Below are 142839 nucleotides of genomic sequence, written 5' to 3' on the forward strand. Positions count from 1 at the left end.
AAAGACAGATAACAGCAAGTGTTGGTGAGGATGTGGAGAAATTGGAACCCGTCTGCTCTGCTCCTCGGAATGTAATGGGAGCGGTGGTGTGGCCACTGGGGAGACAGGCTGGCAGTTCCTCAAAAAACGTCAACGTCGAGTTACCCTACTGCCAGTTATTCCACTCCTAGGGATACGCTCAAGGGAAACGAAAGCGCACGTCCACCAAAAAAATTGTTCACAAATGTTCATAACAGCATTATTCATAGTAGACAAGGTGGCAACAATGGAAGTGTCCATCCATTGATGAACGGACAACACAAATGTGGTCTCTCCATACAAGAAAATATGGTGGCACTGAACCATGAGAAGGAATGAAGTTCTGACACATGCTACAGACCAGGAACCTTGGAAATATGGTGCTAAGTGAAAGATGCCAGACACAGAAGAATACATATCGTAGGATTCCATTGGTATGAAATGTCCAGAACCGGCAAATCCGTAAAAGCAGAAAGTAGATTTGTGGCTACCAGGGGCTGGAGATGGAAGACTGGGAAGTGACTGTTAATGGCTGCAGAGCTTTTTGGGGGGTGATGATGAAAATGTTTTGGAATTAGATAGCACTGATGGTTGAACAACTCCATGAATATACTAAAAGCTACTGAACGTATCCTCTAAAAGTCTGAGCAGTCTTTATGGCATGTGAATTATATCTCAATAAAGTTGGAAGCTCAGTGATTGTGGAGGCCACTGTTTTGCTGACAGAGCACCCTTTTCTCTGACATCTGGAGGTAGGATTCACTTTTCCTGGTGGAATTTCACTTACTCTGTAGACCCAAGCCCAGGCTCTCAAAGGAGTACATCGTCCTAGCAGGGCACACGGTCCGGACGTGGACATAACCCAGCTCAGTCCAAGTGAGCCTTTGCTTTCGGTCATCTGTTCGTTTATTTGGTGAAAGAAATGCTGTTTCCACTGGGGATGCCAAGAAAAGGATGCGGTCAGACTGCTTCTAGCACCATCTTATCACCATGGAGAAGAGCTGGCCTAAGAATGGAGCCAACCCAAAAGAAGCAAGGGTGTGGCCGGGTGCAGTGGTTCAAGCCTGTAATCCCAGCACTTTGGGAGGCCGAGGCGGGTGGATCACTAGGTCAAGAGATCGAGACCATCCTGGTCAACATGGTGAAACCCCGTCTCTACTAAAAATACAAAAATTAGCTGGGCATGGTGGTGCATGCCTGTAATCCCAGCTACTTGGGAGGCTGAGGCAGGAGAATTGCCTGAACCCAGGAGGCAGAGGTTGCAGTGAGCCGAGATCGCGCCATTGCACTCCAGCCCTGGGTAAACCAGAGTGAAACTCCGTCTCAAAAAAGAAAAAGAAAGCAAGGATGTGAGGAGAAAGTAGCGTGCAGTCCCAGTGACATCATTTGAACCCTGGATCCAGCCATGCCTGAAGCCCTAGACTTTTAGGTCCAACAGACAATAACATTTCTTTTTCCTTACACTAGAGATGTGCTTCCGTCATTTGCAATCAAACAGTCCAGTCTAGACCATTTCATTTAAATATTTTTGAAGCATATTGTCAGACTCCCAGGAGAAGAATTAAACCGCTCATACCTCCACCAGAGCATGCGAGTCCCCACAGTTGGAGCAGACCTTGAGTCCTGTAGCTCTGCTGTAGGTTCCAACCAGACTTCCACCAAGGGCCTCGATCTCAGAATCCTTAATTTGTTTTGTTTGTTTTGTTTTGAGACAGGGTCACATCTCTCATCCAGGCTCTCATGACTCGCTACAGCCTCAAGCTCTTAGGCTCAAGTGATCCTTCCACCTCAGTCTCCTGAGTAGCCAAAACCACAGGCACGAACTGCCACACCGGCTATTTTGATATTTTTTGTAAAGATGGAGTCTCACCATGTTGCCCACGGTGGTCTCAATCCTCAATTTTGGAACTGGACAAGAGTGCAACGAATCATGCGTACGATGGTTAATTTCACCTGTCAAGGCCAGGTGCGGTGGCTCACGCCTGTAATCCCAGCACTTTGGGAGGCTGAGGCAGGTGGATCACCTGAGGTCAGGAATTCGAGACCAGTCTGGCCAACATGGTGAAACCCCATCTCAAAAAATAAAAATAAAAATAAAAAAATTCACCTGTCAACTTGATCGAATCAAGGTGCTGAGATGTCTGGACACAGCTTACCCTGGGTGTGTCTGCAGGGGCATTTCTCTACAAGAGGAACACTTGAGCTGGTGGACTTTGGAAAGCAGACTGTCCTCCTAATGTGGATGCGCCTCATCCAATTAGTGGGAGGCCTGAATAGAACAAAAGGGAGAACTCTCTGTCCCCACCTGTCTTTGAGGCAGGACATTGGTCTTTCTTGCACTTGGACTGTCACTTACATCCTATCGAGCCTTTAGACTGAAACAGGAATGACACCACCCGCTTTCCTGGCTATGCAGCTTGCAGAGGGCAGATGCCGGAACTCCTCAGCCTCTGTAATCATGTGAGCCAATTTCTTACCGTCAGTCTCTCTCTCTCTCTCTCTCTCTCTCTCTCTCTCTCTCTCTCTCTCTCTCTCCTCTCTATCTCTCTTTAAAAAAACAAAACAGTGTCTCGTTCTGTCACCCAGGCTGGAGTGCAGTGGCGCAATCTCGGTTCACTGCAACCTCCACTTCCTGGGTTCAAACAAGTCTCCTGTCTCAGCCTCCCAAGTAGCTGGAACTACAGATGTGTGCCATCAAGCCTGGCTAATTTTTAGTATTTTTAGTAGAGATAGGTTTTCACCATGTTGGCCAGGATGGTCTCGAACTCCTGATCTCAGGTGATCCACCGACCTCGGTCTCCCAGAGTGCTGCGATTACAGGTGTGAGCCACTGAGCTTGGCCGCCTGGCTAATTTTTAAACATTTTTTTTTTTTTTAAAGAAGGGGTCTCACTATGTTCCAGGCTGGTTTCAAACTCCTGGTTTCAAACAATCCTCCTCCTTGGTATCCCAGTGTGCTGAGATTACAGGCATGAGCCCCTGCCTTTATACACATATATCTCCCAATGGTTCTGTTTCTCTAGAGAACCCTGACTGACAGTGATAACTTGAAACATCTAGAAGACCTTGTGCATAAAGATGTTCATTAATATTCATGAGTAAACAATTTGAAATAATTGATATGCATGAAACTTGCACAGAACAGAATAAATCGCTTAAAGTAATGTTTGTGAGGACTTTTTCGTTTTAGTTAAATGGAAAAATTATTTCACTTGTGCTATGGAAAGGCCAGAACACAAAAATCAGATAGCCCATAATAATAATAATAAGCTTTTGGCCGGGCAGGGTGGCTCACGCCTGTAATCCCAGCACTTTGGGAGGCCACGGCAGTTGGATCACCTGAGGTCAGGAATTCGAGACCAGCCTGCTCAACCCAACATGGTGAAACCCCGTCTCTACTAAAAGTACAAAAAACTAGCCAGGCGTGGTGGTGGGCAACTGTAATCCCAACTACTCGGGAGGCCGGGGCAGGAGAATTGCTTGAATCCTGGAGGTGGAAGTTGCAGTGAGCTAAAATCATGCCGCTGCACCCCAGCCTGGGTGACAAGAGCAAAACTCCATCTCAAATAATAATAAAAATAACACTCTCATTTCCTGAGCAGGAGCTACGTGCTGACACCGCCTTGGCTGACATGGGCATCTCTGAACTGAATGGCATTATCACCATTGCGTTCAAAATGTCAAGAGAAAAGATGCGGAGCTTATTATGTTAGAGCAAAACGCCAACAGTGTTTGTCTGAAAAGAAATCTTTTTTTTCCTTCTTTCCACCTTGTTTTACCCTCTTGACCACAAATTGCTTCTACATTTGGACAGAATTAAAACAAACTGGATTTTAAAAGTAATATGGCGCCTCAGTCTTCTGCCTCAGCCCTTCCTCCACGTTGTGTAAGATCACGGTACTCAGGCCGGGTGCGGTGGCTCATGCCTGTAATCCCAGCACTTTGGGAGGCCGAGGCGGGTGGATCACTAGGTCAAGAGATCGAGACCATCCTGGTCAACATGGTGAAACCCCGTCTCTACTAAAAATACAAAAATTAGCTGGGCGTGGTGGCGTGTGCCTGTAATCCCAGCTACTCAGGAGGCTGAGGCAGGAGAATTGCTTGAACCCAGGAGGCAGAGGTGGTGAGCCAAGATCCTGCCATTGCACTCCAGCCTGGGTAACAAGAGCGAAACTCCGCCTCAAAAAAAAAAAAAAAAGATCATGGTACTCATGGTGGTAGCCGATGACAGGTGGTAGGATGACCCTCGCCCCTCCCCGGAGGTTGTCAACCACGGAATCTTCCCATGAAGTTAAATTGGAAATTAGTGTGTAACTAATGTATCAGTAGTGCTGCCAGCAGCAACATTATCTCATATGCAAATCAGTTTTATTTCATCATAGTGCAAGCCCAGCATAGTAATTACCTATCAAGTGGTAATTATGCTTTTATTATTTCTTTAAACTTTCATTAAAAGAAAGCATCTTAAATTGGAAAGAAACAATCCATGTCACAAGCCAGTTAGTCAAAAAATGTGTGTCTGTTTGGAGGTCCCAGGATGATCATCCTAACACCCTGCCTGGTTAAACACTTACCATGCAGCGGGCATCTGGAAAAGCACTTTGCATCGGATACCTCAGTATGTATTTCTCACCGCCATGCCAGGAGGTGCATCCCGTTATCACAAAATTACAGAGAAAGAAACACAGACTCAGAGAAATTCAATAGCTTCTCAAGGGGGCAAAGCTAGAATTTAAGGCTAGGGGCACTTAACACAGAAGCCAGGGGAGGCAGGAAGCGGTGGCTCATGCCTGTAATCACAGCGCCTTAGGAGACTGAGGTGGAAAGATCCCTTGAGCCCAGGAGTTCAAGACAAGCCTAGGCAACATAATGAGACCTAATCTCCACTAAAAAAAAAAAAAAAAAAAATTAGCTGGGTGTGGTGGCATATACCTGTAGTCTCAGCTATGGGGAGGAGGCTGAGGTGGGAGGATTGCTTGAGCCCCGGAGGGTAAGGTTGCGGTGAGGTGTGATCACACCACTGCACTCCAGCTGGGGTGACAGAACAGGACCCTGTCTCAAAGTGACAGATAGATAGATAGATAGATAGATAGATAGATAGATAGATGACATAAATAGATGCTAGATAGATAGATACGGATATAGATAGATATAAATAGATAGAGCATCAATCTGACTCTGTGATCAAATGATGCAAGGTAGGAGGTGTAAAGGGAAGAACTGTCTGATAGTCGTCTGTGGGTACCTCCAAGGGTCTTTGACTTGCATATTTAAAGTTCCTAAAGGAAGTCCGGGGATTTTACCCACTGTGCTGCATGGCCAGGAGGGATGTGGGCTTCACCTCCCTGCTATGCTTTCCACAAAAGCATGCAGATAGAAATGAAGGAGAAGGACCAGGGCACGCCAGCCTGGGTGACAGAGCGTGACTCCGTCTCAAAAAAAATACATATACCAAACTTGGGATATTGAATGCCCTTTGGATGTCATACAAAATTACTGCATTGTCCCTGAGTCAGCCTAAAGGTCATCGGACTCAAAACGGCAGAACTTCTCAAACCTGAGTGCACCTCCGGACTCCTGGAGGATGTGCTAAACCCGGAGCGCTGGTCTGCTCCTGGTGTATCCAAGTCAGTGGGTCTGGGGTCATCCCAGGTATTTCCCTTCCTCGTAGCTCTTGGTGGATAATGCTGCTGGTCCAGGGCCCACACTTGAAGATCCACAGCTCTGAGGTCTTCCGGAGCAAGGATCAGAAAACTTCCTGAAAAGGGAAGTGCTCAGGCACACCCATCTGTTTACATATTGTCCATATTAGCTTTGTAATAACAGGTAGAGGCCAGATTCGGCCCACGGGCCATGGTACTTCACTGTTCTAGAGAGATGCAATGTTTAAAACTTATTATATACTAGTAGGGCCTAGACTCTGCAAAGTTAGATGTTTACTCGTAGAATAGTTTTTGTTCGTTTTTGTTCCGTAGAGATGGAAACTGTTTCCATCTGGAAAAAAAACATAATTTCCAGTGTTGTCATTTTATTGCCTTGGAGGGCATTTACCTTCTTGTGTTATACTTCACAATTTTATTCCAGCAGTTTTTTTGTTTGTTTGCTTTTGAGACAGAGTCTGTCTCTATCGCCCAGGCTCGAGTGCAGTGGTGTGATCTTGGCTCACTGCAACCTCCACCTCCCGGGTTCAAGCGATTCTCTTGCCTCAGGCTCCCAGGTAGTTGGGATTACAGGAGCCCACCACCATACCCGGCTAATTTTTGTATTTTTAGTAGAGACAGGGTTTCACTGTGTAGGCCGGGCTGGTCTTGAACTCCTGAGCTCGTGATCCACCAGCCTCAGCCTCCCAAAGTGCTGGGATTACAAATGTGAGCCACCACGCCCAGCCTTTTTTGTTTTTAAAGACAGAGTTTTGCTCTGTCGCCCAGGCTGGAGTGCAGTAGCACGATCTCAGCTCACTGCAACCTCCACCTCCCTGGTTCAAACAATATCCCTGTGTCAGCCTCCCTAGTAGCTGAGATTACAGGCTCACACCACCACGCCCTGCTAATTTTATTTTTAGTAAAGGCGAGGTTTCACCATGTTGGCCAGACTGGTCTTGAACTCATGACCTCAGGCAATCAGCCCTCTTCGGCATTCTTTCATTAACTGTGCAGACGATCTCTGACTTATGACAGTTTGACTTAACAATTTTTTGACTTTACAACAGATTTATTGGGACATTAAATGCATTTTTGACTTAAGATATTTTCAACTCACCATTGGCTTATTGGGATATAACCCCACTGGAAGTTAAGGAGTGTCTGTTATACCTCAGTCTCTTGTATCTTCCTTTGGACCACTTGACTGCCCTGGTGGGTCTCGCATTAATGAGTTAAGTGAATTTCTGTCGTGTGTTCACTATATATTTGCATGAAGTGTTTGTTTTGTTTTGTTTTTTGAGTTGGAGTCTCACGCTGCTACCCAGGCTGGAGTGCAATGGTATGATCATGGGTCAGGCAGGAGGATCACCGGAGGTCAGGAGTTCAAGACCAGCCTGACCAATATGGTGAAACCCCATCTACTAAAAATACAAAAATTAGCCCAGCGTGGTGGCATGTACCTGTAGCCCCAGCTACTTGGGAGGCTGAGGCAGGAGAATCTCTTGAACCTGGGAGATGGAGGTTGCAGTGAGCTGAGGTTGTACCACGGCACTCCAGCCTCGGCAAAAGAGTGAGACTCCATCTCAAAATAAAATCAAATGATAAAAACTAAACGTCACTGAATATCTTTTATTTATTTATTTATTGAGACAGAGTTTCGCTCTTGCTACCCAGGCTGGAGTGCAACGGCGGGATTTCAGCTCACCGCAACCTCCACCTCCTGGGTTCAGGTAATTCTCCTGCGGAACTGGGATTACAGGCACGCGTCACCATGCCCAGCTAATTTTTTGTATTTTTTTTTTAGTAGAGATGGGGTTTCACCATGTTGACCAGGATGGTCTCGATCTCTTCACCTCGTGATCCACCCACCTTGACCTCCCAAAGTGCTGAGATTATAGGCGTGAGCTCATATTGGTGGCTCATGCCTGTAATTCCAGCACTTTGGGAAGCTGAGAAAGATGGATCACTTGAGATCAGGCATTTAAGACCAGCCTGACCAACATGGTGAAACCCAAACTCTACTAAAAATACAAAAAAATAGCCGGGCGTGGTGGTGGGCACCTGTAATCCCAGCTACTGGGGAGGCTGAGGTGGAAGAGTCCCTTGAACCTGGGAAGCAAAGGTTGCAGTGAGCTGAGATGGCACCACTGCACTCCAGCCTGGGCAACAGAGTGAGACTCTGTCTAAAAAAAAAAAACCAAAAAGCAAAAACCATTGCAGGATATCGCAGTAGGACGTTGCTGGAATCCGGGAAAGATTCAAGGTGTTTCTCACTAGCGGGATATCTCTCCAATCTGAAAAACCTAGTCTGTCCTGGCGGGGAAAGGGAGTCTCTACCCAGGAGAAAACATATAGATGGTTTTTGAGGGCATGAAGCTTGTTTGCCTCCCTGCTGGAGACTTTAGCTACCCTTCAAATGTTCTTTGGGGCCTCGGCTTATGACTAATTCATCCAATATTAGTTGAGCTGTCGTCACATGTCAGAGATCATGCCTTGCATTACGGCTACAATAGAAAGCAAGACCTACGTGATCCCCACTTCCCCAAGGTCATGATCGTTAGGGCAGACCCAGAAAACCATGTGGCTTTGACTCACCCGTGTATAATAGGACCAAACAAATAAACAGAAAAAACCATCTCCTGCTCAATTTCATTAGCATTAAGCGGCATCCTTTCTGAGCAGTGACAGCGGTTGGGAAACTTGTGCGGGTTGCCCCAGCTAAGATGTAAAAGACTCACCATCTGCCAAGTCATTGCTTAGTTATTCGCTTAATATAATAAAGTCAGGGAAAGGTCAGTTAAGAAATAAACACTTCACCAGGCGCGGTGGCTCACGCCTGTAATCCCAGCACTTTGGGAGGCTGAGGCATGTGGATCACGAGGTCAGGAGATCGAGACCATCCTGGTCAACATGGTGAAACCCCGTCTCTACTAAAAATACAAAAAATTAGCTGGGCATGGTGGCGTGTGCCTGTAATCCCAGCTACTCAGGAGGCTGAGGCAGGAGAATTGCCTGAACCCGGGAGGCGGAGGTTGCGGTGAGCCGAGATCGCGCCATTGCACTCCAGCCTGGGTAACAAGAGCGAAACTCCGTCTCAAAAAAAAAAAAAAAATAGAAAGAAGCACTTCACGGCAGTGCTCTCAATGATGGTGAGATGCTGGAAACGAACAAGCTACCCGTCTAACAGTATGTGCCGAGAGCAAGAATGTACATCTGTGCATTGATATGGTTTGTTTGTGTCCCCACCCAACTCTCATCTTGGATTATAGCTCGGGTAATTTCCACGTGTCCTGGGAGGGATGCAGTGGGAGGTAACTGAATCATGGGGTTGGGTTTTCCCTGTGCTGTTCTCATCACAGTGAATAAGTTTCATGAGATCTGATGGTTTTATAAAGGGCAGTTCCCTTGCACATGCTCTCTTGCCTGCCACCATGTAAGACGTGACTGCTTCTCCTTCACCTTCCACCATGATTGAGACCTTTCCAAACCTGCTTCTTTCTTCCCTTCCTTCCTTCTTTCCTTCCTTCTTTCCTTCCTTCCTCCCTCCCTTCTTCCCTCCCTCCCTCCCTCCCTCCCTCCCTCTCTCTCTCTCTCTCTCTCTCACTCTCTCTCTCTCTCTCTCTCTCTCTCTCGCTGTTGCTCTCTCTCTCTTTCTTTCTTCTTTATTTTTGAGATGGAGTTTCACTCTGTCACCCAGGCTAGAGAGCAGTGGTGTGATCTATTTCAGCTCACTGCAACCTCCGCTCTCTCAGTTCAAGCAATTCTCCTGCCTCAGCTTCCTGAGGAGCTGGAATTACAGGCATGCGTCACCATGTATGGCTAATTTTTGTATTTTTAGTAGAGATGGAGTTTTGCCATGTTGGCCAGGCTGGTCTCAAACTCCTGACCTCAGGTGATCTCCACCCACCTCAGCCTCCCAAAGTGTTGGTATTATAGGCGCGAGCAACCGCGCCCAGTCTAAACCTCTTTTTCTTTATAAATTACCCAGTCTCAGGTATTTCTTCATAGCAGTATGAAAACGGACTAAAACAGCCACATAGAATCTGTCTGTGTCCACATTTATCTACTACTATCTACATTCTCAATTTACCAGCAGAGATTCTCGTAACATCCTATTAAGTGCAATATCCTACTGTTTCACCCTTATTCCTCCCAGGCTACTCTGCATGCTGCAGCCAGAGGGATCCTGTTCAAACCTCTGTCTGCTCCTGTCCCTCCTGGTTCCTTAGTTTACAGGCAGCGATCTTTGTTCCCTCCGTGTGTCCTCCCTCCCTCCTAAGGCAGGTTGCTGAGCTGAGTTTGATGTTGCTGTTTAATGATAAACAGATTTCAGATAACACATCTGCACAGAGTGAGCTGTAATTCAGGGCTTAAATGGACCACCTGAAATCTGATTCAGCTCTGGAGGAAACATTGTCTGTGCTGGTTTCATTACATGATGTAGAGACAGAGCCAACAGGAAGCAGGCACGTGGCAATGGAGACAGATCGAAGCAGTTGGCGCAACAACGTATGCATTTTGTTCAACTTACCCCCATTTCTTTGGCATCTAATATTTCCACGTAGTAGGAGCTCAGCACACTTCTTTTTTTTTTTTTTCTGAGACGGAGTCTCATTGTGTCATCAGGCTGGAGTGCAGTGGAATGGTCTTCTTGTGCCCCAGCCTCTAGAGTAGCTGGGACTACAGGCACACACCACCACACCCAGCTAATTTATTATTTTTTTGAATTTTTAGTAGAGATGGGGTTTTTAGCCAGGATGGTCTCAATCTCCTGACTTCATTATCCGCCTGCCTCGGCCTCCCAAAGTGCTGGGATTACAGGCATAAGACACCACGCCTGGCTGCACACTTTTTGATTTTTATTTATTATATTTTTGAGACAGAGTCTTACTCTGTTGCCCAGGCTGGCGTGCAATGGCATGATCTTGGCTCACTGCAACCTCTGCCTCCTGGGTTCAAGTGATTTTCTTGCCTCAGCCTCTCGAGTAGCTGAGATTAAAAGCATACACCACCACGCCCAGCTAAATTTTTGTATTTTTAGTAGAGCTGGTGTTTCACCACCTTGGTCAGGCTGGTCTTGAGCTCCTGACCTTAAGTGATCCACCCACCTTGGCCTCCCAAAGTGCTGGGATTACAGGCACGAACCCCCATGCCTCACCTGCTCACCACGCTTTTGTCAAATGAATAAATACGAGTAAATAAATGAGAGATGCATATAAAGGGTTTAATCTGAGTGCTTGACAGACAGCACTCAGTAAACGGTTCACATTATTACAAGACCAGACCCCTGCCCAATTAGCCAGTGCCACCTCTGCCAAGACTCCTTGGCTCTCCCTGGAAACTCAGCTGCAACTCCACCCCTGCACCTCGGAGGTGCTGGGTGAACTTCCCTGGTTTTTCTGGATCACCCTTCTCTCCATTCCTTTATGCCACACCCTCGCCCTGAGGGTCCCTCAGTAGTGATCGGCTTCTTGGGGTAACTTTGCTGACGTTTCTCCACGTACCTCAGTTTACCCTACCATAGCTGACGTACACCATCTCACTTAATCCTGTTAGAAAGGCTTCAATACCTCCATGCCACAAACGAAGAAAAGGCTTCCAGGAGCAGCCTTGCCCACAGCTTACCTGCTGCTGAGTGGGAGAGCTGGGAACTGAGCTCAGACCCTGGGACTCCAGAGTCTACTTTGTAAATTCCCATCACATCCATGATAACAACAAGCTTTACAAAATCAAACAATCAGTGTTTGTGCTAGAATGCTGGGGTCAGAGTCATGGATTATTTTTTCTTCAAAATTGTATAATTCTGTTAAAATAATCAACTTGCCTTTAAAGTAGAAAAATATACTTTTTTTTTTGGTAGGCTGAGATTTAAAGAATGCTTTTTTTCCCTGGGTGGTCTGGCAAAGAAGGGAGAAACCTACATAACATGAAAATTGATGAAAAACAAGAAATTCTCGGCTAAGTGGGAAAAGGAAGGCTTTGTAAGGGCGACTGGATCAAGAACAACAAAGGGGCATTAAATAATCATGTCACCATTTCTCACTGATAATACGAACACACTGTGTGTCATTTCACGTGACCGAAGTCGCCGTCACCTTCACCGTCTCTGCTGATCTCAGTGTCTACTCAGGACTCAGCAGCAGGGCTTTCTTCCTTACGTAGGAACCAAGTTACAGAAAATTAGTGACTTCTCCAAGGTCTTAGAGTGACTTGGAGACTGAATTAAGAATGGAATCCAGGCAGGCACAGTGGCTCATGCCTGTAATCCCAGCACTTTGGAAGGCCTAGGTAGGTAGATCACTTGAGTCCAGGAGTTCAAGAACAGCCTGGGCAACATAGTGAGACCTTGTCTCCACAAAAAGTAAACAAAATTAGGTGGGTGTGGTGGCGTGTGTCTGTAGTCTCAGCTACTTTGGAGACTGAGGCACGAGAATCACTTGAGCCCAGGAGGTAGAGATTACAGTGAGCCAAGATGGCACCACTGCACTCCTGCTTGGGTGACAGAGTGAGACCCTGTTAAAAAAAAAAAAAGAAAGAAAGAATGGAATCTAGATCAATAATGTGTCTTTTATTTTCTTCTTACTCCCCCTCCTTTTTTTTTGAGACGGAGTTTCACTCTTGTTGCCCAGGCTAGAGGGCAGTGGTGCCATCGCAGCTCATTGCAACTTCTGCCTTCCAGTTTCAAGCAATTCTCCTGCCTCAGACTTCTGAGTAGTGGGGATTACAGGTGCCGACCACCATGCCTGGCTATTTTTGTATTTATAGTAAAGACAGAGTTTCACCATGTTGGCCAGGCTGGTCTCGAACTCCTGACCTTGTGATCTGTCCGCCTCAGCCTCCCCAAGTTCTGGGATTATAGGTGTGAGCCACTATGCATGGCCTTACTCCCTTTCTTAAGGAGTTTTTTCTCCTGGCCAGTCTTTGAAGATGGTGGTGCCTAAATTTGGTCCATTGGCTGGCAGGGGCAGAGACAAGGGAAATGAGTAAAATGCGTAAGTGAGGAACTGCATTATATAGATCGTTACTCAAGAAGAGATATTAGCTCTGTGAGTTCTGCCACCAAAACTAAAAGAGAGAGCAAAAGAATTAGGCCAGGCGCGGTGGCTCACACCTGTAATCCTAGCACTTTGGGAGGCCGAGGTGGGTGGATCACCTGAGGTCAGGAGTTCAAGACCAGCCTGGCCACCATGGTGAAACCCCATCTTTAAAAAAATAAATAAAAATAATTAGAAGAACAACAACAAAAAAGAGGGGGGTCTAGTCCATTCAACAGGTCTTCAACGAGCAAAGAGATCCAAGCGAGGCTCAGGTGAGAGGCAGGGCTGTGCGCTTCCTCCACAGGTCCCCCCTCCTTCCTAGGGCCGGTTGCTGAGCTGACTTTGATGCTGGTGTTTAACAATAAACAGATTTCAGATAACACATCCCTGCAGAGCAAGCTGTAATTCAGGGCTCCCATGGGCCACCTGAAATTTGATTCAGCTCTGGAGGAAAAATTGTCTGTGTTGGTTTTACTACATGACAGACAGAGCCAAACAGGAAAGCAGGCATGTGAAGACAGGAACAGAGACTGGAGCCATGATGCGACAAGCTGAGGATCGCCAAGGATGGCCGGCTGCACCAGAAGCCGGGAGATGGCCCGCAGCAGCGTCCTCCTTGGCGCCTCCAGAGGGAGCGGGTTCTGGACTCTGGCCTCCAGAGCTGTGAGAATACATTTGTGTTGCTTTAAACCTTCTAGTTTGTGGTTATGACAGCAGCCACAGGAAACAGCCACTAGGCTGGTTCTTTTCTGGGACATATGGGACTACTCTTACGTGCAGTTGTGTCCCAAGGACTCCTGATGGCCTTACTGAAACTTTTAGAAAACTGCTCTACAGTAAAAGCCTCTTTTCCCAGCCCTCTGCCTTCCCACTCTCCTCTGCAGGGGCCAGCCCCACAGCCTGCCGGACAATCTCCCGTCTCTGTCTATCCCTCCTCTTTCCCTCCTGGGCCTTTTTCTTCTTCCCTCTTGGTCCCTGCTTCTCAGAGGACTGCGACTAACAAAGGCACCCATAAATCAGATTCAATAGCTACCAAGATAGGCAATGTTCACTTTGTCAATTCCTCTTTTCTTCCTGTTACGTCCTCAGATATTTTAAAGCAAATCCCATACCTTATATCATTTCATTCTCTACATATTTCAGAGTACATCTCTTAAAACCAGGAGGATTTTCTTATATAAAAACCGTGATGTCGGCCAGGCGCGGTGGCTCTCACCTGTAATCTCAGCACTTTGGGAGGCCGAGGTGGGCGGCTCACAAGGTCGAGAGATCTAGACTATCCTGGCCAACATGGTGAAACCCCGATGCTACAAAAAATACAAAAATTAGCTGGGTTTGGTAGCGTTCCCGTAGCCCCAGCTACTCAGGAGGCTGGGGCAGGAGAATCGGGAGGTGGAGGCTGCAGTGAGCTGAGATGGCACCACTGCACTCCAGTCTGGTGATGGCGAGACTCGGTCTCAAAACAAACATATAAACAAAAAAACCCAAAAAACCCCACAATGTCATGATTATACCTAACACATGTATTGGTACTTCCTTGATATTTGTCAGGCCTCACCTACAGTCTCTAAATTGTCTCAAACATGTGTTTTCAGGCCGGGCGCAGTGGCTCACGCCTGTAATCTCAGCACTTTGGGAGGCCGTGGCAGGTGGATCGTGAGGCCAGGAGTTTGAGACCAGCCTGGACAACATAGTGAAATCTCGTCTCCACCAAAAAAAATACAAAAAATTAGCTGGGTGCAGTGGTGGGTGCCTGTAATCCCAGCTACTCGGGAGACTGAGACAGGAGAATCGCTTGAACCAGGAGTCGGAGGTTGCAGTGAGCCCAAATCGCTCCACTGTACTTCAGCCCAGGTGACAGTGTGAGACTCCATCTCAAAAAAAAAAAAAAAAAAATTGTTGGGATGACCTCCTGCTGGAAAGGATAAAGAATGAAATGAAAAACAGAAAAAAATTATTGCTGTTTTTGTGAGTTGTATCTGTTGTTGCTTACCATAGTAGAAATAAAAACTGAAACATTACAAAAGAATATCAATTTATTTTAAATATAATACACAAATAAAAATAAAAAACATAAACATAAATAACATCTTTTAAATGAAAAACAACTATACTCCAAAACAAAACATTTTGGTGAAAGGAGTGGCATTATTTTATATTTTTGCAAAGTTTTATAAGTCTGGGCCAGGAGGCGGCTCACACCTGTAATCCCAGCACGGTGGGAGATCAAGGAGGGAGGATTGCTTGAGCTCAGGAGTGAGACTGGCCTGGGATTACAGGCATGAGCCACTGCGCCTGGCCCCACTGGCTTATCTTATAGTTTGAATGGATCTTTTACTCATGCGTAATTTTATAACACCAGTCATTTGGAAAACATTGATTCACTGAGTTAGGCACAGCTTCAAAATGTTGAAGCATTCTCTCTCTGTTTATTTGTGGTTACAGACATAAAGATGGCAACAGTAGGCACTACGGACTACTCAAAGCGGGAGGGAGAGAGGCTGGCAAGTGCTGAAAAACTGACCGTTGGGTCCTATGCTTAGCGCCTCGGTGGCAAGATCATTCCTAGCCCAAACTCAGCATCATGCAGTAAACCCACGGCACAAACCTGCTCAGGTACCTCCTGAATCTGAAAGTTGAAAAAAAGTTTCATTTGTTACTATTACCGCCACTCTCATTAGAAAAGTCTCTAAGAAGTGGATCGCTGTCCAACTCCCAACGGTGGATACAAGTGTCCCCAAATTCTAATTTTTGTTTGAAAGAAAGCTTGAATTTTATCATTGGCAATAAATGCTGTCAAATGCACTAAGCCCTTCCTGTTCAAACCTCACCTTCCCTTCTAAGGACTCTGGGAATAATAACAACAATTTTCACCATTTATCAAGCTCTTGATGTATGCTGGACACCTTGTTAAGCAATTTGCATCTGTTACCTTAGCATGTTCCTTTTCACAGTATCTCTGGAGGTATTTTTTTTTGAGACGGAGTTTCGCTCTTGTTACCCAGGCTGGAGTGCAATGGCGCCATCTCGGCTCACCGCAACCTCCGCCTCCTGGGTTCAGGCAATTCTCCTGCCTCAGCCTCCTGAGTAGCTGGGATTACAGGCACTTGCTACTGTACCCAGCTAATTTTCTGTATTTTTAGTAGAGATGGGGTTTCACCATGTTGACCAGGATGGTCTCGATCTCTTGACCTCGTGATCCACCCACCTGGGCCTCCCAAAGTGCTGGGATTACAGGCGTATTATTTCTTCCATTTTGCAGATGAGGAAACTGAGGTCCTGAGATGTTAGGTACTTGCTTAAGGCTACACAATTACTGGCATTCCTTTATACTTTCAGAGTTTGAGAAAAGAACTCTTGGGAAATACCTAGCCATCAAGATCTATCTCAAATGTTACCTCCCTGGGAAGCCTTATTCCCAACCTGGACAATGAGAAAAACTCCCTTACCATTTGTTGAATGGTAGTGGAAAAACACCAGGCACCAGGCACCAGGCGAAGTAGCTCCCTCCTGTAATCCCAGCACCTTGGGAGGTTGAGGCAAGGGGATCACTTGAGGTTGGGAGTTCGAGACCAGCCTGGCCAACATGGTAAAACCCTGTTTTACCACTAAAAATACAAAGTTTAGCTGGCATAGTGGTGCATGCCTGTAATCCCAGCTACTTGGGTGGCTGAAGCAGGAGAATAGTTTGAACCCGGGAGGCAGAGGTTGCAGTGAGCCGAAATCACGGTGCTATACTTCAGCCTGGGCAACAGAGTGAAACTCCATCTCAAAATAAATAAATAAATAAATAATAAAAATTAAAAACGAACAAATAAAAGCACCAGGCAGCACACTCCACGTGCTAGCTCCATCACTTCATTTTCTCCTGGCAACAGGCTTCTGGAACAGGTGGTGTTACTTCCCTAGTCAGAGTTTCCTATTGTTGCTGGAACAAATCACAGAATTTACCGGCTTAAATCAACATAGTTTTTTGTTTTAAAGTTCTGTAGCTCAGAAGACTTATGGGCCTATATCAAGGTGTAAGGAAGGCAACGTTCCTTCTGGAAGCTCTAGGAGGAAATGCTTGTCCTTGTCTAGCTCCTGGAGGTCACCCCCATTCCTTGGCTGCTGGCACCTTCCTCTGTTTTCAAAACCAGTAGCGCAGCCTCTTCAAATCTCTCCCTCCCTCCTGCTCCTTCTCTTTTCACATCTCCTTGTGACCTGACTCTCTTGCCCCTCCTTCTTTCCCTCATAAGGACCCTTGTAATTACATGGGACCCACCAGTCATAATTAGATTATTTCCCAGGATAACCCATCTCAAGGCCCTTAACATTATCACGTCTGCAATGTTCCTTTTGCCATGTAAAGTAATAGATTCACAGGTTCTGGGGTTGGGGCATGAGCATCTTTGAGTGGGGGGCGTTTTTCTGCCCATCACACCACCTTCTACAGAAGATTAACAGACAACTTAGGCAACTTCCCCAGGTTCACACAGCCAGTGAGTGGGGGATTCCAGATTTGAACTTGAGCCTTTCGTGACTCCCAGACCTAGGCCATTATCCCTAGACTCGTGGGAGAAACCAGGTGTATTCGTTTATTGTCATGCTGCTAATAAAGACATACCCAAGGCTGGGTAATTTATAAAGGAAAGAGATTTAATGGACTCACAGTTGCACATGGCTGGGGAGGCCTCTCAATCATGGTGGAAGGTGAATGAGGAGCAAAGTCACGTCTAACATGGCAGCAGGCAAGAGAGCTTGTGCAGCAGCACTCCTGTTTATAAAACCGTTAAGAGGCTCAGTGGCTCATGCCTGTAATCCTAGCACTTTGGGAGGCCGAGGCAGGAGGATTGCTTGAGGTCAGGAGTTCAAGATCAGCCTGACCAACATGGTGAAGCCCCATTTTTACTAAAAATACAAAAAATTAGCCTGGAGTGGTGTCACATGCCTGTAGTCCCAGCTACTCTGAAGGCTGAGACAGGAGAATCACTTGAATCCAGGAGGTAGAGGTTGTGGTGAGCTGAGATGGTGCCACTGCACTCCAGCCTGGGTGACAGAGCAAGACTGTCTCAAAAACAAAAACAAACAAACACAAAAAACACCAACTAAACACACAGACACACAACACACACACACACACACACACACACACACACCCCATTAGATCTCATGAGACTCATTCACTACCACCAGAACAATATGGGGGAAAACCACAACGATTTCATTATCTCCACCTGGCGCCACCGTCGGCGCATGGAGATCATTACAATTCAAGGTGGGACTGGGCTGGGAACACAGCTGCAGTGTATCACCAGGGTCTGCTAAGCACTGCAGGCCTGAGTGCTGCTCGTATTGTCCTTTTAACATCTATTTCTTTGTATTGAAGACATGTGTTATATCTATGTGAATTATTTGAAAATGAAGACTGGGATCTTTTGTTTATTATCACATTTATTTGTTGTTCAAGTAACTATGATAAAAATCAGACAGACGACTCTAAACCACCAGTGAGTTTCATGTCCCCCCGTTTCTATCCATGTGCAGACATCACTTCTCCATGGTTACAGTCATAGTATAGACACTATATTGTACTGTTTTCCCCAATTTTTTGTTATGAAACTTTTCAAACATAGAGAAAAGCTGAAATATATAGCACCAGTTAGAGCCAACAACTGTAAATGTTTTGCCATCTCGCTTACCCTCCCTGAATGTTTATGTGTGTGTATGATTTTATCTTTTGTTGAACCATTAAACAACAGTTTGCAGGCATTACGGTCTTCACTCCTAAATTCTTCAGAATGCATCTCCTCACAATAAGAACATCCTCTCAATGAGTACAGTATCATTATTACACTATAAAATCATCAATAATTCAGGCCAAGGGCCAGACATGGTGGCTCATGCCTGTAATCCCAGCAGTTTGGGAGGCCGAGGCAGGCAGATTACAAGGTAAAGAGTTCAAGACGGGCCTGGCCAACACAGTGAAACCCTATCTTTAGTAAAAATACAAAAATTAGGCAGGCATAGTGGCGTGTGCCTATAGTCCCAGCTACTTGGGAGGCTGAGGCAGGAGAATCGCTTGAAAGGAGGTAGAAATTGTGGTGAGGTGAGACCTCACCAGTACATCCCAGCCTGGGCAACAGAGCGAGACTCCATTTCAAAAAACTGTAATGATAATTCAGGCTGGGCACAGTGGCTCATGCCTGTAATCCCAGCACTTTGGGAGGCCAAGGTGGTAGATCATGAGGTCAGGAGGTCAGGACCAGCCTGACCAATGTGGTGAAACCCCATCTATGCTAAAAATACAAAAATTAGTCGGGTGTGGTGGCAGGTACCTGTAGTCCCAGCTACTCAGGAGGTTGAAGAGGCATGGGAATTGCTTGAACCCGAAAAGTGGAGGCTGCAGTGAGCCAAGATCATGCCACTGCACTCCAGTCTAGGGGACAGAGTAAAACCCGGTCAAAAATAAAAAAAACTCCATTTCAAAAAAAAAAAAAAAGAAAAAAAAATACCAATAATTCACTAAGATCACTTATATTCAACCCATATTTAAACATCTCTGATTGTCAACAAATAAACAATAAAACCAGTTTAAACGACATATCAGGATCCAAGCAAGATTGACACATTGTATCAGGTTATGTGTTTCTAGCTCTTCTATTTTGGAACGACCCCTCCCTGCAACTTATATTTTTCTTTTTCTTTTTTTTTTTTTTGTGAGACAGAGACTTGCTCTGTTGCCCAGGCTGGAGTGCAGTGGCACAATCTCAGCTCACTGCAACCTCCACCTCCCTGGTTCAAGCGATCCTCCCACCTCAGCCTCCCAAGTAGCTGGGACTATACATGGGTGCGCCACTACAACCCACTAATTTTTGTATTTTTAGTAGAGATGGGGTTTCACCATATTGGCCAGGCCTGGCTGGTTTCTAACTCCTGACCTCAAGTGATCTGCCCGCCTCGGCCTTCCAAAGTGCTGGGATTAAAGATGGGAGCCACTGTGCCCGGCCCACTTACATTTTTCATGGCATCGCATTTATGAAGAGACCAGGCCCCTATTTCATGCAAGGTGGGAATGGATCTTCCTGTTAATCCCCTCAGCTTAGGGTTGGGTCTAGCAAGAGTAGACTCTCTGTAGGTGTTTGTTGAACAAATGAAACCAGTGATAATGGTTATTAACGACAATCACGGTAGCCAATTTTTATTGACTGTTCTCTTGGCCAGTCTGCTCACATTAATCTTGTTTGAACCTCGCAGAAATCTTACTCGTGACAGATTTGTCTTATTCACAGGTGAGGAGACCAAGGCTTAGGAAAGGGAAGATGCCTGTCTGAATCACAGCTCGAAAAGGGGCCAGAACCCAAGGGTGGACCCACCGGCTGGAAAACGCTGCAGTCAGGCAGGGGCCCTTTTTTCTTGAAGAATGAATGAATCAACAAACCCAAGGCTAGTTTGCCTGTGCACACGCACGGACGTGTGCAATACGTAGCACTTGGCAGGCCTCGCGTCAAGCACTTTACCCGTGCTTTTACTCCCTACGTTTTGTTTTCCTGTTTTGCTTTTCTCCCTTAATGCCTAGCAAAAGGCGTGGCCCAGACGCCCGGGTAGGACTTAGGGTGTAAATGAAGAGGGAACAAATGAATGAATGGGCGGCAAAGGGATCTTCATAAACCAGACCCTCCTCCGGGATCTTCTGCGAACACTCCCGAGGCCCCGGCCCAGGGACGCCAAGGGTGACTCGTGGGCCCCGTGCCGACCTCAGGAGGCAGCTCCCGGGCTCCGGGCGCCCAGGTAACCCCCAGCAGGTGTGGGAGCCGGGGCCTGCCAGCGCCTCGGCGTTGCCACCTCCACGTGCCTGCCCTCTCTCCTTCCGGCTCCGCAGCCAGGCCCTGGCGGGCTCCTAGTGTGCAGCTGCGCGGCCGCTTCCGCCCGATGGGCTCGGTGCTCAGAGACCCAGCAGGTCCAAACGCGGCGGGGAAGGTCCGCGGCCCAGCCGGCGCACGCCCACCTGTCGCCCGCGCAGGCGCAGCACCGCGCCGGCCTCCCCGCGCCCCGCGGCGGGCGGCCAGTGCGCAGGCGCGGCGGCCGATGTGAGTGTGTATGTGCGGGCGAGAAGATGGCGGCGGCGGGGGAAGCAGCGTGAGCAGCCGGAGGAGCGCCGAGTCCCATTGAAACGGGCCGCCATGGCCCTCCACAGTCCGCAGGTAGCCGCCGGCCCGCGCCTTCGGCCGGAAGGGGACCCGAGCCCAGGGCGAGCCGACGCCGCGGCGGGCGGGCGGGCTCCCGCACTCTGCCCGGAGCGAGCGTGTGGGAGTGGGGGAGGGCGCCGGGACACGCTGCCCGGGCCTAGGCCGGAGCCACCCGCCGCTTCTGCGCACGCCGCGCCTTCGTCCTCCAGAGTTGCCTGGGCCCCCTAGTCCCGGGGAGGCAGAAGGGCGGGGGCTCCGGGCCCCGCCTGGGGAGGGCGTGGGGGGTGCCGAAGGGGTTAATCTCCCCGGGGCTGGACCGCGGGGCGAGCCCGGGGTGTGGAGTGGGGCCCTCCCCGCCGCGCCGGCCCGGGGAGGCGGCTCGGGGGCTCCGGGAGTCTCCTGGAGCGGCAAGAGCCCCAGGGCAGCTCAGGTTGCTGCCTCTGCCCGGAGCGAGCCTTAAAGATTTCAGGGTGCCCTGTTGCCCCCTTGCTCCAAAAGCCTTCCTTGTGAGCTCGATTGTTGACGCGGGGGTTGCTGATTTTCTGGTTTTTAGATAGAAGTCGCTGAGTGCGGCCTTAGGCTACTGGTGAAAACAAAACTCGAAATAAGTCGCAAGGACTGTACTTGTACTTGCATTTGAGTGACATCCCTTGCACGAATCCATCCCAGCCAGGCTGACACTAACGCACCCTGCCTGAACGGTATCTAAAGCTTAGGGGCCTTTTACAATAATCCTGTAGTGGAAAGAAAGAGCTCTTTTTGGGAGATGTGCGTGGAGAGTTAAGCTCCTCTCCTCTCCCACCCTTTCTCCCCCCTCCGCCATTATAATTATTCTGAGCGAAAATCGGCATGATACAATTTGTCAAGCTTGCTTTAGACTGCCAATTTGTTGACCTCTAGTCCCTATAAATTGTTGCATACTCTCAAACCATCTCAATGTGCATTTATATTAAATATGGGGAAATGAAACAAAGTAGCCACTGGGAAACCTGGTGGCAAGTAAAATTGTAACCCTACATAAGCACCTGGGTCTTGTTGCTCTTTTGCAGATAAAGTCAACCTGACTAGACGTCATTTGAAAAACGATTTTCGTAACTGTTGAAATGAATCCGTGTTGTGGAATCTACAACGCGAAAACTTTTAAAAATTAGGTCTTAATGAGAAGCTTCAATTTTGTTCAATTTGCCCTAGTTCAATTGGCATCGGAGCATCGTCCCGTTAATGCTTTGCTCCCTTGTACATTTACTTTTGTAAGTAGTATGGTTCTTTGCACCAAAAAAGGGATTCGCAGTTGAATAATTTTTACAAATGTATAACTCCAGAGATTTTCTTAAGAGATTTGGTGTATTTAGCTTTGTTTAGATTTATTTAAGAAAAGATCTGACGTTTGATTTTTTTCTCAACTTAAATACTAATTCGCCTACTGTTAAAATTGGTATGAATAAGTATAAAGGTCATTATGAATTAATGTGTAATATTCATTGTGATTTTTGACAAGAAGAAAGCGTCTTTAGGCATAACTCTATTTAATAAGCATCAGTCACAGTTGAAGGCTGATTGAAATGTTAGTGGAGATGGATAATATGTAAATTGTAATTTCGTTGCTTTAATTGTCCCAGTGTTTACGTGTTTTTTTTTTTTTTTTTTAATTATTATTATTATTTGAGATGGAGTCTCCCTCCTTGGCCAGGCCGAAGTGCAGTGGCACAATCTCGGCTCAATGCAGTCTTCATCTCCTGGGCTCAAGCCTTTCATCCTGCCTCAGCCTCCCGAGTCGCTGGGGTTACAGGTGTGCATCACCACAGCCAGCTAATTTTTTAGTAGAGGCGGGGATTCACGGTGTTGGCCAGGATGGTCTGATTTCCTGACCTCGTGAGACACCTCGCCCGCCCTGTATTTATGTTTCATGCGGCAGCATTAGCTATATGCATCTTCAGAGAATTGGAGTAGCAAAAGTTGGCTCAACATAAATGTTAGCAACACTTTGGGTTTATTCTTTTAAAGTGTGATTTAAATGCTTTTAAGTTCTAGCGTGAAGAAAGTAGCAAAGGAGATAGTTTAATTTCTCAAAATTTTCTTTTTCTTTTTTTTGAGATGGAGTTTCGCTCTTGTTGCTCAGGCTGCAGTGCGATGGCGCCATCTCTGCTCACTGCAACCTCCACCTCCCGGGTTCAAATGATTCTCCTGCCTCAGCCTCTCCGGGTACAGGCGCCAGCCACCATGCCCAGCTAATTTTTTTGTATTTTTATTATACTCGGGGTTTCACCATGTTGGCCAGGCTGGTCTGGAACTCTTGGCCTCAGGTGATCCACCACTTCAGCCTCGCAAAGTGCTGGGATTACAGGTGTGAGCCACCGCCAGGTCGATTTCTCATAATTTTCATTTTCAAAGAATAGTAATGGAAACAAATAATGGAATTATGTATGACAGGATTTAGTTACTGGTTCCTGCCTGAATCATTCTGAGCGTTTTCAAAAATTTGTTTTATTTGGTTGCCAACTACCCGAAAAGTCTTGCAGCCTTAATGGCCATTCATGCATTCAGCAAATACTGATTGTTCTCATGTGCTAAGTGCCATGATATGCATATTACACTTGTTTTTGTTGGGAATAACAGCTACAAATTCGAGGTCTTATTTTAAAATTGGTTCGTTAAAGTTAAATTTGTCAGTAAGAATAATGGGACCTGGAAAAAGTTAAAAATGTTTATAGGCCGGCACAGTGGCTCACGCCTGTAATCCCAGCACTTTGGGAGGTGGAGATGCTTGGATTACTTGAGGAGGTCAGGAGTTCAAGACCAGCGTGGCCAACATGGTGAAACCCCGATCTCTACTAAAAATACAAGAATTAGCCAGGCGTGGTGGCACACCTGTAATACCAGCTATTCGGGAAACCGAGTTAGGAGAATCACTTGAACCTGGGAGGTGGGGGTTGCAGTGAGCCGAGATCACACCACTGCACTCCAGCCTGGGTTACAAGAGGGAAACGCCATCTCAAATAAATAAAAATAAGTAAATAAAACAAAAATGTTTCTAGGTTAGTAACCCTATTTCCAGTTATTAGGAAGTGTTGATTGATCCCTTTTGCCTGTATTGAAGTGTAATAGTGAAACATTTGGAAACATTTTGAGGACAATAGCTTTCAACATTTTAGCAAAAACAAGAGAACTTAACAGTTGAAGTGTTAAGTCCAAGTGAATTTCTCTGTCACTGACGGGCCGATGCCGATGAAATGATTTGGGGTAATTTGAAGCTACCACTTTTGCCTTACACCTGAAAAAATGTTTGTGATTATTGATGTCATTTTATAGTGAAATCTCCAGAATAATGCTTCCTACACCCAAGTTGAATATCATGCAGTTGGCTCCTGTCCTTGTCTCTGCATAGACTCAACCCAGTCTTTTTTTTAACCTTGTGATAGCAGGGCCCCCACATTTTACATGATGGAATGCCTTGGATTCCACTTCCGGCACACAGCAGAATGTTGCTGTATTGCTGAATAACTGTTTATAGCTGACAGGTGGATTAGTGTTAATTCTTGAAAGAGATACATTTTTATTAGAGTCCCACATAATGAGCAGCTGAAGTAAATTATTTGAAATTTTGACAGGGTGTTTGGAAATAAGTTTTCCTTTGCACAGTGGCAGCAAGATATTTAAACATGTCCTAAGACTAGATATTCTGGCCAGACGAGGTGGCTCATGCCTGTAATCCCAGCACTTTGGGAGGCCAAGGCAGGTGGATCATGAGGTCAGGAGTTCAAGACCAGCCTCACCAACATGATGAAATTCTGTCTCTACTAAAAATACAAAAATTAGCTGGCATGGTGGTGTGCACCTGTAACACCTGTAGTGTGCTATTTGGGAGACTGAGGCAGGAGAATTGCTTGAACCTGGTAGGCGGAGGTTGTAGTGAGCAAAGATTGCACCACTGCACTCCAACCTGGGCGACAGAGCAAGACTCCGTCTCAAAAAAAAAAAAAAAAAAAAAGACTAAATATTTTAAGTTTGTGAGCCAGTGGTCACCTGAGTGGTTCCTGCAGATGGCCTGTGCAGCCACACTGTAGCAGGGCCTCACCTTCATGCTCCTGAGCCCATCTTGTTGAGACCACAGTGCTCTGAAATTTCGGTGAATAGTAAGTGGGCCTTTCACATTCTAAATTGCTCACTAAAGCAGAAGTCAGGACATCCATTCCAGCGTTCTGTTCCTTAGAAGTGATGGGATCTAAGTGGTGATTCACGTGGGAAGCTTGAAGGAGAAAGGATTACAGAGCTTAATGATCGCTGTTTATGCCAAGTCTTGGATTGTGCTGTGCTTAGAATGTAACATTCTTTTTTATTTTATTTTATTACTATTTTTTAAGACGGGGTTTCACCACGTTGGTCTTGAACTCCCGGCCTCAGGTGATCCGCCCACCTTGGCCTCCAAAGTGCTTGGATTACAGGCGTGAGCCACGGCATCCAGCTCAGAATGTAGCATTCAAGTAATTGAAAAAGGCGGTATCATCTCCAGTTGAAGTGGTTACATCAAGGTTTTTGCTTCTGTTTCTGTTTTTTTTTTTTTAATATAATTTCAGACGTGTAAGTTAATGGTTCCCAGTTTTCAAGTGGCACATTAAACGTGGTTGCTGAGGGCACATCTTACTGATAATCTACCAAAGTATGGAATATAGTGAAGAGCTTGCTTTTGAATTTGTAATTAGGCTGTTACTTTTCTATTTACTGCCACACATGCAAGAATCACTGTCACAGAAAAGATATAAATCTGTTTGCAATGGAATTTGCTGGCCTTGGGCCATTGGATTACTGTCATTTGTCACTTTAGTGCCACTTCAGCAGTGTAGATGTTCATTTCCAAAGGCTGACATGTGCTTGGACTGCAGGTTTCCTGTTTATCGAAGTGTTCTCCCAAAAGGTCTTTTTGTGACCATTTCTGTCAGTACAGGCTGGATGAAGAATTCGAGGAGGAAAACTGTGGGGTATTTGAAGGATCAGAAAATGTAGATTTATCATAAGGTTCGATATAGAATCGTCAGATCATAGACTTTTTCAGAGCTGGATATTTTCTGTCTTGAAACACATGCCCTGGTTGCCCTCTCCTGGAATAGGGCGGGTAAGGTATTGGTGGTGGAAGTGTGGTTTGGGGCTGGGAGAGGAAGGTAACATCAGAGAGGATTAAAGCCTGTCTTCCTCGACTTTCCCTTTTTGGCTCACGTGAGAATTGTTAGAAGAGAGTGTGCATGTGCAGTGCAGGCCCAACACCTGCCACCTTCTGCGCTCTAATGGTGACTGCTCTTTTTGTTTTTTGAGATGGGAGTCTGGCTCTGTCGCCCCAGGCTGGAGTGCAGTAGCATGTGATCTTGGCTCACCACGACCTCTCCCTCCCAGGTTCAAGTGATTCTTCTGCCTCAGCCTCCTGAGTAGCTGGGACTACAGGCACCTGCCACCATGCCTGGCTAATTTTTTTGGTATTTTTAGTAGAGATGGAGTTTTACTGTGTTAGCCAGGGTGGTCTCGATCCACCCGCCTCTGCCTCCCAAAGTGCTGGGATTACAGGCATGAGCCACCATTCCTGGCCAGGTGGCTGCTCTTAAGGGTCCTCAGTCTCCTCCCAGTTGGCCTTGTGTCTACAGCTTTATTGGATGGCATTTTTCAGATCAACTCTCAGTTTACTTTTCTGGTATCAGCTGGAGGGCCATCTCCTAAGCCTGTACTCTATGGCTCAGGCATCTCAAAACCAGTGCATTTTGAAGTGAGAGGACCCCTGATAAAAAGGCAACAAGTGTCTCCACTCCTGTGCCTTTTGTACCTGAGTTTTATATCTAGCCAACTCCTCCCCTGCTTTCTCCCGCCATTTGTCTCTTTCTTCCTGATCTTATGGTGCTGGATGTTTGTTTTCCCATTTGTCTTGGTTTTATGAACATGTGCTCCTTTTCATTCGCATATATTGAGTGCAGACATATGCCCGTGCTTTTTTCTTGCTCCTTTTTGTTTGTTTTGTTTTGTTTTTGAGACAGAGTCTTGCTCTGCTGCCCAGGCTGGAGTGCAATAGTGTGATCTCAGCTCACTGCAGCCTCCACCTCCTGGGTTCAAGCAGTTCTCCTGCCTCAGCCTCCAGAGTAGCTGGGATTACAGGCACGCGCCGCTAAGCCCTACGGATTTTTTATTTTAAATGGAGTTTCACCCTTGTTGCTTAGTCTGGAGTGCAATGGCGCAATCTCTCGGCTCATTGCAACCTCTGCCTCCTGGGTTCAAGCGATTCTCCTGCCTCAGCCTCCTGAGTGGCTGGGATTATGGGCGCCTGCCACTATGCCTGGTTAATTTTTTTGTGTTTTTAGTAGAGACTGAGTTTCACCATATTGGCCAGGCTGGTCTCGAACTCCTGACCTCAGGTGATCCACCTGCCTGCCCTTCCCAGAGTGCTGGGATTACAGGGGTGAGCTACTGTGCCTGGCCTAATTTTTGTATTTTCAGTAGACACGGGGTTTCACCTTGTTGGCCAGGCTGGTGTTGAACTCCTGACCTCAGGTGAGCCATCCGCCTTGGCCTCCCAAAGTGCTGGGATTACAGGCGTGCGCCACCGTGCCTGGCATGTAGTCTTAAAAATATCAAAACATTCACCATGACGGCTCCAAACTTAGATTCTCACTGGAGCTACTGTGAAAACTTGTATATGTATGTGTAAGTGTTAGTTGAATAATATTAGACGCGTCAGGTATGCCCTGCTGTAAGAAACTGAAGGCAGAGAAAAGCATTCAGACTGCACCAGATAGAGGGGTTTGCATTATAGACCTGTTATGTGGATGTATCACCTGGAGTGGAAAAGGAGTGGTCCCCATGAATACGGTACCCCTGGAGTCCTCAGATGAGATCCAGTGAGCAGGCTGGATGTGGTGGGACAGCTTTTTGTCCACAAAAATAGTTATTATTACTGTGAGTACATGTGAAAAGTACTTGTTTTAAAATTCATGGAATAAAGTAAAATATACTCCCTGTTATTTATTTATTTATTTATTTTGAGACATTCTCTCGCTCTGTTACCTAGGCCTGGAGTAGAGTATTGTGCTCTCTGTTCACTGCAACCTCCAGCTCCTGGGCTCAACTGATTCTCCTGCCTCTGCCTCCCTGTTTGCTGGGATTACAGGGACCTGCCACCACACCCGACTAATTTTTGTATTTTTAGTAGAGACGGGGATTTCACCATGTTGGTCAGGCTGTTCTCAAACTTATGACCACAGGTGATCCACCCACCTTGGCCTCCGGAAGTGCTGGGTTTGTAGTCTTGAGCCACTGCACCCAGCCTCCCTACTCATTCTTTCAAAAAAAAAAAAAAAATTGTTGTTTTGTAGAGACAGGGATTTGCTGTGTTTCCCAGGCTGGTCGCAAACTCCTGGCCTCAAGGGACCCTCCTGCCTCAGCCTCTTGAAGTACTGGGATTTACATGAGCCACCACACCCACCCTCCCTATTCATTTTGAAAGTATCAGCCTTTTTCCTTTTAATAGGACATGTTGACATTTTGGGTAAAATAGAAGAGAATCTGAAAATGAAGTTTCATTCTAGAGGTTTTAGAGATTCCTGGCCAGTGTAGAAAAACTTCTGATACCTTAAAAATGTTTTTCTAATACTTAATTTTTAAGAGCAGTTCTAGGGTCACAACAAATTGAGTGAAAAGTACAGACAGTTCCCATATACCCCTTCTCTTGATATTTTAAGAAATAATTTTCCTCAAATGGCTACTAATATATAATATACATATACATTTATTATATATATCTCTCTAAAATACATATATATCTAAAATACATATATATCTAAAAAATATATATATCTAAAATACATATATATATCTAAAATACATATATATCTAAAATACATATATATCTAAAATACGTATGTTTTTAAGAGCTGAAGTAGGCCCTCTGGGTAGATCTGACCATTGGGCAGGAAGGAGCATGTTTATTGTGAAATGCTAAGCATTGCAGTCATCAGCATTTGAAGCCTGTGAACTGTATTAACTGCATAGTTTGGAGTAAAGTGCTTTAGCTTGTTTGTGCCTTTACAACAACTGTGTCCTATATTATTATAACCATTTTACAGATGAATAAGATAAGACCTAGAGACGTTGTGACTTGAAGTCATATGGCTGCTGGCAGTCAGGACCTTTTAAAAGCAGGTGTTTTGACTTCTAAATTCTTTGCTTTTTCTACTTTGCCAAACTGGTTTTCTGAAGAGACTGATGAAGGCATAATATTTCACATGTGACTTCCCCTTCGTAGTAGAAATTTATAGAATGAATGAAATGTGCATTTAAAAGTTTTAATGTTACCAATTTCAAACTCTGTTGCTATAATGTTACTAATCACTAAATTTTGTGTGGGGTACATTTTGATAAAATCCTTTATTGATTTTCAGTTATAAAGACATGCTGTTTTTAAGATAATGAGAACAGCACAGAAGGGTTAAAGTAAAAAGTGTAAGTCATTCCCTTCCTGTCTGATCCTTAACCCTCCGTTGATGTATCCTCTGTGCTTGTTTCCATTAGGGTTTGTTGTTGTTCTGTTGTTTGTAATGTGGCCTCTTCTCTCCAGTCACCGAACTGAACTTTATTGAGCAGATCTTGTTTCAAAATTATTGAAAACATCTAAATTCAGTTTTCTTATTTTTAGCTAATTTTGCCAGGGAATGAAGCGTATGTTTGGGAGATGAAAGTGGCTTATCAGAGTCCAGGATACAGGAGACTGTGGAAAGTTCTGAATAACAGCATGTTATCCGAACAGTTTTTTCTTAAGAAATATTTTGGACCAGGTGCAGTGACTCACTCCTGTAATCCCACCACTTTGGGAGGCTGAGGCAGGTGAATCACTCCAGCTCAGGAGTTTGGGACCAGCCTGGGCAACATACCAAAACTCTCTCTACAAAAAATACAAAAATTAGCTGTGCATGGTGGTGCTCTGTTGTAATCCCAGCTACTTGGGAGGTTGAGGTGGGAGCATTGCTTGAGCATGGGAGGTGGAGATTGTAGTGAGTCGAGATTGTGCCGCTGCACGTTAGCCTGGGTGACAGAGTGAGACTTTTGTCAAACAAGAAAGGAAAAGAAACGCTTTGAAGACTTTCTCCCCCTTGATGGTCATGCTCTCCGGTGATCACATCGTAGAAAGAGGTATTGACCAGCACAGTGGCTCATGCCTATAATCCCAGCACTTTGCGAGGCTGAGTTGGGTGGATCCCCTCATGTCAGGACTTCGAGAGCAGCCTGGCCAATGTGGTGAAACCCTGTCTCTACTAAAAATACAAAAATTAGCTGGATGTGGTGGTGGGTGTCTATAATCCCAGCTACTTGGGAGGCTGAGGCAGGAGAATAGCTTGAACCCGGTGGGGGTGGAGGTTGCCATGAGCCCAGATCATGCCACTTCACTCCAGCATAGGCGAAAGAGCAAAACTCTTAAACACACACACACACACAAGCACACACACCACAAAAGGAGGTCTGATTCACATTCAAATTCTTGTCCATTCATTGCCTGTGCACTAGATTTACAAGAGGACAGACTTTTCATTAGTTGGAGATTGATAAGTCACCTGCCCTAGGGAATAATGAGGAATTGGGTAATTAACCTGAATTTTTCTCCATCTTCTTCAAAATCATGTTTTTTTGTCTTTATCAAAGTTTCATCACTTTGTTTCATCAGAGTACTGCAGTGGCAAAAGTAAAACACTTCCAACTCAGGTCCCCCTCCTGAGAATTACCCGGATTTAACTACTTCTGACTTGTAATAAAATGCAAAATCAGGGCTTCCAAGTGTGATTTACTGTTTTGTTTGGAATTAATTTGCAGAATATTAGACAGTTTTTTTTCAGAATCACATATGAAGAACTTTGTATCTTTTGAGAATGTTCAGAGATTTTTGGTGGCCAGACATTAGGAGTGTAGAGCTGAGAAGAGTATTCCTGTGTTTTGGAAGTCCACAGGGTAGCCAGGGAGAGAAGCAGGCTCCCTGCTGGGTGCATCGAGTTTTAGGGTGGTAATTTCTGTAACGGAAGTGTGAACAGCATAGTCAAGAACATTCGTTCGTTCAGCAGATAGTTACTGAGTGGCTGCTGTGTACCAGGCACTGCGGATGGAGTGATGAGCAAAAACAGGCATTGTTTCTCTCGAGGAGTTCATGGGTCTAGCAGCTAATCACAGCTAGGTACCTGCCATCGCAAACTGAGAGATGTTTTCCAAAGGAAGGGAACACAACCTGAAGCCGAAGAACGGTTCCTGTGGGAGTGACGAGCTTGTAGCATGAGACAGTGGGAACAGCATGTGCGGTGGGCCTTTGGCTGGAGGGAATTTGGAGCATTTCGGGGAACCCAGCAAGGACCTGTGTGTCTTGGCACAGAGCTGGAGGGGAGGGATAGACACTCCATCCAGCCTTGCAGCCTTGGTTAGATGTACTGTCTTTATGCTGAGAACAGTGTGGAAGAAGGTTTCACCATAATCAGATTGCCGTTTGAGATCATACTCTGCCCCATGAAGAATAGCCTAACGGGTCACAGTGACAGTAAGGAGATTATTTCGGGGAGGGTCCTTGGACTTTTGACTCAGAGGGTACAGTGGAGGTGGAGTTGCATGTCCAAGGAGTTGGTTAGGTATAAGGTGTTTCGAAAAAGGAGGCTAGTGGAACTGAATGTTAGGCCAAGCTGGGAAGACATCTCTTCTAGAACGGTGACATTTGAGCTGGAGTTTTCCAGGCAGAGAAGCACAAGGACAAGGGTGTATGGAGGAGAATGTTCAGAGGAACAGTCTCAAAGCCTGCAGCCTGTTTGGGAAACAGATACCTTTGTAGCTAAAATGGTCTGTAGGGTGAAGTGTTAGCCGGGAGTCTGGAGAGGAGAGGCAAAGAACTTGATAGTCCAGGCTCAAGATTGAGTTAAGTTGGTAGCAGCACTCTGGGTTAAGATTGCTGTTTGAGGCCAGGCACGTGGCTCAGACCTGTAATCCCAACACTTGGGAGAACGAGGTGGGTGGATCACTTGAGGCAAGGATTTTGAGACTAGCCTGGCCAACGCGGTGAAACCCTATCTCTGCTAAAAATGCAGAAATTAGCCAGGCATGGTGGTGCATGTCTGTAATCCCAGCTCCTTGAGAGTCTGAGGAAGGAGAGTCACTTGAAGCTGGCAGGCAGAGGCTGCAGTGAGCCGAGATTGTGCCGCTGCACTCCAGCCTGGGCAACAGTGAAACTCTGTCTCAAAAAGATTGCTGGGTTGAGATGATTGCGCAGGGGTCTTATTGAGATCCTTGGCAGTTGTCAGGGGTTTGATTCTCTGGGTTCTCCTCCATAGCTGGGAATCTACTCTCTGCTCACCTTGGTATCTTAAGCCTCACAACTTCGGTGGGGGTGGAAAGTAGGGCATTTCTTTTGGGGACTTCTGAGACAGATTAATGTGAGGCAAGTAGCCCTTCAGTGTCCTCAGTGATAATTGGATAGAGTAGTTAGAGAAGGTCATTTAGGGACGTTATTCCTTTTGAGTGGGAGGCACGTTTAAAAACAAGCGTTTGTCCCCGGTGATATTCCTAGAAAATAGAGAAAACGTTAAGAAAAACTGGTTTATATCCCATGACTTTGAAGTGGCTGCTGTTAATATTTTAAATGTTTCCTTTAGCACTTTTGATAGTAAACTTTAGAAATTTGGAATCATTGAAATTAATGGTGTTTTAGGTTTGTGATCCTTGAGTGCCCTCTTCTAACACCAAAATCACCAGGCACCCTGGGTGCCACCCAGAGACCCTGAGTAAGGATCCCTGTGAGCAGGTCCCCAGGTCGTTTCAGCCAGGCTCAGGTTTCAGATCCTCTGTGCTTTGTGTGCAGCTTTTTTCCCCTTTTAACTTGTCGAGCACTTCCCCATGAGTACGGTAACCAAATCATATTTTGGACAAAGTGTTTTAACCTCTCCAGTCTGGGTTAGCTGTGAACAACAAAAATACAGATTGTGCCCCTCACTGAGTGTGATAGTCATTCATTTTAGCGGTGAGTGGAGTTGGGGAACAGTTCTGAGCAGATGAGAAACCCTGACATTTTGCTGCTTTGAAGATCTGTCGTCTTGTGTCTTCGGAATGAGATTTCTGTTTGCTTTGGCATTCATTAACTAAATGGTTAATGCCTTTCAAACAAGTGTTTACGCAGCACTTGCTCTGTGCCAGGGCCTGTGTTGGGATTTATAAGTTGCAAAAAACATATATATAATTTAAAATATAAGTACAGATGTGTTCCCCAAAGCCTTAAGAGCTGCTCTGGCTGGTGCTGTGCATCCCACATCTTGAAATGGGGCACCTGTGGACAGCATGGGATCAGCACACTCCACCACAGCTTGGTGTCGCTGTGAGCATCTGGTGTCCCAGAGAACGGGAACTTTCTAATTCACCCTGAAGCCTGGCGTCAGCACCTCTGAGGACGTGTGCACAGCATCAAGCCAATTTGCCACCAGGGATTCTGCTCCTTTTTGCTGTTGTTGGTCATGGATTCGTCAGGTGAGGAAATTCTAATCACAGTCTGGTGCTGAAATAATTATACTTGATTCTCTCTTGCCTCTTACCTCTTTGCACTTCTGTGCCACAAAAGTGTGCACAAACTTTTCTTCCCCTTGTTTAGGTAGTGGGAAAGGGCTAGTTTTGTTTGTTTGCTTGAGATGGAGTCTTGTTCTGTAGCCCAGGCTGGAGTGCAGCGCAAGGTCTCAGCTGGCTGTAACCTTCGCCTCCTGGGTTCAAGCCATTCTCTGGCCTCAGCCTCTCGAGTAGCTGGGATTACAGGTACGTGCCACCATTCCTGGCTAATTTTTGTATTTTTAGTAGAGATGGGGTTTCACCATGTTGGCCAGGCTGACCTTGAACTCCTGACCTCAAGTGATCTGCCTGCCTCAGCTTCCCAAAGTGTTGGGATTACAGGTGTGAGCCACTGAGCTGGCTTTTTTTTTTTTTTTTTCCCAATCTTAGGAAAGCATTTTCTTCAGTTTTGGCTGGAAACTTAGTTGACTGTGACTTGAACTTCACACACTATGATATGTAGCAACATCCTAGCAATGAACTGGCCTTGGACACAGTTACCAGAGCTGTGTTTGGAGTTTGCCTCTCACCTCTTAGCACATGGTAAACAAGCCTGGTTTTTGGTGTTTTTGTTTTGAGACAAAGTTTTATTCTGGTTGCCCAGGCTAGAGTGCAATGGCTTGATCTTGGCTCACTGCAACCTCCGCCTCCGGGGTTCAAGCGATTCTCCTGCCTCAGCTTCCCAAGTAGCTGGGACTATAGGCATCCCCCACCATGCCCAGTTAATTATATATTTTTAGCAGAGACTAAAAATTTCTCCATGTTGGTCAGGCCAGTCTCCAACACCCGACCTCAGGTGATCCGCCCTCCTCTGCCTTCTAAAGTGCTGGGATTATAGGCGTGAGCCACCGCGCTGGCTGGTTTTTGCTTTTTAAGGTGGACAGAAGCCCCTTGCGGTTGTGCTTTTTTGCCCTTGCATCTTTTGGATGGAAACATTGATGTAAGTTAGCATAGTAAGCAGCAGAGGTATTTCCTATGAGAAGGGAAATAAATACATCACAGTATTGTGTGTGCGCCGTGAGCTTTGAGGGCCCTGTGGACTTGGGTTTCCTAGATGCCTTGTCCTTCTTGGGGAGGCAGTCAGCGGTGTTCAGGGCCTTTGTGGGCCCTGTCCTGAGAGTCACGGAAGGAAGACATGGGGAGATAGTGCCCTCTGCAGAGGTGAGCACTGCACGGATGAACCGGCGCAGCCGCCGTCCTGACTGATCTGTCAGGTCCAGAATGCTTTCTTGACTAGGGTGTGGTCTGGCTCCGGCCTCCCAACTGCCAAGCTTACCAGGCACTCAGGTGTTTGTCCTTTGGATAGGTTAATTGACAGGGACCAGCTGGTTGTCATTCGCTGTTTTGAGGACTGCTTACAGTGTTTTTGGCGTGTCTGACAATTGTAGATATGAAGTTCAGGAACACAGCGTGCCGGACTGCGAGGGGCAGATCTGCCTTCTATAGAAATAGTAATGAGAGCTGATTGAGAAGAGGTGGCTGCTTCCCATCATGTTCAGATTGATGGTCATTTCCGAATTTAGAATGCTTCTCTTCAGGCTCTTCAGCGCTCTCTGTCTCTGTTGTGTAGTTTCTGGAATCCAGGTGACTGACTCACACGTCTCATGTCAGTTATTTTGCTTTATTTCTTGGGCGCTTTCTCTCTCTATTTTTTTTTCCTGACCACTTCATCACGTTCTCGGAGTATCTTGGGCTCTTTCTCGACAAGTATAGTCTGGAGATCATAGGACAGTTACCAATGCAGATAAAATGCCTTCACCAGAGTTACCAGCAAGTGCTTGGCTGTGGGGGCTCCCCGTACTAACGCTCTTCCAGGCCTAGTTAGTGGGCATGCCAGTGGTCTTCGCAGGCCTGCTTAGAGCCATTGCAGCTGCCCCCAAATCCAAGAACTGGAGCAGCCCACCTTTCCAGTGGAGGGCCGGACTGTGTGTCACTGGTGACCTGGAAAGAACCTTTCAGTTGGGTGCAGCACTTAGTTTGCATTTTCCCCACCTTTGTGATCTTCGGTGTCTGAGCCAAGGTCATCATTCACCCACTAGTTGGTTATTGAGCTCTGTTATGTGCCACATATTGTGGGTACAGAAATGAAGGGGAACACCTCATCTCCCCAGACCCTCTGCTTGTAGACACACTCGCCCCCTCTGTCCCTGTGGCTTGCTCCCCCACTTTCAGCGAGTGCCTGTTCCATCTTCTCAGACAGGCACACTTTACCCACCTGTAAAATCATGCCCTCCTTCACACTTGTCACCCTAGACTTACCACCTGATCCCTTATGTATCCGGTGTCCTGACGTGCTTGTCTTCTTCACTTTCTGTCTCCCCCAGTTAAGCTTGGTGGGCAGGGATTTTTGTTTGTTTGCTTTGTTCATTGCTAGGCCCCTGGTCCTAGAATGTGGTAAGTGCTCAGTAAATATTTATCGACACACACATTCGTGAAAGACATACCACATTGGACAGATTCAGAAGCCCGCAGTCAAGTGTGGGAAAGAAGCTAGAGAGCCCGTGACAGGAGACTCCAGGGACACCTTGGCTCATGTTCGTGAGAAGAATAGTTCACAAAGATGCCTTTGGAACTGAGTTCTGTAAGGGCAGAGTCACCCAGGCCAGCAGGGGCCCAAGATAAGGTCACCCAAAGCAGGAACACCTGGCGTGTGCGGTGTTGCGTAAGTGCCTTTGCGGGATGGAGAGTTTGTAGGGGCTGTGGTCCTGGGAAGGTGGGTGGGATGGGTGCCTCTTGTAGGCTCTGCTAGAGCCTTTAAGCCTTAAAAGTTCTGGGAGACTTCAGAGGCTTCTCCTGGGTACCAGAATAGTAAGATTCAGTTCAGAGACAGGTCTGTGGTGGCCACAAGCAGTTTGGAGGGTGAGGGGTGAGGGGTGAGGGCAGAGGCTGATTGTTGCAGAGACTCAGTTGAGAGGTGTAGAGGGCCTCAACAGTGCCTAGAGGTGGGGCAGGCCTTAGGGTGGCGAATGGCTGGTGGAAGCGGGATGCGCAGGGAGAGGCGGCTCGTTATGGTGTGTTAGTGGTGGTATTTTCCTTCTTAAAACGTGGAATGATGCTTGTTCAGTAAAATGTTTTCTGCACTTATTCCTGTTTTTTAAGAAATGGGGTCTGGCTCTGTCATCCAGGCTGGAGTGAGGGGCACGATCATAGCTTGCTCACTGCAGCATCCAACTCCCAGGCTCAGGCCATCCTCCCTCCTTAGCCTCCCAAAATGCTGGGACGAAGGCCACCATGCATGGCTTTCCATTTCTTATGTTGTGAGGGTTTTTCCGTTAAAGATTTTCCTTTGCTCTTGTGTTTTTAGATCTCAAGAGCCTCAACTCAGTCTTCAGCATTGTTTGTTAAGGACTGCAGAGTATTCACAGGTTATAGTTTATGCGTGCCAACAGTGGTAATGTTTAGTAGTTTTTTGATCCAATTTTTAGTTGTAAGGTTTGAATTATCTTATTTCTTAGAGCAAATTAAGCACATTATTGTAAACTGCAAGATGAACGTCCTTAATTCATTGATTATTTTGGAATGAAGGGAGAGGTATATTTTGCTAAGGGATAGTAGGATAATTAGGGGATATTTAAAACATGAAGTTTTTAAAAAAATTTTTAAACTAATATCAAAAACAAGTTCTACATATGAAATCTTTGAAAAGTATTTTAAAAGATTTGTTAATTAATTTTTTTTTTTTTGAGACAGGCTTGCTCTGTCACCCAGGCTGGAGTGCAGTGGCGCAGTCGCCGCTCGCTCACTGCAACTGCTGCCTCCTGGACTAAAGCAGTTCTCCTGCCTCAGCCTCCCGAGTAGCTGGGGCCACAGGCGTGCACCACCACGTCCAGCTAATTTTTGTATTTTTTAGTAAAGACAAGGTTTTACCACTTTGGCCAGGCTGGTCTTGACCTCCTGACCCCAAGTGGTCTACCCACCTCAGCCTCCCAAAGTGCTGAGATTACAGGCGTGAGCCACCGCTCCTGGCCTGTTTATAAAATATTTATCAATAAGCTGGCTTATGTTTGGTGAAGCCAACTATTTCAGCTACTGCTGTAGATACCCAGGAAGATAACCGAAGCATCCTTACCCTTGTGTATAATAGGTAGCTAAGGCATAAGAAACAACTGGGCGTATTACAAGATGTGTAATTAAGGACTGAGTTACGTGGTGCATGTGGCAAGTTCTTTTGCTGTAATTCAGAGAATGAAGAAGGGTATTGAGCTAGTCTTGAGAAGGAATAGGGTCTCCACCTCCCAGAGTGCTGGGATTGATTATAGGTGTGAGCCACTGCATCCAGCTGGGTGATCTTACTACTTTATCTGAATTTTCTGGTCACTACTGCCCAACTATTTTTCTGCCTCCTTTTTTGCTCACACCATTCATGTGTTAGGGTGCCCTCCTTTAAAAACAAGTGGAGCTCAGCTTCCTAACTGGTTCACACTATAAACTAGAGATTTGGTGGCTCATGTCACTAGAAATTCCAGAGGTAGATCAGGCTTCAGAGTTGGTTTAATTCAGCCATTCAGTTATAGTTTTGAGGACCTGGTTTCTTTTCATTTTTCACTTCTCACATCTTCATCTTTTCATTCTGTGTGCATTACCCAAGGGCTAGTTTCCCCCAAGATGGCAAAATAGCCACAGCAGTTACAGGCTTCACATTTGGGCACAGCCTGTCGCACCAGCCTGACCGAGAGAGTAAGTGTGCATCCCAGAATTCTAGGCAGTGTCCTGAGCTCCATGCCCTTTGGGCCATCCCTGGACCAGAGCGCTGTTTCTAGAAGGGTGGTATGCCAGGTGGGGCTCCGCTGTGGCCTTGAGGTGGGTGTGTGTTGACCTCTGAACTGGGAGACCACTATCCCACAGGGTAGGAAGGGTAGCTGGCCAGTTCATTAACGTCACACGTGAGCGTAATGTCTCTCCCCTATGCCAGTTTCTCTAGACTCCTCATACTGGAAGATTGTCCTTTCTCTCTGGCAGATCTTCTGTAGTGTCTGATTGTATCTTACAGTCTTCTTATTAAATATTATTGTTGCTTAACTGCTTATGTGTCTGTGCCTTGAGGTCAGCCCCAGTTCCAATCCTGTTCCATTTTGTTTGTGGAAGCTCAGGCAAGGGATGAGGAGGTGGGGGTGAGGAAGAGAGAGGAGTCCAGGACGACTTCTGGATCTCTGGCTTGTGAAACTGGAAGGGTGGGGACATCAGTTACCAAGAGAGGAAGCACAGTGGTAGTTGGGAGGGAGAGCTGAGGACTGTGAGCCATTCTGTCGGCATTTGAGAGTCCCTTAGGTCCAAGCATTTTACTAGGGAGATAGGAGGAGGCCACCACCTACGTTTCTCTGAACTTTTCAAGTTTTTTCATCTTCATCATTCAGCATATCTTTAGTAGATTCTAAGTATTGTGTTTCAGTGGACGAAATCCAGAAGTGACATAAGGAGGCAACAGCTCATTCACAGACATACGTCAGTGAGACTTACTACGGAATGTGAACAGTGGTTTGGCAGAAATAGGGTTGGAACCACTCCCTGCAGCGGTGATGCCTGTGTTGAGGTTTGAAGGGCAAGTAGGTCTTCTTCAGAGCATGGTGGGAAGAGGGAGCTGCCTGCATGAAGGCTTATGGGCAGAATAATGAGTAAGTGCAGAGTAACTGGGATCTTAGGTGCACAGGGTTGGTAGGCAGAGATGCCCATTACAGCAAGCTGGAGAGTTAAGATTCTACCTTTATATACACCTTGTATTTAGAGGACTGACCACATGTCCTGGTCTAGACATATCATCCCAGCATCATTCATCATCGTGATCCTTTCACTGTGAAATGTGCCTCTAATTTGATGATAAATGGTTGCCCAAGTTAAAATAGAAGTCCAGACCTATAGGGACAGTCACTGTGATAGCAGTGTGCTTCCTTCACAGTAGGACCTTGGGATTACATGAGATGGAGCATAGCAGTGCTTCTGAAACTTCACAGTCCATTGAGAAACAGCTGTGGGTCTTGTGAATATGCACATTTGGATTCAGTACATCTGGGCTGGGCCTCGGGAGCTGTCTAAGCTCCTGGGTCATTCCTAGGCTGCTGACCTGGGACCTCACTTTGAGTAGTAGGTAGTATTGGGCTTCAGGAGCTCAGAGGGTCTGTGAAGTTCTGAAATCACATGCAGAAATGCCTGTACATACATTCTTTAGAGATGGGCCTAATACCCTTGCGTTAGTTTCTCAAGGAGGTCTGCTGCCATCCAAAAAAGATGAGGAATCACTGCCTTTTGGAAGTGACGTGCAGATTAAATGGAATCTGTTGATACAACGCCTTTAGCGTTGTGTGGAGCATAATGGACACACAGTCTGCACTAGCCGTATGTCCTCCTTCCCTTCCCTGACCCCAGCTCTTTGAAGGCAGGACGCATTGCTTCAACATTTTAAATGGCTTTTTAATGTCCTTTTTTTTTTATGCTGTTGGTGCTCAGTAAATGTTGATTTAGCTTGGTGACAAGCTGTTTGAGGACTGCGAGCCATTCTGTCAGCATCTGAGAGTCTCTTAGGTCCAAGCATGTTATTAGGTAGATAGGAGGAGGCCACCACCTAGGTTATTGCAGATGCCCAGGCAGGTGGAATCATCAGGGACTGTGCTGTTTAGTGACTGTTGAAGAGGGGACGAATCAATCTTCTTCCTGAGTTACAATGTGTGTTCAGAAAAGTGCTTCTACTGCCTTGGATTCAGCGAGGTCCTGTTCTCTGGTTCTCAGTTGTGTGTGTTTTCAGTATGGATTAATTACTTCTTGTAATGCCTAATTTAATTCATTCAGTTGTTATTCTTGCCAAGTGAAGTTTTTCTAAACGTTTTGATATGTTGTTGAGATGGTCCCAGAAATTTGGCATCTGTGATCACCTTAGGGTAGTTGTGATGGAAAGGGTATGTAATTTATGGTATTTTCAAAGTTTCTGAAGAGATGGAGAGAACAGCGATGAGAGAGACTTGAAGATCAGTGGTCCTACGGAGTCGTAGATGCTTCAGAGACTTGACTGTTGAGAAGGGAGAATCTTGGATTGGAAGGTTATTTTTGAGAAGGTGGCATGTTGGTAGTGAAAGTTGGATTCCAGTGAATTAAAAGAGCAAATGAGAGATGAGGTTAATTACAAAAGAAATTTGAGCAGGGTTGTGCTCTGTGACCCAAGATAGAGTACAGTGGTGTAATCATGGCTCACTGTAGCCTCGAAGTTATGGGCTCAAGGGATCTTCCCACCTCAGTTCCCTGAGGATCTGGGACTGCAGGTGCGGGCCACCGTGCTTGGCAGGAGTTTAATTTTTCTGGCATGTTTCTTGTAGTTGCATTAGAGTTTTTCTTCCGGCCAGTGCAGTGGCCCACACCTCTGATCCCAGCACTTTGAAAGGCCGAGACAGGTGGATCACCTGAGAGCAGGAGTTTGAGACTAGCCTGGCCAAAATGGTGAAACCCTGTCTCTACTAAAAAGACAGAAATTAGCTGGGCATGGTGGCACGCACCTGTAATACCAGCTACTCGGGAGGCTGAGGCAGGAGAATTGCTTGCACCTGGGAGGCAGAGGGTACAGTGAACTGAGGTTGCACCACTGTACTCCAGTCTGGGCAACAGAGTGAGACTCTGTCTCGCCGCCCCCCCCCCCCACTTTTTTCCTTCTGATTGACATTTAGGTGTTGCTGTTGTTGTTTTTGAGAGGGAGTCTTGCTCTCTTGCCCAGGCTGGAATACAGTCTTGTGATCTCTGTTCACTGCAACTTCTTCCTCCCAAGTTCAAGCTATTTTTCTGCCTCAACCTCCTGAATACCTGGGATTACAGATGCCCACCACCATGCCCAGCTAATTTTGTATTTTAGTAGAGATGGATTTTCACTGTGTATGTCAAGCTGGTCTGGACCTCCTGACCTCAAAAGATCCACCCACTTTGGCCTCCCAAAGTGCTGGGATTACAGGTGGGAGCCACCATGCCTGGCCAGGTTCGTTGTGTGTTTTTTTGGCTTTGTTAAGTTGTTAATAATTAGTAAGCCCTTAAAAGCACACAGAGTTCCCATTTTAAAGACATGCGTTCTGGATGTTGTTCATCAGCTTTATAAAGCGAATAATGATCTCAAATTATTTTATAATTTCTTTTCTAATTGGGGAGCATAAGTGAATCGAGACGTAGCTCTGCCCATCCTCCTGTTTTCTGCTTAGTTTCTCCCACCTTCTCAGTTGCCTGTAGTCATAGAGCTTTTTCTTGGATCACAGGAATTCTCCTACACAGTGATTCTAAACTCTGACTGTAAGTCAGAATCACACAGGAAGTGTTTGAAATGCTGCGTGAGGCCTGGACTGCCCCCTAGAGCACTGAAGTCAGAATTGCTGCAGCTGTGGCCTGAGTATGCTCTGATTCGGAGTGTGGCCAGGTTCGAGGACTGTTGTCTCAGGCGTTTGTCCAGCATGGATTAGCCTGCTCCTCTGCTAGCTGAGTACCGCAGGGGGTTGTTCATCTGCTTCTATGTGGAAAATAGAGCACAGGGAGCTGACGGGGCAAAAAAATCTCTTCCAGGATATGCAGGTCCCATAAAGGGGACTCTGAAGTCTGGAGTTAACAGTTTTTTAGTCAAAGATTTCAGACCGTATCCGTGAACCTAAATATATAATTAAAGAGTGGAGTGCACACTGTTGGGCTTTCTGCTGGTAAAGCGGGCTGTACTTGCATAACGTCTGTCTTGGGAGGACGTGCTTCAGCAGGTCACTAGGTGAAGGTTAAACCTACACATACCATCCTGCATAATTTAAATCATCTCTAGATTACTTATAATACCAAATACACTTTAAATGCTATGTCAGTATGCTATACCATATTGTTTAGAGAATAAGGGCAAAAAAAAAAAAAGGTCTGTGTGTGTTCAGTACAGATGCATTTTTTTTCCCAAATATTTTCTATCCAAGGCTGGTTGGATCCAAATGTGGAACCCACAGTTATAGAGCGCTGACTGTACTGGGGAAATCTTTAGGGTGGAAACATTTCTTAGAGATGGTTTCTATCACTAGAAGGGGAGCAGTGGACTACTCCTTAGCTGTCATACCTCTTTTTGCATTCTTTTGTTTTCAGCAAATAGTAACTTTGCAGCTTTTTACTTCTTCAGCCAAACCGTCTACGTAGCCTTGGTTTCCTTTCACAACAGAGGCAGCCATTAAGCGGGAAGTTCTGTGCTTCATCTTTTTTTTTTTTTTTTTTTACTTTTTAGAAAAACATTTATTGTGATCAGTCACACTCAGGTTGTAGTTCTGAAAGCAAAGTGAAAACATACAGTCCAGCTGTGCCTCAGTATCCATGGGGGATGGGTTCCAGGACGGCACCCCCACCCCTCAGACATCAAAATCTGAGGATGCTCAAGTCCCTGATAGGCAGGGGCAGAGTGTTTGTATTTAACCTACACATACCATCCTGCATAATTTAAATCATCTCTAGATTACTTATAATACCAAATACACTTTAAATGCTATGTCAGTATGCTATACCATATTGTTTAGAGAATAAGGGCAAAAAAAAAAAAAAGGTCTGTGTGTGTTCAGTACAGATGCATTTTTTTTCCCAAATATTTTCTATCCAAGGCTGGTTGGATCCAAATGTGGAACCCACAGTTATAGAGCGCTGACTGTACTGGGGAAATCTTTAGGGTGGAAACATTTCTTAGAGATGGTTTCTATCACACCCTTGAGCAAGAGCAACACTGGCATACCTCTCTCTATGCTTTGCAGAATCTGTATCTTTTCAGAAATGGAAGGTTTGTAGGAGCCCTGCATCAGGCAAGTCTATTGGCACCATTTTTCCAACAGCATGTGCTCCCTTTGTGTCTCTGTGTCAGCATTTTAAACAATACATATTTTAAAATTAAGGTTTGTACTTTTTTTTAGACATACTGCTGCTGCACCTTATCTCTGAGGTATGCCTGTACATTTTACTAAGAATATTTCATTTGAGAACTAAACCTCAAGAACTGCCATGACTTTTCAGATGGGAAGAGCGAGGCCCTGGGAGGGTGTGCAGCTAGTCAGGGCCAGGATCAAGTCCACTTGGTGCTTGAGGATTCACTCAGCAGGCCATCTGTCCCCTCCATGGGATGGTTTGGCGGTCCCTGGGTAGGGGAGGGCTGCATAGGAGGTTAAATGTGATTCCAGCATGGGCCGCTCCAAGGCTCTGAGACCCCAAGGCCCGCAGAGGGGTGGCCTCCAGTCCTGCAGCTGGTGTTTGGAAGAAGAGTCATCTCCTAAGATGAGAAGACCCCTGGGGGAGGCTGAGGCATGGTCAGACCATTGGCTGAGCATGATCATTTCTCCAGACCCGTGCGGGTGAGAGGATTCAGTAGATGCCACTGAAACCTGCGCCAGGCAGGCCTTTGCTCTTCACTGAGGGGCCAGTCAGAGGGCTGTGAAGGCACGTCAGTGCACATGCCGCTGGCACATGCTTCTTCGTAAGTAATATCTGGAACATGACACTGCACAGAGGTCGCCTCTCCAGCAGGACATTGCTAGTAGGACACTCATGATGTGGAGGTTCCTCAGGGGCATCCACTGGGCTTCTCCCGACTCCCAAGCCACCTATTCAGAGTCACAGAGTCATCTAAAGGAGTCTCCCACCTCCCCGGAGGTGTGGCCTACAGGTCATACTGGATCTCGGCCCGCAGCTCCTCAATGACTTAGTTCACCAGCGTGGCTGCAGGGCCTCGCTGCCCATGACCAGCATGGTCAGCTGCACGGCGTCTGTCCACTTCAGGTGCCTGATAATGGCTGTGGCTTCATTAAAGAGCCTCTGCTGCTCGGCAGGGGGCAGCTCCATTATGATCTGAGGAATTGGCTTAAACTGTCCACTTGTCACCCAGGCACCTAACAGCCCCCTGACAGCCTCCCCAATGGCAAGTCCCGGTGGACCACCCACCAAACCCCCGATGAAGGCCACGGCGCCTGTGACCAGGGCACCCTGCCCGGAGTGCTTGACCGCCACCTTCATCTTCCTCTCCCTGGAAAGGGAGGACAGCAGCTTCATGATGTCCTCCACCATGATGGTCATCGTTTCGGGCCTTTACCTGGGGGAGCGAAGGCCTGCTGCACAAGCTCAGCAGTCAGAGGCGGCTACAGCCCACACGGAGATGGAGACGCGCCCGCGACACGGGCCCTACTGTCTTGCCACTTCTTGCCTGGCTCCCTGGCCCTGATCCCAGCCCCGGTCCCAGCCCCAGCCCCGGCCCCAGCCCCAGCCCCGGCCCAGCGGAGGGTCGCGCAGGCCTCGGTGGCAGTCCCGGCGCTCTTACTTAATCTTAAAGCTGGAAGGAGAGGAGTATATTTACCAGCTAATCTAAGTACTTCTAGATTTTCTAGGAAATTTTAATGGACTGTTGACAGTTGCCAGCAAATCAGAGGAAAATCATTTCCGTAGTCAGGAGTCTGTTTTCATGGATGTCCTTTAACTTGAAGCTCTGCTGTAGCGATATGCTTTCCTTCCTGGCGGGTGGCCTTCAGTAGCTGGGCTTCTGTTGGTCTGGTTCCAGCATATGTTATTAAGTGAAAAATCCAGTGGAACAGATGGCACGTACACATTTCTGCCCATGTGGCACTCTGTTTAATGAAACACTCTAGTTTTGCTTCATTGTTTTTGGCAGCAATTGTTTTGTGCGGAGTTTGAATACGTGGTATGAGAAGCTCAGCAGTAATAAAGGTTGAGCCAGGCAAGAATAATCCGAAGTGATTGAGTGATGATGGGACAGAGGCTGAAAGAGTGGAGCACTGTTCCACTGAAAACAGATGCAGAAGAGAAAGACGATACAGGTTTTAAGGTGTGTGGAGCACCGGCAGGTCTTTGGACCAAGGAACATGAAACTCAAAATCCCAGCGTGTGGACGCTGACAGAGTGTGCTGAGGAGTTCTTCTTCCGTCAGTGAAAGGTGAAAACTGGCCCTTGGTCTTCAGGAACTCTGATGATGGTACAGCTTCAAATGCCTTACATAGATTGTGCATCACAATTTTTAAAAAGTCAGTCTTACTGAGGTAGAATTTAATACAGTAAATGTGCCCATTTGAAGTTTGCAGTTTGAGGTTTTTTGTTTTTGTTTTTGAGACAAGGTGTTGCTCTGTCTCCCAGGCAGTGGTGTGATCCCAGCTCACTGTAGTCTCGACCTCCCGAGCTCAAGCCATCATCCTGCCTCAGCCCTCCCAAGTAGCTGGGACTACAGGCATGTGCCACCAAGCCCAGCTATTTTTTTTTGTAAGAGACAGAGTCTTGCTCTGTCTCCGAGGCTGGAGTACAGTCATGGCTCAAGCAATTCTGCCTCAGCTCCTGAGTAGCTGGGACTAAAGGTACATGCTACCATGCCTGGCTAGTTTTTTGTGTTTTAGTAGAGATGGAGTTTCACTGTGTTGCCCAGGCTGGTCTTGAACTCCTGAGCTCAGGCAATCCACATGCCTTGACCTCCCAAAGTGCTAAAAGCTCAGCTATTTTTATAAAATTTTTGTAGAGATGAGGTTTTACTGTGTTGTTCAGGATGGTCTTGAACTTGTCTCAAGTGATCCTCTGACCTTGGCCTCCCAGAGTGGTGGAATTACAGGTGTGAGTCATCATGCCCATCTCAGTTTGAGTTTTGACAGATGTATACACCAAAGTAGTAACTACTACCACAGTCAAGATACAGAGCATTTCCATTGCCTGGAGAGTTTCCTCTGCCCTTTGCCATGAGTCCCCACCGTATCAGGCAGGCAGCGGTCTGCTTCTGTCACTATAGGCCAAGGAAGTTTGCCTTTTCTAGAATTACATTGATGCAGAATTATACAGACTGTACTCTTTTGTTTCGAAACAGAGTCTCACTCTGTCACCCAGGCTGGAGTGCAGTGGCACGATCTCAGCTCACTGCCACCTCTGCCTTCCAGGTTCAAGTGATTCTCCTGCCTCAGCCTCCTGAGTAGCTGGGACTATAGGTGTGCACCACCACGCCTGGCTAGTTTTTGTATTATTAGTAGAGATGGGGTTTCACCATGCTTGCCAGGCCGGTCTTGAACTCCTGACCTTGTGATCCACCTGCCTTGGCCTCCCAAAATGCTAGGCTTGCAGGCATGAGCCACTGTGCTTAGCTTTGTTTGGTTTCTTTCACACAGCCTAACTTTTTTGAGATTCAGCCGTGTTGAGTGTTGAGTTCCAGCCTTTTCAGTACTGGGTAGTATTCCTTTATGGATGTCCCACCATTTGCTTGTCTCCACGGTTATTGTAAATGAATCTGCTGTTCACAGTCACATACAAGTGTCTGTGTGGACATAGGTTTTCATTTCTTGTGGGTAAACTGTGGTAAGCCTGTATTCTATTTTATAAGAAACTGCAAGGCTTTTTCACAGCGGCCATGCCATTTTATATCTGCACCAGCAGTTGTAAGAATTCTGCTTCTCTGTCCTCACCAGCATTTGGTATTGTCAGTCTTCCTTTTTTGAGACAGAGTCTCACTCTGTGGCCCAGGCTGGAGCCGTGGTGTGATCTTGGCTCACTGCACCCTTCTCCTCCCAGGTTCAAGCAGCTCTCTTGCCTCTGCCTCTCAAGTAGCTGGGATTACAGGCAGACGTCACCATGCCTGGCTAATTCTTTATTTTTAGTAGAGATGGAGTTTCACCATGTTGGCCAGTCTCAAACTCTTGACCTCAAGTGATTTGTCTGCCACAGCCTCCCAAAGTGCCAGCGTTACAGGCCTGAGCCACCGTGCCCGGCCCAGTCTTTAATTTTATTGCATGTCAATTTAAAAGGAGATAATTTTTTGTCCCCAGGAACATGACTTCCTGCCACTCATAGCAAAGTGAAACTGAGTACAAGTGGGTGGTTCTTAGTAAAATCTGTCTAGAATCCAGAAAGACAGTTGGCAGAAAGGAGAGTCTAAGGAACGAGCCGACGAGAGCCCGCTTCGCACTAGACACGGGGCAAGGGTGGTGGGCGTGGGGATTAAAGTGGATTTCACGCCGGGCGCAGTGGCTCACACCTATAATCTCAGCACTTTGGGAGGTCGAGGCGGGTGGATCACGAGATCAAGAGATCGATACCATCCTGGTCAACATGGTGAAACACCGTCTCTACTAAAAATACAAAAATTAGCTGGGCATGGTGGCGCGTGCCTGTAGTCCCAGCTGCTCGGGAGGCTGAGGCAGGAGAATTGCCTGAACCCAGGAGGCGGAGGTTGCAGTGAGCCGAGATCGCGCCATTGCACTCCAGCCTGGGTAACAAGAGCGAAACTCCGTCTCAAAAAAAAAAAAGGATTTTAAAAGGAATGACCTGCCCCAATACCTTCTCATCATTTCCATGTTTTTTTTTTTTTTGGCTCCTTTTCTCCACTTATAAAGTTAAGATTTTGAAAAGTGGTTTCTCTTTAGCTTCGGAAATGGGATCACATGTAATTGTTAATGATTTTTCTCTAGGTCAAAATTAGATATTCCTTTAAAGTTTTCTGTAAAACTTAATTTAGTTATCATGGTTGCATTTAAGTGTTATATTTTTAAAATAAGTGTTATTTCTTGATTATATTTATTTAAAGGTTATATTTGAAAGTGAAAAATGTAGTCCTGGCCGGAACATCTCTGGTGGTGATAAAAACATGAGCATAAACATGATTCGGAGTGGTCAGGTTAAGACTTTGTCAGCCCACTGACGTCTGCGAAGTCGCAGTGATTGCTGTGGGATATGGAGAAGTTACTCTTTGTCCTTAGAACTTTTTATTTGTGTCAGTGTTTTCATTTTCCTCTTCCTGAATTCATTTGTTCAACAAAGGTATTTTGAGCACCTACTGTATGCCAAGTGTACCGCATTAACTCCTGGCGTTGCCAAGATGTATCTAGCTCGATTCTTGTACTGCAAAGACACAGCTTTACGGAGGTATAGTGCGTGTGCCCTGAATTTCACCCACGTAAAGTGCATGTGCCCATGAATTTGAACAGGTGTATGCATTTGTGTAGTCACCTCCGCAATCAAGGTACCAGTTCTGTCATTCCCCAGAGTTTTCTTTGCACCCCCTTGCGGCCTCTTCTCTTGTTCATCCTTGGCCCCAGCAAAGATGGAACTGCTTCTGTCACAGTTTCCTTTGCTTTTTTATTGGTTTCTTCTTCAGTTTCTTTCTTTCTTTTTTTTTTTTTTTTCTGAGACAGAGTTTCGCTCTTGTTGCCCAGACTGGAGTGCAATGGCACGATCACAGCTCACCACAACCTCTGCCCCCTGAGTTCAAGCCTCAGCCTCCTGAGTAGTTGGGATTACAGGCATGTGCCACCACGCCCGGCTCATTTTCTATTTTTAGTAGAGACGGGTTTCTCCATGTTGGTCGGGCTGGTCTCGAACCCCTGACTTCAGGTGATCCGCCTGCCTTGGCCTCCCAAAGTGCTGTGATTACAGGCATGAGCCACTGTGCCCAGCCCATTTCTTTTTTTCTTAAGGTCAGCACCAAGGTGATTGTAATGAATATGAAAGTAGGTGGCATCTTGAACTATGGCTGTCCCAGATGAAATTCATCCCAGATAAAGTTTACTGAATTTACTCCCTCATTTATCTGCTGTGTTTCATACAGTAACAATTTTAGATAGCAAGTCATTCAGTACTGAGGGCTGTCTATATTATCTTGCTATTTAGTACTAGTTAAGAGCAAAGCCAGTTAAAATTTGACGGGCATTTTGTAATATGGTTCTAATATAAACACGAGACTGGAAAGTTGGTAAAAGTGGGTTTCTGCAAAGTGAATCATGATTTCTAATTTGGAAATTCAATATATGGAAGGAAATTTCAGCTCAGAGTCTCCATGAAAGCACTTAATATACAAGCCAACCGTTGAAAACCATGCTTGGAAAGGTAACGTGATTCCTTTTTGATAGCACATTAGTCGTAGAAATAAAATGCACAGACAGGCAGGGAGGTCGACACTGAGCTGAAGTATTTGACATTTGAGTGTCAAGGAGAGATGCGGTGAGAGTGGCTTTGTGATCCAGCTCGTTTACTCTGTTCCCTTCCCAGGACCTCTCTGACCCAAGGAAGGAAAGCAGAATTTTGCTACAGCCCAGTTAGTGGGGAACGAAACTTCCTCTTCCTTTGTCTGCCGTTTGTGCACACGCAGTGCAGCTTGCACTGTAATAAAACTGTAAATGTCACCGTGCCCTGACCTGTGTGTGTGTGTTGTCTTCAAAGTTTTAATCTCATAGTCTTGCGTAGTTGAGTGTGGATAGTTGGTGCTCAGTGCGTATTGTTAGATCAGTGAAATTCCTGCTGTGCATTCACTGTTTGACGACAGTGTCATTTCCAGATGTCCTCAGAACCACCCACACCCCTCCTAAAGTTGGAGCACACAGTGACTTTTCAGTAGGTGTTGGCTGACACCCGTGGCTTACTGGGTTTTGATCCATAAAGTCTAGTAAAGAAATTAAACTTTTTCTTTTGATATAACTGCTGACCTTTTTTAAAAAAAAAAAACAACAAACTATTTTATTGAGATGTAATTCACATGTTGTGGAATTTGTGTATCTAAATAAATATGCATGTCATTGGTTTTTAGTATGTTCAGAGAGCTGTGCAACTAACACCATGGTCAGTTTTAGAACGTTTCATCCCCCAAAGAAAGCTCATGTTCCTTAGGAGACCCCTGCTCCCCCTGCCCCTGCTCCCCGATTCCCTGCTCCTCCTAGCCCTTGGCAACCATGATCCTTCTGTGTCTGGTGGTGATTTGCCTATTCTGGGCATTTCATGTGAATGGAATAAACAATTTTTGGCTTTATGACTGGCTTTAACTTTGTGGAATGTTTTCAAAGTCATCCTGTTGTAGCATGCATTCGTGTGATGACATTTTCTTTTTTCTTTTTCTTTTTCTTTTTTTTTTTTAAATGGAGTTTCACTCTTGGTGCCCAGGCTGGAGTGCAGTGACGCGATCTCTGCTCACTGCAACCTCCATTTCCTGGGTTCAAGCACTTCTGCCTCAGCCTCCTGAGTAGCTGGGATTACAGGTGCCTGCCACCATGCCCAGCGAATTTTTTTTTTTTTTTTTGTATTTTTAGTAGAGATGGGATTTCACCATTCTGTACTCTTAACTTCTGACTTCAGGTGATCCACCCACCTTGGCCTCCCAAAGTGCTGGATTACACGTGTGAGCTACCATGCCCGGCCTGTCTGATGACATTTTCAACCCATGTTTTAAAATTTTTTTTAGATCCAAGAGATCCTTTTGGAGATGGAAGAATTTTAGAGGTTGTCTGGTCCAGTATACCTTCATTTTATAGATGACATTAGGGCTTTAATAACTTGAAACAGTCTATTGCTCTTTTCACGTTTCCCCAAATTCAGCTTATTTGGATCAGGACTTTACCCTTCTCAGATTCTTGTGTATTTGGCTGTGACCTGGTTATTATGCCCTTTGCCCCTGTGAGGCTTGGTTGTACATCTTTGAATGGGAGATTGTTCTCAGAGCCTGGTGATGCCTCGGAAACTGCACAGTAGAAATGCAGCAGCAGCGTATTTACGTTTTTACCTCAGGGCTGATCTCCTATTTCCATCAGTCCTTTTGAAGGCAGAGAAAGTTAATTTGGGGCAACCTACATAGTTACTCAAGTTTGCATAAATGAAACTTTCAGAATGCTGTGCTGCAGCGCCCCCTAGTGCCATATGATTGTGATAGTCCCCAGTTTCCCCTGACGCTGAAAGTGGTGTTTCCTGCATTTCCGTAGTAGAGCTAAGTGAACCGTAAACATCTTTCCTTCTTCTCACCTTCCTTGGGCTGAGACGGAGGATTATATCTTTATTTCTGAGGGCAAGGTCTTTGTTTTTCCCCACTTCGCCCAACCTTTTGCCCAGAGTTTCCAAACTCAGACCCTTTGAGGGCCGTGGTGGCCTCCATGCCCCTCCAGAAGGTAAACTGAGCCAGCTACGACAACAGGCTGTGCTTCAGGAAGGACAGTGTCTTTTGTTAACATCCCTGCTTTTTCGTGGGCTTGTCCCCCTTTACTTGAAGTGTTTCTTGTATTTTTTTTTTCCACATCCCCTTGAGAAAGGATCAGAAAGTAAAGTTGTGAGCACTGAGAGTTTTGAAAGCCTGGGATGAGGACGGGGTCGGATATGAGGGGAAGTGGTGGAGGGGAAGAGCCGCTCTGGCTCACAGTCTGACTTCCCCTGAAAAGGGGGTATTACATGCCTAAAGCCCTTGTAGCCCGCTTCCCCCAATCCAGGCATTTCTGCACCATCCCTGCCCCCTGGCATTTCTTACGAGCCTCAGGACAAAGAAAAGGAGCAGTTGATCCTGCTTTCTGGTTCCTCCTTTTGATCCCAGTGTTCTGACTCTAGAGGAGGTTGCTCAAAACCTTAGGGGGCTTCCCAGTGTTTCCTTACGGTAGTTGGTGGAGCTTTGGGAAGGGCAGAGTCATCTGCAGCAGTGTCACAGTTTCTGTAGCATGCCATAGCCGATGGGACCTCCAGGTCCCTGCTTTTATTTCAGTTTAATGACAGCCACCAATATGTCCTCGGCTCTGCACTTCCTTTGACATTACAAAAGAGAATGAAGTTACCCTGCCTTTTCAGTCTCCCACGTGAACTTAATTGTCCTTTGTTTTATCTTGCTCTGTTACAGGCAAAACTAATTGATGCAGTCAGTGGACTTCCCTTTGCCACTAGATTGTAAGTCCTGTGAAGTCGGATGCAGAGTTACTTTCATCTCCTTTTACCCAAACACCTACAGTTGCCCCCTCACCATGTTACAGCCTTTGAAATAAGTTAATCTTCCAAAGAAGGGAAAATATTAAACACTCACATAAGGAGAGGGTAAGGGTTTTCCTCAGAACCTCTCAATTTTCAGTGTTGGCTTTTAAAAAAAAAAATCTCTTTATTTGGAAATAGCTTCAAACTTTAAAAGTTGTGGAAAGAACAGTTCAAAGAGCCCCCAGATACTCCTTTACTCAGATCGACCTGTTGTTAAGAATGAACCCATTTGCTTAATCATTTGTTTGTACTTGAGTTCTGTCTCCACACATACACACTCTTACTGAACACAAACTCACAGACACGCAGACGTGGGCTCACACGTGCAAATATACAGACATACAGTTTTTTCTGAACCCTTTGAGATTTGAGGGAAGATTACATACACCTTGGCCCCTCACTTCTCAAATTCTTGAATGCATATTTCCTGAGAATAGGCATATTCTCTTAAATAACCACGGTAAAACATCACTTTCATAAATTTACACAGCTGCAGTAGTTTTTTCTAACTGTCCGTATTGTTATTTTGGGAGTTGACCATGTAATGTCCTTTGTCGACTTTTCCCCTCCAGCACAGGATCCAGTCGAGGGTGAGGACATTGCATTCAGTTGTCAGGTCTCTAGCATTTTGTCGTCTGAATGTTTCCCACAGCCTTTCAGGATGTTGACCTCTTTGAAAAGCAGTTTCTCCTCCCCGATTTTGGTGACATTCCTCATTTTACCAAACACCTAAAATAACTTTTGATTGGAAATCAGGAAGGCTTTTGCTGAAGGACATGGTGAAACCAGAACATTTTAGTAGCAGTTGGCTGTCCTGAATTTCTGAACTTTTTGACGTCCCAAACATGCCTTCAAAATTTAGTCAGGTATCATTTTAGTTAAATAATTGTCACTCACTGCTGTTTGCTATTGAATAAATATTTGGTCTTTTTTCCTTTTGTAGTTTTATCAAAATTATAATTTATGCCTACCCACCCAAGTAGCTGGGATTACAGATACCTGTCACCATGCCTGGCTAATTTTTTTATTTTTAGTAGAGGGGAGATTTCATTTTGGTTAGGCTGGTCTCGAACTCCTGACGTCAAGTGATTGCTCACCTTGGCTTCCCGAAGTGCTGAGATTACAAGTGTGAGCCACTGTGCCTGGCCAAGCAGCCTTTTATCTTTTTGGAATAGTGTTGATAATAAATGGTTCTTCATTGTACTACTTTGAATGATGCATATGATATTGTTAAGTACAAAACTGATGTCTTAACGTTCATGTTTGTATGGATTATTATATCATTGAAAATTCATGTTTGAATGGTTTCCATGCCATCTTCCTTTGCCTAGAAATATTTATCATTTTTCAAAATGTGCATTGCAGTTCTAGGAGATTGCATTTTATTTTTAGAATTCCCCTAGCTTGTGATGTCAATGACTTGTCTTTCACTGACATTTGATAGTTAACTCCCCAAATAAAACTTTCTTTATATGTAGCTATTGGGTTATATCAGAATTCCTGTTTGAGTATAAGTGATACATGTGTTGACACATAGGATAAAGATGCTTGTAGTTTATCTGCCATGAGCATATGGGGAATACTCATTGTATAGAAGATGGGATTTCTAACCAAGGTGTCCTAGGAGGTGGAACGCCTTACAGAGATGCTGGTAAACCGTTGGCACTGACTTCTTAGCAGCTTCCTTTGTTATTTTAGTTACGGAATTCAAAGGATGGGTTTTAAAAATTGGTGAATTAAAAGCTCATGCATTTTAAGGATTGAACATAGATACGACTGTGGCAGGAGGATGTGATTCATGTCTATTTTGATGGGGTCATATACTGAGCTACGTGAGCCAGTGTTAAGGGAATTAAGTTGGAGTTCAAAACAGCTCTGGCCAACCATTTGTCAAGTGTGAAATGATACTTTACTGTTGTATAGTTGGTAAGTAGCAGTTACTTACAGTGTATTTTTTTGGTTACATGTTTTCATCAAGTCCTAACCTGTTGTCAGTGAGATCTTGAAACTGACATGCTTATGAAATTATGTCTGTGCCAAATGGTTATATTTGAAGAGTTGTAATATCTGTTGTTTGTGTTTACTTTTTATAGTTAATGTTTTGAATAAACTATATAGTTCACCGCCACAAAAAAAAAACTCCAAAAGACATGCTAAGAAATCCCCTCCACTCCTGTCTCCGTCCACTCAGCTTTCCCACTGCCCTCGAAGGTGAATGTGTTTCCAGTGTCTTTTTATGCAGACACAAATATATAGCCACACAAATAAATATTCTCTTTTCCTACGTTCTTTATTAAAAGAAGAGCGTTTTCTTCTTTTAATAGTATCTTGGGCTGGGCATGGTGGCTAGCGCCTGTAATCCCAGCACTTTGGGAGGCCGAGGCGGGTGGATCCACGAGGTCAAGAGATAAAGACCATCCTGGTCAACATGGTGAAACCCCGTCTCTACTAAAATACAAAAAATTAGCTGGGCACGGAGGCGCGTGCCTGTAATCCCAGCTACTCAGGAGGCTGAGGCAGGAGAATTGCCTGAACCCAGGAGGCGGAGGTTGCTGTGAGCCAAGATCGCGCCATTTGCACTCCAGCCTGGGTAACAAGAGCGAAACTCTGTCTCAAAAGAAAAATAGTATCTTGAAGATCTCTCCCTGTCTCTACCTAAAGATCTTCCTCATTTCCCCCAGTTAATTTTGTTACTAGAATGAAGATACATGTCTGTGGAGAAATTACTGACATGAAGTTATAATAAAAGCACACTTGGAATCTATAGCCAATTTTCTCAAAGACATTACAAATAAAGAATTAAGAAAAACTCATCAATTTGAAAATAAGAGAAACAAATTTCACTGAACCCTTGCTAAGCATTCCAGCTTATGACTTGAGGGTGTTTGCCGCTGACTCATGCTGAAGGACTTGGTCTCCGCATTTGAGACAGGAAGTGTGTGTTAGTGGCTTGGGATCCTGTTTTCTCCCCCCCTCCTCCTTTACTGCCGAGATTTTTATCAAATCATTTGGATTTTTAGTTTTCTTCCTGGACGGACCAGATCTAAAGACTTTAGGCTGTATATGAACTGAGATGAGAAAGTGTGCTTACAAGCATGATTTAAATAAACATGAAATGTTCATTTTCCTTTGTCTGGAAAGAAAACCTTCCTAAAGAAAATACCTCAAATCCTGCAGAACATTTTGATTGTTATCCTTACTGTCTCCCCCCCATTCTGAATTAAAAGGCCATTCTTAACAGTCGTAAGATAAATGAATAACTTTCAATACAGCTTTTCTAGTTTTGTTTGTTTAACTGCTCCTTGCAGAGCAGGGCTACCCCATAGGCAGTGTGTGCAGAGTAGCTGCATTTCTACTATCGATACCAAGCAAAATAGCATGATTCTAGTTTGTTTATTCTTAATATTTGCATTAAATTTCACAGCTGCCATATGTTTCTTGGATTTTACTTCTTTATCATTCTTATATCTCTCAAATTCATTTTCTGGAATTCTTTTTTTTTTTTTTTTTTCCTTTTAGTTGCATTTATTTTAAGGCTGAATTTACTCCCGTGCCATAAGTTTTTGCTTCTTCAGTTTCTTCTGGGATATCTTCTTCTTCTGGGCAACCTCCTCTTCTGGTTTAGGAACAATCTGTTCCTTTTCAGTAAGGATCATCTCAATGTGGCAGGGAGAACTCATGTATGGGTTAATTCGACCATGAGCTCTGTAGGTCCGGCGGTGCATCTTGGGTGCTTTGTTCGCTTGGATATGCTCAATGACCAGAGAATCTACATCTAAACCCTTAAGTTCAGCATTACTCTCTGCATTTTTAAGCATGTGCAGCAAAAATTCAGCACTCTTTTGTGTGTGGGGCTGGACACACCTGCCCCCCACTCCAGGTGTGGGGCTGGACACACCTGCCAACTCCACCATTGTAACGTCGGAATGGTACCCACTGTTTCTGTAAAGTGACATCTTTCAGATACTTCGTGGCTTTTCGTATATGCATACCCTTGATGGCCTGGGCAGTTTCACGTGTGTTCTTAAAGTGAACCCGAAGATTGGAACCTCTTGATTCGCATGACTTTGTGGGGTTCTCCGGATCAAGTGAATAGCCAACCATTTTCACAGATTACCTCAGGCCGCTTGGGGAAAGAAGAGCCATTTTCTGGAATTCTTAAGCAGTTTCCTTTCCCTTCTCCCCAAGAAAAAGGTGTATGAGTGACAGAAAATGCTATTTTTTATTGCACTTAAAAAGTAATTTATAGAATTCTGTGAAAAAAAAAAAAAAAAAAACAACAACTCTGGAATTCTAGGAACAAAATCCTTTTTTCTCAGAACTTTCAAAATACTGCCCTGTTGCTTTACACAGCCTTGTTGATTTGGCTGCTAAGATGTTCTGTCCAGTTTTTTAATTTGGTGATTTAAAACTAGTAACCTAATTTCCGTGAACACTTTCTTGATCTCTGATAGCTCCTTTTTTGTGATAGTCTGTGCTGATTTTTTGCTGCTTCCTTTTAGCCTATAGAACTTTCCCTTCCATTGATCTGTGAGTGTCTTAGTGAAACTCGTGGTGTCTTTTCCCAGTGTTGCTGATGAGGAGGAGGTGTGAGCTTTCGGGGACAGTGTTTCATAAGGTCATTTCTGAACCATTTGAGGCTCCGTTTATCTTCACTATTACATCTATATAGAGTTTCCTTGTGGGCCTTTTCAAGTGTGTGTAAATGTTATATGGAAACTTGTTTTTCTTAAATGTGTATTTACAGTTTGGTAGATGTTTTCAAAGAGCCCTCCAGAAATGTTTTCCCTTGCATTTGTACCAGTAGTGGCCACTGATCCACAGTTACAGTAATAATGGGCATTATTCATTTATGTCATAGCTCGTGTCTGGTTATTTTTGAATCACTGGCTTGTAAGTTTCCCTGCAGGTTACTAGACTGTTAAGTTCCATTAGAACAGAGTAACCACACTCTGCTTACCATCTTTATACCCAGTACTGATCATCCATGGGCATTTAGTAGGCTCTAAATAAGTATTGATTAAACGAATGGATGAATGTTTCTCCACTGTGGAAATCTAGTCATGCTAATTCTTCTCAGTGACTTTTTTTTTTTTTTGAGATGGAGTCTGGTTCTGTCACCCAGGCTGGAGTACAGTAGCTTGATCTTGGCTTACTGTAACCCCCCGCCTCCTGGGTTCAAGCGATTCTCCTGTCTCAGACTCCCGAGCAGCTGAGGTCACAGGTGCATGCCACCATACCTGGCTAATTTTTGTATTTTTAGTAGAGATGGGGGTTTCACTGTGTTGGTCAGGCTGGTCTCAAACTCCTGACCTTAAGCGATCCCCCCACCTCGGCCTCCCAAAGTGCTAGGATGACAGGCTTGAGCCACCGTGCCAGGCCTCAGTGACTTGTTTCTTCAAGCTCCATGGGCGCTTGCTGGACTCACATCCATGCAGTTTAACCACTTTGTTTTCCAGAAAGTCACATTCTGAATCCCGCGACATCAAGGCTTTCAACAAGGGCTGTGTCTCTGATAATACGTATATCTGTGTGTCCTGTGGAAATGCATTTTTAAAATAAAAAGTTAATATTTTTAGAGATCATTAATCAGGATCATTAACTTTTTCCTTTTTTTTGGATTTCCTTGTCTTCCCATTTGAACCACGTTTTCTGCTTTTCTTTAGTATGTTTGGCAGAGAAAACGGAAATGGAGGTAGTGGCATGAGTCAGCAGAAAGGTAAATGGAACAACTGGCAGTGTTTGTGAACCAGAGCCGTCCTGCAAGCAGGACTCATAAGTTTGGCATACAGCATTGACTTGTATCAAAATAAGCTTTATCAGTTTCATAGTGTTCTTTGACAATTTGGAGGAAAGGTTCAGTAGTATTTTTTTTTGTTTTTTTTTTTTTTAATAAAGAACCTAGAATCCTGAGTTTGCAGATCCTCTGTTTAATTGAGAAAGGATCTCTTGGGGGTTATGACCCAAATACTGCATAGGATTGTTAAAATATGTAGCATTTTTTGAAATTATGTAATTTATATATTTTATCTGATCAATGACTCTCTTATTTTTTTTTCAGTATATTTTTGGAGATTTTAGCCCTGATGAATTCAATCAGTTCTTTGTGACTCCTCGATCTTCAGTTGAGGTAAGACAAAAGTATGTTTTAGTGAGTACGTGTGTAGATACAACTAATAGTTATGTTTCTATTTTAATGTTTTTCTAAATAAAGAATTCCAATTCTTTATTTAGAGAAAAGTACAGAGACTAATATGAGAAATGCCTCAACCCACCAGCTAGATTTGGCTTATGTTAACATTTTGCTGTGTTTACGTTATTAGACTTTGAAAAGCAGATAAACTGTGACACATGCAGTTGCTGCCTCTTTTGCACCTCTCTCCCATCTCTCCCCAGAAGTACCTACTCTGCTGAAATTGGGAAGTGCTGGTCCTGACTGGTTCTCACCTTTTATCACATACGTGTATATCACCATAGTCAACTATAGTGTTTTATGTGCTTTAAAATGTCACATCAGTGGTATACCATGTTCATTATTTTGTGGTTTATTCTAAGCTAACAGTATATTATTCGTGCTGATGGCTTTGTTCTTGTTTTTGATTTCCAGTGCTTAGCACCACTGATTGAACATACCGCAATTGACTTACGCGTTTTCCTGTCCAGGGCCTTGTAGGTCTTTAGGTCAGCCGTTAAAGATACTGCAGTCAACGTGTTTTATCCTGTCTCCTCCTGCTCCTCTGTGGGTGTCTCCGGGACATAGACCTGGGAATGGAATTGCTGGCTTCTGTGGACTAAGCTGCTTTAGTTTCGCTAGAGACTGCTGATTTCCTCTCCGGGATTTTTACAGTTTGCGTTCTCCTCAGCAGTACATTAGAGTTTTCTTGCTCGTATTAAAAAAATAAAAATTCTTTTTGTTGGCATATTTAAAATTTTTGTTTATCTGGTGTGTAGTAAATGGATTCTCATTGTTTTGATTTATATCTCCCAGCTTACAAATGGTTGGGCACTATTTCATTATCTCCACGTGTCTGCCGGCAGTGTGGATGTCCTCTTCTGTGAGTCACCGGATTTCTACCTTGTCCGTATTTTAAATCAAGCAGCTGTCTTTTTCTTACTTTTTTTTAAGACCGGCCTTTGGTTTTACAGGGTGTCTCTTCCTGGCATGAGGGCTTTTAAGCTTCACACGTTAGGAAGCCTTTTGAGGTTGGGTTTTTTATTTTTTATTTTTTGCTGGATAGGAGGAGTACATTTTTAACTTTAATGTCAAATGAATTGATTTTTTATTTTCCCTTATGGTTTGTGGATTTTTCGTTTTAAAAATATCTTTAGGAAATTCTTTCCATCCTTGAAATAATGAAGAAGTTTGTCTTGTTTTCTTCAAAAAGTTTTCAGATTTCGTTTTCACGCTTCAGGGTGTGATACAGATGAAATGGAGGCACTGAATTTTGTATATGTGTGAGGTGGCATTGAACTCCCTGCCCTGGTGCCCCTAGCAGTCATCTCTGCACCGTTCATTGGGAACTCAGCCCTTAGCCGTCCCATCAGCCTCATTGGGTAGCGCATCCTGGTTCTGGATGTACCTCTTGTTTATATAAACTCCACGTTTTATTTACTTTATTTTAACTTTATTTCTTCGTTTCCTTCCCCTTCCCCTTCCTTTTGTTTCTTATTTTTTTTTTTTTTGAGACAGGATTGAACTGCCTGGGCTGGAATGCAGAGTGCTGTGATAGGATCACAACTCACTGACCCCCCGCCCATCAGGTGATCCTCCTGGCTCAGCCCCTGGAGTAGTTGGGACTCCAGGTGTGTCACCAGGCCTGGGAAATTTTTTTTTTTTTCCCCCTGTAAGGGAGTTTCACACTTTTTCCTATATCACACCAATGTAACCATAGTTGATACTTCTCAAGTGTGTACACATGCGAATGGGTGTGTGCCTGTTTGCAAGTGAGTGGACAAATAAAAACTTGAGTTTCCATGTGATACGAAAGTCTGAGGTATGGGCTTGCTTCAGCTCTGCGGGCTTACACAGTCTTGGTGGGCTTGAGCACATTCTTTACTCTCTTTTGTTTTTTAAATTGAAAACAATGGAGCATGCGTATTTTCATCACAGAAATGTTGGAAGCTAATGTATGGTCCGGTAGCTAGAGAGTAACAGATGTTAGTGGAAATGGGTGAAAAGGGTGCAGATGGTGGGTTGTGCCAAACCTTTATTCACAGAAGGCATGACTGTGTCTCATGAAAATGAGTTTGAGCTTCGAACGCCTGGTGTGTCTGGGCTTATTTGAGCTTTTCTGTTTTTCCTATTTTTGAGCATACAGTGACGTTTGGAAGGATGTAAAATGAGTTTATCAAAATCACAGTAACCTGCGAAAAGGAAATGCAGGCTAATTAATTAACATAATTGGATGGAGTTGTTTTCCCCATCTCTTCAGGAGTCTGAATTACAATAGTTGATAATTACACAGGCTGTGGCTTTCACTGGGCAGCATGTGCTTGCACCTGTGGGTGTGTGATTGCTGATGGTGAATCACGTCTGCAGCACAGTTTGGCCTTTTATCTTGCAGGTAAAACAATTGCCACTCAAACGTGCAGTGTTACTCCCATGTGACCATGGCATCAGTCGCAGTCTAGCCAAATGTTCATATGCTTTTTCTCGGCTGTTAGGAGCTTGATAAAACATTGTTTTCTCTACTTGGGGCCATAAATTGAAAAACCACAATTAAGAAATGTGGGGCGTTAAGATGAAAGGGGACTCTGCCTTCCTGCAGAAGCGCCATTCCTGTCAGTGGAGGGCTGCTTTGTCTGCTAGTTTGCTTGGCAGCTTGCCACTGGCAAGATAAAGTGGCTAGTAATTGAGTGGAATCAGAAGAAACAAACTCAGGTGAAAGGTAGCTGGTATCTCTTCTAGAGTTGTACTCTAGTGATTTAAAAATCAATTTCTCCGGTGGAAAAACTACAGTCAACTTATTTAATAAGCATGTTTAAACCCCAGTCATAATGCTATTAATTATGTTAAATAAAGCGGGAGTGCTCATCATTCATTAAAGTTTCCAGAATCTCAGGTTTGGAAGTAGCACACACCCCAGCCATGACTGAGTAAATAAACCCCTGACAACAGAGTGCTGCAGGCTGTGGACAGTGTGTGTGCTGTGGGCATGTGGGCACTCAGGGACAGGAGAAACAGTTCTTAATTTGGTATCTAAATGGGATTTTAAAGGAGGGCTTCATGGTTCATGAGAGTCGTTGAGACGGAAAGCAGAGCACACAGGTGGCCCCAGAGGGAGACTTACATCACCTTCCTAGCCATGGGCCCAGGTCTTCTCTTCACGAGGCTGCCGCCCTGTTTAACATAACTATCACTAGATGACAGTTTTTTACGTTGCTCACTCTCTATTTGTGTAGGGAATTTTATGTCTGTGCTTTGATGTTTGAACTCTGTGTTCTTACAAATAGCTTTACAGTTAATGAGTGAACTTTGAACCATCCTTGAACTTTTATTCTGCTGAGTTTTTAGATATCCAGTTACCACAGACTAAGGGCATCTGATGTGTGAGGGAGGTTTGTTGAGTGGAAGGTGCTGTGTGCCGGGAGAGTAAAACGCACACATGACTCCAGTGCCACAACCCATCTGGCATTCCTGCAGGTGCGCCCTTTTATCAGCTTAGCAAATCCAAGTAAGCGTATCAGGCTCACAACATGGTCATCTCTTACCAGCTCCCTGCCCTGCCTCTTACTAGCAGTGTCTCCTGGCTTCCTCATCTGTCAGATGGCCACAATAACAGGACCACCTCCTCAGAGTTGTGGTGGAGGAACAGAATGTGTGTCCAGTGACACCAGGTGGCACTGACTGGGTGCATCCTCACTGACTGGGTGCCACCTGGTGTCACTGGTCCAGCCTCTCTGGCCTTTCCAACCTCGGTCAGCACCACCTGGCACCGCTGGTCCTGCCTCTCCACTTAGTGCTTCTCCTCAGCATCATCCGAGTGTCCTTCCTGATTGCTGGGGTTTTCTTCTTCGTGCTGTAGGAGTGGCTGGGAGTTGAGCCTGTGTTCACACTCCGTGGTTGAATGTTGAGGAGGGGGCGGCTGGAAGATGACAAACAGGGTTCTAACAGCTCTCTGCCTTGCACTGGGGTTTGAAGTGGACGGGTGAAGAGGTCCCTTCTCCAAATTGTGCATCTTCCCAGTCTGCTGCAGTCTCTTGGGTCTGGAGGTTTTCTTCAGCATTCTCTTCTCCTCGAGCAGAACAGAATACTGTTAAGTGTAGGGAGAATGTTGTTCTCATACGTGGGGTAATGAAATGGTTTAGACTCAGAAAAAGATGGTTTCTTGATGTTACAGTGATTTTGTGTGAAGATAGAATGATTCAAAACACTTTTTATGTTTTACAGAAAGTAATATAACTTTCTGTCACCAGGGGGCATCCTAGTGTTATTAACAGAAAAAGAGAGGGCATTCTGTGTATCAGTTGCTAAACTGTCATTCGTGACCACAGAGGGTTTTGAATGAGATTCGAGGCTTCCTGAGACACACATGGCCGCTGTGTCCGCTGCCCTTCTGGACCCACCTCTCTGCTCCAGGTGTCTGCCCTCATAAATGCTGGTGTGTGGAATGATCTTTGCATCGTGGGTGCCAGGGCTGGTGTAGCCCCTCCCAGCACAGAGAATTCTTTTTTTTTTTTTAATTGCATTTTGGGTTTTGGGGTACATGTGAAGAACATGCAAGATAGTTGCATAGGTACACAAGTGGCAGTGTGATTTGCTGCCTTCCTCCCCTTCACCTATATCTGGCATTTCTCCCCATGCTTTCTCCCCAACTCCCCACCCCCCGCTGTCCCTCCCCTATTCCCCCCAACAGACCCAGTGTGTACTGCTCCCCTCCCTGTGTCCATGTGTTCTCATTGTTCAACACCCGCCTATGAGTGAGAGCATGCGGTGTTTCATTTTCCGTTCTTGTGTCAGTTTGCTGAACATGATTCCCAGAAGAATTCTTTCTCCTCGGTGTCAGTGTGATGAGTCCTGGGTTGCCCTGGGTGACAGAGATAAGCGCAGCTCTCAAGTCCTGAAGGTGTTGGCTTCCTTTTGAATTGCCCGTGTTTTCCTATTTGTCATAATTCTCTGGGAATGGAACTTACTGGGTTGCTTGCAGAGAGAAGCTTTTACTGCTGTGATTATTGAATTGGTGTGCTGAGAGTTCATTGGAGAAATCAGCTGAGGAAGCTGCCCCAGCAGCAGTTCCCATCCAGTGTTGGGGGGCATGAGAATCAGCCACAGCCTCTGATCTTTGTGGGGCGGGGGGCATTCTAGCGCCGCCATTGTCCTGCAGTGAGCAGACTTTGGGAAGTGCTGAATGGCATTTTGTTTTTCTGTTCTGCCCTCAGGTAGCAATTGTCTGTCTGCTTACCTTATCCCTTTTCTTCCTAAACTTTTTTTTGACGGGGAGGAGAGGAAGACAGAGTTTTACTTGGTTACCCATGCTGGAGTGCAGTGGCATGATCTTGGCTCACTGCAACCTTCGCCTCCTGGGTTCAAGCGATTCTCCTACTTAGCCTTCTGAGTAGCTGGGATTACAGGTCTGTGCCACCCCACCTGGCTAATATTTTGTATTTTTAGTAGAGATGGGATTTTACTATGTTGGCCAGACTGGTCTCGATCTCCTGACCTCAGTCCACCTGCCTCACCCTCCCTAAGTGCTGGGATTACAGGCCATGTAAGACATGCCCAACCCTTCCTAAACTTTCCTATCCTCCGTGTGTCCATTGGAAGCATTTCCAACTCTTAAATCAATCCATTGGAAGCATTTCCAACTCTTAAATCAATCCATTGGATGCATTTCCAACTCTTAAATCAATGTTGTGGAATAGCTAGGAAGAAGAAAAATTTAAGTTGAGATATCTTTCAGCTTTTTACAAAGAGGCCAGATAATTCCCATTCTGCTTTCTGTCTTCAAAACAAGGAATGTTCTAGCTGTTAACCTAGTTAATTAAGGCACTGTGTTGAAAGGGAGCTGCGGTCACCCGGCTTTTGTTTCCAGTGGGCTTTCCTCTGCTCTCCGACCACGGACCCGGTCCCAGCCTCGCCGGCTGTGTTGCAGTGTCGTGATCCTGAACCAGAGGCGCGGCCAGGAAGCGTCATCTTCACCAGGGCACGAACAGAAGTGTCTGCTCTTTATGTTCAGTCACGAACGTCCTGTGAGAAGAAGGATGTCGCAAGCATTTCATTGTAGCTGATTGACATGTTCATTAGAGTTCGTTTTTACTCCTTTTGCCTTCATTTCCAGGTGTGTTCAACAGTGTAAATATCTGAAAGCGTTTCTATTGTGGCTTTTCCTTAAATGAAGATGCTTTAGATTGCACTGGCTCTTCACATGTGGTACTCTGCTAAAAGTGATGGCATGCGAAGTTGTGTGGATGAAGAGTTTTAGCGAAATGTTGCCTTAATGAAATGGTATGTGTTTGTTTTAACCTTTTGTTGACTTAACATTTGTTTTCTGATTCCTTGTGCAGCTTCCTCCGTACAGTGGAACAGCTCTGTGTGGCACACAGGCTGTGGATCAGCTCCCTGATGGTAAGCTACTAGTTCTCCCTGATGGTAAGCTACTAGTTCTCCCTGATGGTAAGCTGCTAGTTCTCCCTGATGGTAAGCTGCTAGTTCTCCCTGATGGTAAGCTGCTAGTTCTCCCTGATGGTAAGCTGCTAGTTCTCCCTGATGGTAAGCTGCTAGTTCTCCCTGATGGTAAGCTGCTAGTTCTCCCTGATGGTAAGCTGCTAGTTCTCCCTGATGGTAAGCTGCTAGTTCTCCCTGATGGTAAGCTGCTAGTTCTCCCTGATGGTAAGCTGCTAGTTCTCCCTGATGGTAAGCTGCTAGTTCTCCCTGATGGTAAGCTGCTAGTTCTCCCTGATGGTAAGCTGCTAGTTCTCCCTGACCTCCCCGAAGGGAACTCCGGCAGTACTTGCTGGGCGGGCAGCCTTCCTGTAAACGCTGTGTTCCCATTGGAACAAACGTTTCTTTGCAGCTTGAAGTTTTTGCTGTCAACTATAAGGTATTTAGTCACTGAGTCACTTTGAGTAGTGAGTTAATGTTGAAGCTTATCCTGTGCTTCAGAGGGCCGGCCATTTAAGATTTTCTTTAGGGAATGGTGTTGAGTTCTTTTTTCCCTGACAGTTCTCGGTGCAACAGGTGTGTTATTTTCCATCACCACATGCCAGAGTCGAAGCGAGCCTTCAGTCTTGTTGCTAAGCAGCCTGCTGGCTCCAGCGAGGGCCGGCTTCTGAGCATGTGATCTTTGGGACTGAAGTAGCAGCTGCATCTATTGTCCTGGCGGTTTACATTCCTGTCCTGGTTTGTCGCTGGCTCTTGGGAACTCAGGTCACCTCTTCACCTCCTGGTCTGTTGCTTTTTTTGGTGTCCGCCACAGACGCTGAGCTGATTACCAGAGGCAGAGCTTCCTGAGATGCAGCGATCTGGTATTGTTTAAGTGCCCGGTGTGGGAAACCAGCAGGCGGGTTACTTACTGCAGGCTGCCCTCGCACAGTTCAAACCTGTTTAGATCATTTTTCAGTCGGAATCCCTTTAAAGGCCCCTACTGGCCTCCAGGAAACGGATGCCACACTTTTTCTTTGAGAGTTGGGCTTTGGATTCACTGTTGAGTTAGCATGGTCAGACTTAGAAAAGGGGTTTTAATTATAATATAAACCTTGAAAAGACTAATAACCACATGTTTTATCTCCAGTAACATCAGGAGTGATTATTTCTGCAATTATTAGATTTATAAGAATTGTAGGAGACCATAAGGAAAAGAGCAGATCTAATAATAGCTTAGGACAACTAAGACAGTCATTGAAGCTCTGGGGACCCAAAAGCGGGGCTGCTCAGCCTCCTGAGCTGCCTTTTAATCGGCTGATGGCTTAGCCTCTCAGGCGTCTGAGTCAGTGGGACTTCCTCTGTGCCTTGTGCTGTGCACGTAGTGAGCACGCTGCACATGTTGATTCCGTGCTTACAAATGCGCCATGATTTTCCTGTGCACAGCTCTCTAAGTTAACCCTCCTCCCTGTGCGGCAGGTACCGCCGGCCCCCCCCCCCCCCCCCCCCCAGCCCCTGGAGTTCTGCTTTCCCACTCCCTCCTTCCAACCTGTCAGCCCTTTTCGCTTACTGCTTCTTGGCTTTTTTTTCCATTCTCTGCTCTCTTCCCTCTAAGTCCTGCTTTCGTTCTGCCAAAACGCAACTGGAATCTTGTTACCAGCTTGCACGGTCAGTGACAGGCACGGTTATCTCTGGAGCCTTTCTGGCTCTCTTGAGTTTCTGTGACTTTAGTTTCTCTTCCAGCGCCTGTCGGACTGTACAGATCCGGTGGGCGCTGACATGGACCTGCCTCTCGTTCTAGACTGCTCAGCTGAGGATGGCAGGGTCCATCGCTCTGTGTCTGTCACTGCACCTGTAGTGTCTGGAATGTTGTAAGTCCTGAGTACATTTGTGGGATGAATAGTTTGGGATGCTTTGTTATGCTCCCTCCCACTTCTGCCGGCTGCATCCAGCCCTTTGCGGAGGCACCTCATCGTGCCTTCCCTTTTATACCTCGGCCTTTTCTATTTTTTTAAAAAAATATTTTATATTCTAATTTTCATAGGTACATTGTAGGTGTGTATATGTATGGGGTACATGAGATATTTTCATACAGGCATACAAGTAATAATCTCATCAAGGTGAATGTGGTGTCCTTCACCTCCAGCACTGCCTGTTTTACATGTTCCTGAAGATTGAGATCCCGCTCCTTCGCCCTGCCCTTACCAATTCAGTGATCCCAAGTCCCACTGACCTCTCTGGTTTCTGGTGGAAGTTGAGCGCTGTGTCCCGCGTCCGGAAGCGTCCTTTTTCTAGAGCTGTTCGCAGCCTTCTCTCCCCTCCCTCCGTGTTTCGTTCCCAGTTGTTTGTGTTTGTCTTCCTGGTAAATGTGAATCTCTGAGCAGGGCCCTTGTGTCTCTCATCTCTATTTCCCTCACTCTGCCCTTGCCTTGTAGCCCAGGCCCCTGTACTGCACGTGCTGCAGTGAGCAAACTCTGAGAAACGCTGTGTTGGGGTTCATTGTTTTCTGACCCACGGCCTGCATTACCTGAGTGCTGAGTTTCCAGCTTCCTAATGTATGAAGTTGTTGAAGCCAGTTTGCAGACCTTCCTCATTTCTCCTGCCTGGCAGGTTGGGCTCTGAGCTCTCTGCCATGCAGTGCAAGGCATGTGCGTCCATTGTGAGTGTTCCTCAGGAAGAAGAGGAACTGTGCTGGCCAGGAATCTGCCTTTTAGTGAGACGACCAGACATGGTGTTGAGTAAATGCTTGATAATATCCGGAACATTGAAATGGTTCTGTTCGTGTTACACCACATTCTAGGACACGTTATGTTCAGAGGAGACTGAGTTGAGATGTGGAAAGCACCGTGTCTTAGAACGCATCAGCCTTGCAAGCTGAGTGACACAGCACGTGCTAGTCTCAAATGTGATTTCACAGTGTACACCACAGCCCCTTCAAAGGCTAGGCTCCACGTGGAGTGCTCTTGGCTTCTCCAGACACACACATTTCAATCCGGCCTCACAACATCAGGGAATAGGGGATGCCTGGAAGCAAAATGGACAGTCAGGCCCTTGGCATGATAATAAATTCATTTCCCTTTGATGATTCTTTTCAAAATAAGGAAAGAAAAAATAAATAGTAGGCGAAGGAATTCGATTGTCATGACTTTATATGTAAATGGCTTTTAGTTGTAATGGTCGTCAGTGTTCTTTTCCAGGAACTTTCTGTTGTTGGGGCAGGATTGTGCTGCCACCACCACCCAGCCCCCACAGTGGGGGCTGTGATTCCAAAGCCTGTGAAGATTCAGGAGGCTGTTTATCTCCAGCCGTCTCCTGCCCACCCACTTGTATGTAACTGGCCCCTCTCTGTGTCTGTATTTTTTCTTCTGCAAAAAGACTTGTAGCGGTCCTTCCAAGGTAAAATATATTCAGTCCTCTGCAGTAGAACACCATTCTTTGGGTATTAGTTTCTTTTCTTGTGAGATATATGCCTTGAAAAAAATATTGGCCCTTTAACGCTAGCCTGGAAGAAAGCTTTGTGCATTAAAGATGAAGTGTAGGGCGTGTGTCCTTTCCTTCACTTCCAAACCTGTAACTTTTTTGTCAGCTGTAAGGTGACACTGATGCTTGATGTCTGTGGAAAGACACCATTGATTCTAAAACTTAACCTAATTTCAGAGATGTGAGCTATAAAAAAAGAGTCTGTCTTCGCATGAATGAAATACGTAGATAGTGGTTAACTGGGAAGGGAGTATTGAAGGGTTCCAGAGAGATTTAAAAGTTCACAGTTCTCACGTTATCTTTCGGTGTTTTCGGAAGGCTTCAGCACCTATGGGGTTAATCAGGCGTGAATTTGTTTAGAGCACATTTTCACGTGTTCATGTTGGGCCCTTTCCAGGAGTCATGGAGGTTATCAGTGGAGGAGACCAGGAGCCAAGGAGTCCGAAGACAGCTTCGGCACTGGCACTCGCTGCTGCTGCTGCTGCTGCTGCATCTTTTTTGCTTTAAATGGGCACTTGCTCATTTCTCCTACCCAGTGTATCTAGGGTTCTTTGGGTAGTTTTTTGGAATTAAATCATGTTAATTACAGAAGCTGATTTAACAGTGTTTTAAGTCCCAAGTTCGTCGTTATGATCTTTTAAAAATTAAGATGTCCAAAATGCACATTCCTTTATCTCAGGCGTAAGGCAGCTATACAAAAGTCAGATTCCATTGAGGCATATTTTTAAACTGGCAGAATATTATTTGCTTTTTATTGCAAATTTATTTTAATTTTACTTTCTGAAAGTTTTCCCTCACCAGGAAGATAAGTACAGGCTTCTGCTTTTCATATCCCCAAATTAAATATAACTTTATAGGTGTTTCATTTTCAGCAAATTATCCCACTTAAGTAAAATATGTAATAGATTTGTTGATCAGGAAGAGAACTTCAGGTTTTCATTTTCAAAGAGAAAGTAGGTAATTGCTGTTACTTAGCGTTTGCAGAACTGTGTTCTTAACTAATAGTTTTCTTTCTAAACAGGACAAGAATATCAGAGAATTGAGTTTGGTGTCAATGAAGTCATTGAACCCAGTGACACTTTGCCGAGAACCCCCAGCTACAGTATTTCAAGCACATTGAACCCTCAGGCCCCTGAATTTATTCTCGGTTGTACAACTTCCAAAATGACCCCTGGTGGCGTCACTAAAGAAGCAAGCTACGGCTCCGCTGACTGCCAGTACCCGGGCTCTGCCCTTGCTTTGGATGGAGGCTCTAATGTGGAGGTAGAAGTTTTGGAAAATGACGGTGGCTCAGGTGGTCTTGGACAACGGGAGCGTAAAAAGAAGAAAAAGCGGCCACCTGGATACTACAGCTATTTGAAAGATGGTGGCGATGATGATATTTCCACAGAGGCCCTGGTCAATGGCCATGCCAGTTCAGCAGTCCCGAACAGTGTCAGCACGGAGGATGCAGAATTCATGGGGGACATGCCCCCATCAGTGACGCCCAGGACTTGTAACAGTCCCCAGAACTCCACAGACTCTGTCAGTGACACTGTGCTTGACAGTCCTTTCCCCGGAGCACTTGGCAGTGACACCAGGACTGCAGGGCAGCTGGAGGGGGGCCCTGGGGCTGATTTTGGTCAGTCCTGCTTCCCTGCAGAGGCTGGCAGAGACACCCTGTCAAGGACAGCTGGGGCTCAGCCCTGTGTTGGTACCGATACTACTGAAAACCTTGGAGTTGCTAATGGACAAATACTTGAATCTTCGGGTGAGGGCACAGCTGCCAACGGGGTGGAGCTACATACCACGGAAAGCGTAGACATGGACCCCATCAAACCTGAGAGTGCGTCGCCTCCCGCTGACGGCACGGGCTCTGCGTCAGGCTCCCTTCCTGTCAGCCAGCCCAAGTCCTGGGCCAGTCTCTTTCATGATTCTAAGCCCTCTTCCTCCTCGCCGGTGGCCTATGTGGAAACTAAGTATTCCCCTCCCGCCATATCTCCCCTGGTTTCTGAAAAGCAGGTTGAAGTCAAAGAAGGGCTTGTTCCAGTTTCAGAGGATCCTGTAGCCATAAAGATTGCAGGTATAGTTGAAAAGATGCAAATCTAGCGTGAAGCCTCATCAACTGGGCTCATAGACTGTGGTGATAGATTGTTACCCATAACCTGTGCGTTAATAGCAATGTCTGAAGAAGGCGCATGTCTTAAATGTTATCTCAGAGTAAGACAATGCAGAAACAGATGGGAGGAGTGGGTGTCATGCCTTTATGTTCAGTGGGAAATCCATGTCTGTTAGCAGTTCTCTTCTGTTGACAAGTTACATTTCCGTTTCTTGCTTTTTGTCAAGTGATTCTGCTCCACGGTGTGAATGTATAATGGACTTTTTCTGTGATGCACCTTTGGTATGATAATCCCTGATTTGTACTCACTGTGTGCTACTTCTTTTTTATATTTCTTAAGATATAAGAAAGCATTTTGTGACTTAACGTGTTTTATGCCTGTGTTGGATTGAGTAAATGGATTTTATTCAGAATTGTGGTACCCCAAGGTCAGCCGTTGAAAAATGTTAAGAGTTCAGCCCAAAGTTAACATTTTAAAGCGCTAAGGCTCTAAAGTAGAAGCTATTCACAATAAAAATATAAAGCTGCCTGATTCACAGGTTGTTTTTAAAAAGTTGAAGTAGGAAGTCAGAAGTACAGCGGGGTATGAAAGAGGTGTGCATGTTTACACAGTCGCACATTGCTTACTGATGGCTGTGCATGCTGAGATGTGTCGCTTAGTGATTTTTTGTCGTTGTGTTAACATCAGAGTCCTTACACAAATACACGTGGCAGAGCATTAGGCTAGTGGTGTAGCCTGTTGCTCCCAGGCTACAAACCTGTACAGCCCGTGACTACTGAATACCATAGGCAGTTGTGACACAGTGCTAAGTATTTGTGTGCCTGAACACATTTAGGCATAAAAACGATGCAGTAGAAAAGATTTTAAAAAAAGGTTCACTTGTATAGAGCGCTTACCATGAATGGAGCTTGCAAGTCTGGAGTCTCTCTGGGTGTGGTGATGAGTGGTGAGTGAATGTGAAGGCCTGGGACATTACTGAACAGAGCTGAGTTTATCAACACGCTGCACTTAGGCTATATATACTACATTTATTTAACAAAAGTTTCCCAGTGAGAAGTTAATCTGAGCTTACTGTAACTTTTTTCCTTATTAATTTACGTTTAAATGAAAGAATTCTAAACCTTTTGACTCTTTCATAAGAATACTTAGCTTAGAACACACGCTGTACAGCTATACAAAAATGCTTTCTTTTTGTTCTTTCTCTATTAAGCTTTTTTCTATTAAAATGTGTTTTTAACTTTTTAAACTTTCATGTTAAAAAATAAGACACAAACATGAGCCTAGGCCTACACAGGGTCAGGATCATCAGGACGTCACTAGACAATAGGAAATTTTCAGCTCCATTATCATCTTGTGAGACCATCATGTGTGTGGTTCTTTGTTCACCAAAACGTTACGCCATGCATGACCGTACATATCTAAGAAGCAGCAGCTGTGTCTTCAGGTTTGATTCTACCAAGCTTGGTAGCCAGGTCTTCAGATTCTTAACCCTAGTAGCCAATTTGTTGTAAGTCAGATCCATCACCACAAGTTCCCTTTAGTGGGCATACTTCTGAGTGAAGGCCCACTTATTTTTAAGCAGCATTTAACTGAGTGAAAGTCTAGTTTCATTAGAGGACCTCTTGATGCTGGTTATAACAGAATTTGACTTTAATTAGTATCTGTCTGTTTCTACCGAGACAGTGATTTTTGTGTTACTAACTTTCAGTAAAGAGGGAGTAGGGAACGATTTAGACAAACATACTCCATTCTGCCAGGCACGATAGTGTGGAGATGAGGCTCGAGGATCACTTGAGCCCAGGAGTTCGAGGCCAGCCTGGGCAACATACCGAGACCCCGTGTCTCTCCCCCGACCCCTTTTAAAAAAAAAAAAGGTTGCACACACACTTGAAATGGCCAGTTGGGCAACATACTGAGACCCCATCTCTTTAAAAAAAAAAAAAAAAGTTACACACACACACAAAATGCTTGTTTTTTTGATCTCAGGTTTGTTTCAAATACCCTCATTTCTAGACTATTTCCGCTATCATTAAATCTGCTTGATAAATGCCAACTTGTTTTTATGCCACCAGAAGTGAAATTAAGAAGGCAGATCAACTGAAAGAAAAAGAGTCGCATAAGGCATTTTGAAGTGAAGTACGTTAAACTCTTGATTACTCTGAAGCGGTTTATCCACTTGAATGGGTTCTACTTGGCCCTCTTGGTGGCAAGGCCATCTCCTTGGTATAGGTTACGTGTCAACATTTGGTTCCATTGGCTGTTTTTTTTTTTAAGCATAAACTGTCATTTAAGAGGAGAAGGACGCGCCAGGGAAGAGCATGTCAGCGGAAACACTCAGTGACTTCCTTCAGCTCCAAAGGAAGTAGGAATCTAAACCCAAAGGGCCTGTCCTGCTCGTGTTGCAGAGGCGCTGTGTTTCACTAACTGGCCTGTGGGGACAATTGCCAACTTTCAGTAGGAGGCAACAAAAGGAGACAATACAGCCAGGCACGGTGGCTCATGCCTGTAATCCCAGCACTTTGGGAGGCCAAGGCGGGCGGATCACTCGAGGCCAGGAGTTCGAGACCAGCCTGGCCAACATAGTGAAATCCCATGTCTACTAAAAATACCAAAACTAGATGGACGTGGTGGTGCCTGGAAATCCCAGCTACTGAAGAGGCTGAGGCACGAGAATCGCTTGAACCCAGGAGGTGGAGGTTGCTGTAAACCCGAGATGGTGCCACTGCACTCCAGCCTGGACAACAGAGTGAGACTGTCTCAAAAACCAAAAAACTTATTAGCTTGTGTTTGAAAGTACTTGCAAAACATGACACTCCTTGAGATTTAGGAATTCTCTAAAAAAATTTAAAAAAAACAAAAAAATACACTTATTAAGAGTGAGTATGACAGACATGTGGGGAGTGCCTTTGCTGTGCTTCCCTCAGCACAGATCATTGGGAGTTAACGGACATGTGATGTTTGAAACTGAACATACTCTTTTAGTGAACATTGTACTTTTCTTTTTTCTAAGAAAGAGAGGAAGAAAAAGGAAAGAAAGCAAAAAAAAAAAAAAAGGAGAAAGGAAGAGGGAGAGAGAATGGGAATCTTGCTCTATTGTCCAGGCTAGAATGCAGTCTAAAAATATGTATTAGAATTTTATGCCAATAAATGTACTTAACAATGGAGACAGGAAGGAAAATAACAAACTGGCAGCCAACCAATATTTCATTTAAACCTGTGAAATGCCAGGCAATTGCTGAGGAGTGATTTACTTCCAATGTTGTGTTCACTTTTGGAATAGGTGTGATGTGATACTGAGAAAAATGTATGTTTTGTGGATTTGGGGTGGAGAGTTCTGTAAATGTTTATTAAGTTTACTTATTTTGGGTCTGAGTTCAAGTCCTGGATATCCTTGTTAATTTTCTGTTTCGTTGAACTAATATTGACAATGTAGTGTTAAAGTCTCCCACTATTATTATATGGGAGTCTAAGTCTCTCTATAAGTCATTAGGAACTTGCCTTATGTATCTGGATGCTCCTGTATTGGTACGTTTATATTTAGGATCGTTAGCTCTTCTTGTTGCATTGATCCTTTTACCGTTATGTAATGTCCTTCTTCATTTCTTTTGGTCTTTGTTGCTTCTAAAGTGTTTTATCAGAGATGAGAATTGCAACTCCGGTTTGTTTTTTGTTTTTTTTTTGGCTATCCATTTGGTTGGTAAATCTTCCTCATCCCTTTGTTTTGAGTCTTTGTGTATTCTTGCATTTGAGATGGGTCTGGATGCAGCATACCAAAGGGTTTTGGCTTTTTATCCAATTTGCCTGTCTGTGTCTTTAGATTGGGGCATTTAGTCCATTTAAATTTAGGATTGATAGTGATACATGTGAGTTTAATGCTGCCATTAATGCTGGCTGGCTGTTTTGCCCATTAGTTTATGTAAATTCTTCATTATGGTGATGCTCTTTGCCTTTTGGTATGTTTTTGGAATGACTGATACTAGTTGTTCCTTTCTTTCTTTTTTTTTTTTTTTGAGATGGAGTTTCGCTCTCGTTACCCAGGCTGGAGTGCAATGGCGCGATCTCGGCTCACCGCAACCTCTGCCTCCTGGGTTCAGGCAATTCTCCTGCCTCAGCCTCCTGAGTAGCTGGGATTACAGGCACGCGCCACCATGCCCAGCCAATTTTTTGTATTTTTAGTAGAGACGGGGTTTCACCATGTTGACCAGGATGGTCTCAATCTTTTGACCTCCTGATCCACCCACCTTGGCCTCCCAAAGTGCTTGGATTACAGGCGTGAGCCACCGCGCTCAGCCCCTAGTTGTTCCTTTCTAAGTGTAATGCTTCTTTCAGAAGCTCTTGTAAAGCAGGCCTGGTGGTGATGAAATCTCTGAGTACTTGCTTGTTCACAAAAAAATTTATTTTTTCTTAACTTATGAAGCTTAGTTTGACTGGATATGAAATTCTGGGTTGAAAGTTCTTTTCTTTAAGGATGTTGAATATTGGCCCCCACTCTCTTCTGGCTTGTAAGGTTTCTCCGGAGAGATCTGCTGTGAATCTGATAGTCTTCCCTTTGTGGGGTAACCTGACCTTTCTCTCTGGCTGCCCTTAGTATTTTCTCCTTCATTTCAACCCTTGTGAATCTGATGATTATGTGCCTTGGGGGAGGAATATGTTTGTGGTGTTCTCTGTATTACCTGGAATTGAGTATTGTCCTGCCTTGCGAGGTTGGGAAAGTTTTCCTGGATAATATCCTGAAGAGTATTTTACAGCTTGGATTCATTCTCTCCGACACATTCAGGTACACCTATCAAATGTAGATTAGGTCTTTTCACATAGTCCTGTATTTCTTGGAGACTTTGCTCATTCCTTTTTACCCTTTTTTCTCTAATCTTGTCTTCTCGTTTTATTTCATTAAGTTGGTCTTTGACGTCTGATATCCTTTCTTCTGCTTGATCAGTTCGACTGTTAAAACTTGTGCATATTTCGTGAAGTTCTCGTATTGTGTTTTTCAACTCCATCAGTTCACTTATATTCCTCTCTAAATTGTCTATTTTCATTAGCATTTCGTCAAACGTTTTTTCAAGGTTCTTAGTTTCTTTGCATTGGTTTAGAACATGTTCTTTTAGCTCACAGAAATTTCTTATTGTCCACCTTCTGAAGCCCGATTCTGTCAATTCATCACACTCATTCTCCATCAGGCCTTGTTCCATTGCTATTGAGGAGCTGTGATCCCCTGTAGGAGGAGAGACATTCTGATTTTGGGTATTTTCAGCCTTTTTGTGCTGGTTTCTTCCCATCTTTGTGGATTTATCCATCTGTCGTCTTTGTAATTGCTGACTTTCAGATTAGGTCTCTGAGTGGACATCCAGCTTGTTGGTGATGAAGTTTTTTCTGTTTCTTAGTTTCCCTTCGGGGACGCCCCTCCCCCACAGAGCTGGACCTTCCTGGGTTCAGCTGTGCTTGCTGTGAAACTCTGAATCCTCAGTGCTTCCAATTGCTTTTTTTTTTGTGTGTGGGGGGGGGTGGAACCAGCCGAGCCGGATCACCTGGCTCCCTGTCTCAGAGCCTCGTCTTTTTTATTTTAGTTGAACAACTGACTCTCTCCCAGGTGTTCCAGTCACCCACTGAAAAGGCTCTGGAATCTGTGTAATTTCCCTTGCGGTGACCCACCGCGCAGGCTGAAACAGCGGCGTTGAGATTCGTGGCGCTTTTCTGCCTGGGAATCTCCCGGTCTGGCTCCCCGCTTCAGTCCCCCTTTCAATCAGCTGCATGGGTGACTCTGCCTTCCTGGAGTTCCAAACACCAACCAAAAGGGCACCCAGTCCTGCATACTTTGCAGGGAGAACCGCCACGCCAGGGCGCCGGCAAAACAGCCATGCCGGCCAAAAGAGTCGTGCTGGCGACCCGTGGGGCTCCTCCGCTGGGAATCTCCTGGTCTGTGGGCAACAATAATTCGTCTGGAAGTGTGGTGTCCACTCACTCTACGCTTTCACTGGGAGCTACAATCCTGAGCTGCCGCTAGTCCGCCCTCTTGGATCTCTCTCCGGACATTGTACTTTTCCTGGGTCTTTGCTAAGGAGCCTTGTCATATACTAGGTTAAATTGTATCAGATTTTCCACATCATACATAGAGCTATTTTGTATGTGATGTTTTGCTTTCAAAGTTATGCAACAGTGTATTTTGTTTTAACAGAATATAAATAATGCTGGGTAAGGAGAGTGCCAGGTCCCCAACAAATTGAGTTAAAATTCCAGTGAAAGAGAACTAGGAAAACCGAGCTCTTGAACAGCTCTATAAAACTTCCTTGAAGTATCTGGCAATGTCATTTATTACGAATTGTTAGTCAAAACCTGTTTATTTGATTTTGCACAGTGGTTTTATGCCTAAAAGTTGTTGGATAGAGAAACAAAGTTACTGCAGTTTGGGTCTTCTCAAATGAATTACCCTGTCCATGTTTATTTAGGTGTAAATGAAGATACAGTTACGTGCTGCCTAAGGATGTTTGAATCGATGACAGACCGTATCTATGACGATGTTTGAATCGATGACAGACCCTATCTATGATGGTGGTCCTGTAAGATGATAATGGAGCTAAGAAATGTCTAGTGCCCAGTGAGTTGTGTTACAGTTGCCTGTGGCATTCAGTACACAACACACTGTGTGGGGTTTGTGGCTTAGGAGCACTCTGCTCTGGCATATAGCCTACGTGTGTAGTTGGCTGTACCATCTAGGTATGTGATTGCACAATGACAGAATCGCCTAATGCGGCGTTTCTCAGAACGTATCTCCATCATGAAGCATGGCTGTATATCCCAAGACTGGTCTTTGCTCTGGCAGTTTATACGTCATGCATATACTTTCCCCGCCCCTTGGGGGAAATGGTTTCTCAGATGCTTTGCCCTTCCTCTTCAGACTGAAGTAGCACAGGCAGTGGTCATGTAGCATGCCCTGAGCTAAAAAGGCATGGCACCCGCTTGCAGGAACCCAGCCTTGTGGAGTGAGAGTTCTGTCCACATCTGATTCAATGTTTGTTATACATCGTTCCACTTAAAAAACGTAAGTTGATCGAAAGCCAGTGGGTCGTGGTACATTCCGGTCCCTTAGCTGGCCTCTACCTGATTAGAAGACCAAGACAGTGTGTGTTCTTCCAAATTGATAGTAATGAGGAAAAGAAATGCACTTGGAGAATGTTCTGGACAGTTAGGAAGATGACAGAAAAGCAGGCCAACAACATCAGAATGTCGATTAGGGCCAGCTGCTGAGATTGAGTTCTAGGAATCAGTTCTGCATATTCATGGATTCTAAGTGGTAACAGGACCCCTAAGTCCTAATTCTAGGAAAACAAAATTTGGTATATAAAATATGTGTAAGAATAGAATAATCACAGCCTATAATGACATAAAAGTTTACGGTGCTGGTATTGCCTTTGAGTTTACAGACCGTTTCAGCGTGCTGATTGGTGGCAAACCATGTGAGCTACCATCTACCCTGTATGTCTTTCGAAAAGTTTATAAACAACTCCTTTTTTCTCTGTGTCAGGAGATTTCATGTGAGTTAAGTTTCATTACAAAAGTGAAGTACAGGTTTCAATCTTGTGTCTTTTATGAATCATCATGGCATTTTGTGCCTTTTCACAAACATTGTTCTGGACAGCTCCACCAACTCCTGTGACAGAGATGGACCAGGGAGGCCGTCTTCTAAAGTTGCTGTCTGAACAGTTAAATAGCAAGTTATACCATCGATGAGGAATTGAAAAGAAGGTGAAATCGATAAACCAATGACAGTGACTTTGCAACGCAGGTCAGACAAAGATTCAACCTTGAAATTCCCCGCCTTGCTCATTTTGATTCTTTTAGCCTCCATAATTAGACTGCGTATCAGGCTTTAGGCTAGGAATAAAATAGTAAATGGAAATGTTGATGCTGAAAGAGGGGTTTAATCAAGTAGAACAGTGATATTAGAAATTGGAAAGTGGCATTAGTTCTGGCGTGTCCCTGAGACCTGACTTGTATAACAGTAGGATTCACTCACTCAAACATAATTCAGTCCAGTCTCAGGAGGAATTAGAATTGGCTTCACACCCCTGTTCTTTCACTATGAGGGAGAAGAGGGGCTCATGAACTTCATGAAGTGCCAGTGTCTTCTTCAGTTTCTGGTCACTGAAGTGGTTCAGGACGGAAGCCTTAATAATGCACGTGTGATGTGTTACAAAACTGGACCCTAACAGTTTTTTGAATGTTTGGATCTTAAGAGAAAATCTTTGACAATAAGTATTTAATCTCATTTCTTAAAATCATCCTTCTTGAAATGGAACTTTATGCTGGGCATGGTGGCTCACGCCTGTAATCCAAGCACTTTGGAGACCAAGGCGGGCGGATCACCCGAAGTTGTAAGTTCAAGACCAGCCTGACCAACATGGTGAAACCCTGTCTTTTTTTTTTTTTTTTTTAAATACAAATGAAATGGAACTTTGTTTTTATTTTTTTATTTTTCAGTCTGTGCTTATCCATTAAGAACTTTATTATTTTTTTTTAATTTTTATTTCTTAAGAGTTGGTCTCACTCTGTCACTCAGGCTGGAGTACTGTGGTGTGGTCATAGCTCCCTTCAGCCTCGAACTCCTGGGCTAAAGTGGTCGTCCTGCGCCAGCTTCCTGAACGGTGGGGACCGCGAGCAGGCACCGACGTGCGCACTTGGTATTTTATCTTTGTGTAGCGGCGGTCTTTGTTGCCCAGGCTGGTCTTGGAACTCTTGTACTCACATAATTTTCCTGCCAGAGCCTCCCAAAGTGTTGTAATTACAGGCGTGAGCTACCACACCAGGCCCCAAATAGAACTTCATTAATATATCCTTAATATGTCAAGATGTTTAAAGCTTGTCAAGATGTTCAGGAAGTCGGGCTAACATTTCTTCTTGAGATGCTGAAAATTGTTGATTTTCTCAGACTCTCACATCAATTAATTTGCTTTTCCCTTCTCCTTCCACCTCTGTTACCTCTTTATTTTCTAGGGGGAGATTCTGTAGCGAGCGGACCCTCTTCCTGGGAGTGGTCTGCTCATGTGTTTACATGCATGTTCCTTACCTGTTTCGGGTGAGGAGTGATCTGCAGATGAAGGAAGCGGCAGAGCCGGGCTGGGAACCTCAGTCTTCTGCTCTGTGTGTCTGGGGCCCTTGCCTTTACTGTGCTTCTTCACAGGAGCTATCGTGTATACTTTCTGGACCATGAGCTAAACGACCTTTAAAGTCTGTTGAGTCATTTCTAACAAATTTGAATGGAGTCATTTCCCATAACCAGTAACTAATGTCCAGATGTTTGATTCATCCTGTATTACTGGCTAATGAGAACTTACTGTATGCCATGCACTGTCTCGCTGGGGTAATGATTAGCCTTGCCTTGAGGGGAGTCTAAGACATAAGATCAGAAAGGAACGATGGCAGCTATTTGGAGAGAGAAAGTGATCACTGGCAGAGGAGTGTTGGGGCAGTGAACAAGGAACGGAGGCCTCTTGGGGCTCATAGGGTGGCAGCAACAGGCTGAGGACACAGAAGGCCACTAAGTCCTGTTACCTTGGATGGGGAGGGCTTTGTTTAGCAGTTGGCAGTGTGAGAGTCTTGTTTTTAAGGAGCCTCCTGTCCAGAGAAAGAGGCATACACCACTAATACCAGGTACACAGTGATGAGGTCAACTGCCATGGAGACAGTGTGGAGAATCTTGAGTGCCTTCAGTCAGTCTTACTCTGAGATTAGGATTTAGAATCATTATAAGAGAGTAATAAAAGAATGATATGATAGTTTATGAAAGACTTGGCACTAGATAACATTGTTCTAGAATAACAGAATAATCAATAAGAAAAATCAGCTGGGCGCAGTGGCTCACGCCTGTAATCCCAGCACTTTGGGAGGCTGAGGTGGGCGGATCACAAGGTCAGGAGTTTGAGAACAGCCTGGCCAGCATGGTCAAACCCCATCTCTACTAAAAATACAAAAATTAGCCAGGCATGGTGGCATGCACCTGTAGTCCCAGCTACTCGGGAGGCTGAGGGAGGAGAATTGCTTGAAGCCGGCAGGTCAAAAAAAAAAGAAATGGAGATTGTTCAGTGTGTCTTCTGTATTTTCCAAGTCTATATTTATTCTACATTTAACAACATTGTACCAGAATGGGCTTTCACAGACTGTCAAAGGCTTAAGGAGGTGGATTACATTCCCTAGCACATGTCCTGAGGGTCCATTTGTTCTGCTGTTTCAGAGGTTTTGCTCATTCTTTTTTGTAGATGTGTGTCTGTGAAATGTTGTTGCTTGCAGCTATTGAATAAACCACTAGGTGGTGCTAAAAGACTTGATTTTAATACCATGGAAGAAAAACAGTGAAACTGCTTTTTAACCTGCCTGCACCTCAAAATAAGCAAGCTGGAAGCTGGCATTCATTTAAGGGAAGGGTTGATGTGGAAACTACAGGTCTCTGTCTGACCAGTTCATGCTGTTTCACAAACGAATGCTGGAAAAAAGTCAGTTTGTAGATTTATACATCTTGTGATTGCATAGAGATTGAATGTCCAAGCCTCCAGGTCGTGCAGGTTATTCTGGGCACGTAACTCAGTTAAGAATATAAAGGGATGCCAGGTGCAGCGGCTCATGCCTGTAGTCCCAGCACTGTGACTAGCCTGGCCAGCATTGTGAAAGCCCTTCTCTACACTCTGTCTCCAAAGAAAAGGAGCTGTGCTTTTAGACAGAGCTCAGGGCAGCCAGTACTTCATTGCTCTGCACCTGCTTTCCTTTTTTTTTAGATGATGGAGTCTTACTCTGTTGCCAGGCTGGAGTGCAGTGGCATGATCTTGGCTCACCGCAACCTCTGCCTCCTGGGTTCAAGCGATTCTTCTGCCTCAGCCTCTTGAGTAGCTGGGACTACGGGCATGTGCCACCACCCGCAGCTAATTTCTGTATTTTTTACTAATAAGAGATGGGGTTTCACCATGTTGGTCAGGATGGTCTCCATCTCTTCACCTTGTGATCTGCCCACTTCGGCCTCCCAAAGTGCTGGGATTACAGGCGTGAGCCACTGCACCCCATCCTTGCTTTCCTTTTAAGAGTGGAGTTAGACTCATCATAAAGCATGTTTTTCAGTCTGCCGGAACAGGTCGGCATGGAAGGGAACTTTCAGGCAGATCTTGTATTGCCTGGCCCTGATGGTTTCCTTCATTTCCTTCTACTACCAGTGCTAAACGGGAATGAACATTTTCAAGCCCTGTCTCGCCTCTGTCTGATATCTTCACCGTAACTCTGCCCTAGAAGACCTTTCCTCCCCTATCATCAAGAAAACTGAAGTTGCTGTTTCACTCCTCCCACCCAGAAACTCTGCTGCATCTTCCTGAATCCCTAGCTCCTGGCGCCCATGATCCTGTCTCCCTCTGCAGCCAGGCTTCCGGCTGAGCAGCCTGCCTTGCTGACCCCACTCCCCCACGCTGCCGCTGCATGCTTACTGCTTCTCTCCTCTTCCAGCCCTGCACTCTGGGGACCTGTGTGTGTGTTTGTGTGATTATAAATCTGTTGAGGCTGCAGTGAGCCGTGAGTGCGCCACTGCATTCCAGCCTGGGCAACAGAGCAAGATCCTGTCTGTAAAGTAATAATAATTATAGTTGGATATGGTGGTGCACACCTGTAGTCCCCGCTACTCTGGAGGCTGAGGCACAACAATTGCTTGAGACCTGGAGGCAGAGGTTACAGTGAACCAAGATGGCGCCACTGCACTCCAGCCTGGGCGACAGAGTGAGACTTTGTCTCAAAATAATAATAAATCAGTCACTTGCTGGTCCGAGTATAGACATACTGTTTACCTTGTGTCATCTGGATACCTTTTACCAACATCTCTAAAACCGAACTCATCACCACATGAAACAAAAAATAACCTGTTTGTCCTGTTGTATTCCTCTTCTAGCTGGGTGGCACCACTGCCCGAGCCACTGATAACCTTCTAGTATCTCTGTTCTTCCTCAGCTTCCATTTGCTGTCTCCAGCCCCTCACCTTCCCAGAGGTTCTGCATCCCTTGGATGGGGCTAAGCATCCTTCCCCCACCCCCATCCCCCAACAGCCCTTCGGTTTAGCCCGAACACTGTGTGTTTGCAGCCAGGGACATACAGTCCTTCCCTTCACTGGTCTGTGAGCTCGCCTGGGGCAGGACCACCTCCCATTCATCTATGTGCCTTCATTCCCCGGTGCCCCGGGCTCAGCGAGCATTTACTCACCTGTCAGTGAAAGGCAGCATGTCTTTTAACAAAGGTTTCAGCCACTCGCTAAGGCTCGTGCATATAATCCCAGCACTCTGGGAGACCGAGGCAGGTGGATCACTTGAGCTCAGGAGTTTGAGACCAGCCTGGGCAACATGGTAAAACCCTGTCTCTACTAAAAATAGAAAAATTAGCCAGCCCTGGCGGTGCATGCCTGTAATCCCAGCTACTTGGGAGGCTGAGGCAGGAGAATCATTTGAACCTGGGACACAGGTTGCAGGTGAGCCGAGACTGCACTCCGTCCTGGGTGACAGCAAGACTCGTCTCAAAGAAAGGTTTCTATGTTAAAAAGAGAGCAGGTTTTGAGTCTTAAGGTTAGGTAAAAAAATATTGTCAGTTGATAGAAAAATGCTCTGGCAAAGGCTTGCTGGAATCATGCTGGGCTTTTTATTTGAGCAGATGTACCTTTACGTTAGGGTATTGATGGTTATTTGAAAATGCGCAGTTTTAACAGTGCAGTTATATTAATTGCTGTTCTGTGGCACACACTAGAAATGATAGACTGCTGTGATGATACGGCTTAAAGACAAGCGTAAAAATCCCCTGTGGTAGACTGTAAGCCTGTGGGGGAAAGTATCTGAAAACTTGGAGTAAAAGGGGGTTTTAAGTGGAGCCCATTATACATTGAGGAAAGGGCTCAACCTCTTGAGTCAGGGAGACCCAGGTTTACAGATCATTTCAGCTCTTACGTGACCTCAGTTTTCTCATCTGTAAAATGGGGTTAGTAACTCTCTCTTTGACAGGAGGGTTGTTATGATAATTGTGAATAATACAAAGTTTCCAGCACAGTGTCCCCCACATGACAGGGACTGTCTCTGCTGGGTGTTAATCACATGCAGACTTGGGGTTCAGTTTGTAACTGATCCATTTGTTTATTTCAAGGCCCAGTTCTGTATTCCATATAAAGAGAGAAGGGAGCTTTGCAAACTTACTCTAATTGAGCAGATTCCACAGACTCTGTAATGTTTTACTTTCGACAGAAGAGCTATGCAGACATTATTCCCTATGCTTCTTCATTTAGAAGGAGGAAGAGGACATTTACTCTTATAGGAAGGAGAGAATGAGGGTGTGTGTGTGTGTGTGTGTGTGTGTGTGTGTGTGAGTGAGAGAGAGAGACAGACAGACAGATTTGTATTTTGCAAGTTAATTTCTCCATTTGCTGTGCCTGGGATCTGCCAGTACAATGTGGTTGAGAAAAGAAACGCTCATTTTTGAGCGTTACCTTAGAGGAGCGCTAGTATCAAATGTATGCCATTTTGGTTTTTCTTTCCTAGTATACAATTTGTTTAATATACTCTATTTTAAAATGAATTTATCAGTTTTGTCGGTATATGGTAGATATGTAAATATGTGAGTTATGATTAGTGTACAATTTAAAAGTAGAGAAGATAGTGTGGATTGGCTGCAGGTGATGGAGTTCAGGCCCTGGCTGTGCTGCCTGGCTCCTGTGTGATCACAGGTAAGTCAGTTCATCTTTGGGAGCCTCAGTTTCCTTATTGGTGAAAGGGGAACAGTGGTGATACTCCTGGATGACTCAGGATTAAGTCCAGCCAATTAGCATTTGTAAATTGCGGAGAGTATGCTAAATGTGGAAGGGTTTATAAAGCATCGCCATCACCATTAGGTGATTCACAGTGGGACCGGGGGAGATGGTGTCTTGTTTTAAAGCATTTCTGATGGTTAATTCTATAAAGATGGCTTTCAGAGTGATACCCATGCAGAGGGTGAAGGTGAACCTGAGGCTAAGCAGCACGTTTTGTCAGTGGAATAGGGAATTGCAGTCTATAAAACCGTTGCTAAGTCGCGTTTCTAATGAACAGTTTAATTTGTTTGAAAGGGGCATCTTTACTCACTGAGCAGCCACGAACGCCACAGTGCTGATGTGTAGGGTTGGCCTTAGTTGCGACGCAGAGATGATTGAGGTTCGGGGTCTGCAGACACTTCTCCGCGTAGTGTCGGAAAGGCCTTGCTGCTGATGAGACACACCCGTCCAACCGTGTTCCAGGAAGAAAGGGTGTCTCTCAGCTCTGTTTTCTAATAGTGATACCGTTTAAAGATTTTTTTGTTTCTCATTAAAATAGGTAGCTCTCATGTTCCCTAGTTATATTCCCCCGGGAAGATGAAGAACTATTTCTGTTTGTGGGAAAATACTATTTAAAAAGAAGTTTAATTTTAATTAGTATACATGAAGGTGAATGAAGCTTTAATAGTGGGCGTTTTCTTTGGATATGTGCTTTATTGAAGGGATTTTAAATGCTCTCCCAGAGGAGAGCATATGAAACGATCTAAATGTCTTTTACCAGATGTCATTAATTTCTTAACTATGCTTCTTCATTCTTTCAGAGTTACTGGAGAATGTAACCCTGATCCATAAACCAGTGTCACTGCAACCCCGTGGGCTGATCAATAAAGGGAACTGGTGCTACATTAACGCTGTATCCTTCCTGGAGGCTGTCCGCGAGACCGGCCTGCTGCAGTGCTGTCTCCTTTGGGTGCATTTGACTTAGCTCAGCTTCCCCGGGCCATCTGGCCCTAAATGGGAATCCCCAAGCCGGGTCTGTTACTTGGTTGCCCACCTTGTTTATCAACAGGGTGATTCCTGACCCCAGTCCGTCTCCCGCTAAGAAAGAGGATATGTGGGGATGTGAATGAGGGCTCCGGGCGAGCTTGCGCTCATCACAATGGTCACAGATAATACGGCCACTTACGACTGGAAATTTGGTTTTAATGGACTGAACTATGTCGGTTAAGCCAAGTTCTTGAAGATAAACGACTGACTGCTTCACTGCTCCTTTGTGGCCCTCACAGGAGAGTTATCCTCGTGATAATTTGGTCTGTCCCTTTTTGTGGTTCCATCTCTAAGCGGTTCAGCATCCTTGGCTTGCTTAGGTTTCTAAAGATGTTCTTGTGCTTAATGTGCCTTTAGGGAATTTGGTGCATCTGTTTCATTTCCTTTACGCTTCCTTACTGCGCTGTTCAGACCCTGCAGGCGCTGGTGGCTTGCCCTCCGATGTATCACCTGATGAAGTCCATTCCTCTCTATTCCAAAGTGCAAAGGCCTTGTACGTCGACACCCATGATAGACAGCTTGTAAGTAAGGTGGTGGGAGATGGGCTAAGTGGTGGGGTTTTTATTTCCCCTCTGGTAATTAGAGTTGAAATAGTTTAGTTAAAAAAAAAAATACCGTTTATGATTTTATATGGATTTTAACCAGAAAATGGAATTGGAGCATTGTTGATCTATGTTCTTCAGATTCAGTAGAAAATATTTTAGTGTTTACCAGCTTATATCACTTAAAATAGAGTGAGAATTTCTATAGAAGAGACTTGAGTTCACTAGCTGGTAGCATTGTTACCTCAAATCTACTAGGTTCCTATAGCTGATATTCTCCTTAACCATCAAAGCTCTTTAGTAAAAGTTTTATTTTAAAAACTGCACTATTGAACATTTTCTCCCCGTGTTTAGTGTCCGGCTGATGAATGAGTTTACTAACATGCCAGTACCTCCGAAACCCCGACAAGGTTAGTAGGAAACTTTTGTTGATGGCTATTGCATATTGGGAGTCATGGAAAAGGATGGCTTAAATTTGGGAGATTCATCCTTATTGGGAAGAAAATGTCTTTCCACTTACGCTGTTCTCAGCGTTCAGCCAGGTGGGAGGTGGGGGGTTTTGATGATGTTGCTTTTTCATGGTTTAGGACTTCATTGTAGTTAGAAAAATCTGTGTCCTGTTTCCGTTGCAGCTCTTGGAGATAAAATGGCGAGGGATATTCGCCCTGGAGCTGCCTTTGAGCCCACGTATATTTACAGACTCCTGACAGTTAACAAGTCAAGCCTGTCTGAAAAGGTTTGAGACTTCTCTAAGTAGCTAGTATCAAGTGTCACCTTTTGTTCCCGTGATTGTGTGGTAACTGTTACTCGATATTCGCCGTCTGTCTCCAGCACTATAAGTACACGTGGGTTTGTAATAGGGTCCACTGCTCGGATGAATTGAAGTGTGTCTCAGCTCAGCTCTCATCATCTGACCTCGCTCAGATAACTTCTGTGGCGCACCAAGCACTGTTCTTGGTACTTTACATACATTCACTTAGTTGACTCTGTGAGTAAGGGATGATTATGATCTACTTGTTACAGTTAAGAGAAGTGAAGCCACTGGCTGAGGTCATAGAGCTAATGTACCTGGCAGAGCCCAGCTTTCAAGACAAGCTGCGTTAGCCACTGCACTGTATGCCGTTGGGGTGGAGTGGAGTGCGTTGGGCCTGGAATGGTGGCAGTGTTCAGAAGAGCTGATGTCTTCACCATGCTTACAGGCTTAAGTAGCTTTCTGATATACTCGATTCCTTTATGTACAATTTTTTTTAAATAATATATTTTGTTACTAAAGGCATGGGACCAAGGGGCGCCCTTCTAAAAGGCCCGGGGGCTACTGAGAGTGAATTGGGCCATGCTTAGCACAGTTAACTGGAGAAACTGAATCCATTTCTTTCTTCCCTATTTGTGAAGAATCGGTACAAGCAGTCGAAATGATGCTTAGCGAAATGGATTCAGAGAGAAAAGTAGTTGAGAAAATGCCAGTTAAGTAGAGGTCACTTGAAGTGTCATTGTGTTGAAGAGTGAACGTCCGGAGCATCATAGCAGGACACCACCAGGGGCAGCAGAGAGTTTTAAACTTTTTAAATGCTCACAATGCAGCTTTTGGTATTGGCTTGGAATTTGCATTTCCCAAGTAATGGGAACACGGTGTTAGGGATGCAGAAATGGGGTAAAGGACGCCCTCTGCCCTCGGTGAGGGAATGAGACTAACTCAAATGAGTCGTCAACAAGAGAAGTACAAAGATCGACAGTATAGAGATGCCTTAGAAGCCAGAGGGGGCCGCCCAGCTCAAGAGGAGGCAGAGACAAAGTGGGTGCTCAGGAACCCCTCTAGGATCGTGCACAGAGATAATGCTGTGAATAAAAGCATCTTTTTATGGTTACATTGGCATGGGATATGTTGGGAGATAACGTGAGCTTGGCTGATTCACTGGAAAAACTCAGAAAATGCAGAAGCTGATTTATGACAGCATAAGCATGCAGAGTCAGGAAGGGAAAGGATGGATGAGGCAGGGCCTAGAGGAAACCTCCAGACACCCCCCCCCACCCCAAGCCCCGCTGCAGCCACAAGGCTGCACCTCACTCCTCTAGCACCAGACTGTGACAGCAGCGCGCATGTGAAATGCCGCCACCAGGGGAGCTCATTACAGACTCAGTGTCCAGGGTTTTTAATGAGGGCTGGTCTCGTAGGTACCCTCTGCCTAGCTTGAACCAAAAGTCCAAACTCTCCGAAGGAAAACAAGTGTTCGGCAGAAAGCATGTTGCTTGCACAAACAGTTTAGGCAGAATCCCGTATCAGATGATGGAATGACGGGAACCTTTCTGAAATGCAAGTTCCCAGGCACCAGACAAAAAGTTCAACCTTGCAAGCAGGCCTGCTGCGGGAGTCTTCAGCACACTGTGGCTGTGCCGGTGTTTGCCCTTTTCTCCACACCTGCAGAGCGTGCGCTCACACCAGCAGATGCTGTCCGTGTCTACTGTTTGAAGAGGGCAAGTCAGCTTGAATGCCGTTTCCTAGATGCTTCAGACAGAACAATTTGCGAGTCCTTGGAATATAGGCAGTTGTGCTGTGAAGGGTGAAATATGAGCTGCTGCTGATGAGTAACAGAATCAAACACTCCTGATGTGGGATTATAAAACTCTCGGGGGACTCATCTGTGAATGATTTTGCTGATGTACGTGTGAGACAGCTAAAGTGTTAAATCAGTGGAGATTTTGCACATACAGTTTCTTCCTTTCCCATGTAGTTGTCCATCATCAGAGACAGAAGCAGACCTACCAGACTGCTTACCTGGCTGCTCAGATGGTAACCCTTGCAGTTGAACAGTGAACTGGCCCTGGATGCCTAGTTCTTCACCTTCTGTTTCATTTACCCAAGACAGAATATTTTTTAAGTAACTTTTTTTGTGACAAAGGTACTGTGGCCAGGCATGGTAGCTCACAGTTTTAATCCCACCACTGCGGGAGGCCAAGGCAGGGGGTCGCCTGAGGTCAGGAGTTTGAGACCAGCCTGGCCAACATTGTGAAACCCCATCTGTACTAAAAATACAAAAATTAGCCAGACATCCTGGCACAAAATCCTGTAGTTCCAGGTATTTGGGAGGCTGAGGCAGGAAAATCTGTTGAATCCGGGTGGTAGGGGTTCCAGTGAGCCGAGGTCGCACCACTGCACTCCAACCTGGGTGACAGAGTAAGACTTTATCTCAAAAAAAAAAAAAAAGAGAAGGCTGGGTGCAGTGGCTCACGCCTGTAATCCCAGCATTTTGGGAGGCTGAGGCTGGTGGATGGTGGATTGCCTGAGGTCGGGAGCCTGAGACCGGCCTGACCAATATGGAGAAACCCATCTCTACTAAAAATATAAAAATTAGCCGGGTGTAGTGGTGCATGCCTGTAATCCCAGCTGCTCGGGAGGCTGAGGCAGGAGAATTGCTTGAACCCAGGAAGGTGGAGGTTGTGGTCATCTGAGATCATGCCATTGCACTCCAGCCTGGGCAAGAAGAGTGAAACTGCCTCTAGATTATAAAAGTGGGGTGGGGGTAATGTATATTTATTGAAGAAAATTTCAAAAATATAAAGTATAATAAAAACCCTCATTAGTCCACCCATTTAGAGATAGGTATTTAATCTGTGTCTCCTTTTCCTCCCACTCTTGGGATTTCAGCTGTCCAAGGAAAAGCCGTGTGGTCATGTTACTGTTGGGAAATACCTTACCTCTTCCCTTTCAGAGGAGGCACGGTTGGACTTTGCACGTACCGTGTATCCTGCGGGCCTTGGACGGTGATCAGTTAACATTAATGGAATTGTATTTGACCTTTTCAGGGTCGACAAGAAGATGCTGAGGAGTATTTAGGCTTCATTCTAAATGGACTCCACGAGGAAATGGTGAACCTAAAGAAGCTTCTCTCACCAAATAATGACAGTAGGTTCTGGTCCCCTGGCCGCAGAGTTGCACTGAGAGTTCATTGTGAACAGATGTTGCATGCTCAGATACCACGTGGTTCCCTGCCCCTCAGATAGTCATTTTCCCTTTCAATAGCATTTATTCCTCGCATAACTTAGCCCACCGAGAAGGTTATATTTAGGTAAATTGCGCTTTATCCTGAATCTCTGCCATTTTCCTTCAACTGGAAATTAGGAAAATGACCAAGCATATAGAAAAGCTGAAAGAATCATTTGATGAATACTTTTACAATTGCTGAGTGAACAGTTTTAAACATGTTTTCTGGCTGTATACACACAATATATATACACTTACTCTATCCATCCATCCATACATACATACACGCACATACCTTTTTCCTGAAGGATTTGAAGTTAAGTCGCAGCTCACAGTGTAGTTCGCCCCAGGTGCGAAAGCATCCCCTGAGGATCCACACCAGCATAACCTCAGGCCCTCGTCTCACTAAGAAAACCAACTCTAACCACATGGTAACCTGGACTCTGCAGAGCGTCTTCACGTTTCCCCAGTTTTCCCAGGAATGTCTTTCGGAGGAATCGATGTGAACCAGGGTCCCGAGAAGTCACGCGTGCTGCAGTTGGCTGGCGTGGCTCTTCGTGGAGAACACACCCTGATTTCGTTTTTAAAACAACAGTTGACAGATCTGTGCATTTTTGTTTTTTGCTGTTCTTATAAATAGTGGCCTAAGCAGATGCTCTCTCCTTTTCAGAACTTAAAATTTCCAATGGCCCCAAAAACCACTCGGTCCGTGAAGAAGAGCAGGAAGAACAAGGGGAAGGAAGTGAGGATGAATGGGAGCAAGTGGGCCCCCGGAATAAGACTTCCGTCACCCGCCAGGCGGATTTTGTTCAGACCCCAATCACCGGCATTTTTGGTGGACACATCAGGTTTATGCTTTTCTAGAATAACTTAGTATTTGCCTTTTCCAGGGTTTTGCCATTTTGGTGAAGGGGGAGGTATGAGGCTTCTCTTGAGACTTCTTGGCCATGATGGTTTGCATCCCTGCTCCCCTGCCTGCCCTTTTCTTGCACTTCCTGATGCCTCCCTTGTCAGGCCCCGTGGCTCATTCTCTCTCTGCTGATGTGTGTCTGTATGGGACAGGGAGCTACTCATTTCTGCTCCATCCAGTTCAACTGCTCACTGCTAGGGAGTAAGAGAAAGCCAGCTAATTGGCTGGACGTGGTAGCTCATGCCTATAACTCCAGCACTTTGGGAAGTTGAGACAGGTGGATCACGTAAGGTCAGGAGTTCAAGACCAGCCTGGCCAGCATGGTGAAACCCCATCTCTACTAAAAATACAAAAATTAACTGGGTGTTTTGGCAGGCACCTGTTATCCCTGCTACTCGGGAGGCTGAGGCAGGAGAATCGCTTGAACCCAGTAGGCCGGGGTTGTGTTGAGCCCACATCGTGCCATGGCACTCCAGCCTGGGTGACAGAGTGAGACAATGTAAAAAAGAAGAAAGATATCGGAGTATATCATCGTGACTTGGCAGTAGGCAAAGGTTTCACAAGATTGGTCATAAAAAAAGCAACAACCATAAGAGAAAAAAATGTATATTAGACTTCATCAGCGTCTACAGTTTGCAACACTTAGGTTGGGTGTGGGGGCTCACGCCTGTAATCCCAGCACTCTGGGAGGCCGAGGTGGGCAGATTACCTCAGGTCAAGAATTTGAGACCAGCCTGGCCAACATGGAGAAACCCTGTCTCTGCTAAAAATACAAAATTAGCCAGGTGGGTGGCACATGCCTGTAATCTACTTGGGAGGCTGAGATAGGAGAATTGCTTGAACCCAGGAGGCGGAGGTTGCAGTGAGCCGAGATCATGCCATTGTACTCCAGCCTGGCAAATGAGAGCGAGACTCGGTCTCAAAAAAAAAAAAAAAAAAAAAATTGCAGCATTTAAAACCGCATCCAGGAGGCAGAGGTTGCAGTGAGCCAAGATTGCACCACTGCACTCCAGCCTGGGTAACAGAGCGAGACTCTGCCTCAAAAAAAAAAAAACCCAGGTAATCGAACCACGTGTTTTGGTAAGAGAAGACGTTAATGTATCTGGAGGAATTTCATTGATGTTAATAAATTGTGTATATTTAAAGTGTACACATGATGTTATGAAGTACAGTAAAATGGTTGCTAGAGTGAAGCAGACGAACGTATTCACCGTCGCAGTCACCCTTGTGTGTGCATGGCAAGAGCAGCTGTAGTGTTACTTAGTTCACAGATTCCCGAGTACAGGGCACTGTGAGTAACTCGTCCGATGCTCCCCGTCAGCTCTCTAGACCCGCTCGCCTGCATATCCACCTTTGACCTGCACCTCCCTTCCCACCCACCACCCCGGGACCATGCTTTTCCCTATCTTATTTTTATTTTTTTAAGATTCTGTGTACAAGTGGCACCATGCAGTATTTTTCTTTCTGTATCTGGCTTATTTAACTTAGTATAATGTCCTCCCGGTTGATTCATGTTGTGGCAGGTGGCACGGTCTTCCTTTTACCGTGGAATAGTATTCTCTTGTGCATGTCTACACACCAGTTTCCTTTCCATCGGTCCGTCCACACACAGGTTGTTTCCCTGTCTTGACTGTTGTGAACTGATTGGAACCAGGTGAGCTAGAGAGTGAAGGGAGGTGTTTTGACACAGACAGACATGTGACTGTCCTGGAGTCTCTGGGCACCTGGCTGTGTGCCAGTTTCGTTTGCCAGCTTTTTGCCCATTCACAAAGTCCTTCGGGAAGTTTTTTCTTTATGTAACTGAGAGCTTTTCAATACCACTGTGATGTGGAATTCAGCAAAACTTGTGCCATCTCCAAGGAGGCTTACTCATCAGCAGTACCGGGAGGGCCTCGTGAGAGCGTGATTTCCCTGCAGAGGCCTTGTGGTGTAGCCTCCCGGGCGGGGATTTTAGTGAGACTCTTAGTCTACTGTTGTCCCAAAGCCTGTGGACCTGAAAGAAACAGCACCCCTTTTAAGGCATCAGAACTCGATTCAGTCTCTCAGTTCTGAGATTGACTCAGCAACTTGGAACAGGTGAATAACAAGAACCTCAGAAACTTGTGCTGACTCCCCCGGGTTCTGGTCCTCTATGGAACTGGATTTAGAAGCCAGCCGAGCGGCCACGGGACCTTGAACAAGTCCCTTCTGTGTTGTGTGCCGTGAGCTGCACTCCACTGGCCCCTTTCTATTCTGGTGCTCTGCAGAGTCCCTGGCAGCTGTGTGGTCAGTTCGTCCCCTGGGAAACGCCCAGCCCCAACTGCTGCCTATGGCTTCTTGGGATGTGTTGTGTTGGCAGGGAGATCCAGGTTGGCGAGCAGCAGGGAGGGGCACAGCAGCCTGGTTTAGGATTGTGGCAACGTCCCCTTTGGGATCGGAGAGAAGGACGAAGGGACAGCTCGAATGGAGGCATGGGGAGCATCGTTTTTGTGCAGAGGTCGAGTATCAGAATGGCAAGGCCACAGAGCGTCGGCAAACCCACACATCCCAAATTTGTCTAAGAGTAACCAGTGGAAAATACCGGCGTCTCCTTTGGAGGACTTGCTGGCTCAGATGGAATGGCTCTGTCACGGCTGCTAGCCACATCCTCGGAGGGGTCTTTGTGTTGAAATTGATTGTTGGTGTTCCTTTTTGAAAAATGCTAAAGCAAAGATAAGGGATTTTTACAACTTAGGAACTTCTTTTCAGCCATTATTAAGCATGATTCTTTATTTGCATCAATTGAAAGGTTTTTCTTCTAAAACTCAGCTTCTTCAGAAGTTTTTCAGTTTCCTCAGAAAGACCTTTCCCTACCTTTGTTGCCCTGTGCCATCTTCCCTAAAATACAGGACCACTGAGTCACGAGGGCCACTTCTTGCTGTCTTCAGTAGCTTTCCTGGGTGGTTTTCTCACGACTGTGTTTGTTTTTGGACCCGAGGGAGCTGTTGTCACTGAAGTCTTCATACTGTAAAGGGGCATGGAAATGCCTAATTAAACCCCGGACAGAAAAGCTTTTAGCGAGGTCTTCACCACCTCTGTTCTGGAAAGCCTGAGTACCTGTCCACACCCATTTCATTCCGTCTAGAAACTAGGTCACCGAGCCTGCAGAAATAGAATCCCCGTTGAACCCCTGGAATGTTCCTTGTGGAGGCTAAATGAGAGATGGGCCCAACACACAACTTTTACTCAGAAAAACTTAGAAAAAGAAATGAAAAACCAGCTAAGAAAACAAGGTCAAGTCGGCACCTTCTTGGACGGGTGGCAGCGTTTTCCCTGGAATGTTAACTCGCTTTTTATTGTACACACCCTGCTCCCCTTCTTCTTTTTGTAAGACATTTTTATAGGGGAAAATGCCATTAAAAATCCTCTGTTTACCTTGAGATTTCCTCTATTTTATTAGAGCAGCCTCTGATACTTGGAGAAAATGGAAAGCATCAGCGCTTTGAGTTCATGGCAGGGCAGTTGCGTTGGTGAACTGGGGCAGTCAATAACAGTGTGGAGAGGAGGTGAAGGAATGTGGGGAGCGGAATATGTTTTCTTCCAGAGCGCTCGAGCTGGGAACGTTTGTCAGCTGGTAGATTTAGTCGTTAGAAACACCAAGGAGGTGCGGTTCAGCAGAATTCCTTCTAAATTCAGGATATATTTGGCTTTTCTCTGTGGTCTTTTGAAAGTGATATTGAATAATCGTATTTTCAGTGTTTACTCCTCTTGGTTAATCTTAAGGGAAAGTGGCAAGGAGTGGTTTCTTAATTTTTTTGTTTTTGCTTTCACTTCTTAGGTCTGTCGTTTACCAGCAGAGTTCAAAAGAATCTGCCACTTTGCAGCCATTTTTCACCTTGCAGCTGGATATCCAGTCTGACAAGATACGCACAGTCCAGGATGCACTGGAGAGCTTGGTGGCAAGAGAATCTGTCCAAGGTTATACCACGAAAACCAAACAAGAGGTATATTCACAGTTGATCTTGAACCTTTCTACGGAGGCGCCCTGGTGTGCTGGAAAGAACACAGTGAGGGGAAATGGGTTTGAGTTCTGCCTCTTAAACCAGTTGCTTAACCATTCGTACTGCAAGTTCTTGTGTTTTTTACAATGAAGTGGTTGAAACGTGATCCCAAGGGCCTCTTCTAGCTCTAGACCATGTCACACAAGGTATGATGTCCTTTCGGATCGTTCATCTGGAGCTGCATTTAATTTTCTCATCGTGATAATCACAGCATCAGCACCACTCTGACAGAGGCTGAAGAGTTTACCTGTGCTCATGATACTCTAGGGTACAGCTTTGATTAGTTAGGATGTCAAAGAGATTCTAAACACATCTGTTTGGCGTTTGACTGGCGATCGTCCAGGTCATTGTAAAATATGATCATTGTTCTGGTGCTTGTTACTCTTCGATTGGATCTGGAAAGGATAACATCTTCGAGTCTTTCAGTCTTCATGAATTTAAGAGTATCAGATTACAGCTTGGTGGAGTCCTTGTCAACTCAGTCGGGAGAGACGGATGACCTGCTGCTCTGTGACAGCTTATAAGTTCCTGGCTGTCCAGATGTGCCAGTTCATGGCTGTTTCTCCTCTGCAGCAGAGAGTATCTTCTCTGTTTATATCTTAGGCTGTGGCAGTGAATTCATGAAAATGCACTGGGGAGATGAATTGCGGGCTAATAATTAGGGCCAGTCCATAGCATTCCATGGAAGTGATATTTGAGTAATGGGCAGTGGCTGGCAGCTGCAAGGTGGATTGAGGTCTGCAGCGTAGAAGACATGTCATCACACTGCGTGACTGGGATGGATCTATCCTTGGCTTGCGTCGTGTACTCTTAAGTCAAAAAGAGCGAAGTAGGGCATAGGGACCCTTAGCACCTCGGGGGTGTCTTGCTTTGCACTGGCCACCCAGGCTCTTGGGCGATCTGCAGAAGTTACGCCTGTTCTTCCACCATATTTGCAGACGCGCATCTCATGGGTGATTTTGTTTAAAAAATAGAAGCAGTAGGAGCCAGAGGCAGGAACTTGGTAGTTGGCTTCTGTGACTAAGCTAAGAAGAGTCTGGTGGTGGAGCTCGTGGAAGGGAGAGGGAACATGGTATTTCTGTTGGGGAGGATGCTGGGTGGCTAACTTGTGCACTGACTGTGGGCGACTCTGTCAGCTTGGCTCGCTTCTGTGGCCTGCACCTCCAGAGGTGGCTCCCTGGCCCCGGCTGCCATTCCACTCTGCTGATGCTGTTTTTGAGGCAGCTCTGGGAGTCTTTGGCTACTCGTCCTGCTGGGGAGGTGGTCGCCCTTTCCCTGGGCTGCCTAGGGAAGACCCTTTTGTGATGTGTCTGTTTTTCTCTTTTGCTTCTGCTGCAATTACAGTTTGGCTTTGCTGGGGTTAGCCTGTAGGGATGGTGGTATGGAGGCAGGGATTGAGGCACAGGCGGTTGTCAGGCTGTTGTTAGAGAGAAGTGAAGAAAGAAGGTTTATTGTAACAGCAGGTTTGGAGGAAGGCTTCAGGAAAGAAGGTGGGCCAGGTGTGGTGGCTCACGCTGTAGTCCCAGCACTTTGGGAGGCTGACACAGGAAGATTGCCTGAGCCCAACAGTTTGAGGCTGCAGTGAGCTCTGATCGCGCCACTGCACTGCATCTGTGTGATAGTGGAACCCCATCTCTAAAACTAACAAAGAAAAAAACGTAAAGGAAAGGGGGCATTTTGGTGGACTCCTGAAGATGAAAGAACGTGGCTAGCTGCGGTGGCTGCACCATTGTTGTAGCAGGTCACCAGGCGAGATCGGGCCCACTTGGAACAGCAGATGTTTGAGGAAGGAAGGTTTTTAGCCTGTACAGAAGTCTTTTTAAAATATCAAGTTTAACTTTATTATGTTTAGGTCAAAAGTATTTTCCTGTGGGAACGTGTGAAGGTTTTGGGGGAAATAGGATTATATGACATGTTTGCTAAATAGAAAATGCCTGCCTTTGTTGGGTGATTAGAAATTAAGCCTCAGTTTGTCTGGAAACACAAAATAGACATTTAATACTTTCAGATTAGCCATTTAGTAAATTGACGGAGTTTTAAAGGTAAAATCACAGATCAGTAAGCACTGAAAAGCATGCTAGGGATAATTCAGTCACCTCTCTTAATTCGCAGGTGAGGACACTAGTCTTACAGTCCTGATCTCTGTGGGTTTTTTTGTTTGTTTGTTTGTTTTTTGAATCCAAGTCTCTCTCTTGCCCAGGCTGGAGTGCAGTGGCACAATCCTGGCTCACCACAACCTCTGCCTCCCAGGTTCAAGCGATTGTCCTGCCTCAGCCTCAGCCTCCTGAGTAGCTGGGATTACAGGCACATGCCACCATGCCAGCTAATTTTTGTATTTTGAATAGAGATAGGGTTTTACCATGTTGGTCAGGCTGGTCTCAAACTCCTGACCTCGTGATCTGCCTGTCTCGGCCTCCCAAAGTGCTGGGATTACAGGGGTGAGCCACCGCACAGCCCCAGTCTCTGCTTTTAACTGTTGAGCTGTGTTCGCACCCTTCATTTGCTCAGAAATGCTTGTTGGCTGTGGAGACACTGGAACGTAAAGACACATGGGAACACGGAGCTGTGTGAGGTGGGTTTTGCTCCTAGGATTTTGGTCTAGTAGAGAAGACAAGCGTGGAAGGGTCTGGAAGGTTAACAGACCCACCAGTGATGACTTAATGCGCTTGCCTAATGCCCTTGAAAATGCCTTCAACTAGACATGTGTATAGTTCTCTGGCAGTGTTTTAATTGTGCTATATAGGCTGCTGTCTTTTGGATTGTTACTTTCAAATACTCGTACAAAAACTACTCTTCAGATGAATACGGGAAGCATCAGAGCGTTTATAAGCACAGAGAACGATAGCTAAAGGGCGTGTTATTTGGAAAGATGCATTTTAGTAAGAAAAAAAAAACCCTGGCTTTATTTAAAAGCAGCCTTCATTAGATCCGTGAAAGTACTTCAGGAACAGATTAAATTGGTGAAACTTGTGGTTAGAATAAATAGCTTTAAAGATTATTTAAAACATCAAACTGGCCTGTAATACCAGCACTTTGGGAGATCAAGGCAAGCAAACTGCTTAAGTCCAGGCGTTCAGGACAAGCTGCGCTCACAGCTGCAGTCCCAGCTGCTCGGGAGGCTGAGGTGGGAGAATCGCTTGAGTCCAGGAAGTCAAGGCTGCAGTGAGTCGCCGTCATGCCACTGCACTCCAGCATGGGTGACCAGACTGAGATCCTGCCTCAAAAAAAAAACAACACACCATCTCATTGAAAAAACATATTGCTATCAGTATTATCAGAGTTGTTTTAAAATGGATCAATACTAGACTGGGTGCGGTGGCCCACACCTGTAATCCCAGCACTTTGGGAGGCCGAGGCCGGCAGATCACCTGAGCTCGGGCGTTTGAGACCATCCTGGCCAACGTGGTGAAGCCCCTTCTCTACTAAAAATACAAAAAATTTAGCCAGGTGTGGTGGAAGGAGCCTGTAATCCCAGCTACTCAGGAGGCTGAGGCAGGGGAATTGCTTGAACCTGGGAGACGGAGGTTGCAGTGAGAACTCCTTTGTGGAAAAAAAAAAAAAAAAAAGCATTTGGGCTTCAGTACATAAATAAAGTGGTACTGAGTTAGCTTTTTATTTTTATGCTAATTCACCAGTAATGCCACAGAGCAAGTTCTTAACTTGGAGTTCGCAGCTGGGCTTCTAGGCCAGTTGTGTTTATAGGAATGTGTGCATTTTTCTTCCTTTTTTTTCCCTTTTTTTCTGAGACAAGATCTCACTCTGTCACCCAGGCTGAAGTACAGTGGCACGATCTGGGCTCACTGCAACCTCTGTTTCTCGGGTTCAAGAGATTCTCTTGCCTGTCTCAGCCTCACAAAGTGCTGGGATTAATAAGCGTGAGCCACCATGCCTGGCTATGTGGTTTTTTTTTTTGGAGCCCGAATCTCACTCTATGGCCCAGGCTGGAGTTCAGCAGTGTGATCTGGGCTCACTGCAACCTCCGCTTTCCGGGTTCAAGCAGTTCTCCCACCTCAGCCTCCCAAGTAGCTGGGATTATAGGCGTGCACCACCACACCCAGCTAATTTTTGTTTTTTATTAGAGACAGGGTTTCACCATGTTGGCCAGGATGGTCTTGAACTCCTCTCCTCAGGTGATTCACCTGCCTCGGCCTCCCAAAGTGCTGGGATTACAGGCATAAGCCGCTGTGCCCGACCGGCCATGTGCATTTTTTTAAGAGGATCGTTGGTAGAGTCTGAGTTTCTGTGGGGCGGGAAAAGCCATGAAGCCCTGCCATAGGACTCTTGGGCCTCAGCTCTCAGAGGACATCTTTGAGCAGAAGGTGGGCGTGACGTCTGCTGTTCAGGTAATACAGGGACAGTGTGTCCTGGTGTGCTTTGTGTCTTAGGTTGAGATAAGTCGAAGAGTGACTCTGGAAAAGCTCCCTCCTGTTCTCGTGCTACACCTGAAACGGTTTGTTTACGAGAAGACTGGTGGATGCCAGAAGCTCATCAAAAATATTGAATATCCTGTGGACTTGGAGATTAGTAAAGGTAATGCATACGTAAGGTTGAGAGCGTTCATGGCGACGCACTCCTGCCAATCAGCTCAGCCCCGTAGCGTTTCTTTGTGATGTCGAGAGAGGACACCCTTGCTGGGCTTGGACTTGTTTTCAGTTTCTTGACTTGTCATAGACCTTAATACTAAAATTCTCGTGAAAATGGCCTGTTAAAAATAGAGGCAAAAATAACTAAACTATATAATCATACTAGATTAGAAAAATAGGAGCTGCTGTCTATCAAAAAGAACGTTTTTCTATGAACATTTACAGATTAATGGTGCACACTTTGCCTCACACCAAGTATTGACAGCCATGTTAACTAGCCGGGCAGTGAAGAAAGAATGATTTCTCACAGGCAGTGAGAGTTCCTTCCAGCGTCTAACTGTAGCAGTGCACAATTAAGACGTGTGGCACCCTCAGGTCGTGGGCTCAGCGGAAGCAGTTTTATCTAAGAGCCCCAGGTTAAAGGTATCTTGCTAAAGGCACAGCTTGAAGAAGACTTTGCTCAAAAGCTTCCGAATTTGTGAAAACATGTGGTACAGCGCTGAGGCGTGATAGGGACTCTGATGAGCTAGAGATGATTCTCAGAATAGCGAGGTGTCTGGGAAGCAAAAACGAGACCCGGGGCATCGCTCCCAACACACTTGGACTGAGTGCTGGTCCCTCCCTGCACGGCACACAGCCCCCTTCCCCCTTCGTTCCGTGTGGGAGGGACTTCAGGCATGCCTTGCTTTAGCGTGCTTCCTCTCTGCCCTGGGGGCGCCCTATTCCCTTCACTTGAAGACTCGGACCCTGTCTCTCCCAGGTTGGCTCACAACGGCTGTGCTTTGTGCTGACGGGCTTGGCTGCTGTGCTGGGTTTAGTGTCCGTCGCTCCTCTCACACTTCCAGCTACTTTATCACCCATCAGCAGATTGCTTTTTTTTTGAGATGGAGTTTTGCTGTTGTTGCTCAGGCTGAAGTTCAGTGGTGCAATCTCGGCTCACCGCACCTTCCACCTCCCGTGTTCAAGCTGGGATTACAGTCATGTGCCACCATGCCTGGCTAATTTTGTATTTTTTAAGTAGACGCAGAGTTTCTCCATGTTGGTCAGGCTGGTCTCGAACTCCTGACCTCAGGTGATCTGCGTGCCTCGGCCTCCCAAAGTGCTGGGATTACTGATGTGAGCTACCATGTCTGGTCAGCAGGTTGCTTTTTAATCTCATTTGAGGACCAGAAACAGGAAGAAAGACACCAGTGAGAATCATGTAACAGATCCTCCTCTCCATTTTACTCTGTCCATTGGGAAACCTAGAATACTGGCCGAGCCAAAGAAGGCACCCCCGACCTCTAATCCTGCATTTTCACTCACCTCCACTTCAGCTGTCTGTGCTCACTTGGATATTTTTCTATAGTTATGTTATTTTAAAATATGTTCTTGCTTGCTCTATGTATTTTTATATCAGCTGCCACCTTCAGTACTTCATCAAAATGTGACATAAACAGGGGCTGAGCACAGTGGCTCATGCCTTTAATCCCAGCACTGTGGGAGGCTAAGGCAGGTAGATTAGCTGAGGTCAGGAGTTCAAGACGAGCCTGGCCAACATGGTGAAACCGTGTCTCTACTATAAACACAAAAATTAGCCGGGTGTGATGGTGTACACCTATAATCCCAGCTACTTGGGAGGCTGAGGCAGGAGACTCGCTTGAACCCAGGAGGTGGAGGTTGCAATGAGCGGAGCCGAGATGGTGCCATTGCACTCCAGCCTGGGCAACAGAGCTGAGACTCTCTCCAAAAAACAGACGTAAATGGAGAGAAGAGGAGCTCACTTAGGTCACTGGGTAGGAAGTCGAGAAGGAACCACTGATGGCGGCCAAGAACAGCGCACCGTTGATGGGCTCCTGCGTCCATGTGAGGGTGCTTCTGCATGCAGTAAGAATGGGGGAGTTCCCACCTCATAGCAGCTTGGTAGACAGGTTCCTGTTTGGAGAAATCACATTACTGTTTGGTAACTCAAGTGTTATGATCCTGACTCACATGCAAAATACTCTAAGTCTTGAATTTTTCGCAGTGGTATTTTGTTTTTAAATCAAAGCTTTTTCCTTTTCCATTTTGTAGAGCACAGGTTCAGCGTGTTGCTCGTGTTTCTTCAGCGGGCTCTTTGTGCATTTTGTGTCCCACGTCACATGGGTCATTCTCCTCCTGAATCAATTTTTATACAACTGAAAAGATAGAGTGTTGCCTTGTTCCTGGTCTGACGGGTGGTTTTACATTCTCTGGGGAGAATGCTGTTAGCCACTTTTGCTGCTGTTGCCCCGAGCCTTTCTAAAAGTGCTACAAGCCGTTGATATTTTGTTTTCCAGAACTGCTTTCTCCAGGGGTTAAAAATAAGAATTTTAAATGCCACAGAACCTATCGGCTCTTTGCAGGTGAGTATATTTGTACAACATGACTTCTTCATTAAAACACTGATGAAAGGGATTATACCTGGGCACGGTATTGCTGAAACACGGCCTGGCATAGAGCAACTGGATGACTCTTCTTAGGTATCCCTGTGGCCTTGTGACTCGGAATCCTGTGAGACTGTGTTTTATCTGAAATTTGATGCGTAGATGATGGATTATCATCTTTTGACTCTCTTTTCTTTTCTCCCTGTGATCACGACCCCTTCTCCACCTGCCAGGCCCCAGATCGGGTGCTCATAGGCACCACACGCTCATGGGTGTCTCCAGCCCTTTCTGCCCCTGCCTAGAAGGAAGGTCTGAGTCTTCAGAATCTCCAGCCAGCCAGTATGCAGCCTGCCTCCTTGGAGTCTGGCACCCAGGCCCCCGTGGGTAGCCAGCAGTTTCTTTGCCTTCTCCCTGCACCTCCTCCCCTGGGGACTCTTGCAGGGGAAGGTCACTGGTCAAGGGCAGGGCCCAGGATTGCCCTTCTCCTGGTCAGGGCCTCAATGTGAGCACACAGCCCCCTGTCCTACTCTGCAACCTGCCATGGCCCAGGAGCTGGGCCTGGGTTGCTCTCCCTGTCCTCCTGAATCCTCATCCCCTAACCCATTGTTTGTTTTTCTTTTGAGATAGAGTTTCGCTCTGTTGGCCTGGCTGGAGTGTAGTGGCACTATCTCAGCTCACTGCAACCTCTGCCTCCTGAGTTCAAGCGACTCTCCTACCTCAGCCTCCCAAGTAGCTGGGACTACAGGCGTGCATCACCATATCTGGCTAAATTTTTTTTTTTTTTTTTTTTGGGCTACTGTTGCCCAGGCTGGAGTGTAGTGGCACAATCTTGGCTCACTGCAACCTCTGCCTCCCGGGTTCAAGCAATTCTGACTCTGCCTCTCAAGCAGTTGGGATTATAGGCACGTGCTACCACACCCGGCTAATGTTTTGTATTTTTAGTAGAGATGGGGTTTCACCCTGTTAGCCAGGCTGGTCTCCATCTCCTGACTTCTAGTGATCCACCCGCCTCAGCCTCCCAAAGTGCTGGAATTACAGGTGTGAGCCACCATGCCTGGCCAATTTTTGTGTTTAATAGAGAGGGTTTTTGCTATACTGGCCAGGCTGGAAGCCCATTCTAATCTTGGAAATGAGGTCATGGGATTGGTTAGAATTTTCTGTACAGTGAGCAGAGGAACACTTTTTAAGCACTGCTATCATTGTGGGACAGGGAGAAGCAGTCTCATGCATGAGTTTTTCAGCCAATTCTCATTGCTCCTGTCAGGCCGGCTTGCTGGGGTGAGTGACATGGATCAGCCCTGGGTAGTTACCTGGGCCGCTACCTTTGAAGCTAGAATGGTGACACGCAGTCCCTCTGGAAATTTTAGAATGGAGATGTTTTGTAGAAAAGACTGAGTGAAAACATCAGGTCCTGCACATCCTACTGACTTGGTTGCTTTGAAACAAAACCCTCAGCCCAGTCAGTTAGGTCTGTGAGGTGAAGATCGAGGACGGACATCTCAAAGTGAACCTGGGGCCCAGGGGACGTGCTGGTGTCCTTTCACAGGATGGCTGTGACTTGGGCAGTACAGGGAAGCTGTGCCCTTGCATTGGCTGTGTCCCTGGCTCTCTGCCATCCGGGCCTCACAGTCTTGCTGGCCCTCTGCTCTTCGGTCTCCCCCAGGGTCCCTGTGCAGAGGGTTTCTTTGTGCAGAGCCCAGGAGTCTGACTGGTGGCTTCTGCCGTAAGCACCATGCTCCAGCCAGCCAAGGTCCCTGGCCGAGAACCGGACTCAGGCCTCCTGCTGTCCTTTAGCCCCTCCAAGTGACAAGCATGACCAGAACCTGGTGAAGTTAGATCTTGTTTTAGTCTGAATTTTCCTGCCAGCAAGTCTTGCACCTCTCCTGGCTCCTGTTCTCTTGTGCCACTGGTGGTGGACACAGCTTAGCGGGCTGCCCTGTCGTCCCTCCTTCAATGCTGCTGGCCTGCCCCTTCCCCAGGCTGGTGTCTGCTGCTGGCCAGGCCATGACCTCTGCCCCGTAGAAGGGGAGGGTGTGTTCCGTGGCTGTCTTCGTGTCTTCGCTCCTCTTCTAACAGAGCTCTCTCTTTTTTTTAGGCCTTTGACTAAGACTTCTTGGCTATAGGATTTTTTTTTTTTAAGTAAATAACAAGCTTTTTTTGTTTTTGTTTTTTCTGTTAAAACATTATTATAGAAAAATGGGTCATTTTTTTAAAGGCAAGTGTGTAACTCCCAGCACCATCTCCACAGCGCCCCACCACAGCTCCGCGCTCAGGCCACTGTGGTCAGCAGCCCCAGCGTTCCTCCTGCTCTGTGGCCCGCGCAGGGGGCTTGTGTCCCACGTCGTTAGGACAGATAGGCCACGGAAGGCCTAGGGAGCTTGTTTTCACATTTAATATGCCATAAACATAGTCCTGCATCAGCAGACATTCTTCATCTAGTCCATGAAAAAACTACTTGTGTTATTTGAAAGTAATTTACTGCTCAGTCATTTCTTCTAGTGGGCATTAAGGTTTTCCATTTGTTCACGTTATAAATGACATTCTAATCTCTGTCCAAGATTCAGTAATCTCTTCAGGACAGTCTAGAAGTAGAGTCAGCCAGATCGAAGGGCCTGAGCCACGTCTGTAGGTCTGCACAGCTGATGGCTGCGTAGGAATGTCCTGGTGAGGTGTGAGACATTCCAAACGTGTCATTAAGATAATACACACACACAGATACAGGCCCACACATACACACGGTGTATCTGTCTGACTTGCCTTTACCTTGCCGTTAGATCAAAGTTTTGATTATGGATTGCTTGCATGCTTGAGTTGAAATAGCACTGGTTTGTGTCATTCCATCTCTCCGTCCCGCCCACTTTGGTAAGGGGTTTTACACGGAAGATGCATGCTTGGAGGGAAGTCGGCAGTCACCTTTTGTGGTGCGTGTGCAGTGCTGTTCTCACTCTGCCGCCTGCTGGGCTCTCTTCCAGTGGTCTACCATCACGGCAACAGCGCGACAGGCGGGCATTACACTACAGACGTCTTCCAGATCGGTCTGAATGGCTGGCTGCGCATCGATGACCAGACAGTCAAGGTGACCAACCAGTACCAGGTGGTGAGACCCACTGCTGAACGCACAGCCTACCTCCTGTATTACCGCCGAGTGGACCTGCTGTAGACCCTCTGTGCGCCGTGTGCCCCATGCCTGCTTCGTAGGACACCAACTCACACTAACTTCCCGCCTCTCTTTAGTGGCTCTTTAGAGAGAAACTCTTTCTCCCTTTTGCGAAAACGGGCTAGAATGCAAAGGAGATGCCTTGGGGTTCGTGCACAGCGTGGTTTATGTTGACCTTTCACTTCCAAATCAGAATCATTTGGTTGAAATAGACCGTCGCTTGATTTTAGAAAATACACAAAATCCCATATTTCTGAAATAGGGCTGATTCCTGAAGAAGGTGGAAGTCGCATTTGATTCCCAGTCTCATTGCTTAGTAGAAGAAATCCTGCACCAGCAACACTTGTAAATTTGTGAAAATGAATTTTATCTTTCCTTAAAACAGAAATTTTTTAATCCATCACACTTTTCTTCCCCTGCCCTTTAGTTTTTGATAAATGAGAAAAATGAGCCAGTTATCAAAGAAGAACTAGTTCTTATTTCAGAAGAAAAATAAACATAAAAAATAAGTTGCTGGTTCCTAACAGGGAAAAATTGTAATAATTGTGCGGAGAGAAACAGCTTATATACACTGATGAGATATTTGGAGTTAAAATGTTAGTCTACGTCGATGGGTGATTGTAACTTTATTGCCATTAAAAGATTTCAAATTGCATTCATGCTTCTGTGTACACGTAATGAAAACGGGCAATTAATGAAGATTGGTCTCTCCTTCACTCCGTTTAATTCTGCTGTCTGCTCCTCCCTAATGCTGCGCCCCTAACTGTACACAGTTTAGTGATACCTAGGAGTATAAAGTTGTCACCCATCAATAAAAATCACAAAGTTGGTTTAAGGTGTGCGTGTTTCTTTGAAAGTGAATGCCTCTTCGGGCAACGAACTCGTGGGGGCCGTGTCTTGACCTCCAGAATTAAAAGGAGCCCTTCGATCAGTGCGACGCGTTTGTGGGCGCTGAACCACCACTCAGGTTATGCTGGCTTCGTATGTTCAAATGTGTTAGCTAGTGATTTGGGTAAATGAAATTTTTGACTCTTGAATTGGCAGAAAGGAGGAAGTTTCTCCCCTTCCCCGCCCCACGCTTTGTTTCTAGGAGCCTGGTATTTTCGGTATCACCAAAATAGTTCCCGTAGATCAAGGCCTTTCATTGAGTGCCACTGGGGTAGCTTAGCAGCGCCTCTAGACGCCACCCTCGGTAGTGGAAAGGAAGCCTTCCGACACGGAAGACATGGAGAGAGAGGCCGTCACAGGCGAGGGTTCCTGTGTCCTGGCTTCTGGCCCCATGTGGACGATTCACTGTGGTGTTCTGAGATCTACAGAGAAGGGGTTTTAATGTGGTCTGAGCCCGTCTCTCAAGGTCTTCCTCTTACCATCTGTGTTTCTCATTGCAGCCTGGTGCCACTCTGCAGTTCAGAGCTTCCTGAACTTACCGTGCGAGTGTCATCCATCTAACCGCTTACCCTTTGTAACCCTGTTCTGATTTGCTTGGCTGAATTATAAGTCATATTGTAATTAGCTTCTCATTAAAATAATGCACGATTCCTATGGAGCACATAAAGTTTGGAAGCCAGATTAACTCTGAGGGAGCCAGCCACACACAGCCACACACAACACAATAAGCAATAAGCCAGCGAAAAGATGAAACAGCCGGCGTGGTGAAGCTCGTGCTTGCATGTCTGTCTACACTGTGATGTTGACCCAGGCCTGGCTTTCTGTCCTCTGTGGCTTATCCATCCCCAGCCTCCATGACGGGTGTGCATCATGTACCCTCCACAGAGTAAAGTGGCTTTGTCACTATCCTGTCCCGTGTGTGGCAGATTGAGTGCCCTCTGGAAAGGGGCCCTTGGATCTGGGAAAGCCTTTTCACAGCAAGCTGGAACAAGAGGCCAAAGCATGGCAGTTATGAGGTCCACCAACCTGCTTCTGAATCTTAAAACCTGTCCTGTATATTCAGATTGAAGATTTTTCTCTGATACCATTCCATGGTTTCTGCGTCATCTTTCAGTTGCTGACACACATCTTGTCAACCCCAAAATATGTTGGAAATGATTGAGTTCTAAGAAACTCCCTTTGGAAGCTCCCAAGTCCCTTTGAAGAGTGCATAGAGATGAAGTCCGATGGGACGTTGCAGTGTCTTGGTCGCTGGTGATTGCTGGCGATACACATCGCTCTGAGGGCTGCTGCCCTGTGCGGTGTACCTGGCCTTTTAATAATTCAACTCCCTGGTGGCCAGCAAAGGGCTCCTCTGTTAACACAGATATGCTTTTAGAAAGATGCAAGCCAGCCTGCAAAACACTGTGTTGGTCTGGGCTGTTAGAATACAAATACCGTAGTCCGAGTGGCTGAGACAATAAACAGCTGTTTCTCACAGTAGAGGCTGCAAGTCCAACAGCAGACGCCGGCAGACCTGTCTGATGACGGCCTGCAGACAGCCACCTTCTCACTGTGTCTTCACGGGGCGGAGTGAGCTGTAGTGTGGCTCTTGCAAGGACGTTCATCCCATTGTGTTCCTCCGCCTTCATGACCTCATCTAAACCCAAAGGCCCCACTTCCTGCTATTCCGCTGGGGGTTAGGGTTTCAAAGATGCATACGGTGTTGGGGGTGGGGATGCAAATGGAGCCCATAAGCTCATGCCACTTGACATTTTTTTTTTTTTTTTTTGAAGCAGAGTTTCAGGCTGGAGTGCAATGGCACCATCTCGGCTCACTGCAGTCTCCGCCTCCTGGGTTCAAGCAATTCTGCCTCAGTCTCCCCAGCAGCTGGGATTACAGGCACTTGCCACCATGCCTGGCTATTTTTGTATTTTTAGTAGAGACAGGGTTTCTCCATGTTGGTCAGGCTGGTCTCTAATTCCCAACCTCAGGTGATCTGCCTGCTTTTTGGGAGTACTTTTGGCCTCCCAAAGTACTTGGATTACGGGTGTGAGCCACCGCACCGGCCTTGAAGTTGTATTTGTGATGGACGTGTGGCTACCCAATTTTGTGCAGGCAGAATCAGCATACACCCAGCCACAGACAGGGAAGCCCAGAGAGGGGCGGGATGTGGTCCCTCAAGTGAATAATGGGCCCGGGGATCCAGAATTGGGTGATTCTAGCAAATCCAAACATTTTCTAGGGTCTGTCCCTGTTACCCATTCTTGAGATTCTGCACTCAGCTTGTATTGGATTGAAGGATGCAAAGTATTGATCCTGGGTGTGTCTCTGAGGCTGTTCTCAAAGGAAATTAACATTTGAGTCAATGGTTTGGGAAAGGCAGACCCACCCTCAATCTGGGCGGGCACCACCCAGTCAGCTGCCAGCACCGCCAGAAGAAAAGCAGGCAGAAGAACGTGGAAAGCCTGGTGTTCCGGCCTCCACCTTTCTCCTGTGCTGGATGCTTCCTGCCCTCAAACATCAGACTCAGTTCTTCAGCCTTGGGACCTAGGCTGGCTCCCTCACTCCTCACCTTGCAGACGGCCTATGGTGGGACCTCATCTGGTAAGTCAGTACTCCTTAACAAACACCCCGTTAGATCCACATCTACCCTATTCATTCTGTCCCACAGACAACCCTCAGACATGACATTTCTAGTTTGTTTTGGAACACTTAATACAAAATACTAAGTGCTCTGCCTTGCAGTCGCCATTCTTTGTCAGTTTCGTAGTGCTGTTCGCACCTTCAGCTTATTTCCGGTTGGAACTTTGCTCACCAACCTTGGTGCTGAGGCTGCACACTTAGTGCTTTTCCTTCATTATCGTTAACATGTCTCTGTAGGTCTCATTTAAATCCACGTGAAAGGCTCCGTTTTTAGTATGTTCTAGGGACATTTTCCTTGCATTTATCCGTTGTCAACGAGACTTGGAAGTCCTCTTACAGGGAAGATGCCATGAAGTTCACCCGGTGGGTGTGTTATGTGTCCACTAGCCAAGAAAGTGCAAGCCACTGTGGGTTTGAGGCAGGATGAAAAACGGTGGGTGTTCATTCTCCACTGGTATATAACCATGGTTCAGCCACACGAGTGGCTCATGGCAGCTCTCTGCTTTCATTTCTCTCTTTTTATTTTTTTGAGATGGAGTTTCGCCCTTGCTACCCAGGCTGGAGTGCAATGGCGCGATCTCGGCTCACTGCAACCTCCGCCTCCTGGGTTCAGGCAATTCTCCTGCCTCAGCCTCCTGAGTAGCTGGGATTACAGGCACACGCCACCATGCCCAGCTAATTTTTTGTATTTTTAGTAGAGACGGGGTTTCATCATGTTGACCAGGATGGTCTCGATCTCTTGACCTCATGATCCACCCGCCTTGGCCTCCCAAAGTGCTGGGATTACAGGCTTGACCCACCGCGCCCGGCTCATTTCTCTCTCTTTTTTTGTTTTTTGAGTTGGAGTTTTGCTCTTGCTCTTGTTGCCCAGGCTGCAATGCAGAGACAAGATCTCGGCTCACTGCAACCTCTACCTCCCGGGTTCAAGCGATTCTCCTGCGTGTGCCACCACACCCAGCTCATTTTGTATTTTTAGTAGAGATGGGGTTTCACCATGTTGGTCAGGCTGGTCTTGAACTCCTGATCTCAGGTGACCCGCCCACCTCTGCCTCCCAAAGTGTGGGGACGACAGGCATGAACCACCGTGCCCAGCCCCTGGTTTTGTTGCCCAATGTAACTGGTCACACTGTCCTAGTCTAATGTGTGAGCAGCCTGAGCAGGAACTATGTAGTCAGCGAAGGCATCATCTTAATGGCCTTTTATTTTACTTGGCGGCATTTCTGATTATGGTGGTCGTAGAATTCTTATACCTGACTGGGCCAACTGGCTGCAAAGTGACAAGCACAGTCCAGATCAGTGGCTTCTGAACTAAGGGAAATCACCATTAAACCAGTGAGCTAGTATTGTCCAGCTGTCACCCCACGTTCATGAGCCAGTGACGGTGACTGAGTCGTGGCCGTGTGGACACAACAGTCTGTTGGCTTCAGCTCCCTTGGGAAGTGCTTAGTCCATCAAAAGAGCTAAAGACAGTAAGAGAGATGGAAGACTCGGTTCTGCTGGTGCTTCTCTGGCCCAAGAAAGAAAAATTTCTTGTTGACTGACCCTAGTGAAGACAGTATCTCTACCAATTTCCTGAGGGTCAGTGGACTTCAAAAAGATGAGACAAAAATGTTAGTGTTTTTAAAATCCACCTCTAGCAAGGCCATGTGCTAACAGCCAGCTGTACAAAAGTGTTATGTATTTCCTTTAAAATCAGCCAGGCACGCCACCGAGCGGACGCTGTTCTGGCCGGTTCAGATGTTGGTGCTGGCTTCCTAGGAACTGGGTTTTTTTTTTTTTGTCGTTTTTGTTTGTTTTGGTGTTCGTCTTTTGGACTAGCTTATTTACACCTTTTGGGGAAAAATTAACTTGCTTGAAAGTGAAATACACCCGATAGCATCTGCTGGCTTTACCTCATCGGGATGTTCCTTTAAAGAATAAACAGATGGGGCCAGGCCTGGTGGCTCACGCCTGTAATACCAGTACTTTGGGAGGCCGAGGCAGGCAGATCACGAGTTCAGGAGATCGAGACCATCCTGGCCAACATGGTGAGATCCTGTCTCTACTAAAATACAAAAAATTAGCCGGGCGTGGTGGCACACGTCTGTAGTCCTAGCTACCCAGGAGGCTCAGGCAGGGGAATCGCTTGAACCTGGGAGGCAGAGGTTGCAGTGAGCTGAGATTGCACCATCGCACTCTAGCGTGGGCAACAAGAGCAAAACTCCATCTCAAATAAAAAAAAAAAAAAAACCAGAATAAACAGGTGGACAAGTGAGCAAATGCTTCACTGCCTTTTCTGGCTGTTTCCTTCCCTTTCCTCATCCCCCACCTCAACAAGGATGCTCCGTCATTGTAATTAGCAGGTGTACATTTTCCAGTGGGATTGAAATTGCATGTTGCTTCTTGGTTGTACATGCATTCTGTTTCCCAGGCTTCATCGTGTCTCCTGGTGGACTGTGGTCCGGATACGGGGTCACTTGCTAGGTGCTGAGTTGCTGAGCACAGTAGTATGGTGACGAGTGGCCTTTCCTTGGAAAGCACTGGTAAGCAAACCTTTAAACCCCTGCGCTGCATTTGCACCAGGGACTTTACACAGTGCTTGCTGCTGTAGCATTTACCAACTATTTTATTTTGACTCTAAAATTTCACACTGAGTAATATACTTAAGATTTTTTTTTTGAGACCGAGTCTTGCTTTGTCACCAGGTTGGACTGTAGTGGCGTGATCTCAGCTCTGCAACCTCTGCCTGCTGGGTTCAAGCAATTCTCCTGCCTCAGCCTCCCAAGTAGTTAGGACTACAGGCACGTACAGCCACGCCTGGCTAATTTTGTATTTTTAGTAGAGATGGGCTTTCACCATCTTGGCCAGGATGGTCTCAATCTTTTGATCTCGTGATCTGCCTGCCTAAGCCTCCCAAAGTGCTGGGATTACAGGTGTGAGCCACCACGCCCAGCCTAAGATATTTTTATGTAAACACTTTTTTTTTTTTTTTTTTTTTTGAGACAGAGCCTTGCTCTGTCGCCCAGGCTGGAGGGCAGTGGTGTGGTCTTGGCTCACTGCAACCTTTGCCTACCGAGTTCAAGTGATTCTCCCTCCTTGGCCTCCCTAGTAGCTGGGATTACAGGTGCATGCCACCACACCCAGCTAATTTTTTTTTAAGTGAAAGCAAGTTTATTAAGAGAGTAAAGGAATAAAGAATGGCTGCTCTGTAGGCAGAGCAGCCAGTGAATTTTTGTATTTTTAGTAGAGATGGGGTTTCACCATGTTGGACAGGCTGGTCTTGAACTCCTCACCTCAAGGGATCCACCCACCTCGAACTCCCAAAGTGCTGGGATTGCAGGCGTGAGCCACCATGGAGGGCCTGTAAAAGCTTTATCATTTTCTCATAGACTCCTATTTACGTTCTTGCTCTGTTTTGAGGGAAAGTGTTTATTGTTTGGTTTTCTAATGATGAAAATGCTAGGGAAGCTTCATTTCTGCCACCTGTTTCAAACCAACACACTGCTCCATGGTGTTTGTGTATTTGAAAAGTCCCCTGATAGGAACTTTCAGATCGAGGGATGCCTGTGCTCCTCTTGGCACATTTGAGAACTAGACAGTCTAACTCCGTGTCTTTTTCTTTTTCCCCTATTGTTTGCTTTGCTCTTTAACATCTTCACCTCTGGAGCACGTTTTGCTTTGTGGGATCAGGCCACATCCCTGGTTTCTGAGGTCTAGCCTCGGGTTTCTTGGGCTGGGTCCAGTAAACGTGACCTTGGACTTCCTACCTGTCCTTCAAAGAAAGCAATTATTTTTGCATATTTTCTGAGCCTTTTGGTATTCTCTGTTTGATTTAACAAAAAAAAAAAAAAAAAAATTAGTCCTCTGCTTTAAAAGACTGAAAGCCTCCCGTGTAAGGGACAGACTGACTTCCAGATCTCAGGACCCCGTCTCCGCCTCGTTCATTCTGTTTCCAGCGGAAGGCACGGGTCTGGGACTCGGCACTGCCGACCTGTCCGTCTCTGTCTGCACGGGCAACCTTTTATGTACTGCTGCTGAAAGCAGAGCATCTGCTACACTTGGGGCTGGTAAGAGACCCTGACTTTCTAGTCTTATTTTATCACACACAGTTTACTCCTGGGCTCTGCAGAGGGAAGTCAGTGCCTCAATTTTTCATTGAAATATGTACCCTTGGCCTCCTGGCAGGTGGGCGGCGCCCCATGAGGGTTAATACAGTGATGTGAAATGTCACATTTTTGGCAGTGGGGTGGCTCACGCCTGTAATCCCAGCACTTTGGGAGGCTGAGGTGGGCCGACTGCTGAACTCAGGAGATGGAGACCAGCCTGGCCTACATGGTAAAAATACAAAAATTAGCCGGCCATGGTGGCATGCACCTGCAATCCCAGCTACTCGGGAGGCTGAGGCAGGCAAAGCATTTGAACCCAGGAGGCGGAGGTTGCAGTGAGCCAAGATTGCAAGACTCGGTCTCAAAAAAAAGCGAATTGTCCAGTTTTTGAAAAAGATATTAACTTTGCCGTGAGTAAAGTTCACTCTCTAGAAAGCTATTCCTGTTTTCTGTGGCTTCAAGTGCTCCGTGCCACACTGGGAGGCCACAGCTCACAGCACAGGAGTGCAGCCTCCAGTGGGGCCCTCTGCTGTGACTGAGAAGGATGCCACCTGGCCTGTGGCCATGCTAGTCCATCGATATCCAGGAATGTGTCCGTGGATGTCCAGGTGTTGAGCCACAGGGGAGCAGCAGCCTCGGTGGCCGCCCTTAGGGTGTCCTGTGGCCTCCTCCGCCAGCACCTCCGTCCCCTCTCCAGGACGCTTTCTCCCCTGGCTTAACGTGGCACATTTCACTGGAGAGAGATGAACAGCGAACACACAGGGCTTTCTGTGGGCCAGTCCTGCTTCTGAGCTTGGGCCTGGCATTTGCTCGCCTGCCAAGCCCAAGCAGAGCTGCTGTCTACATGGTGTAGTTGGGGACTTGGTGCCTGCCCAGAACCTGTGCTTGGGGCCCCTCCTCTGTGTTCACACCCTTTCATACCCGGTTTCCGTTCCCTGCAGCATCCCCTGCTTGATCAGACGGAGCCCAGTGGATATTGAAGAGAAACAGAAGGAAAAAGATGTGCACGAGGTCTCAGTGCTTGTAGTATTAAAGCAAAAAAAAAAAAAAAAAAAAATGGCTGGGCAGTGGCTCACGCCTGTAATCCCAGCTCTATGGGTGGCCGAGGTGGATGGATCACCTGAGGCCAGGAGTTCAAGACCAGCCTGACCAACATGGTGAAACCCTGTCTCTACCAAAAATACAAAAAAAATTAGCTGGGCATGGTGGCTGGTGCTGTAATCCCAGCTACTCGGGAGGCTGAGGCAGGAGAATCACTTGAACCTGGGAGGCAGAGGTTGTGGTGAGCCGAGATCGAGCTACTGCACTCCAGCCTGGGTGACAGAGCGAGACTCTGTCTCAAAAAAAGAGCAAAGTAGCCCAGTGATTAAACAGTGAGGTGCCTGCATTCCAACCTCACCTGCTGTGAACCAGCCACATGACGTTGGGCAGGTGGCCTGGTTACCTCCTCTGGGTAGTGGCTGGGAGTGGCACTGCCACCCAGGCCCAGGGGCAGGAGTAAGCAAGGTAGCGGCATGTGTGATCCATTAGCACAGCTGAGGCTCAGTCATGGGGACCCTGGCGGTCCTCAAGGGGAGGAGAGGCTGCAGGCCATGCCCAGTGAATGCAGGCACTAAAGATCTGAGCCATACAGCTTATAAACGTCAAATGGGCTTTCAGGCCACATAGAAGACACCTTCACATTTCCAAAATGAATTTCTAAAATGCAACCCATATCTCAGCACTGAAACCTTCAGAATTCCAGGTCAGCTTTGTGGTGAGCCCACAGGTGTGTGTGAGTGATGATCACAGCTGCCTGCTGGTCATGCCCTCCTGGGCAGGAAGAATACCAGGGACCTCTGGCAGGCAGGCCCTGAGGGAGCACCCAGTAGTGCGTGGGGCTGGGGCTTCGACTCCAGGCAGCCAGCCAGCCTTCATGACCTTGGTCACACTCCTGCCTGGACCTGTGCCCCTGCCTGCCCTGTCCCTCGTTAGAATCCTGGCCCTGCTGGGTTCCGGGTGCTCTGTTCAAGCCAGACAGCGCCGGTTCAGCATTTGGATAGTGCCTTCTGTCTGGTCAGAGACCACCAGAGTAGAGAGACATTCACTCCTAAGTTTCCACCAAGAAACAGCACAAGAGTGTTGGGCAGCCGGGTGAGGACTGTGCCAGAGCCAATTACCCTGGAGTAGCTAGGAAGCCTTTCCCTCTGCTGTCCTCCTTTTACTTAGACGCGTCCTCCAGAGCTGGCTGCGGTGCGCACGTCCTCCAGAGCTGGCTGCGGTGCGCACCCCCTCTGCCTTCCCATAAGTCCTCTAATTTCCATTACAAGGGGACTTTTTAAAAAACGAACAGTCACTGATGTACAAGAAGAACCGTTCAGAGCCAGCATCCAACCTCAGATTTGGAGCAAGCTAAGATTTGTTTGCAAAGGAATAGACCGATAAAGCTTCAACCCACCCACGTTTATAACCGAGAAGAAAGTACCCACTTCATTTGGTAAATGCAGCGCACAACTGAGAGTATGCTTGGACTCCATACTGAGGCCAGTTAGGGGATGGAAATGGTAAGGCTGGGCAGGTAAAGGAAATGGAAGAGAAGGTCAGGAGAAGGAAAACATGAGGCTGGGCAGGCGACTCACACCTATAATCCCAACACTCCGGGAGGCCTAGGCAGGAAAATCACTTGAGCCCAGGAGTTTGACACCAGCCAGGGCGACATAGTGAGACTTTGTCTCTACTAAAAATAATAATAATAATAAAAGGAAAATGTAGAGGGGAGAAGCAGCCGAGAAGAGAGGGCAGAGTGAGAAAGAATCAGCAGGGAGGTGGAGTGGGTGGGGGTGGCTTTGGTCTGGCCTCATCTTCTCCAGGAGTCAGCCCTGCAGTGACAGCCGGGCCACGATGCCAGGCTGTTCTTGGTCACCACCAGCGCCTGAAATCAACGTCCTCAACTCTGGCCCTCTCATCTCTACTGGGAATTGGTTGTTATTTCTTTTCTGCAATTTACATTTAAAGCAAAGTTTACCCTGGAATTCTGAAAGTTTCAGTGTTGAGATATGGTTGCATTTTAGAAATTCTTTTTTGGAAATGTGAAGGTGCCTTCTATGCGGCCTGAAAGCCCGTTTGACGTTCCCAAGCTGCATGGCTCAGGTCTTCAGGGCCTGAAGGTTACACAGAAAAGCCACCTTGACTTTGACTTCTAAGTCTTTTCCTCCTGAAGCCAAGTCTGTTTCAGTGTTCTGGTCTCGTTAATCCTCATGGTGACAATACATAAAATGAACCAAAGACAAAATAAAATTCACTGAAAGAAAACAAGAATAAGGTCGGGCGTGGTGGCTCACTCCTGTAATCCCAGCACCTTCCCATCTCTATGAAAAATACAAAAATTAGCCAGGAGTGGTGGCGTGCACCTGTAATCTCAGGTACCCTGGAAGCAGAGGTAGAAAAATCGCTTGCACCTGGGAGGCTGAGGTTGCTGTGAGCTGAGATTGCGCCGCTGCACTCCAGCCTGGACAACAAAGCGAGACTCTGTCACCAAAAAAAAATGAGAATAAATAAGCAGCCATTCCACCTCTTGGGTCAAAGCTTCCAAAATTGCTTTTTCTCCAAGCAGTGGGAGCCACAGCAAGCCATCTTCTGCAGCGTCTGGCCAGGGCGTTACTCACACTCAGTTTTGCCCTGGACTAGACCGAGTCGGGTCATGCTCAGAAGGCAAGCACAAACCACAGGCAGCTCCTTGGGACTGACCCACTGGCCCACTGAGCCGAGGAGCCCCTGGGTCTCTGGACGCTGCCCAGTTGTTGACATCCTGAGGCAGGTTTGCGGCTGACGGAGCATCAGGGACGGGCTGGGCCCGGGACCTTTTTCACGGAAATGATGAGCTCTCGACGGCAGTGATGCCAGAGCCATAAAGCCTCGGACGCCCGTAAAGGCTGCTGCCTGCGTGTGCTCGCTCACCGCGGCGGCGGCAGGCTGGAGGAAGTTGTGAAAGAGCCCAGTGTCTACCATGAGTCTGCATGTTCATATGGTTCAGATTTGCCCTGGAATACCCGCGAGCCCAACCCTTTCATTTCACTCGGTAAAAGAGATGCATTGACTCAGATGTTCTGTCCTATTTAAATGAGAGGGGCGCGGGCGGTGATAGAACACGAAACCATGAGCCACGGCTTTGCTGGGGAATGATCTGGATCTGGGTGTGTGTGTGTGGCAAAGCACACAAATTGTGTACAGCTCAGTGGCTTTTCACACATTTAGATGTGTGTAAGTGTACAGAGCATTTCCATACCCCGGGGACCCCGAGCTCGCTCCCTCCCACTTTCCCCGTCCCTAATGCTAACCTGACACCTGTTGTCATGCATTAGCTTCTCAACCTCAGCACTATTTGCCATTTGGGGCCAATAATTCTGTGGGGTGGTGGCTTCCGTGTGCACTACAGGGGGTTTCAAGCCTCCCTGGCTCGACCTACTAGATGCACCCACCCCCTCCATTGTGATAACCAAGCATGTATCCAGACATTGCCAAATACACCCTGGGGCCACAGTCACCCTGGCTGGAAACCACAGTGTGGGTGGCTGAGACTTCTGCGCTTCCTCTCCGTGGCACGGTACCACGTGTCCTGCCCTCCGTGTCCTTCTCTCTGCACTGCTTCTCTGAAATCCCTCCAGCGGTGGTGGGTGCCAGGAGTTAGTTTTGCTTTCTCACTTCGGAGTAACGTTCCCTATGCTGGACGTGCCATGATGTGCTTGTCCGTTCCACGGCTGATGGAGTCTGCTGCTTGCCGTTAGGGCGGTTAAGCGCATCCCCAGCACGCCTCATGGAGGGCCTGTGCCCTCTTTCTCTTGGGTGCCTCCTCCTGAGTGGGGCTGCGGGGTCCCAGGCAGGTGCCTGTTAGCAGGAGTGCCACCATGCACAGTGCTTGCAGTTCCGCTCCCACAGGAACCCTGAGAGTCAGGGAGCTTCGGTCAGGTTTGTTTGTTGTTGAGATGGCGTCTCACTCTGTTGCCCAGGCTGGAGTGCAGCGGCACTATCTCGGCTCACTGCAACTTCTGCCTCCCGGGTTCAAGTGATTCTTCTGCCTCAGCCTCCCGAGTAGCTGGGATTATAGGCGCCGGCTACCACACCTGGCTGATTTTTGTATTTTTAGTATTTTGTATTTTTAGGGTTTTGCTATGTTGTCCAGGCTGGTCTTGAACTCCTAACCTCAGGTGATCTGCTGCCTCCGCCTCCCAAAGTGCTGAGATTACAGCCGCTGCACTCGGGCTCCAAGGGTTGTCTTTGTGGGGTTCTGTGCTCTCAATCTTTCTGTTTGTCTGTGCATTCCCAATTCTCTGCAAAGGAAAGGTTGTTTTTGTTTTTGAGACAGAGTCTCGCTCTGTCTGGCTGGAGTGCAGTGGTGCGATTTTGGCTCACTGCAACTTCTGCCTCCCGGGTTCAAGCTATTCTCCTGCCTCAGCCTCCTGAGTAGCTGGGACTATAGACGTGCACCCTGCCCAGGGTGCATCACGCCCAGCTTGTTTTTCGTATTTTTAGTAGAGACGGGCTTTCAACATGTTGGCCTGGCAGGGCTCCATCTCCTGACCTCATGATCCACCTGCCTTGGCCTCCCAAAGTGCTGGGATTACAGGCATGAGCCACCACACCCGGCCATGATGGACGCTTTTACGTTTTAAACAGGAAACTCTTCTCCTTCCGTGTCTTTATGCCTGCGTGTTGAAACCCCAGGGACGCCATGTCTCTCTCTCATCCTCCACTTCTCTGAAGACCAAGGGTCCCGGGTTCTCTGAGGCCTGCGGTTGGGCCTTGTTACAACCCAGCAGGCCTGTCTTGGTTCCAGTAATTGAGAGGCACATTTGCCAAGTTTATACCCTCTTGAAACTCAAGTACTGGTTTGAGGATTAATGTGAGATTCAGTTGCACGCACTCGAAATGCAAGCATCTAATTCCGCATGTAAAATACAGGGGCACAGACCTCCTGGGCACCGTGTGCCATTCCATTCAGATGAGCACAGCAAAGGCAAGCTCTAACCCCGAGGATTAAATTCTCCTTTAAATACTCACGGGTTTCCAGTTTCAGGGGAAAGTATGTCTGGGAAGCATATCTTGAGGTTTCATCAAACACTTGGAAAATAATCTGAAAACATTTTTCCAAACCCTCCACGGCTCCAGCCTGATTCCTAATTGATAGTTAATAGCTACATCTACAGAAGCCTTCTCGGTCTACCAGGATGACTGAGGCTGAAGCAAGGAGCTCGGGATTACCAGGGAGCTGGTCTGGCCGAGGTCTTTACCACACAAACAAGCTTTTGTCACCCCCCTGAAGTACTTGTCCCAAGTCCACTGTCAACCATTACCAGAATCAGATCTTGGGCCAATTGCCAAGTGCATTTTATTATTCATTCATCAACCACTTACTGAACCCCACGTCTGTGCCAGGCATTGCCTGTGGTTTCAGGGAGATCAAACATGAAAGGAGGTGAGAATTTTGACAGCTCTTGTCTTTTTCTTTTTGAGACGAAGTCTCACTCTGTTGCCCAGGCTGGAGTGCAGTGGCACAATCTTGGCTCACTGCAACCTCCGCCTCTTGGGTTCAGGCAATTCCCCTGCCTCAGCTTCCTGAGTAGCTGGGATTACAGGCATGTACCACCATGCCCAGCTAATTTTTGTATTTTTAGTAGAGACGGAGTTTCCCCATGTTGGTCAGGTTGATCTCGAACTCCTGACCTTGTGATCCACCTGCCTCAGCCTCCCAAAGTGTTGGGATTACAGGCTTGAGCCACTGTGCCCAGCCAGCTCTTGTCTTAAAGAGTTTGCAGCCAATATGAGAAAGCAAGACATGGGTAACTGGGACAAGGTGGGGTGGGGGGAGGGCGGGGGCTCTGAGGCACAGAACAGAGCCCAGGGCTAGCAGAGCACAGAGGAGGGACTGGCTGGGCAACAGGTGTTGAATTCTTTTTTTTTTTTTTTTTTTCAAAATCATTTTTTCTATTCTAGGTCCTTTGGCTTTCCACATCAATTTTTACTGTCATCTACAAAAAGTCATGCTGGAATTTTGACTAGAATTGTGTTAAACCTCTTTTTTACATAGATTTCTTACATAGATTTTTTACATAGATTTACATCAACTTGGGGATAATTGACAGCAGAGCTATATTTGAGCCTTCCAATCCATAAACACGGTATCTCTCTCTATTTAGGACTCTGATTTCTTTTGTCAGCATTTTAATAAAGCATACAGGTCATGCTTGAGTTTTGTTAGATTTGTAGCTGGGTATTTCATTTCTGAGAGCTACTGGAAATGGGTTTAACATTTTTTATCATTTATCTATTTTTTATTGCTAGTATATAGAAATATGATTGATTTTTTTCATCTGTTGGCCTTATGTCCTGAGAGCTTGTTAAAGTTATTATTTTGATAAGCTTTTTTTGGTGGGGGGCGGGGATGGAGCTTTTCTCTGTCACTCAGGCTGGAGTGCAATGGCATGATCTTGGCTCACTGCAACCTCCACCTCCCTGGTTCAAGTGATTCTCCTTCCTCAGCCACCCAAGTAGTTAAGATTACAGGCACTTGCCACTGTGTCTGGCTTATTTTTGTAATTTTAGTAGAGATGGGGTTTCACCATGTTGGCTAGGCTGGTCTTGAACTCCTGACCTTGTGATCCACCCGCCTTGGCCTCCCAAAGTGCTGGAATTACAGGCGTGAGCCACTGTGCCCAGCCGATAAGCGTGTTTGATTGTTCATTTGGAGAGGGTCTTGCTTGAATGTAGGAGTTTGAGGCCACAGTGAGTGGCACCATTGCACTTCAGCCTGGGCAAGACAGCGAGACTCTGTCTCTCTCTAAAAAAAAAAAAAAAGTAAAAAATAATGTAAATTTATAAAAATAAAAAAATTGAACAATGTAATCCATTATATTAACAGTCTGTCACCCAGGCTAGGGTGGGCACAATCATGGCTGGCTGCAGCCTTGACTTCCTGGGTTCAAGCAGTCCTCCCACCTCAGCCTCCCAAGTAGCGGAGACCAGAGGCATGCACCACCATGCCTAGCTAATTTTTTTTTTTTTTTGGTAGAGATGGAGTCTCACCATATTGGCCAGGCTGGTCTCAAACTCCTGAGCTCAAGTGATCCACCTGCCTCGGCCTCCCAAAAGTGCTGGAATTACAGGTGTGAGCCACCACGCCCGGGCCCAGCCTAAGGTTTTTAAATAGATTTCTATTAAAAAAGATTTTTTACATAGATTTCTATTAAAAGAGGTTTTTTACATAGACAATTATGTTATATGCAAATAAGGACAGTTTTATTCTTGCCTTTCAGGTCTACGTGCCTTGGATTTCTTTTTTCTTATTGTATTTCATTGACTAGGCCTCCAGGTGAGTTGTGGAATGGGAAAGGCAAGAGTTTCTTTTCCTGACCTCGGGGAAGCATTCTCTCTCTCTGCCCATGAAGTCAGTCCGATGCTAGCTGGAGGGTTCTTTGGATACCTTTTATAAGATTAAGGAGGCCAGACACGGTGACCCAGGCCTGTAATCCCAGCACTTTGGGAGGCCGAGGTGGGTGGATCACCTGAGGTCAAGAATTCAAGACCAGCCTGCCCAACATGGTGAAATCCTGTCTCTACTAAAAATACAAAAAATTAGCCAGGCATGGTGTCAGATGCCTATAATCCCAGCTACTTGGGAGGCTGGGGCAGGAGAATTGCTTAAACCTAGGAGACAGAGGTTGCAGTGAGCTGAAATCACACCATTGCAGTCCAGCCTGGGCAGCAAGAGTGAAACTCTGTCTCAAAAATAAATACATAAATAAGAGATCAAGGCAGTGGCCTTCTGCTCTTGTTCTACCCCAGTTTTCTGAGAGTTGTTATCATGAATGGGTGTCAAACTTTGGCAGATGTATTTTCTGCATCAATTTATATCATTATGTGGTTTTTCTTATTTAGTCTGTTAATACGATGGATTACATTCATTTTTTTAATAAATTTATTTTATTAAAAAAATTTATTTTAGAGACAGTGTTTCACTCTGTCAGCCAGGCTGGAGTGCAGTGACACCACTCACTGCAGCCTCGAGGTCCTGGGCTCAAGCAATCCTCCGGCCTCAGCCCCTCCAGGTACCTGGGACTACAGGTGTGTGCTCAGCTCACTTTAAAAATGTTTTTGTACAGATGGCGTCTTGCTATGTTGCCCGGGCTGGTCTCAAACTCCTGGCTTCAGGTGATCCTCCCACATCAGCCTCTCAAAGTGCTGGGATTACAGGCATGAACCACTGTACCCAACCTTGACTGATGTTTTAAAACCTTCCACCAGCCTTGCCTTCCCCAGATAAACCCCACTTGGTAATGGGGTTGTATGATCTATGACCAAAATATTAGCAAATAAATATGTTGCTGAACACGACTTGCCAGTAGATTGGTGAAGACTCTCATGTCTCTGCTCCTGATGGACACTGGTCAGCACGCACGCATGTCTTTTGTGTGGTTTTGGCATGGGGTAATTTGCGGTCCTCATAAACGGACGGGGAAGTACCCTTTTCTCTCCAGCTCGTTATTCTTTAGGTGTTTTTTGGTGGGATTTTCCAGCATCTGGGCCTGAAGATGCTCTTTAGGAAAGTTTCCAGTTGCCTTGGGGTTTAAGCTGGGAGGGAAGAGCCTGGGAGCTCCGCAGGCCGGCGGGTGCTGATTTCTGGTGCCTTCCCCTGCATCTGTCTGCGGCGTGTACTCTCCCGAGGCCCCAAGGGCAGCTCCTGCTCGCTCTTCAGGATTTTCATTGCATTTAGTGGCAGGTGCAGGGTAAACAGGACAGGAACAGGCTTACCCATTCTGTCGAGCCAAACCTCCACCATTTTCCTTTTCCTGACACGGACCTGTGTGGGAGCCAATGGTGGCTGAGAGCGCATCCTGACTTCACAGGGACCCGGGAAGGCAGCAGGAACTTCCTCCTTACAGTGGCATGGGAGTCCCCGCCAAGGCTTCAGCTCCCTGGGGTACATGTGTGCGCCTCACCTTCCTTCTGCGTTTTGGGTATTTTGCTGGAGTCAGTGCTGCTCTTTATTGGAAACATGGGAACCTGCCCTGGACCCTATAACACAGGGAGAAGCCTTGGTGGCAGGGGGAAGAGCACGGGGTTAAGGGGGCAGAGCTGAGGGTCACTCCTGCACCCCTGCGGCTCGGGACACAAGGCCCTGATGTGAGTGGAACCCCAGCCAGCCCAGTCAATGCTGGGAGGGCTCTGGGGCTCTCAGTCAGCAGGGCACCCCTCATCCAGGGAGTGAAAGTGCCTGGGCAAAGCGTGCACAGCCAAGAATCTGTATTCTAAACATTATTATTTAATATTAATAATCACAATAGCAGCCGGGCGCGGTGGCTCAAGCCTGTAATCCCAGCACTTTGGGAGGCCGAGGCAGGTGGATCACTTGATGTCAGGAGTTTGAGACTGGCCTGACCAACATGGAGAAACTCCATCTCAAAAATAATAATAACAACAACAACAACAACAGCTGGAGCTCCTACAGATGAAACTTGCACACTGACCGTTAAGCACTTAGCATCCGTGAAGCACATTCTACGACGACTCATTTATCTCTGCAGCCCTGTGAGGCTGATGGTGTTTCTTATTCTCATTTACAGAGGACGAAAGTGAGTCCCAGAGGAGGGAAGAGACTCCAGGGGCACAAGCAAGGATTCCAGCCTGCGCCCATTTGGATAGCGCTTCCTCACCGTGACACATCCAGCCACGGTGCCAGCAGACACCCTTCACGGAAAGCTCATGAAAAGGCTGAGTTCGTGCTCTCAGATGACTGCGACTTCGTGGTGGGAAATCTCAGTAAAGAAACGGTTTCCTTGAAAAGTCTGCACATTTAGAGCGTTCTGTTCTGATGAGGAGTTCTGGGAAGGCAGAGTCGTCTTTCTGCGTGGAGAGCTGCCATCTCTCTGGCTCCGAGACGCCAGCTCCTTCTGAAGATGCAGCAGGACTGCGTCACTCATGGGAACTTTCTAACCTTCTCTTCAGCTGATCTTGTCTGCGCCCTGGGAAGCCAGACTGACTCAGAGAGGTCCCAGTTTGTTCCCACCCCTTACTTAGTGCTGGAAATGAGGTGGAAACTCTCTGACTCCCTGTCATTCAAATTCATCTCTGAAACCAGCCACAGGAGGCTGGCCTGGGACCCTATCCAGGCAGGCGGCTGCGTCAGAGGCACTTGACCTGTAGCTGCAGGCACGCTTACGCTTTTATTCATGACAGTGTCTTGCCTTGTCACACAGGCTTGAGTGCAGTGACTCATTCTCAGCTCACTGCAGCCTCGGACCCCCAGGCTCCAACAATCCTTCCACCTCAGCCTCCTAAATAGCTGGGATTACAGGTGTGAGCCATTGCACCCAGCCGATTTCTGTACCCATTATAAACTCAAGAAATCTTTGCCTAACCCCAGCTCATAAATGTTCTTCTGTGTCTTCTACTGGAAGTTTTATACTGTTTGCCTTTACATTTAGAGCTCTGATTTGACTGAGTTAGCTTTTGTATGGCAGGAGGTAAAGATCAAAGGCAATTTTTTTGCATCTGAATGATATGCGTTCCTATGATTCCACGGGAGAGTATCTATGGAATCATCTTAGAATTCTAAGATTGGGCAGGATTTCTTAGAATTAAGATTGGGCAGGATTTCTGGTGAATGGTGAGGGCCAGGCAAAGGATAAACTAATTACCCAGATTCTCTGAGTAATTACCCAGATTCTCTGAGTGAAGCAGCTGCTTCACTCTCCTCTTGAGCTGGGTCTACCCTGAGGCAACAGCACCCTGATCCAGTTTTACCATTCCAAGTACCAGACTTCAGCCCTGTGTGAAGGAGAGCCAGCCTCTCCTGCTGTCTTCAAACCAAGGCTTCATTTTAGGGTTACCCCTTGATGTGGGAGAGAGCCTCCCTACCAGGTTTTCTGGCCTTTAGACACCCTCTTCTTTTAAAGGAAGACCAGAGGAACAGGACTGAAGAACTCTCAGGAAGAAATTCCTAGGCTCCACACTCTACAGCTAGTGGCTGGAGTCAGCAGAAACTGTCTTCATAAAAGGGAAGGGTGGAGGGGGATCCCTGGAGGAAGGAAAACCTCAAGGGAGAAGCAGAGAGATTTAGTTTCTGGGCTCTTGCCAAAGGAAGGGAAATTAGGAGGGAATAAATAGAAATAATTGCCTGGATAAAGGGCCCTGGGGAGGAGGGTGAAGTTGGAGGCACCTGGGCCTTAAACTTCATCTAGACTCCCTGAGCTGTGCTGACTTGCCACCCTTTTAGAAACTTTCGTTTTTCCTTATGTGGAAAAAAGAAAAAAAGATGTTCCTTCCATGTGTTGAAAATACTTTCCTTTCCCTGTTGAATTTGCCTCTGCCCCTTGCAAAAAAGTTGACCATGTGGGTCTGTTTCTAGGCCTGTATTCTTTTTGCTTTGTTTTGTTTTTGAGATAGAGGCTTGCTCTGTCGCCCAGGCTGGAGTGCAATGGCACGATCTCAGCTCACTGCAACCTCCGCCTCCTGGGTTCAGGCAATTCTCCTGCCTCAGCTTCCTGAGTAGCTGGGATTATAGCACGCGCCACCATGCCCAGCTAAGTTTTTGTATTTTTAGCAGAGACGGGGTTTCACCATGTTGACCAGGATGGTCTCGATCTCTTGACCTCATGATCCACCCTCTTTACTTTTAATCTATTTATATGTCTGTAGTTAAAGTTGGTTGCTTGTAGATAGTATAGAGTTGGGCCTTGCTTTTTCATACAATCCGACAGTCTTACATTTTATTGGCATGTTTAGAACGTTTACGCTGAAAGTTGATACAGTCGGTGGAAACCTGCCGTCACGCCTCCTGTTTTCCATTTGTCTTCTCTCTTCTTCATTACTTTCTCCCTGTTTTTCTTGTCTTGTTTTAGATGAGTTGCATTGCCTGTCTGATTCCAATTTATCTATATTATTTGCTTGCAGATATTTAAAAAGTTGAAGTTTCATTAGGGATGTACAGAACATAGATGATTTTTCTAAAATAATGAAGCCAATCATGAGATGAATGGTTAAGGAAAAGACCAGTTTAAAAATGCACGTGCTGGGCGCGGTGGCCCACACCTGTAATCCCAGCACTTCGGGAGGCCCAGGCGGGCAGATCATGAGGTCGGGAGATCGAGACCATCCTGGCCAACATGGTGAAACCCTGTCTCTACTAAAATACAAAAATTAGCCAGGCGTGGTGGTGGTGGGCGCCTGTAATCCCAGCTACTTGGGAGGCTGAGGCAGGGGAATTGCTTGAACCTGAGAGGTGGAGGTTGCAGTGAGCCAAGATTGCATCACTGCACTCCAGCCTGGCAACAGAGCAAGATCCCATCTCCAAAAAAAAGAGCATGTTAGGCCGGGCGCGGTGGCTCACGCCTATAATCCCAGCACTTTGGGAGGCCGAGGCGGGTGGATCACGAGGTCAAGAGATCGAGACCATCCTGGTCAACAAGGTGAAACCCCGTCTCTACTAAAAATACAAAAATTAGCTGGGCATGGTGGTGCGTGCCTGTAATCCTAGCTACTCAGGAAGCTGAGGCAGGAGAATTGCCTGAACCCAGGAGGCGGAGGTTGTGGTGAGCCGAGATCGTGCCATTGCACTCCAGCCTGGGTAACAAGAGCGAAACTCTGTCTCAAAAAAAAAGCATGTTCAGATTTACCTTTGGTTACCATTAGGAAACAGAATTAAACCTAGACTAGAAGTTAAGTATTTTTTTTTCCCAAGCTCACAACTGATTTGAATCATCAAAGGAGGAAATTTGATAGTCCTGGAAATTCAGGAGATGTGAGGTCGCGGAAGGTCACAAAAGATCCTGAAGGTGAGCATTCCGCCAGGAATGGTGTGTTCACCTTCCTTATCCTCGTGCTAAGCCCTCTCGCCGAAGCTGTGTATCCTGCTCCCAAACTTCCCTCTCCAGTGGCTACTTTTCATTACCGAGTGCTTTCCAGTCCTTGTCATTGCCAAGCGCAGTTCTTCGGTTACTTTGCATGTCTCTCCAGTATCAATTATCAAGTATCTTTGAGAAACTGACAATGTGCCGAGCACTACATACAGAGCTTTGCCTGCAGTCGTTCATTCATTCCTCCCAGCAGCACCGTGAGGCTGACAAGATTCTCAGCTCCCCTCGGTGACTGATGAAATGGCATCTTAGTGAACTGAAGGAAGTTGCTGGAATTCTGACCCGTGCTGTCCAATTATCAGGCCTAGGATCTTGGCCTCTAGGCTGTCTTAGGGAGGGCCTGTCAGTGCTTGGATTTCCTGTTCTGTCTTTTTTCCTGCTGGCTGAAGTTAACAATCAGTATTTCACAGGGGCCTCTGAAATTTCCTTCCCCTTCAAGTATCAGCCTTGTGCTGGTGCTGGGGATACCCAGGGAGTGGGACATGGTCTCCAGCTTATAGATGCTTGAAGTAAAAGAGGAGATGAAACAATCGTCACAGCTAGCTATTTACACAGTGATGCTAAGTAACAAACCATTCCTAACTCTGTGGCTTTATTCTTGATGTCTGCAAATCATCTGGGAAATGGGGGTCACCTGGGCTATGCTGGGCTGAAGCTGCAGGATGGATCCAGCTCTACTCCACACTTTGTTCTGCGACCAGTGGATTACCTGAGGCATTTTCTCCTTGTGGCCATGGAGGAAGCCCATTAGTCAGAGCAAGTCTCATGGCTAAGCTCAAAATTAAGAGGTAGGAAACATTCTCTGCCCACCATGCGGCCACGGTAGGCCCTGAGGCCATGGGGCTGTAGAACAGACAGCAGAGTGGAGAACTAGGACTTATCATTCAATTCACCTCGTTCATTTTAACTGGTGAGCAAAGCAGTTTGCATGATAGCGAGTTGTTGTTAAGGAAGACGTAAGATAGAAGCAGTGCCTACCACACACCTTCACAGAGGAGGTGACATCGGTGCTGGGTTTTGAAAGGTGGGGTTTCCCTGGTGGAGAGAGAGAGCATGTGCAAAGGCCCAGTGGCACGAAAGGCCCCTGTGGGTTCAGAGAGCAGGAGAAAGCTTAGTGCTGCTGAAGCCTGGAGTATTGTATTGGCAGCTGGGTGGGGCAGGGAGTTGGGTGCAGTAGAGAGAGAAAAACAGACAGTTGCCAGGAATGGAGCTAACCAAGGTCATTAATAGGCAGGGAGGTGTCTGGTCACACTTGGGTGTTCAGGTAACGAATCTGGCTGCCAAGTGGAGACCAGAGAAAAGGAACAATTAAAACAATTAACATATGTATGTTTTTCTTTAAAAAAAAACCAGGCATTTTACATGCCCAATTTTAACCTCACAGTAACCTAGTTAAATAGGCATGATTAATTTTAGCATACAAAGAAATATATTTGCATTTATTTAAAAATCTTTCCTCATTGGCCAGGCTTGACCAGCTGGGAGCTCATTGCGCTCACCCATGGGAAATGGTTTTTTTTTTTTTTTTTTTTTTTTTTTTTTTGAGACAGTCTTGCTCTGTTGCCCAGGCTGGAGTGCAGTGATGTGATCTGGGCTCACTGCAACCCATCTCCAGGGTTCAAGGGATTCTCCTGCCTCAGCCTCCCGAGTAGCTGCAATTACAGACATGGGCCACCCCACCCAGCTAATGTTTGTATTTTTAGTAGAGACAGGATTTCACCATGTTGGCCAGGCTGGTCTCGATCTCCTGACCTCAGGTGATTTGTCCACCTCAACCTTCCAAAGTGCTGGGATTACAGGTGTGAGCCACCGTACCCAGCTGGAAGGCTGACTTTTAGTGTTATTGTTTGATTCTGAAGTGCAGCAAGCCCTGGAGAGCCTGAGCAACACGCTCAGCATCTCAAATGAGAAAATGGGAGCTAGAATCCAAACTCGGGAGGGGGACAGCTGGCCACTGGGTCACAGAGCCTCCCGCTAGGGTGAGTCCAGAGCCCGCAACCAAAATGGCGGATGGGCTGCAGGAGAAAGGAGGGCTGATGTGCCTTCTGCCTGTGTGAAGTGGGCAGATGTGGACCAGTTTCAGGGGAGCAGGAGGGGTAGGGAGGAGTCAAGAGCACTTGACCATGCCATATGCTTTTAGTTACAGAACATTCTAGAACAGGCAAGCAAGTCTATAGCAAAGCAACAGAAAGTAGGTCCGGGGTTGCTGGGGGAGGTGGGAAGCAGATGGAAGGTGTGGAGTAACTGGGGTGGGGCGTGGGGGTGATGGGAACATTTTGTATCATGGTGGTAGTTGGGCAGGTGTAGACATCTATTTCTCATCCAGCTGTCCACTTAAATGGGTGCACGTTCTTGTGTATAAACCCCACCTCCTATAAGGTTGATGTTAAAAATGCTTCTGAGGCCTCCTGCTGGTGACATTGCTCAGGTTGGTGGAGGTCAGGGGTCCTCTTTCTTAGAACACATGGATGTCTTTTCCTTGTTTGAATTTTGGGCTAGCCGACCTTTTTCCTCCACAGCTGGAGCCCCTATCTGCCTCAGGGGAGCTAGGAGAGCTTAGCAGGACCTCAGCACGAAAGTATCATGGTTTTTTTTTTTTTTTTCAAGATGGAGTCTCGCTCTGTCGCCCAGATTGGAGTGCAGTGGTGTGATCTTGGCTTACTGTAACCTCCGCCTCCCAGGTTCAAGTGATTCTCCTGCCTCAGCCTCTCAAGTAGCTGGGACTGCAGGCACGCACCACCACATCCGGCTAATTTTTGTATTTCTAATAGAGATGGGGTTTCGTTATGTTAGTCAATTGACCTCAGTCTTCTGACCTGGTGATCCGCCCTCCTTGGACTCCCAAATTGCTGGGATTACAGGCGTGAGCCCCTGTGCCCAGCCAAGAAAGCATCCTGTTTAGCTTGTAGAGTTCTCAGCGACACAAGAGCCCTGGGAAGAAATGGAGAGGGGAACAGGGTTGCCCACATCCTTCGTGCCCCTTTTGCATCAAGAGGCAGCCCATGGTCTTCAGCAAAGTAACAGAGGAACCGAAAAACAAATACCTCACGTTCTCACTGATAAGTGGGAGCTGAATGATGAGAATGCATGGACACAGAGGAGGGAACAGCACACACTGGGGCTGATGGGAGGGTGGAGGCTGGGAGGAAGGAGGAGGTCAGGAAAAGAACGAATGGGTTTGGGGCTTAATACCGGGGTGATGAAATAGTCTATGCGACAGCCCCCCGTGAACTGAAAAGTTTTAAAAAACCATCGTTTTTAAAAAGCCAGAGAAAATTTTAAAAGAAAAAAAAGAAGGTCAGGCCTATTGAACTTCAAACTTGTCATCAGCCAGAGGGGATGTAAAGCTCAGCGCCTCACGGAAGGGATGCCCCACCACATAAGAAGGCGGAAAACCCTCACTCTCAGCTCCAGCGAGGCGAGGGGACTGGTGGAAAGAGCTTCCGCTCCTGGTAGGGACCCTGCAGTCAAGGGAGGAGGCAGGTTAAGGAGGAGGCTGAGAACAAAGGTGTTAAGAGGCAGCCCTCAGATGCAAGGTGGAGGGGAGCCCCGTGCACAGTGGAGCACCCCGGCATGGGCGGCACCCAATCCCTGCAGGCTGGTGTTGCCTGGTAAGTCCAAGCTTGCCGGAGTGGGTTCAGTGGTGGCTCCCAAAATGATATACCGAAGCCCTAATGCCCAGAACCTATAAATGTGACCTTATTTGGAAAAAGACTCTGGCCAGGTGCAGTGGTTCATGCCTGTAATCCCAGCACTTGGGTGGCCAAGACGGGTGGATCCTCTGAGGTCAGGAGTCTGAGACCAGCCTGGCCAGCATGGTGAAACCCTGTCTCTACTAAAAATGGAAAAGTTAGCCGTACTTGGTGGTATACACATGTAATCCCAGCTACTCAGGAGGCTGAGGCAGGAGAATCGTTTGAACCTGGGAGGTGGAGGTTGCAGTGAGCCAAGATCGCACCGCTGCACTCCAGCCTAGGTGATGGAGTGAGACTCAATCTCAAAAAAAAAAAAAGAAAAGAAAAAGGAAAAGAATCTTGGCTGTAATCAATAGAAGCTCTTGAGATGAGGCCATCCTAGATGACCATGTGTGCCTCAAGTGGTCACACATAGGTTTATGATTATAAATGTCCTTATAAGAAGAGAAGGCTACGTGAGGACAGAGGCAGCGATGGGAGTGATGGGGCCACAAGCCAAGGAATGCTGGGGCCCCTAGAAGCTGGAAGACGCAGGAAGGATCCTCCCTCTCTCAGCTCTGCAGACGCTTTGCTTTCAGACCTCTGGCCTCCAGAACTGGAGAGAACCCTTCTCTGTTGTTAGCCACGCAGTTTGCAGCAGTTCGTTAGGGCAGCCCTGGGAAACTATTTACAGCTCCGGGAGTGTAAAAAGATCCATGGGTGGGCTCCTCCTTTGCCTCCTTGCAAAACTGTGAAGACCCTAACCGGGGAGGAAAAGAAGTGGGGAAAGCGAGGGCCCTACATGGCTCCGAGTTCACATGGACGGACCAGCCGCTGCAGCGATGCCTGCAAATGAACAGAGGTGATATAGAGAGACCGAGGCTGCAATACCAGCACTTCAGGAGGCAGAGGTGGGTGGATCACTTGTGGTCAGGAGTCTGAAACCAGCCTGGCCAACATGGTGAAACACTGTCTCCACTAAAAATAAAACAATTAGCCCGGCATGGTGCTGCATGCCTGTAATCCCAGGTACTGGGGAGGCTGAGGCACGAGAATTGCTTGAGTCCTGAAGGCAGAGGTTGCAGTCCCGAAGCCAAGATTGCGCCACTGCACTCCAGCCTGGGCAACAGATAGAGACTCTGTCCCCCCCGGCCAAAAAAAGACAGAGATGTCTTGTTGTCAAGGTTAAGGTTAAGTACTACCCCAGCCCTCAGCCATACTGTTAGGAAAACAAAGACGCTGCATTTTCAGATACCCAAGTGGGACTCGCTGAGATGACAAATCCAAGCACTGGTTCATGGGATGCTAAGGGTGACTGGGCTTCTGTCCACTGCCTGGGTCTGCCCAGAGCTTCTGCAGGTATTTGGGCTCCCCTGGTGGTGGGGACAGCGGGAATGCAGTGACGCCATCAGGCTAGAGAACTCCCTGGAGGCACTTGCATGGGTCCTCCCGAGCCACGCACAGCCTGAAACTGGCCACTGTCCAATTCTGCATCTGGGAACTATTCATCAATTTGCTAGAAAAATAAGCGGGTTGAACACAGGCCATTTCCGTTAAAGAGGCTCTAAGGAAGCACCTTCAGGCCAGATGACTCAGGGCTGTGCGGAGCATGTGTGGTCTGGGAGCAGCTGGCTGCCAGGCCCCAGCTGCTCTGCAGGGACAGAATGTGCCCTCGAGCTCATTCACGGCACTCCTTGGAGTGCTGATGCCCTGTCACAGACACAGCTCCTCATTGGATCCGTATGGTTTCCCATGGCTGCGGTGACAAGTGACACAAGCTTAGTGACTGAAAACGGCGTAAGTATCCTCTTTCCGGTTCTGGAGGTCAGAAGTCTCAGATCAGTCTCACTGGGCTAAAGTCAAGCTGTGGACAGGGCTGGCTCCTGCTGGAGGCTTCAGGGGAGAATCTTCTCCTTGACCTTTCTAGTGTCTAGAGGCTGCCTGTACTCCTGGGCTCGTGGCCTCTTCATCCACCCTCAGAGGGCATCACTCCAACCTCTGCTTCCATCATCTCAGCACTTTCTCCTCGGACCCTGACCCTCCGGCCTCCCCACTTCTTCCAAGGGACACTTGTGATTCCATGGGGCCTGAGGGAGAATCCAGGCCGCTCTTCCTGCATTATCACCCTTAACAGAATCACTTCTGCTGAGGCCCTGTTACAGTGAGTGCTGGGTCGAATAGCACTTCCCCAGAATCCACGTCCACCTGGGACCTTGGAATGGGACCTTATTTAGAACTAGGGTCTCTGCAGATGTAATCATGTTGAGAAGACATCACACTCGACTGGGATGGGCCCTAATCTAGTGACTGATGTCTTCATAAGAGGAAAGGAGGGACACAGATTCATGGGGAAGGTGGGCCATGTGAAGAGGGAGTCGGAGATTCGAATGGTCACGGCCGGGGACATCGGGCATTGCTGGCCACCAGAAGCTGAGACAGGCACAGACGGATCCTCCCTAGGGCCTATGGGGAGCATGGCCCCATCGACACCTTGATCTTGGACTCTTGCCCTGCAGGACTATGGGAGAATGCATTTGCGTGGTTTGAAGCCCCCTGTTTCTGGTACTTAGTTCCAGCAGCCCCAGGAGCCGAACGCCTCATGTGAGGGCACATTCACAGGCTCCAGGAATCAGGAACAGGCCTAGATGGGGCACCATTATTCCGCCCTCCACAGACCCTTAGCAGGGCAGAGAAACAGGCTAAGCCCCTGCCAAGGAAGCGCTGGAGAGTGGAGAGGGTGCCTGGAAGGGCGTCAGAGTGGCGTGGCTCTGCAGAACAGGGCCCGTCACCGGGCAGACGCTCAAGCCCTTGTGATAAAAGGACACACAAATGCAGGTGCATGAATCAAGACTGTCACATGCCAGGGTGGCCTCTGCCGCCAGGCATGACAGAAGACTTTTTTTTTTTTTTTTGAGACAGGATCTTTCTCTATTGCCCAGGCTGGAGTGGAGTACGTGTCGTGATTTCAGCTCATTGCAACCTCTGCCTCCTGGGCTCAAGTGATTCTCCCACGTCAGCCTGCCAAATATCTGGGACTACAGGCATGCACTACCACACCCAGCTAATTTTTTGTTTTTTGTAGAGATGAGGTCTTGCTATGTTGCCCAGGCTGGTCTTGAACCCATGGCCTCAAGTGATCCTCTTGCCTTGGCTTCCCAAAGTGCTGAGATTATAGGCTGAGCCACCACATCTGGCCTGAGACTTTTTTTTTTCTTTGAGATGAAGTTCATCTCTTGTTGCCCAGGCTGGAGTGCAATGTGCAATCTTAGGTCACTGCAACCTCTACCTCCCAGATTCTCTCGCCTCAGCCCCCCGAGTAGCTGGGATAACAATCATGCGCCACCATGCCTCGCTAATTTTTTGTATTTTTAGTAAAGACAGGGTTTCACCATGTTGGCCAGGTGGGTCTCAAACTCCTGATCTCAAGCGATCCACCCGCTTCAGCCTCCTAAGTGCTAGGATTACAGGTTTTGTTTTGGAGAGGGTGGGTGCCATGCCCCGTTATCGTTTATCCTGGCAATAAACATCCTATTGTTGTTAATATTGATCTTTATTTAAACCTTAATAAGATTCACTATGTGCTCAAGCATTTACCTATTTTATTTGAACTCGTTGTACTGGGTTGGATGGTGGCCTCCCAAAATTCATGTCCCCTGATCCTCAGAAGGTGGTTTTGGAAAGAGGGTCTTTGCAGGTATATTTAGTTAAGGTGAGGTCACATTGGATTAGGGTCTAATGATTGATGTGTCTGTAAGAAGGGAAGACATGGACAGACACGAAGGAGAGAAATGCAGTGCCCACAGAGATGGAGACTGGAGGAGGAGCCAGGGAACTCCAGGGCTCTGCAGGGACCTCCAGGGCTCGACAGGAACTTCAGGGACCTCCAGGGCTTTGCAGGAACTCCAGGGAACTCCAGGGACCTCCAGGGCTCTGCAGGGAACTCCAGGGGTCTGCAGGGGTCTCCAGAAAACTCCAAGGATCTCCAGGGAACTCAAAGGATCTCCAGGGATCTCCAGGGGTCTGCCGAGAACTCCAGAAAACTCCAAGGATCTCCAGGGAACTCCAGGGATCTCTGGGGGTCTGTGGGTATCTCCAGGGAACTCCAGGGAACTCCAGAGATCTCCAGAGAACTCCAAGGATCTCCAGGGAACTCCAGGGGTCTCCAGAGAACTCCAGGGGTCTCCAGGGAACTCCAGAGGTCTCCAGAGAACTCCAGGGATCTCCAGGGAACTCCAGGGGTTTCCAGAGAACTCCAGGGAACTCCAGAGAACTCCAGGGATCTCCAGGGAACTCCAGAGAACTCCAGGGATCTCCAGAGAACTCCAGGGGTTTCCAGAGAACTTCAGGGATCTCCAGGGAACCCCAGGGAACTCCAGGAGTTTCCAGAGAACTCCAGGGATCTCCAGGGAACCCCAGGGAACTCCAGGGATCTCCAGGGAACTCCAGGGTCTGCAGGAAACTCCAGGGGTCTGCAGGGAAGAGCAGGATCTCCAGGGAACTCCAGGGGTCTGCAGGGATCTCCAGGGAACTCCAGGAATCTCCAGGGGTCTACAGTCGCCACCACTAGCCAGCAGAGGCAGGGGGCCTCCCCCAGAACCTTGAGAGGGGGCACAGCCCTGGTGGTATCTTGACTTCACTTCTGGCTTCCGGAACCAGGAGTGAAACATTTCTGCTGGTTTAATTCACCCATTTGGGGATAATTCATTATGCCTTAGAAAGGAATGCTTGTCATGTACTTGCTTAAGCTTTGACCGGAAGCTCTACTTATTTAATTTTTTTCTGGGGTGGGGGTGATCACAGCAGCTGATAGCAGGGCGACAGCAGTCACAGTGTTTACAGAGGCTGGCGTGCTGACGACTCGGAGAGCAAAGATGGAAGGGAGATGACTAACGACGAGAGCTTCCAATAGTGCACCCGCCTGGCACACCCATGTTAGGAAGGGGGTCTTACTATTCCATTTTAAAGACGCAACACTGAGGTGCAGAGGAGCCAAGGCACGTGTCCAGGGTCTGAAGCCAGGAAGCATTGGAGCTGGGGTTCACGCCCAGCAGAGGCCCTGGGGACCCCGCGTGGGTGCTGCTGGGTCCTCACCAGGGGCGTGGCGGGAGAAGTTTCCGTTTTTTCCCAGGCTGGTGCAGAGGGGTCTAGGCTCACACAGAGGCCCCAGCGCGCACCCTGAAGCTGGGGACACCATCTGCAGGACCAGCAGCAACCAGAGGCCTGGCTTCTTCTTGTCCTGACAGGTTTAGAATCTTCCAGAAACCACACCCTGGATGTGAAGCCCAGGGCCCTGTCTCCTCTGGAGAAGCCTCCTGGCTGTCTGCCAGGGGAAAAAGTGGTCACAGCAGCAGCATTTGCCAAAGGGGGCTGTTTTTCTGCAGAATTCCCACTCCCAGGTCATCAACTGGGTTCTCGGACTCCTAAGCTTGGATAATAAAGGAAGAAGAAAGGCAGGAACTTGGGGGATGGCGGGAATCCAGGTGTGCTTCAGATTTGATCTTGGGCTGTCCGGCGTGGTGGTTACAAAGCGGCCTCAGCAAGGAGTCTCTTACGACACTGCGCAATGGGGCTCCCCCGGCCCCGCTTCTCGTAGAGATGCAATCATCCTTCCGTTCTGTGGTTTTCCCCCAAGGGTGAAGAGGGCCAGATGGAGGATTCAAAGGAAAGAAAGCCAAGACACATTAACAAAAAAACGCCCTTGTTCTAACTTTAGATCTATTTTCACTTTTATTTTCCACGTAGTTGCCCTGGCGGGAGTGCAGGGGACCTCCCGAGACTGGCGGGACTGCAGTCTCGACCTCCCAGACTCAAGCGGTCCTCCCACCTCAGCCTTCCAAGTAGATGGGAAGTCCTAAGAAAGGAACACTGTCATTTACCTGGCAACAGGCACATGTCACCACACCCAGCTAATTAATTTTGTGTAGAGATGGGGTCTCACTGTGTTGTCCAGGCTGTTCTTGAACTCCTGGCCTCAAGTGATCCTCCTGCCTCAGCCTCCCAAAGTGCTGAGATTCTAGGTGTGAGCTACCGTGCCTGGTCTATTTTCACTTTTAAACTAAAGGTGTATCAGGTTTAGCCACTGCGGGTAGCAAACACCATTCCTCTTCTCCCCTACCTAAATGGGGATAGAAATGTATCTCTCCTTTATATAAAAGCAGTGTGACATAGGCAGTGGGCCTGGTAGAGAGACCTGTAGTGTCAGGGATTCAAGATCCACCATTTATGCCTTTTGTTCCCAAGGCACCTCATGGCCCAACGCGGCTGCTTTGTTCCAGACATCATGCCCTTATTCCAGGCAGGAAGGTGGAAGGACAACATGAAGGACACACCTCCTCCTTCCTTTAAAGAGATGTCCTAGAAGTCATACATGACTGTCTCACTCACTTCCTTTGGCTAAAACTTATTTCTTTTTTTTTTTTTTTGATACGAAGTTTCACTCTTGTTACCCAGGCTGGAGTACAATGGCGCGATCTCGGCTCACCGCAACCTCCGCCTCCTGGGTTCAGGCAATTCTCCTGCCTCAGCCTCCTGAGTAGCCGGGATTACAGGTACGCACCACCATGCCCAGCTAATTTTTTGTATTTTTAGTAGAGATGGAGTTTCACCATGTTGACCGGGATGGTCTTGATCTCTTGACCTCGTGATCCACCCGCCTTGGACTCCCAAAGTGCTGGGATTACAGGCGTGAGTAAAACTTATTTCTATGGGCAGGAGAAGCTGTGAGGCAGGCCGGGGAGTATCATCTTTAGTTGAGTACAGCTCACACATTTAGAAGTCAGGAATCTTCCTGTTATTAAGGAAGAATGCAGGGAAGACACTGGGAGGCAACTTGAACCGTCTGCGCCACTGCCGGAGACTTTTGTGGTAGAAGGGACCTGACAGTGAGATGGAGGCCTGGGAAGCTGGCCTTACAGTCACAGTGCAGCCACCAGCTCCCACCCTGGGTGTTGATGACTTGGCGACCTCAGCGCTTTTTATAGACCTTTCCTTGGCTTTGCAAGGAAGGATTCATGAGCATTCTGGGATAATTTTTTTTTCTTTGAGATGGAGTCTCCCTCTGTCACCAGGCTAGAGTGCAGTGGTGCAATCTCGGCTCACTGCAACCTCTGCCTCCTGGGTTCAAGCAATTCTGCTGCCTCAGTTTCCCCAGTAGCTGGGATTACAGGCATCTGCCATCATGCCCAGCTAGTTTTTGCATTTTTAGTAGAGACAGGGTTTAACCATGTTGGCCAGGATGGTCTCGATCTCCTGACCTTATGATCCGTTCACCTCGGCCTCCCAAAGTGCTGGAATTACAGACATGAGCCATCATGCCCAGCAGATAATTTTTTATACTATTAAAACCATAAAAGCATTTCCATCCTAAGCCTTGTGGCTAAAGCCTCCATGAATATTACAGTAATTTCTAACCAAAGAATTCAAGAGGACACCTCCCTTCTGATCCCCTCATTGCCTGAGCAGGTGTCCCTGTCTAGCAGAAAGCTCACAGTGGGAACTCAGGACCTGAATAGATTCTGGGAGAGAGAGCACTGCACTTGACCTACAAGTAATAAATGAGCACATGACAGAATTGTGAAAAGGTCGGGTTTCGGAGCCCATTGGGTTCAACCTCGGTGTCTCTTGCCGTCCTTGGCACTTGCTGGAGGTGTTGGAATCCCAGTTTTCTCCTCGGCTAAATGGAGATCCTGCAGACCCTATCTCACAGCATTGACACGAGGATGGGATTCAGGATTCCTGTAAAGCTTCCATAGGTGACCCAGTTCCCTCCCATGTGTTACCCAGGCAGTGAGCAGCATGCGGTGGCCGTAGTCTGTCCCGGCATCCCCGAGACAGCCTCAGCAGGCCAGTGTCTCTGCTGCTCCCTGAGCTGCGCACCAAATGAAGCCTCCCTGGGTAAGGCCATTCTCTGGGCAGGCTGGGGCTCACCAGCTGCCCACAGAGGAAGCATGCTGTTCTGGGGGACAGGCTGTCATGCTCTTTGACACCAGGAGCTCTCCCTCCAGATCACCCTCCCCACAGGCCCCCCAGGATCTGTTCAAAATGGAAGTCTTGCCTTTCTGGGGCTCCTCATTCTCTGTTCCCCACAGGTTTGAGTCTAAATTCATTTGCAGGCTTCACTCTAGTGAAGGTTCAAGTGTAAAATGCTTTGCAGGCATCCACCTCTCCAGCCTCACCTCCATCCTGATGTTCTCACATGCCTGCCTTCCTGCCTCCAGTCTGCACACACCATTCTTGCCCGGAGAGCCCGGAGCCTGTCTCTTGTGCATGCTTCTAGATCCATCTGTCTTGCCCATCTCTCTGCCCAGCCCTCCTTCCTTAGGGGAGCAGCTCTTCCCTCACTCAGATTATGTCACCCCGGCAGGGAGCACGTGACCCAGGTCGGCCAGTCACAGGGTCCCTTTACCTGGCCATGGCCAGGGGCTTGTTCCAATGGCTGGATGTCTCAAGTTGGGTTCCCTCCCAAACAGATTCTGAGACAGGAAAGGCAGCCAGTCGAGGGTGGACTATGGAGTCAGCAGCCTTGCGGGACCCTGGAGCTCAATCCCACGGGGGACTCAGGGAGCCACTGTGGAGCACACCCCAGGGTCCCCCCAAGAGGTGAGGGAGCCGGGGAGTGTGTGCCCCCATGCCTGTGAAATCACTGGTTGAGGCTGCTGATGAGTGGCGTGACCCACATTGATTCCAGCCCGCCGTGGGTTCCCATGCACAGAAAAAGCACTCGGTCTGAACGCACGCACTGGTGGTGGGAAGTCAGGGTGTGAGAACCAGGATGGGGCATGACGTCATCTGCCAGAAAGGGCATGTGACCCGAGCCAGCCAATCAGTGCCTTTCCCTGGGATTTCGTTTCTCGATTTGCAGCAAAGTCAGGTGGTCCCGGCCCTGCTGGTCACAGAGCTGGAGAGGTTGAGTCGATAGCTGCCAGGGACCACCGTCTATGCCTCCCAGAGTAATAGGAGGGAATATGGCCAGGCTAGGTAGAACCAGGGAGGAGAGGGGAGATGGGAGGGCAGGGAGATGATGACTGTCGTGTTTGAGGCCCTGGGATGAGGCATGCCTGAAGCTGGTCCCTCCCTTGGATCCTTCTGTTACTGCATTTAGCCCAGAGGACAGCGTCTGCTGGTCACCCAGGGTCCCTTCATCAAAATCTCTGTCTCACATCTGCCTTACTCCTCTCTTTTCCCTTGTAACGCCTGGTCCAGAGAAAGTCCTCCTTGAAGGTCATCAAAAAGAAGTTCACTGCCCTTGTCATTAATTTATTTTTAAAAATCTATTTACATTTTCTACCTGTATTACTTCTGATGGGGTAACCCGTGTTAGATAAATTTGTTGTCTGCTGTTGGATGAAAATTTTCCTTTAATTTGCCCTAAACTATGGGTGCCCATCATATTCTGGAATTAGGTGTTCACTTTTCCTACGTGAGTCATAGCTTGTATATAGTTAAATAATACCAGCCAGGTGTGGTGGCTCACGCCTGTAATTCCAGCACTTTGGGAGGCCAGGAGGTCGGGGCTGCAGTGAGCCCATGATCATGCCACTGTACTCTGCCTGGGTGAAAGGGAGACCCTGTCTCAAATAATTAATAATAATAATGATAATAACACAGCTCCGCCTTTGGCTTCCCAGGCTCTCCTTGTAAAATGTCCTCTCCTCTGTTGCTGCATTCTTCCTCGGTGTCCTCCTATTTCTCTCAACACACATTCATTGGCTACATGGACGAATGCACGGTCGCCTGTGAGAACAGCAGTGACTCCTGAGACCCTCTTTGCAAACTTTGGGGTCCTTGACTTAGTTTGGGTTTCCAGAAGCAGACCTTGAGCTGAGGATTTGAGGGCAGGCAGTCTATTTGAGAGGTGCAAAAAACATAGGGAAGGGATGGGTGAATGATCCAGGGAAGGGGTGGGTTAGTAAGCCTGCTGCCATGTGGCCAGCTGGAAAATCTCTGGGAAACTCCGAGAAACAGCTCTGAATCATCCCAGCTAACGACGAGAAATCTGGGGTATTTATATCCCCAGCCCCATTTGCTGTTGTTAGCCGTGGCCCCAGGGGATATTAAATCCTAGCACTCAGGGGCCACCATGCTCCTGGGCTGTGTGGGTTCAGACAGACCAGGGGCAGCCCGCCAGCAAAGGCACAGGTGTGGCTGTGGGAAGTCAGGTTGGCCTTCACAGAGATGGCTGGGATCTGTGGGGACATGGATGGAAGGGGGACAGTCGGCTTCAGTCCTAGATGTAGATTATTTACCCAAAGCTGTTGTTCCACTCAGTTTTGGGCTTTTTTTCCGGCTGTGTCTACAGACCCTGCACAGAATCTGTGCTTCATCAAGCCCACCAGCTCACAGCACTGTCCCATCACGTTTGTGCAGCCTGATAACATCTGTCGGTCTCACTCAGTTGAACTGCAGGTAGAAACCTGCTCCCAACAGACAATTAGATTCTCTGTCTAGGAAGTTGAAGTGGGAGGTGGTGAGGCACAGCCTGAGCTGGGCCCTGGGACAGAGAAGATCCAACCCCCCATGCTGATGGGATCGCCATGTCCACAGGGCATAGGTGAGGCCTGGCTATAGAGGGAGAAGGGAGCTCTGTGCACAGAGGGAAGAAATAGGCAGAAACTGCTGCCAGAGGGCCTGGTGCCTCCCCAGGGTTCCCTTTACTTGTCCTTTGGTTCTGAAATAGCCCGGTGTCCTCCCAAGCAGTCCCCTTCTCTGCTTCCGCTGACTCGAGTGGATTTCTGTTACTAGCAACTCCAACTGATCAGGACCCCACCCCAGAGCTCCCCACTAGTAGAGTCCCCACCGCCCCCGAAGAATGACCTGCCGGTGTAAGACGTACAAGATGTCACCTTTGCCCCTTCCTCTCCAACAAGGGGAGAGGAGTGGGTCCCATGGAGCGCCTTTGAGGATCGTGATTAGCACCTGTTAATACAGAGGTAGCACAGCTTTTCCACGTCTTCCGAAAACGCTTGGAAAGATGCGCTGTATCACACATCACCCATCATAAAAAGGCACCCCGATGTCCCCTCGCCTCAAATTGTTAGTGGGTTTTTTGGTTTTGTTTTGATTTTCCCTTGAGACAGGATCTGGCTTTGTTGCCCAGGCTGGAGTGTACAGTGCAGTGGTGCAGTCACGGCTCACTGCAGCCTTGACCTCCTGAGTTCAAGCAATCCTCCCACCTCAGCCTCCCGAGTGCCTGGGGCTACAGGCGTGCACCACCATGCCTGGATGAGTTTTGTACTTTTTGTAGAGATGGGGTGTCATCATGTTGCCCAGGCTTTTAGTGGTCTTTGATGCCAGACCGTGGGCTGGTGACATTCTGCAGCTGCTGAATGGGTGTGGCAGGAACCATTGAGAAACTGGGACTCCACAGCCTTTGCTCTTTATGTCCAGTTCATGGAATAAAATAAATGGTGAATAAGAAATTGGTGTGAGGACAGAAGCCCTGCAGCAGCCACACTGAGAGGAAAGAGAGACCCTGATCTTGACATCACGTAAGTAACACTTATAACCACCGGCCCCACCCACCGTTCTGCAGATGGGCATGTGGCCCTTCCATCGGCCCATCTGGGTCCCGAGAGAGAGTGGGCAGAGGGCTGGGCCCTCTAGGGTGGCCCCACCAGGCCTGTCTGTTCGTTTTTTCAGGTTGGGCTTCATTGTGACCAGACGGATGATTATTTTCCTTTGCCTCAAACCGTCCAAAATTTAACTCACTGCCTGGGTAGCAACATAGGATCCTTTGCTGGGATTTCCAAGGGTATCAGTGACCAGTCCCATCCCGGGGGGGTCGCTTAGGCCGGGACTGGCTGTCTTGCTGCTTTCCTCAGTACAACTTGGTGCTCTCCCATTTGGACTTCCCAGGGATCCCCCTTGCCCATGAAACACATTTTTTTTTTTTTTTTTTTTTTTGGTGATTAGGTTCTGGGATTGCAACATGATGGAAAAGTTGATCGCCACTGAACTCCTCTCTCTTTTTCTGCTTTGCTGGCTCTAATGCTAATGGTATTAACCGACACTTCCTGCGTCAGGCCGCGTATTATTTCCCATCTATTAACCGTTTATGCCCACACAGAGAGATGCCATCATTACCACATTCACTTCACAGATGGGGCACACAACACAGAGCTATGAAGTGACTTGCTCAAGGCCAACAGCTTGGAAGGGCGGGAGCGGGGATTTGAACTGAGCCTGATACCGGATGATGGCACAAATCAGCAAGCCAAGGCCTCAGTCTGCCCCAGGGATGACGCAGCCCGGACAGCAGCTGCAGCCTGCATAGCGGTGGTCTCTGGTTGCAACTTTGCCACCGGTGTCCTTGGAGCGTCGGGGCTGGGCTGGGTCTCCGCAGGGCCATGCCGGGCTGGTGAGGAGCCTGCAGGTTGCCGGACAAAGGATCTGTTAGGAGATGAGTGTTGGATAAGCAAAGCGGCAAACATTTCACTATTGAGCACCGGCCCCCCCATCCATATGCTGGGCCTATGAAAAGGCTGATTCTCCAGCACTTTGGGAGGACGAGGCGGGTGGATCACCAGGTCAAGAGATCGAGACCATTCTGGTCAACATGGTGAAACCCCATCTCTACTAAAAATAGAAAAAATTAGCTGGGCATGGTGGCTCATGCCTGTAGTCCCAGCTACCTGGGAGGCTGAGGCAGGACAATCGCCTGAACCCAGGAGGCGGAGGTTGTGGTGAGCCGAGATCGCGCTATTGCACTCCAGCCTGGATAACAAGAGCGAAACTCCATCTCAAAAAAAAAAAAAAAAAAAAAGAAAAGAAAAAGAAAGAAAGAAAAGGCTGATTCTGTGTAGCTTCCCCTTTGCTGGAGTGAGGATGAAGTGGGGACCCAGTTTGTTCCGTTCCCCTGCACCCAAGGTTTCCTGGTCATGGGCAATGGCAGCCGAGTGGGTGAGAATGTGAATTCAAATCTCAAATCCTCCATTCAGAAGCTGTGTGGCCTCAGGGAGGTGACTTACATTCTCTGTGC

The 142839-nt window shown here is 46.8% G+C and overlaps 1 protein-coding gene and 1 pseudogene across 5 annotated transcripts; one reads left to right on the forward strand and one right to left on the reverse strand.

Moving 5' to 3' along the window:
- The first annotated feature begins 20767 nt into the window (after positions 1-20767).
- Positions 20768-105540, forward strand: USP10 (ubiquitin specific peptidase 10). Of its 4 annotated transcripts, XM_035282480.3 has the most exons (15): positions 20768-20879; positions 57809-57861; positions 58204-58272; positions 64647-64707; positions 69224-70264; positions 84906-84997; positions 85543-85652; positions 86028-86083; positions 86306-86409; positions 89475-89574; positions 90323-90500; positions 94359-94524; positions 98967-99111; positions 101462-101527; positions 104521-105540. In XM_035282480.3, exons 5-15 carry the CDS (start codon positions 69367-69369, stop codon positions 104706-104708), a joined length of 2103 nt encoding a protein of 700 aa, XP_035138371.1. In that variant the 5' UTR covers positions 20768-20879; positions 57809-57861; positions 58204-58272; positions 64647-64707; positions 69224-69366; the 3' UTR covers positions 104709-105540. The 4 variants fall into 4 exon arrangements, 3 of the variants coding, with proteins under 3 accessions (XP_035138371.1, XP_008984565.1, XP_035138370.1); XR_013530238.1 differs by lacking the exon at positions 57809-57861 and having other exon boundaries at positions 101462-101928; XM_008986317.4 differs by lacking the exon at positions 57809-57861.
- On the reverse strand, positions 41864-46248 carry LOC118149757 (protein C19orf12 pseudogene; annotated as a pseudogene). The gene has a single exon (XR_013530239.1). The product of XR_013530239.1 is annotated as a protein C19orf12 pseudogene (transcript).
- Positions 105541-142839: the final 37299 nt, after the last annotated feature.

This window comes from Callithrix jacchus, chromosome 20 (genome assembly GCF_049354715.1).
Source record: "Callithrix jacchus isolate 240 chromosome 20, calJac240_pri, whole genome shotgun sequence".
Classification (NCBI taxonomy): Eukaryota; Metazoa; Chordata; class Mammalia; order Primates; family Cebidae; genus Callithrix; species Callithrix jacchus.

Bases quoted from the DNA above. Each gene is read 5' to 3' on its own strand.
- USP10 (XM_008986317.4), top strand. From the start codon at position 20,859: ATGGCCCTCCACAGTCCGCAG. The intron at 64,708-69,223 runs GTAAGCTACTAG...CTTTCTAAACAG, and splicing joins TGTGGATCAGCTCCCTGATG to GACAAGAATATCAGAGAATT. The intron at 70,265-84,905 runs GTATAGTTGAAA...TCATTCTTTCAG, and splicing joins TGTAGCCATAAAGATTGCAG to AGTTACTGGAGAATGTAACC.